This window comes from Eptesicus fuscus, chromosome 10 (assembly GCF_027574615.1).
Source record: "Eptesicus fuscus isolate TK198812 chromosome 10, DD_ASM_mEF_20220401, whole genome shotgun sequence".
Classification (NCBI taxonomy): domain Eukaryota; kingdom Metazoa; phylum Chordata; class Mammalia; order Chiroptera; family Vespertilionidae; genus Eptesicus; species Eptesicus fuscus.
The window spans coordinates 91510366-91654544 of record NC_072482.1 but is presented as its reverse complement, the minus strand read 5'-3'; the positions used below and the strand labels follow the sequence as shown (position 1 = coordinate 91654544).

Genomic DNA, 144179 nt, shown 5'->3' with positions numbered 1-144179 from the left:
AACATATAAAGTAAAATGAAGATACTTTGCTTTCTGGTTAGATAAAATAAATATGAATACCCCAACGGGGCCATTGATTTCACTTCAACAAATGGTTACTGGGAGCGAGGCATGGTCGGGCATTCTGCTGAGCACCAGAGGTCAACAGCTGGGAACCAGCGATATCTACAACTTGCCTCATGGGTATCAGTAACCCAGCTGAGAAAAGCTGGCTCCAAGAGTTTCCCCAAATGACAAAGGAGTCTACAATAATCAGTCCACGGGAATTACCTAGCACCGTGATTAGGAGCAAACACCTCTGACCGTGGCAAACACAATGATTAAATCATCAGCACATGCCTGTGGTGGAATTCCTACATGGACGGCTATCATTAATGTCTCCTGGTCATTTGTCATGAGTGATTTACTACTGCCTCACAGAATCCTCCTTAACAATCCACATGTAAGCAGGTTCTGCAAAAATGACAGCCAATACTGCACATGCCTTTAATTTCTTAACTAGAATTCAAGTTTACAGCTATTCATGGTTACAGTGTGAGTTTATATTGAAGTGCTGTATTGAATTGCATTTGGGTATTTCCCAGGCCCCTTAGCCCAAAATGCTATCAAGATACTTAACAAAATTGGTCCCTTTGGCCATGACTCATCCACTTTATCCCTGATTTAAAAGATATTAAATGCATATGCCTTTAACTTAAAAAAAATTTTTTAATGTGGTTTTCTTACACATTTAAACCAGCTACTAAAACCCAAATACGATTTTGAAAACAATTTCCCAAATGTCACATGCAGCTGTCAAATACAGCTTAAAAAATGAGAACGAGGACGAAGACAAGGCCTCGCGGGACCCAGAGCACTCGCCGCTCTCGGGCTTCTAACGGAGTCGTGGAGACAAAATTCTCCAAGTGCGGTGGGTGGGCCTGCGCTGACCAGGTGCCAGGAGTCTCCCATTCCTGTAACTACCATCTCCCTTCAAACTCAACGGGGCCAAACTTACCCTCTACTCACTCGGAAAACACCACCTTCTAGGTTAAAAACTCACTGGGTAGGTACTGATCACATTAAGGTTGACATTCCTCCTGTCAAACTTAAATTGATGATCGTGAATAAAAATGTTCTACATCTCACAGTCGACCAAAATTGTCATCTCTCTAAAATCTTTATAGGTAAGAACATGTCAGAAGTGAAATCAGATGGGAAAGAGAGCGCAATCCTAGAATAGCCCTACATTTAATGTTTGATCGAATGTCTTTCAACAATAGATTTCCGTGCTTTAACTTGCTATAACATTGTCAAAGCTGTGTCCAGTGGACAGATAAACGCCGAGCGCAGGCCATCAAGATTCTGCACCCCGTAGGCCTCCCCCTGGGCTGTGACACGTAATGCCGACGTGAATTCACTCTTCTCACCCCAAACTCTACAAATGTGAGGAGGAAACCTAAATATTTCTGAAGGGATCCGAGCGCCCTGTTTTAATTAGCAAGATAAAATAGCGTTTTAGGCAAACACAGTGAACAAACTCTAAATCTGAAGTGACAGAGCATCCGTCTGAACACACAGGACATGGCTCTGTGGTGAAGGTCACATCACAGATAGGGAAGGAAAAAAGATAAGCTCGCAGGAACTTCCCGTCACGGAGTGGGCTACAGACCTTGGTCCAAACCACAGAGAGGGTGTAAGAACACAGGGCTTATCACCAGACACGCCTGGGGTGGGCCCGCCTTCTGCTCACATCATCTACATAACGGGGCTAACCTGCCTGGTTTCGTCTGTGGACACTGGTACCTATTTCCACAGGAAAAACAGTGTATGTAAAGGGTGTGGGATATCAGGTACTCGGCGTGGAATAACTAACCGTTACTAGTATTCCACAACAACACTGACAATCACACAAAGCTCAGCCAGGCCCTCCAGTGCTTGTTCCCACACTCCCCTATTCTGGGGGCGAGGAGGAGGAGGAAGGAGGGAGGAGGAAGGAGAGAGTGAGACATCATTTCTGGGCATCTAGAGAAGTCCACGGAGACCAGGGCCACTGGTGAAAGCCCTACATGTTCTAGGAGACCGAGCCATCAGCCAGTGTCTTGGCGCTACCTCCCGAGAAGCTAAGAGGCTTCTGATGGATGAGGACTGAATGCAGAGAGGAAATACAGGACACCCAGGTAAGTTGGAGTTGCAGACATACTTCTATTTTAAAAGGCCACTCATTGTCTATCTGAAATTCAGATTCAACTGGGTGTCCTATATTTTCATTTGCAAAACTTGGCAACTCTTATCTCTGCTGCCTCTTCTCTCTTCACTTAATTCACTTAAAGGGAGCCTGAGGGAATTCTGTTTTATCTTCAATTCCCAGAGACTAAGCACGTGGTTTCCAGCAGAGCAACAAGCATGCCATTCATTTCCAAGTGTTTCTTTTAGTTTCCTCAAACTTCCAAGGAATCTGACCGTGACGTCATATGACGCACACTCTGCACTCCTTTTCAGCCGCGGTCGATGGGCTGTCACCATCTCCCCGCTGCAGCCAACCCCAGCCCCTTGTCATCTCTGCACTGGATCGCATTCCACATCCGGCCCCTCCACCGAGAGGCTCTGAAGTGTAATCCGCATTATGAAACAAAGCGCGTTAACCGCGCCTTTCAAATCCCCTCCTCCTCTCCCGGCTGGACACACCCGTTCTTCTTCACCGACCAGATAATCCCCCAAATGCCTCTGGCTCTAATTTTCTTTGATCTGTGACCCATAACGTTGCTAAGTCCCAAGGCTGATTTGTTCAGGAATCTCCCTCCAATGGAATTTGTGCCTCCAGACTCAGCCTCCCAGTGGCTGGCTCCCAGCTGGCTCCTGGTGACCTGGTGACCTGGGGCTGGCGGGGAGCTGGGTCACTCACTCACTCACTCCCTGGTCACCACCCCGCTAGAGCCAGTTCTCTGAAGGCATGTTGGCTTCCGCCAGCACAGGGCGTCCCTCCCCCTCCTCCAAGGAGCCCTGTCCACCTCTGAGGTGAGCTATGCATAAGCCCCGTGAGGATGCCCATCCGGCCCTGCAGGCTGGGCTACTTCTCGAAGGGTTGCCCTTTCCCTCTCTATACTTTCTCACATCTTTATGCCCAATAATGCTGTCTGTGAATAAAGAAGATGGCAGGGGCTTCCTCCCATAAGCAGCACATTACCACACACATATCTTGTAAAATGCATGCTTTTCTGAAAGTCAAGTGTTAAAAAGAGAGGGAGACTTTAAACCTGAAGATACTCCCTTCATTACCATATATTTTCTAAGTCATTTTCTCTTGAGAATGAGTCTTCTCCCAAGGTCTACGGTCTCAAAGTCTTTTTCTCTAGGACCTAGATAATGATGAATGAAGTGCTGACCATATGCCAGTTCTGTTCTAAATGTCACGCTGCACTGCTGAGGGCTGTGAGAAACCCTCTGAAACAGATGAAGAAACAGAGAGACTGAGGAACTTGCCCAATATCACACACAGAAGGTTGGCTCCAGAGTTATGGTCTTCACCCATACATGATCCCAATGCCCCAGTTTAAAATTCTTTAGCTAAAATTTTACACGGGGAAAAGGTCTGAGCAGAAGGAGGGTATAATACAAAAAAAAAATGTAAAAATCTGGAAGGTGATCTTGGCCATTTCCTGAGCCTTCATAAACAATTACTGAAGAAATCTATCTTGACACAATGTCACTGTGAAAACTTAGGAAATCTCTATTTCAACTCCAAGTCTTATTTATTGAGCTTATAAAATGCATGGGAAGCATTGAAAAGCAATGATTATTTTTATCTTAAAAACAAGACAAGCCTGTAACTTAGACTGGTGAAATAGATGGTAATATATTCCAGTAAAAGTCCCCTGTGCCCTAGCCATTAGGCCATCTGGATAAACTAAATTCACTCAACATTCTGATTCATCACACATGAGAGATGCTAATGGAACAGGGAGGAAAGTGCAGAACGGCCTCCTCTGCGGGCCAACTTACGGAACAGCTGAGATGCAGTTGCATATGAAAAAGAGCCAGTATTGTACCAGGGATGGTTGTGTGTGTGTGTGTGTGTGTGTGTGTTGTGTTGTGTGGTTGTTTTGTGGTGGGGAGGGTATATACATTCATGACTAGTTTAAAATTCTGAGTGCGGGTATCTGAGTGTGAATAAGGCATAGTCTTTTCTAGGGAATGTCTCAGTCAACATGGGAATATCTCAGTCAACATTTTATTTAACCCCTTTTGCCTAAGAAATACACAGCTCCTAAGTCAATGGAAAAGACACTCTAGTTTATGGTCTCTACCTAGTCTAGGGAGTCCCTCCCCCCCTCCCCTAAGAAATGCCAGATGTTTATTAGACAACACACTTGGATAATAATCGCCCCCACCCTGACCCCAGTCCATATACCTGTAGTGGACTGTGGCAAACCGGAACCCAAATGTCTCATTATAACTGCTTTATCCCACCTGCCAAGAGGCCATGGCTGTGTGGATAACTGGTGAGGGAAGTGAAGTTTAAAAGTATATAGTGAAAATAAAAATGTAAAGTATTTACTAGTCTCACCTTTCAACACCAAATCCATACCTTTAAAAATGTGCCTTTATAGCTAAAGTGCCAGATACTGGTTTCCTTCCCTCAGACATGGTATGTGGGTAACAAACTTTTATTATATAGAGTCTGAAAGTTAATAGAGAGACCTTTTATATAAATGGCCAGATAACTGTTTTAAATATTTTAACTGGATTGCATACAAATGCCTTATAAATGACATAACAGATTTTCAATATGAAATACTGTAATACATTTTGTGAGAGAAGTTCTGTTTTAAAAAAACTTGTGATTTTTGCTGAAAGTAGGACATTTAAATGCAAAAAAAAAAAATAGTGTCAATAGGAGTCATTAAAAATAGCAACAGAGCTCTAGCCAGTTTAGCTCAGTGGATAGAGCGTCGGCCTGAGGACTGAAGGGTCCCGGGCTCGATTCTGGTCAAGGGCATGTACTTTGATTGCAGGCTCAATCCCAGGTCCTGGTCGGGGCGCATGTGGGAGGCAACCAATGGACGTGTCTCTCTCACATGGATGTTTCTCTATCTCTGTCTCTCTCCCTCCCTTCCACTCTCTCTAAAACTCATTGGAAAAATATCCTTGGGTGAGGATTAACAACACACACACACACACACACACACACACACACACACACAATATACTCCATAGGAAAAACTCCAGAGCAAAATATTAGATCAAAGGAAGGAAACTCATTGAATTAATGAGAACTTTAACCAAACAAAAAAAGGAAAAAGCCTTCATCATTAAAAATTATATATACATTTAGATATAGAGACCACTATTCGAGGGTTAATTAGAGAAAACACAGAATAAACTCTATTTTAATCTGCAGGGAGCAGTCCAGAGCAGAATAAGGTCTAAGAATTCAGCTACCATATCCCAGCATGGGTAATAAGAAAAAAATGAAGGTGTGTGATAACAGGCGCTTGGCCGTTTTTATTTACTAAATGCTAGATGCCATTCCAAACACTTGATGTCTAGGAACTTAATTACTGCACACTCCATCCCGTGTCAGGGAGGAGGAAACTGAGGCGCAGGGAGAGTAACTAACTACAAGAGGACCTCAGACCTAGTACGGAGCAGCGCTGTGATTTCACTCGAGCCCTCCCTCCAGGACCCGAGCTGCGGGCCGCTGCGGTGCGCACTGCCCACGGAGGACGGAGTGGGCCCTGAAGGAGCCTGCCGAGCGCCCCGCACTGTGCTCTCCTTCTACAGACGGAGGCCCAAGCGCACTGGTCTGTAAACCTGTGCCCTGGTGCCCACCTGGTGCGCCTTTCACAGCTTTCCTAGGTCCTTTGGCATCCACTTTAAGAGTAACTTCAATTTAAAAAAAAAAAAGTTTTTTAAGAAATAAAAAAGTAACTTGGATCATTGTACAAAGCTAGAGATGTACAGGTTGCTTTGACTATCTGGCAAGGGTACCATTACAGTTTTATAATAAATGAGCATTTGTTTAGCTCTTGAATACTCTGTTGTTAATATCAGCGGAGACATCTGTGGAAATAACCTCCTAAAACAATATTCTCCTATGAAATATTTTGCTGATCTACTCTAAGAAAGAAACACTGTGCAATATGAACACCATAATGGGGTAAAGATATAAGCAGTTTTTCTAAGTAAGATTCCATACTGTTAATTAGCTGATGACTGTTCTGAAAAGAATTCCTTTGAGACTATTTCAGATTAGCAAATTAAATGTTAAAATAATAGATGCTGGATCTAATGAATGTTAAAGTTCCTTCAAACTCCGGAGATTCTATGATCTTTGTGTGTGTGTGAAATCATAATTTCTGGAGCTTTAACTCATGCACCTATAGTATGGGAAGGTGTGCCAGGACCCCACTAAACAGCACCAGGATGTACTCCATTTATGAATAAAAAGAAGCGACTATCTCTTAGATGATGACAGGCAAGCGACTTTGAGGTGGGGAGGATTGTGGTTAAATTCCTAGAAATACCAACGCTGAATACTACATCTAGGATAACCAGCTCATCACCAGATGGCAGCACTGGGGTCCCTTTCATAGGTGTACAGTGCCCTCTATTGGTATAAATATAGAACCCCAAAATACACTTTTTTAAGTGCATTTCAGAGGCCCCACTAATAAATAATAATTATTCTTTTGGAATCTTGTAAAAATTTTAATGAAAAAATATCCCTACTCTACTGATACTAAACATTCCAATTAAAATAGACCATATATATAATATCACAAAATGGAAAGAACTGAACAGTAATTTAATCCCGCTGGTGACAGCAAGAATACATGTCATGGCATGAAAGCTATTATAAAAATGATCACCTTTCTGGAAACACCTCTAATAGACTGAGAAAGTTACCGAAGGGACCAAGAATTATATATTTAAAATTCTCAAATGCTCTGAAGCTTTTATTTGTCAAATATTAAGTGCCCCAACCTCCTTATAGCTTGCTTTCTTGTTTTCAAAGGTAATACTAAAAGCTTTGTTTTCTCTCTTTTAAATCTCAAAGGTTATAAAAAATAAAATTAGTGATAAATAGGTTTTTTAAGTTTATAAAAACTTCCAAAGGGAAATCTTACCTACATGTGTGAAAAATGTCAAGTAATAGTTAACCTCAAAGTCCTCAAATGATTCATTATATAACAGTAATGCACATGTAATTATGACTAAAATACTGTACATGAGCTCAGAGTAAAGTATGAACTTTTAAAGACCAACAGGAATATTTTTAATTCTTGCAGGCTGAAATAATTTCCTTGAAATTTAATTTCTGTATCTTTCCATTGCAGAAAATAAAGTAGGAAAGAATTCAAAATGACACTCTTCACAGTTGAATGCTCAAAGCAAGATTGCATTCCAGCTGTGGAGAAATACAACTTCTCTAGCCTTGCTCATATTCCTTCTTTTTAATCATTCATAATAAAAATAGTTGCAGATTGGTGAGTCAGTTGGGTTTTGCACAGAATATATACAGATTAAATGTAGAGTTTTTCAAGAAATATTATTTATTACTTAAAGAATGGATTAGGAAAAGTGAAGATATTTAACTTTGATAACTAGGATTTCAATACTTCTGTAATATATTTCTTCATTATTTCTATTTATTAACTTACCGACCAATATTATCTTCCTAAAATTCACCAATCATTCCTAACAGTAGCAGCCAGCTAATCTTAATGGCGAGCTTATTCTATGTCAGGTGCCTGCTAAATGCTTTACATGAATGACTGCTTTCTGTTTTCTTATTGAGGTGTAATTTGCACACCATAAAATTCACCCGTTTCAAGTGTGTAATTTCGTAGTTTTAAGCATATCCACAAAGGTGTGCAACCAACCCCACTATCTAATTTCAGAGTATTTTCATCACCCCGAAAAGAAACTGTGTACCCGTGAGCAGTCAGACCCAATTCCCCTCTTCTCCTCAGCCCTGGCCACCAAAATCTACTGCCTGCCTCTGATTTGCCCGTTCCGGACATTTCTCCAAAGGTGGTCTTTGTGTCAGGCTTCAACCATCCAAAATGTGGTGGTCTTTGTGTCTGGCTCCTTTTACTTTCATAGTATTTTCCAGGTCCAACCACATTGTAGCATGTATTAGTATCATGCATTATTTTTTTTTAAATATATTTTATTGATTTTTTACAGAGAGGAAGAGAGAGGGATAGAGTTAGAAACATCGATCAGCTGCCTCTTACACACCCCCTACTGGGGATGTGCCCGCAACCAAGGTACATGCCCTTGACCGGAATCGAACCTGGGACCCTTGAGTCCGCAGGCCGACGCTCTATCCACTGAGCCAAACCGGTTTCGGCCATGCATTCCTTTTTAAAACTTCAAAGCAAACACTTGAGCTAGGTACAATAATTAGCCCCGTTTGAAACAAACAAACAGAAAAAAACCCTTAAGATTATTGAGAGATAAAGTCACTTGACTCTTGCTCTCTTAAGCGTCTTTGAATTCACACTTGTTCACTGTCATTCTGTGGAGATGTATAAACTCTGAATACTATGTGAATTGCATAGGAACCTATTATATGGAGTAAAATGTATATATTTTAAAATCGCTATCTAGGTCTGTCACCATGAGTAAAGGCATAATCTAAGTTCTGTCTTGTGTGAAAACGTAAGGGGTCTAGGGTGCTTTCAAACTCTAAATTCAAATTGTCTTTAAAAACATTAAGGGGCTATTCACTTACTCTTCCATTCTGATCTGATACCCACTCTCTCAGAATAATTACTATAACTGCAATTACTAACTATAACAAATATTTCTATGTAATGTAGACAGTACAGCTTCATATCATAGACCATGAATTGAACAGAGCAACAGGGTAATATTTCATATTATGAAAACTTAGTATTTACTTATAATCCAGTTTACTTTCATTGCAACAAATAAGAAAAGGAGGAGAATCACCTTTAGGGCTATGGAATGTTTTGACAAAGGGTCCCTGACTGCACACACGCGGACACTTCGGGGACAAATGAGAGGCAGGTTCTTGGCAGGCTGACCTGGAATGCTCTGCATCTGAGCACTTCCACTCACTGTACATGTGCCGGCAGCAACAGAGAGCCTCTTTGGTCTTTCTATTATTGTTGTTGTTTATTCAAAATTATCTGCCAGTACGTCTGTGTGTGTGGCGTAAGTAACAATGCCGGAGTAAATGACGGCGGCAGGATGAAACACCCTGAATGAACACTGTCCGTATTTGGAAAATACACGCTGAGTTGCTCAGAAAAAAAAACGTTGGCAAATGTAAGATATAAGAGACTGAAGAAGAAGGAAGAGGTGTAAGTCACTCTGTTGAATGTGCTTAATCTAAACAAACACTGTTATCATTCATCAGAGTAACATTTTAAAGATGACTGTCTAAAAATGTTGCTTTCAAACTGTACTAAAGTTCATTTGAAAAGAAAATCCAAGATTTTCATAAAGGTCTTAAAATGAGAATTAAATGTCTAATCCTGAGTTTATACTTATAAAAATAAGAATAAAAATTATTCAAGCACTGTACCTCATGAATGAAAAATAACCAAAGGTGACAAACTTTTAAAAAGGCACTGACTGTAAGCGGGAGAGAGAGGATTTGAATCATAAATTGTAAGATAAACAGCCCGCTTTCCGGCTCCGGGCTGTCAGCAATCACTGTTCTAGAATAGTGATACGGAACAGAACTTTCGGAAATGAGGTGTATGTACGCTGACCAATTGTGCTAAATGGATGCTAACCAATCCCAATGTGGCTATTGAGTATTTCCGTGTGGATGGTGTGATTAAAGAACTAAATTTTAAATTTTTAATGAATTCAAATAGTCACCTATGACAAAAGGATTTCTTATTGGACAGAGCAGATCTCGAAGGAGAGGAACATACTCTATTGTAAAAGGGCCACAGTACTAGTGTCCTAGAAACTTTAAAAAGTGAGCTCTTCGCATTGAGGATGGAGGGAAGACAATCAGGGAAAACAGACTCGCCAAGAAATCTAAGCTTAACCTCCAAGGTTTCAGAGATGCCGCCTCCAAGTCATGGGCCCGGGTGATAGCGCCCGAAGGAGAGAGGGGAGCAGGAGGCTGACGCCGCAAAGCCAGAGGAAAGGTCTGCACAGGAACTGCCCCGCAGGAGTGAGCTGACGTCTATTAAGCGATCATCTGCTTTAGGTGTTACACTAAGCACTGAACATGGATTTTCATTTAATCCCCAAACAAGCCTACCAGACAGGTATGTTCGTATCCTCCTTTTAGACATAATACTGCGGCCGAGGGGGTTCATTTGGGGCAATGAAAAGGCAAGTTCTAACTGAAATCTAGGACCAGTGTCCTTCCTCTATGTTCCAGCTGCATCTGTCTATCCTTCTGTTGAGCAATTCTCACCAATACTTGACTCCTGCGCCCACGAAAGGCAACCCCCTCGAAGGCAGGCTCTGTGCTCTGCCCACTCCTCACTGTCTTTCTCAATCACCTACTACCACCAACTTCCATCACTCAAAGCACTTGAAATATACACTGAGTGGTCAGATTCTTATGATTTCTGAATGCATAATAAACTGGCCACTCAGTGTATATCCTATATAATAAAAGGCTAATAAGCAAATTGTCCCCTCGACCAGGAGTTCGACCAGCAGGCAGGCCAGCCAACCGCCCATGTCCCCTCCCACTGGCCAGGCTGGCCAGGCTGGCTAGACCCCACCCATGCACGAATTCATGCACCGGGCCTCTAATACACACACACACACACACATACACACACACACACACACACACACACACAGTGGCCAGATTATTATGCGTCCAGAGATCATAATAATCTGGCCACTCAGTGTATATCCTTCAATAAGTATTTGCCGAGTTTACTAGGAATGTATTCCTCCATTCCAGTGATAAACCCCTGCGGTAACCAGCTTTCTCCAATTCTCGCCCCTCAAGCATTTCTATTTGAGTGTTAAAATCAAGTTTAAAGCATTTAAAATCAAGTTTTGTAAACTGTTTTCAAATAATCTGGCAAGAAACCTGGAACTTAATGTTTGTTAAAAACATGTAACGTTGAGCTTTTTGTTTTTATCAGACCCATTAATAAAAAATCAGACTTCCCATGTTTTTGGAAATTATGTTGCAGAAACCTTACAATTGAAACCCTACATTTATTACACAGAAGTTGTGCCATGAAACAACATTCAGCCTTATATGTTCTTCTTAAAAGCACAGCTGAGTCATACTGCTTCCTGTAGCTGTAACGTAATAAAGCCTCGATAGTTCAGACTTGATTATGTCCACTCCTTAAAGGCACAGCGCCAGTATCTCCTGGAAGAATGAAGCCAAGATAAACTTTGGGACACACACACCCCAAATCAGAAAGGACCACTTGGAATGTATTCCTTCAATCCAAATCCACAGCCTCTGGTCTCCACGATTTAATGAAATTCAATCTATAGACAAAGTAAGAATATTCCTATGAAAAATGCACTCAAGGCTCTTGTTACAAACATAACCGAGGTGATAAGTAAACCCTTAAACACACCAAGCAGCACTTCTAGTTAAAAATGACCTCCCCTTCCTGGGCAGAAACTGCTGTCTGACGAGTAATGTCATTTTAAAGAACAGGAGGCACATTTTCAAACTGGCCCTTGCCTTGACATTTCCGCTTTATTTTTTCCTTCTTGCCATTGAGCCTATTTACAAAAACACCTCTCCTAGTCTTCACAAACATCAACAGTATCCTGTGTCTTTATTCCATGTGAACACATGCAAACCCACATCTGCTGGGGAAAAGAGAACTGAGCGAGAGCCCTGTTGCCACGTTACCATTCCTCCAAATCACCGCACATCTCTCTCACATGCGGAGCCTCAGGCAGTTTTGTGCGAAACGGAGCTTGTGGGTTTCCAAAAGCTCCCGGGTGGTGACGAAGTTGCTGGTCTAAGGCTCAGTAGCGCAGAAGGAATTTTTTCACATCTCAGTGATTTTTTTTAACAGTTCTAATATCTTTTTAATGTTCATTTATTCTTTCAACACATTTTACTGAATACAGAGTGTCCCCAAAAAGGTATGCACACTTTTACAGCTGATAGCTCAATTTTGAAAATGAGATGTATTTTAGTAAACGCTGACTGCCTTTATAATTATTCAAAATGTGTGGGTGCATTTTGGGGACACCCTATATGCAATATGATCAGGCACTTCACTAGGAGCATCAATAAAATAAGACCTGGCCTCGGCCCTCAAGTCACTGCACTGCAACCACAGCCCGGGAATACAGGGGTGCCGGGAGGGAGGGCTGCTCCGGGCAGAGGAGGCACAGCCGGGCTCCTGCACGGAGCCCTGAAGGCCGGGGGCGCCCACACAGTGGGGAAGAGGATCCCATCTCGGGCAGGAGAAGAAACAGCAAGACGAGCAGTAAAGGACCCGGGAGGAGCTCAAATGGCTGGAACACGTGATGGTTATGGTGGCGCTCAGACGGGAGACCCAGGAGAGGTACACAGACCACAGAGTCCAGCATGTCAGTGGAAATTCTACAAAGAGCCATTTCAGTGGATGGTGACGTCAAAAGCTGACTACACAGTGCACTGAGGCAAAAGGAGGAATCTGAGACAGATGAAAACACTGCCCCAAAATCTCGCCATAAAGGAATAAAGGGACCAATAACTGGAGAAGGACAAAAGGGCAAGGGCAAGATGTATTAAGTGTGAAAGACTTAAGCATCTTAATAGAAAACCTGGGGTCAGCAAAAAGGAAAAGATTAAAAATACCGGAGAAAGAGGTGTGTAATACCTCCTCCTGAGCCTGCGTGAGGTTTCCCAGCCATCGGAGAGGTGACTCCTGGTCCTGGGGGCTGCGCTGTCTGCATTGCAGGAGGATGTGTAGCAGCATCCCTGCCCCTAATCCTCACTGGATACCAGCAGCACTCCCATCCCGTCCAAGACGTGAGACACCCAAGGGTCTTGGTGTTGCCCAATACCCTCTGGGGGAAGGTGTGGGAGGCCAGATCTCGGGATTGCAAACAGCTGGTCTAGAAGCAGGGGCCAGGCAATTGGAGGCAGGCTCAGGGAGGCTGCCGAAACCACGTGCTTCCCATCTGCCGGGTGCACCAGAAAGCAGGAGGGTCCTCTCCCGGGAGGGGAGAAAGGAGCATGTGTTGTGGTGAGCGGGGAGTTGTGCATCCATTCTGTGGGGAAGAGGAGAGGCACATCCTACAGGAGGCAAAGCTGTCTGAGTATCAGCAGCGGTTTCCATGCCACGGGGCCTCCAGAGCAGTCCCTTTCCCCACATGGGCTCTCCCGGCAACCACACGAAGGAGCCTGAGCTTCAAGGATGCGTGAAGGTTCTTTAGCGAAACATTCTGAACATCTTAGGGAGCTAAGTCACCTGGAAAAGTGTTCTCACGCTTAGAAGAACCATGTTTTTGTTCACCAGAGAAAAAACTTAGGGGTAAAAGCTGAATGGATCTCCCCCGCCCCTGAACGTATCACTTAACCATCATTTTGCAAAGTCGTCAACAGTAAGGCTTCTATATTTTCTATGTCCCCAATCCTACCCACTACAACCAACATTTGATTTTTAAGACATAAAAATGAAATCTCATAATTAGGCAACGCCGCTGAAAAACTGTCATATTAACTTTTCATATGCTGCTGGGTACCTGTCCACATTAATACTGTGCTCAGTGTAGAGAGAAAAATGAGTATGCATCGGTGTCCAGAAAGCTTAATCACAGCACCCTGCCGGAAGTGACTGGGCAGAGGACAAAACTAGCTATCTCACTTAAACTCTATCTTCTAAATAGATTCTTTGAAAATCCGGTTTACGTTTTAATCTGATAATTCCCTCAAAATGTGCAAACGGTTCTAGCTGACAGCACAGCTCAGGCAGCGGCCTCACTCAGGGGAAGAGAGGCAAGTGTACAATAACACGCCCAGTGTTTATCAATATTACCAAGGAAAGTGATCTGTAAAGAAATGTATCTCACTTAAACACCTCCCAAAGGCAGCTATTACAAAAATATGAAACTCGGCCCCAGACACATTTCTCTTATGGATCCATAAACGCATTGAACCTTCACGTGCAGCTAACAGAACTGGATTTGCATTATCTTCCTCCTCAAGAGATCAACTGTATCTCAACACAAATATCTGAAATATGTGAGGGCAATAGTCCCAGGTAGAAGAGGCAAAGATTCGCTTCTGTGCTTTATAACCCTCAGAATAAGAGTAAGTTCAAGAGTAGGGCTTTCTTTTTCACTAGAGCCGTGGTCGGCAAACTGCGGCTCGCGAGCCACATGCGGCTCTTTGGCCCCTTGAGTGTGGCTCTTCCACAAAATACCACGGCCTGGGCGAGTCTATTTTGAAGAAGTGGCGTTAGAAGAAGTTTAAGTTTAAAAAATGTGGCTCTCCAAAGAAATTTCAATCGTTGTACTGTTGGTATTTGGCTCTGTGGACTAATGAGTTTGCCGACCACTGCGCTAGAGGGAAGCCACAGTGTTCGTTATCCTCTCACCATGGTTAGTCTCCTGCTGAACAGAACTCCTGTAGGGTCTACAGCCATCGGAAAGCGTTCTGACTACTGAACGGTGAGTGCTTTGGATAGGTTACCAATTCTCTTCCGAAGAGAGAAAACGCAAGTTGGATTCACTTTCAGATCTGCCACATGTAATGATCAAAGGACCAGAAAATTAAGCTGAAATTCCATAGTCTAAAGACCAACGTGAACAATAACATCATTCAAATGCATCTCTAAGTGCAACGGGACCTGTACACTCGAGGCCTCTGATCTGATCTGATAATGGGCACATTAGAAAAAGCCGGGCACTTTCCCCAAAACCTGACCCTAAAACAATGCCTAGGCCTACATTCAAGCGAGTAAAAAACCCACTGCAGACCAGTACGTTCATCCAGCAATCGGGAGTATCTCTGAAGTGTTATGGTATAACTCTATTCCTCTCAAAGGAAACAAAAATTGCCCATAACTTAGAAACATGCTAAAAGGTATAAGAATTGAGACAGAAATCTAAGTGTAGTTAAAGAACAGTCTGGATATAAATAATTCAATTAGAGTTAGCAAAGCTACGAGTTTCAATACCTGGCTCCTAGCTTAAGCTACTGACAGAAAAACAACTCTCTATCTACTGCTGCAAGTAACTAAACCAAATGACTCCAGAGCCAACATTAAGAAAATCGGATTTTACCGGACACTTCAAAGTTCCAAGTTTGGCCAAGTTCTAAAGTAGACATACTTTTGAGATTTTTATTTTTCTTGATAGATACAAAATGTCTACAATCTTAGAGGGTACTTAGTATTAAAAAGTCCAACAAGGCCAAGTATTGCTTTCCATGCTCACCCATAATCTTAAAATACACTATTCTAACAGTAATACTTGGATTTCAAGACATGAAAGCTTGATATAAAGCTCCACTTTTTCATCTTAAGAAGAAATCTTGGTATATTTAAGTATTAAACAATGCTTGCTCTTTTCTTAAACAATCTTTATATTGGCTTCTTGTTTTATCTTTAGTTAATAATACAAGTATACTAGTTCTAATTCCATTCTCTTTTTCTGAGTTATTTTCAATGGCTTCCTTAATTCAATACAAATAAAATTCTATTTTAATCACCTGAAACAAAAATTAACTGAGTTCAAAGGTCATCATGCCTTAGCACGTTTCCAATAATGATTTAAAACAATTTTATTGACAAGGTTAAAATCAACCTAAAACAAATGGCAAAAGAATTATTCCATTTAATAACTTCATTGGGATTCCTTTCCTCTTTACAAAGAGCTGAAAATAAGGTCAAAATATAATTATGACGTCCGTAAGAGCTAATAGATAATTTTATCTAGCTTACAATTTTGAAAAATCAGAGAATCCAGAAACTGGCACTTGGTTGGTTAAATTATATAGTATGTGACTGCACCTCAAAGCAAGTGAAGGCAAGACCCAACATCAGTCCAGTGGCAGGCAATGGAGAGTAACATCGCGCAGCGTCACCTTAAGAACGAAGAGCTGTCCATGCAGACCGAGAGGAGATCCCGGAATACATGCTGAAGAAAGACATGCACTTTAAGTGGTAAAATGCTTCCGGACCCAGATGAAGAAGAGGTTTCAGAGCTAATGCTAACAACTGAGAGAGTAGTGGCTGCCTGGAGAAATGCGGGAAGTCTGGGGCTGAGCCGGAAAGAGTCTGGGATAGATGAATGGTATCTGTCCATTCTGAGTACATCTGAGCAGGAACACCCAAGAGATTTTCTTTCCTGGGCTAAATTTCAAAACCACATAAAAGTCTGCATTTTTTGTTTGTTTTATGCCATCACACCAAATTTGATGAGTCCAACCAGACCATCTCCATTCCTATGAATCAATCCTATGCACACTGGCTCAATGAAACAAAGTACTTACTTTGAAATTACCAGTTTGATAAAAAGGGAGTTTATAGCGTCATGGTTCACAAATTAGAACATGCCCATAAAATAGCCTTTTAGAAAGTCACAAAAGGAAAAAATAGGTTTCTTGTTTGAACACTGAATATACGGCAGTCAAAGGTCAACAGGAGCACATGCCTGCCCACTGCACCTCCTCACCCCACGCCCCCACCCCATCTCACACCTGTCTTCTGTCGGAAGTCTTGTTCAGCCTCAATTAAGCTTTGGCAGCTTTGGGCCCAGCTGGTCTAGAGAAAGAAGCTGAAGCAAATCCACAAAATGAACTGATGCTATTAAGTGCACTGGATAGTAATTGAAAGCGTACTGTCAGGTTATAATTAACTAGAGGCCCGGTGCATGAAAATTCATGCACTGGAGGGGGGGAGGGGTCCCTCAGCCCAGCCTGCCCCCTCTCACAGTCCAGGAGCCCTTAGGGGCGGGAGGTGACCCAGTGATCAGGGGAAGGTGATGCCCCCATCACACCTCTGCTGCTGCCACTGCCAGCAGCACAAGCATTGGCTCAGCCCTGGTTACCTGAGCCTCGGGAGGCTCTGGGCGGCTGGGCAGCCGACATCCGAGGCTTGCCTGCGCCTTGGGCCAGCCCTGGGTGGCTGGGGGGCTAAGGGGACTGGGGAACTCTGGAGGCAGGTGCCCCAGAGGGGCTGAGGGGACTGGGTGCTGCCATCTTGTGGCTGTGGGCGCTGCCATATTTGAGGGTGTGGCAGTCAGTTAGCATATTCCCTCCTTATTGGCTGTGGGTGCCACCATCTTTGTGAGGGTGTGAGGGTCAATTAGCATATTCACTCTTTATTAGATAGGATCAGAAGATGAAGTAATGTCTCAAAATGATTTAAAGCTAGTAAATTTTTTTAGCCAGCAATCAGAAACACTACTGCCTTCAAAATTATAGGAGGCTCCCTTGCCCACTCTCACGCTCTGAGAACTCATTTAGTACCGAGTATATGTTTTGTATTAATTTCTGGCTAATAGAGGGTTTAGAGTCATTTTTCTAATGAAGACTGTGTTGCCCTGATGAGAAAATATCATATTCCCAAGTATAAGCTTGGTAAGTGGATATGAAACTCAAATAGATTTTCTTTTAAAGATACTGGTTTTAAGTTGTCTAATTCCTGAGAGAATAGTCAAGTGCTATCATGAAAAGGTCAAAAGAAATTCTCTAAGATTTGTTGAAGGTTCTTCGAGAAGGTATCTGATATATGTGTGCACATATGCACACACATACATACATACATATATGTACTTCCAATTGAGTGTATTAGATTAGAAACTACTTTGAAATGTTAAATTAAAAATGTAATCAGCAAAGAGAGAAACAAAAGTGAAGTCAGATCACTACTGAGCAACTGGGAAAATATTTACAAGAAAAAAAATCAACCAGGCCCAAACACTCCCAACCAGAACAGGTACTCTGTTTAAGGAGCCTGAGGAGGCAGTTATTTGACCAGAAACCCAGAAAAAAGCAGCGCTCTATAACCACTTTCCTTTCCCAGCACACCAACCACTCGGAGCTACAAAAAGGAGTGGAGCGCTGTCTAAAGCAGCGGTCGCCAACCGTTCGGACCTCACGGACCCCGACTTTAGACTCTAAAGTGCTAAGAGCAAAGGGAAAAGGAGTGAAGCATTCCTTCGGGAAACTTCAGGAAAACCACACCTGAAAGGACTGACCACAAAATGTCAGCCTCATTCAATTCTCCGATCAACAGACTGTGACTGCTCGTCAGGCCTGGTTATACCATCCCTAGTGTCTTCAAGTCGTTTTCATCTGATGTTTAGTGCTTTAGAAGAGAATCGAGGCCTCACCCGTGTCCACACCTTTGGACAGCCAGGATCACAATCACCAGAGGCTCATGAGATGGGAAGCGAGGGCCTTATTCCCCGTGTCTCAGGTGCACACACCAGCAGAATTTGTTCATCTATAAACATTCCCACGTTCCCTACTTTTACTAGCAGTTTAGTGGAATTGCTCTTGGGGTGGGGGAGGAGACCCTTTGAAGACTTGATATTAGTTTAGAAATCAACCTTAGTCTGCCATTGATTAAAATGCAGACTGATTTTACTTGCCAGGAATATAAAAGTCTTTTGTTATGAGGAAAACTAAACACACAACTTAAATTTAAATGAAAGCTGTGAGTGTGTGGGCCAGTGTACTAGACACTAGACTTCTCCATTAAGTCCTGCATCTATAGCTTTAGGCCAACAAATAAATTTAAAATAATCAATGTGGCAAAGAAAGATCGGATCTGTAAAACATTTTAAAAGACAGCCCTCTTCCATATTAAGCTTACTATATCAAGGTAACAATCGAATTTTACATTATCCACCAAAGAACCCAGCTGTTATTTTTTCTGATAAGAAATTAAATTACTGCTTTGCATTTAAAAGTACAGATAACTATAGTTATTAGGGCGTTTTGTGATTTCCAGTAGAACCAAGATCCCTACCGTGTGTTCCTAAACTGGCTACAGTAGTCAAGTAACTTCACTTCTCTTCCCCAAATAGATAATTTCTTGAGATCTTAAATTTTACTTGACAGACTTACTTTGGGATAAAATGGCCCTGAATATGCTTTGCAAATTCAGTATCATAATGAAATATTTTAAAAATAATTTTTCTAAATGTGGTTTCCCATTACAGTTAGGTAATGGAGTCAGACTCATTTCCCATTACAGTGTTAGGCCTTGAGTCAGACACATTTAAGAAAGTAGCTTATTTTGGTGACTAACAATTTTTTTTAGCATGAATATATTCATGGGTAAAGTGTAAATTTTATCAGTTTTCAAGTCCCATGGGGAAAAAGATCTCCTCTTAAAACTTGAGATCCTGCTACATCAGGAATATTTTTAACCAAATTGTTCTATCTGGACATAGACAATTAACAAAGGAAGCTTTCTAATTGTTTTTCCTGAAATTAGATCAGAGCCATCTCTCTCTGACAGGCAAGCCACCTGGGCCAGCAGGATGCTTGCCGCCAGCCTAATGAACCTGACAGCTGTGTTTAAAGGTCGGTAATGAGCACCAGAAACACAAATAGAGCTCCAAGAGTTGATGCACTGGAGGTAGAAAAGCGTTAGAAGACCTATAAAGCTCCCCTCCTTTTTGGATTTTGGTTGTAATGTTCAAATCTGCACAAATAGTCCCTTAATTATTTGCACTTAATATACAATACTGATTTGCATATCCCCAAAACCTCTATTACCCACTATTTATTGACAATTATAACAACAGTGACCCTATGTGCCAGGCAGCATTCTAAGTGCCTTAGTGCTCTTCAAATAAAAATCAGAATTATCCGTTCAAATTTCTGTAAGTTAGAGGGGGCCTTGTTAGGACACCTGTTTAGTAAAGACCTATATAGCTATGTAACTTGAATTTCAGTCAGATACAAAGGTGTTTTTTACTTGATCAAATAAAGATTATGCTGGCTAATTCTATAAAAAATAGAAATGTATTAAGCTTATAATACTACACAATAAACTGTGAACTGGTAATTTATTTGGTAAATAAAAAACCTACTTCTAATAAACCACTGAAATGACAAGTAGTCATATCACTTAAGAGGGAATTTTTATGAGTAGACAAACAGAAAATGCTAGTACTATTTTTACAAGACAAACAATAGAAGTGAAATGGAAAGACTCACGTTGCACATTTTCAGGTTAGCTGTATGTAATGAAGTCTAAAAACACCTCCACTTTTAAAAAGGAAACATTTTTTAATGCAAGGATCATTAACAGTAAATAGATTCTTTGCTATATAATACTAATATTATTGGGTTTCCTTTGAAAAATTAAAGTATGGGCATTACTAAATCATCTAAAAAGTTAGGCAGTGCTATTTGTATGTAACAGTTTGCAATACTTTAAATTTGATTGTGATAATATCCATAGTAATTTAAAAATGGAATTCTATAAAGATGTTTTGTCACTCTAAAATGTATCACCCTCCCCACTGTGTGTTTTCAAATGTAAAACGTCTATTTACTTAGATCTTAAATAGTTCTAGAACTTAAGGCCACAGGCTGTTATGAATTGTGTCCTCCAAAAATATGTTGAAGTCTTAACTCCCAGTACCTCAGAATGTGACCTTATTTAGAAATATGGTCATTGCAGATGTAATTAGTTAAGATGAGGTCATACTGAAGTATGGTGAGCCACTAATCGGATATAACTGGTGTCCTTATAAGAGGAAAATTTAGACACAGAGGGAAGAGGATGTGAACACACACGATGGATGGCCTTGTGATGACAGAGGCAGAGACTGGAGTGATCGCTAGGACACCATGGACTGCGGAGCCCTGCTAGAAGTCTGAGGAGGTAAGGAAGAATTCTCCTCTGGAGGCTTCAGAGAAAGCGTGGACCTGCCAACACCTCGATTTCAGACTTCTAGCCTCTGGAACGTGGAGAAAATGAGTTTCTGTTGTTTTAAGCAACCCAGTGTTTGGTATGTTGTTACAGTAGCCCTCGGAAACTAATCATCCCAACCATCTAGTAAAATCTACCTTTCCAAAGGCGCAGCTTTTAAGTATAGCATAGCTCTGAAGTCAGCAAAATCTGGGTTCAAACACCCACACAAATCAAAAGCTACGTGACCATGGACTTCTTTGCGTTTGCTTCTCTATTTGTAAAGAAGAAATAACAAATCCTAGCTAACAGTGTTATTTCTGAAGATAAATTACGTACTCTGCGACACAGAGGTTGAAAGTGTTAAGTCTCTCCACCCCCACACCCTCTCCTCTTTCCCAGTAATGCGATGCATTTTAACCCATGGTCACAGACTATTTGACTAAAATTCAGAAAGTAATATGATGAACACAGAGGCTGTAATTAAAATATTAAATAAATTTCATTTAAAAAAACACAGTCCTAAATGAAGCCCTAATGGTTTTACTAGAAATCTCTAAATCCTTATCTTGCATCTGACCACAGTGATACAAGATGTGAAGATCTGCAGAAACTTCTCAGATGTAAAGTGCTATCTTCTCTTAACTACAAGGCTCAAAGTAACATCCATCACCAAAGAGGGAAAGATCAGTTCTTAAATAAGAGTTATTCTGTTATAGTTGCAAAGGTTGTTACTTATTTAACCTTTTGCACTCGGATGTCGAGTGTGACTCGACACGGTTAGCATCGGTAGCAGCTCGTATGTCAAGCCACACTCGACACGTAGTTTCACCACGGGGGGAAGGAGGATTTTTGTCTATTTTTCCAGTATCTTTTCTTGTTTTCATTAGCATGAAAGGACAAGTAAAATGTAAATGCCGTCTCAACTGATGCCAAAAAAGAAAAAATGAAAAACCGATAACGCATGTGAAATTTATTAGGAAACTAGTACATGATCTTGTTGGAGAATTCAGAGATGGTACACTAACTTCCAGCGGTAGATTATTATCCACTAACTTAGAGCAACGTTTAGATGGAAAGCTCCATATAATCACACCTCACCCTAACAAAAAACACAAAGATTGTGTTGTTTGTTCTAACAGAAAAATCAAAGGAGGAAGAAGAGAGACGATTTATATTTGCGAAACATGTGAATGTAAACCAGGTCTTCATGTGGGTGAATGTTTCAAAAAATACCACACCATGAAAAATTATAGAGATTAAAATTACTCTTTGAATGTATCAATAATTTGAAATATAAAAAAATCCAAATAAATAGTTTGTATGAAAAGAAACTCGTTTTTTATTCTACTGCCGCGCTTTGTAAAATCTGGGGTATTTAAAAAATTAAATCCCGAGTAGAATAAAGGAATCGAGAAAAAAGCAAGCGAGTGCAAAGGGTTAATACAAGTCTTGTGATTTTACTATATTCTTACTAATGTGTAAACTGACCCGAGCTCAGTAATAAACACAAGAGTCATGTCATTGAAAAAGATTGTTCAAATGCAAGAACGTTTTATTTCATGTAATAATCACAACATAAGTAAAATAGTAACTACTTTTGGTAAGATTAGTAGAAATAGAAATATAACTCACAAGTATGATAAGCATGTTCCCTTGATGTGTGCATGAGGCAGTAATGGCCTAAAGATTCATCTGCCCAAAGACTGAAAAAGGTGATCCAAGGCCAACACCGTGACATGCTGCAGATTAAACTTCACATAAATCTAAGTTCAGTGAATTTAATAGAAGACTTGAAAAGAAAGAAAACCTAGAACCGGGTTATATATTCTAATTAAGTAAAATAACTGCAAATTAACTACTGCCACCACAGACAAAGGCCAGTCTCTAAACTCTCTGAATTCAATCAAGTGGTGAATAAAGACTAACACTGCATGTTTACTATGTATAACTTTACATATCTCATTTAATTCAAGTCATGGAATATTCTTAATATAGGAGTTTTATACACAAGAAAAAAGGTTTTGGCTACACGTATAGTATATAAATGCCAAATTTCAGAAAGGAGATGCCAAAGCCACATCTAAAATGTAAACTGGCTAGCAATCACTAGCTCTGCTTTGAATGTATTCAAGCATTTTAAAGTATAAGAGGTTTTAAAATCTTACTTAATTTGTGGGAAAAGGTGTTTTCAAAAAGAAATCTTATTTAATATCAATGCAACAGAAACCTGCTTCCAAAATAGCAAGTTATGCCCTGGCCAAGTAGCTCAGTTGGTTAGAGTGTCATCCCCACACCAAGGTTGCAGTTTGGATTCCTGGTCAGGGCACACATAAGAAGCACCAGAATGCATAAACAAATTGATGTTTCTCTCTCTAAAAAAAAAAAAAAAATTAGCAGCAAATTGTTAAGAAAGTTAGTATTATGCCATGGTATAACCTTAAGAAAAAACAAATCCTGAACATAAAATCTAAGAAAGTGAAGCTGCAGTGATTGCTCACAGCAAAAGAAGACAGCCCCATGTATGTATACTCGTAACCATGAGAACAGCTCAAGTTCAGTGTTTAACTGACAAGCCTGGTGGGGCTGTTCCAGTTTATGGTTTTCTGCCTAAATTTGCCTTTCCTCAAGTTAAGAGGAATCACTGGTGAGCCCCTGTGATGTTATCTGACACTTTATTAGGTGGTGCAGACTAATTTTTAATTTAATAGACCTGTGTTTCATTCTTTGCTCAAATATTTACAAGTTATAAAACCTTGGGAAGTCACTTGTGACTTAAGTTTCTAACTACCTCACAGGATTGCTGTGAGGATTATATTATGCAGGTAATAAAATTATCCTAGTTCCTGTCACTTAATATATGTCCATTAAATATTAACTAATATCAATAATAAAGCATAACCCTACAGATTAGCTATTAAGGAATGCACTTAGAGGCGCAGTAATTTTGTTCTAAGACACACATCTAGCAAATGTTAAAGCCAGTTTTGAAAACCCAAAGGCAGTAAAACCTGTGCCCTTATAAAAAGCATCTCAATCTTGTTAGTCTTTCCCTTTGCTCCTCCTGCTTCTTCCACTGGTCTTTTAGAGAAGAGAAAACTTATTTCATAGACGCAAGGAATTTAAATGCTGGAACTGAACTCAGAAATCACCAAGCCAAGGGGCAGGCAAGCTGCTTTCAGCAGACAAATCCACTGGATAGTTCTTGCCTGGAACAGTGGGTCAAAAAGGAGGCTATGATGAGAAGGATTTGAAGATTCTGAGAAGGGAAGAAAAAGACAAAACAGTGACAGCTGCCCCGAGGCAGGGCGAGTTGATAAAGGCGTGGAGGGAGGAGGTGGTTTTCAACACAGGTCAGCCAACTTCTACATTATCTGCCATTGCTACACAAGTGTAATATGCTCATTAAACTCATCTAACTCTCAGGGCTCAGTTACAAGTTACAAGTTCACTCTCTACCATGTACTGAGCTCGGTGCATAAGCACTCTCTCAGCTTCCTTCATTACAGGTCCTCCTACTACCCGACATTTCTCATACAATATAAAGTTAGCTCATTAGCACAATTACACCCCATGTGTAATACTAAGACACTTTGATTCTAAGACACTTTGTATATTTTAATACTATATGCGTTTTACAAATTACTTAAGAGTATTTGTTCTATACCTTGATTAGAACAAGACAGTGTAACTGGAAGTGTATATACAGGATGAAAAGAATCCCATGAAAGAGGAGAGAATTAAGTAGAGAAGAAAATGTCTGAGCAAAGTTCCTGCCGAAATACAATACTGATTTGCATTACTTTTTTATATGCAATCCACATCTCAGTAGTCCCACTAGTAACGCTACTGCTAGTCCCTGATAAAGTTAATGCTTACAGTTTTGTCCCAAATGGGCTTTCTATATAACCAAAGCATTTAATTACATGATATCAAGTAAATTTTTATTTGAGGTATCCTAAACAAAGTTTCACTTGAGTCAAAAATGCTTCCTACAAAACCATCTCATATGCTTCCTCCCATCCTTATCTGCTATAGTTCATTTTTAAATTAATGCTTGAGTTTAAAACATGTGATAATGGACTTCTCTAGTTTTTTTCTTCATCCTTCAACATCAGCTGCCACAATTATGTATCTAGTTTCTTGAAATACTAAAGATAACTGTGTATCACTCAAGTATTTTACTTTTTAAAATATTTTAAGAATCTCAAGTATATGGTATATTAAATATTTATGTATTTTAATGTAGTGAAAGTGGGGATACGTGGGGGTTTATAATATATACATAGGGGTGTGTGTGTGTGTGTGTGTGTGTGTGTGTGTGTGTATAAATGTGTATTGCCCCAGGAGATTCTGCACTTGTATGTTTGTGGTGACCCCCAAAACCTCCAGATTTTCAGAACTCCACCGGTGATTCTATTATTTCTTGCCTGAAAAACCACAGAAATAGTGTATTTCAAAATGCTTCCAATATGTATGCCACTATTTAAAGTATGCCCCCCCCCAAAGAAAACAATCTGGGCCATTAATTTTAAATTCTAATTCCAAGAAGTTTTGTTGGATCAAGGTATCTTGCTTTTTAAATTTCCTATTATAAACTACAGCAGTGGTCGGCAAACTCATTAGTCAACAGAGCCAAATATCAACAGTATAACGATTGAAATTTCTTTTGAGAGCCAAATTTTTTAAACTTAAACTAAATAGGTAGTAGGTACATTGTTATTAACTTAATTAAGGTACTCCTAAGCTGGCCTTTGCTAAAAACTCAAGGGGCCAAAGAGCCGCATGTGGCTCGCGAGCCGCAGTTTGCCGACCACTGAACTACTGCGACCGATTTTTTTCTTCAAAAGTGGAAAATATATAATTATCAACTTAAGTTATAGTTTAAAAGATGTTATATAAAACCACAGAACCAATGAAAACATTTATAATTCTCTGCCACACTACAGTATTTATGATTACTCATAATAATGTAGTTTTTATTTTGCCTATCTTAAAAATATAAAGATACGGCTCCCCTCTTCTATATTATGCAAAATATTTAAAAAGAAAAATGTTTGTTTTATTTCTTTGAAAGAGTTAAAAGCCCTTAAAACATTTTATTAATATAGCACCCAATAAAGTAATAATGATGAAGGCACATAAGGTATAATAAAATTTAATTGAATATTAAAATTTTCTTTTTCATTAAAGGTTGTGCCCATCTAAAATACATGCATAAAGCTCAATAATGAATACCACATTTCTTTGATTCTAAGACACTTTTTAATTTTAACATTTCTGAATTAAGGATGGGTTTTATAATCAGTGACATGTCATATTGGAAGCATTTTATTCTGAATGGTGCTTCTTATAATCAATGAAAAATGACACCTTAGACCTGATGAACTGTGTTTATAAAAAAATACTTTTTCCAATTAAAAGAGCAACTTTTTCTTTTTAAATGTAACACAATTGCCCCATACTCCAAACAACCCTAAATGTGGAGCTCCATAAACTATAATCTTTGATACGAGTGAAAAAATGGCCAATATATTTAATGAAGCAACTAAATTATCAGGACAAAAGAAATGACTCTGGTAAGAATATAATAACTTAAATAAGTAACAAATCTTACCAATGAATTATTATATAATTTCCAGAAGTTTAAGCAAGTAATTTTATACTATGCCATCCTCCTATGCTTTCTTAAATATTTGTCTGCCCTATGTATAGACATAAAATTAGAATAAAGGTACATTTCACCTATAATATGCTGCAGATAAAGACTACTTTGCTGTAAAATAAGTTTCTATCTACCATACAAAAGATCAAAGTACACTATATGCATTTATGCTAAGGTCAGAGCCAATGTTTAATGAAATGTTTAAAGACATAAAAACTATTTAAATATTAATGTCTATTAATACTGCAGGCTACTGATACTGCAGAAAGTCATATCATTCTCTCTCTAACAAATCACAAATCAACATTATGGTGTATAATGCCGATACTGCCTGTAGCACTTTAAATCATTTTATTAAAGTAAAGTGGTTAGGTTACTCCTTGTAAATGTCTAGTTGCCAGCATTCTAGTGATAGCACTGTGACCAAAGGCATCAAAAATGTGACAGGGCCTATGTCAAACTTATCAAAAACAATTAACTCTTCTGTGCATCATTTTTTTAAAAACTGAACATAAATATCAATTTTGAAAATTCAGTACAAAAGTGATTAATATCCTTTCACTTAAATATTCAACAAAACAAGTTCACTGGGAGAATAAGTATACATAAATTCTTTTCAGCTACGTTAAGAGCGTCACACATTTCCAAGATAGCTTTCTAGATTCTGTACTGACAAATGACGAGGAAACTTGCACCACCTCCATCTTCCAACCAGTGTAATACCTGCACATAGTTTGTTTTTAAGCTTGCACATGAAGGCCAACAGCGATTTAAAAAGCCTGGGGTTAGAAGCCAGTGAAAAGTCTCACCTTCTTTCCTATTACCTATTCCAAGTGCATGTCATTTAATTTTAATAATGGTAAGTGCAACTAAAGGCATCTGAGAGACACTCCAGTCCATGTCATTTCCTTGAAGACAAGGCAAATCTTTCCCAAACATTAAAATGTTGTGCCTTTGTCAGTTTTCCCTGTTACCCTAAGGAAAAGATTGGAAACCAATTCAAATTATTGAACTGAACTGAGTTACCTTAAAAATAAACACTAGATTCCCCCTCTCACCCACTTTTCCAAATAACAAAATAATGCACTATTTCTATTTCAGAATCTGTAAGAAGAAAAGACTTTCTTTTTGGCCAGGAACAGTAAAGACCTATAGCTCTCTACATCATCAGATACGGTTAGCAAAAACATCCAATTTTAAATAGCTGGTATGATCTTATCATGGGGGTGGGGTTATTGTTGACAAGCCTAACTTAAGACTTCTACATAAATAGAGCAAATGAAGAATTGTTGGGAATGCACAGGAAAGTAGGACCAAATGAAAGCCATCATTAGAAATGAAAAAACACCAATGGTTTTATACACATGTGTATACATATGTAAAACCCAAAGGAGACACAAACAATAAATGAATGAAAATAAAAACAAAAACAAATAACAGAAACCAAGACCAAATTTTTCTGCTATTCAGTTTACCTTGGAGATTAATCTGAACAGTGTAACCAGAGCCTGCAAAATACACGATAGACACTTTGTTCCTGGTATACAAATTAATGTTTTTAAATCCATCAACAACACTATACATTTTGTGCCATTAAGATACTCACGTCAGGCAAGTGACTGGCAAGTACTTTAGTACTAGCACTATCTATGCAGAATAGTAAATATAATGTGAAACAACGCAATGCAAGCAAGCATTTGTATGAAATTTGGGCCCATGCTAAATCTGGCTTCATGATTAATTATATATTTTTTAAATTAGCAAACCGCCAACATATTTCTTTAGATATTTATTTTCCCCTTCATAAAGGCTAAGAGCTGTAACTATAAGCAATGTCAAGTTTATCTAATCCTATTCAGTTTTTAAAAATATTTTATTCTCTGAACTATCAACATCTATATTTCTCTGTATGTGCATGAATACAGACATACAGAGAAACAAAATAACCTACGACTCACACAATATACACTGATTTTATATACAAACTAATGAGACTGCATGGTTTTTATATTAAAGTACATGCTTTTCCACCACAGTTCTTCATTGTTGTTATTAAGAGTAAAAGAAACCTTTTGCAACTAAGCACATGCAGCTAACGATTCAGGGTTTTAAGAATTTGTGGGTTAAAAAAATACAATTCCTAGAACACTGTTATCAAACAAATAAGTTTTATTGGCATCTAAAAACAAAATTCACCCAACATTGAAACGTACTTTAATATTTATGTTGTTGTTTTCTTTTTACTCACTGCAGTATGAGGAACAAATCACAAACACTTACTTTGGAGAAACAGAGACCATAGTGTAGATTTTACAAAATCACTTTTTAAAATCTCTGTATTGTGCTCCTCAAATATCTAGAGCCAGTCTTTGCATAAAATATCACAGCTTTGTCTATTACCTTAAAATTCTGCAGCAGCCTAAAGATATGGATAAGATATACCACGGCTTGCTATTCTGGAATATACCTATTACCATATCCAACCTAATAGTAGTATCTAAAAAATCCTTTCTTCCATAGGAAGTCTCTGACAAGCTGTTATTCATTTCCTTGAAGTTAAAAGAATCTGGGGGCAACATTTATATTTTATCAGAAAAATAAAAAATGTTTACCTATCATGTTCATATTAAGAACAATGTCTATACAAGTCAGTTGTACAATTATTTTAAGAGAAAAGTGAACATGAACATCAGATTAACTTAATTCTGGCAGACGAAAGTGAACAACTACGGTCCGGTCGGCCATTAATCTATTACAGGGAGATGACAACTTTACAAAAGGTATCTTTTTACCTACTGAGTGATGATTATGTCCCCTCAGTTTCTGTGTTTTCTACCACTGGTTCACTTTCTATATCAGCAACTGTGTCACTCTTCTCCTTGTTTATTTCACTTGAAGATGTCAGTTTCTCATAAAGTTCAGGTTCATTCTGTACTGGTAAAGGTGGTGGTTGAGCATGTCTCTCAGCATTTTCACCATTAACCTGAGGCACATTATCACCTTTTCGTTGAGAAGTGGCCCCTTCAAAGAAATCAAAAACCCGAGCATGGGGAGGGGGGACCCAGGTGTTTTGAATTCTATCTCGTCCAAGACGATTTCCATTAATTTCTCTGCAGAAATCAAAATCTCTGTCATCCCTATCCCTCTGCCTCTCCCAGTGTCTTCTGCGGTCATCAAAATCTCTGTGAACTTCTTGAACAAATCCTCTGTTCCAAGGACCACTTCTGGGATCAAATCGATAGCTTCCAGATCGAAATCTCCCTCTTTCTTCATGTAAGCCTTTTGGACCAGCAAAGACAGGTAGAACCCGATGCTCTCTCTCATCAAAATCTCTATGCCCCCATGGCTTCTCTGGAGTAAAGCCAAAGTGGTCTCTTCGACCAAGATGATCCATGCCTGGCCTCACAAGGTTCTCTCTAATATCTACAGGAGGTCTTACAAAATGATCCCTGCCATCTAATGGAGGCCTTCCAGGACCTTCTCTTGGATCTACAGGCCGTCCAATCACATCCCTCACATCCACTGGGGGAGGTCTACTCATGCTTTCCCTGGTTTCTATAGGAGGAAACCTGTAATCTCTATCGCCTTCCTGTTGAATGTTATCATTCCCAAGCGGTATCCTTTTTTCTGGATTAGCAATATTGTCTATACTTTGCCTTCCAGGAATGAGAAAAGGTCTTTCTGGCTGACTGAAAATATCTCCTGGAGGAAAAGGACCACGGGGAGGTGGATGAAGAGCTGAATCAAGCATCGATGGGGGAGGGAGTCCTCGTTGGGGTGGAATTCCAGGCTGCAGCAAAGGAAATCTTGGTCCAGGTGCCTGCGGTATTAGTCCTGGACGTAGGTCTAACATTGGCATTACAGGCATCCTCTGATTAGAGAGATGTAAGGGGGGTAAACTTTGAGGCCCACCGGGTGGCTGTGTTCCCATAGGTCCAGATGTATTTAGAACATTGGGTGGCTGTACTCCTATAAGTCCGGAATTGTTAGGGAGACTGGGGGGTAGTACTCCCATAAGTCCAGAATTACTCGAAACACCGGGTGGTTGTATTCCCAAAATTCCAGAGTTATTTAGCATATTTGGAGGCTGGGCTCCAATAATCCCAGAACCACTGGAAACGTTAGATGGCCGGACTCCAAGCATTTCAGAATTACTTGGTGCATTTGGTCTTTGAACTCCAAGAATCCCAGAATTGTTTGTCACATTTGGCGGCTGTCCTCCTAAAATTGCAGAGCCACTTGGAATATCATTTGGAATCACTAAAATGGAAAGGGGAGAAAAATAAAAAAAAATTATTCTGGTATAAAAAGAAAACTAATGCTATAATTTCCAGCAGTTAGCTTAGAGTTAATCAGCTAAATTCAAAGTATACTAAATACTAAGTAAGAATTATAGCTAAAATTAATACCAGTTATAGTAAAATTTAAATATTAAACATGATCTTTAAGTTAACAAAAATGCCAGGTTTTATACTGATTTGCCACCTTTAAACCACAATTCTTAATATACTAACAGTGGTGCCAAAAAAGAAGAAGAAAAAAAAAAAGACTTGCTGCTTTCAAACACCATATTTATTTCTAGACCTGGCTAAATAATACCTGTCGTAAGTAAGTTATTTATACTTAGTATGTGTTCATTTTTATCGTTTTGTAGGTATTCATATTTTGTGCAATCTTATTTTGATAACACATTAAATCAGTCCCATTAAGCAAAAGAAAAAAATAAGTCGAGGAATGAGGTCTCAATGGAAAGGTGTCAAAATCTATACTATCCTGAACAGAATAACAAAATTTGTTTTTAATATAAATTTTAGGGGACAGTGATCTCTTTTTAAAAATTGCATTTCAATATGTGTGCATTAAACCGGTTACAAATTCATGGCACCTCGGAATTAACCACCAGTATATGGAAGCAGTACTTCTGATTTAATTATGTTTCTGGGGATTTTCATTTTAGTTTTTACCTGATCTGGTGTTTTCACCAGAAGAAATCTGATGGTCTATCAGATGAGGTACTTTTTCTTCAGGCTCTGCTTGTTTAGGGGGAGGATTAAAAACAGCTCCAGCTGGCAGAGTGGAAGGAGCAAGACTGCTGGCAACAGAACCGCCTGGTAAAACAAGGCTACCAAATCCAACCTCTTTCACCGTTTCTGGAGTCATGGATAATGGCGGCTGCACCAAAGCTGTTTAAAGAGTGAGAGACTGTATTTCAGACTTAATTATCTCATCATTCATGTGCTAAGTTAAAATATTAACCATGAATAACAATGGCCTTGCCAAACTTTTAAATGACTCCCTATCCTCTCTCCCCAATTGTTTGGTATGAATGTTCAATTAACAACATACAGTAGGTCCTCACTTAAGGTTGTCGGTAGGTTCTGTGACTTTAAAATGGTGTAACTAACTATAGGCTAGTTGATATAAACAAGTGTTAAGTTCCTAAGGATCTCATAAACATTGTAACCAAACAACATTGAGTGAAACAAAGTTACTCGAGGACCTTCCCTATAGGAATTTTCTTCTGGTCCCTCTATTTCATTTACAATAAAAACTACATTCTTTCATAGCATCCCTGTATTACCTAGCACAGTGTGTATCAAAGGTCTTTCATTGTCAGAAATGGAGCAGCCTGCCCAAGGGGGACTGGTTGAGCATCAACCTATGAACCAAGAGGTCATGGTATGATTCCTGGTCAGAGCACATGCCCAGGTTGCAGGCTTGATCCCTGATAGGGGGTGTGCAGGAGGCAGCCAATCAGTGATTCTCATCATTGATGTTTCAATCACTTCTTTCCCAACCCTCCCTTCCACTCTAAAATCGGTAAAAATGTATTTTTTTAAAAAGAAAATGGAACAAACTAAAGCGCAAAGAGAAAAGTAAATGCAACTGCTTGGAAGCAAACATCCATAATCTGTAAACACTAAAGAAAATGAGGAGAAAGTAGTGGAGGGAAAGGGAGAGAAAGAGGAGAAATAAGAGAAATCCTCTCCAGCTTCAGCTATTGGATAGCACTGGAATTAATACAGAACTAACTCATTACTCTGAAAAAAGGCATTTACAGGAAAGAATTTAGCATCTACATGTACAAACTGTATGTCAAGGTAACTAGATACTCTTAGATAATAAGAGGAAGTTTTTTTTTAATAGAAAAATTCTAGTTAAGCAATACACAAAGAATTATAAAATTCGAAAGATTACCACTTTGAAATTAATGAAGATTAGATTTAAGTAATAGTGATCAATGGATGGAAACCATAGGATGCAAATTTGAGGGAAACATTTTTTAATCACCAGGCTCTAATACTGAATGCTCTGATACATCTTAACATCATTTAAAGTGGGAAAAGAAGGCACTGCATGGCTCCTGATGTGATGCACCCCACCTTTAAGGATTCTCACCAAAAAAGAAGCCAAGTCTTTGGTGCTAAAAACTTCCAATTCATAGGAAATTCAAGGAGATAGAGGGACAAATTCAATACCATAAACAAACAAAAAAAAACAACACACAAATACATCATTTGGAACCTTGCATAACTGTTTCTTTAATCAATCAAATGTTTTAAGAATGTAAAAAGAGCCCAACTGGTGTGGCTCAGTGGCTGAGCATCAACCCATGAACCAAGAGATCACCAGTTTGATTCCCGGTCAGGGCACATACCCGGGTTTCGGGCTCAACCCCCGGTAAGGGGTGTGCAGGAGACAGCCAACTGATTTTTCTCTCTCACATTGATGTTTCCATCTCTCTATCCCTCTCCCTTCCTCTCTCTAAAATCAATAGAAACCTATTTTTTTAAAAAGGAATTAAAAAAGAAAGGGAGGTTTGGGCAGTACTACTCTAGATTAAGATATTTAATACACACACACAAAAATATGATGTAGGGACCCTTCTTTGAATTTTGACTAAAATAAACCAACTATAAAAAGACATTTTGAGACAAGAATGCCAATCTGAACATAGACTGACATTTGATACTGTTAAATTTTTTAGAAATCATTTAACAAAAAAAAAAAAGTGTTTCTAAAAACTTTCATAATAAAAAAGAACAATAATTCAAAAGAATGAGAAACAACACATTAACACTCCATGAATTAAGAAAATCCTAAAACAGAAAACTCACATGTTGGTACTACTGGTGGAATAGTAGGCGGTGGTACAACAGGTGGTGGAACTGGAGGTGGCATGAAACCTACATGGAAAAAAAAAGACCCAAAATAAAACAGCCTAAGAGAAGTTACTTCTTTTAAAGCAATGATTTCAATATTTATAAATCAAATTCTACATCCTTAAAAAAGTCTTTTATTACTACAATCTCGTATTTGTGAATGTATTTTCCATTTTAAAAAGTACTTTTATATATACTACCTTATTTGAGCCTTAGTAAAGTATAGAGTGTGCTAAGGCAATGCAGAGTTCCTCATTAAGAGGAGTCCTGTGCCACTCTCTACAACGCTACAAAATTAAAGATTACAAGCCAGGCAACCTGTTTATATGTTAGCATGGTGACTACCTGGGGAGTTAAACATTGCATTTCAAGCTGCTGATAACATTATATGCAACAATGTCATCTGTAAAAGGTATTTATTTTCCTTAATCTTGGATGTTACTATATTATGTTTTGAGCACTGAAATAAATCTCCAATTTAATATTGGCTGTTTGATGATTTTCAATACTAAATGATCAAACTATAAACCTGTTTCCTTGAATTTTTAAAATACAGAGCTATCATTAAATTCAATTAAAAAACAGTGGCTAAAGAAAAAAAAGATACGTGATTTTCAACAAATGAATGCTCGACAATGACTTTATAAAGTCTGAGCGGTATGGTTTTTGAAATAATCATTTTAAAATATCTATTGAAATTATATTATAATTTTCAAATCACAAATACTAAAAACTTTGACAAAAGTAATTGCCAAATACTTAAAATATACAAAAATAAAATTCTTATTAAAATATGCATCAATTTCAAATAACATAGTAAACTGTAATTTTAAAACTTTATGTCATAAGACAAATAAATTACAAGTATTTTCAGACAATAAATTCATTTTTTGGCCTTATTAGTATTTTTTAGAAACTCTATTCAGGGTCCGACAACTCCTCATGGCGGCGCCTGCTGTTGGGGTGCAGTGGGGCGGTGACTGAGCTGGTGCCTGGCGGCCGTGCGCCGAGCCCGGGCCTGGCCTCCGCGTGGCCCCTGGGCTCTGCACCCCTGATGCTGCTCGGGTGCTGACCCCGCCCGGCCGGGACAATGGTGAAGTATTTCCTGGGCCACAGCGTGCTCTGGAGTTCCTGGGACCAAGTGTTCGCTGCCTTCTGGGAGCGGTACCCGAATCCCTATAGCACACATGTCTTGACGGAAGACATAGTGCACCGGGAGGTGACCCCTGACCAGAAGCTCCTGTCCCGGAGACTCCTGACCAAGACCAACAGGATGCCCCGCTGGGCCGAGCGACTATTTCCTGCCAATGTTGCTCACTCAGTGTACATCCTGGAGGATTCTATTGTGGACCCACAGAACCAGACCATGACCACCTTCACTTGGAACATCAACCACGCCCGGCTGATGGTGGTGGAGGAACGATGTGTTTACTGTGTGAACTCTGATAACAGCGGCTGGACCGAAATCCGCCGGGAAGCTTGGGTCTCCTCTAGCTTATTTGGCGTCTCCAGAGCTGTCCAGGAATTTGGTCTCGCCCGGTTCAAAAGCAATGTGACCAAGTCCATGAAGGGTTTTGAATACATCTTGGCCAAGCTGCAAGGTGAGGCCCCTTCCAAAACCCTTGTTGAGACGGCCAAGGAAGCCACGGCGAGGGCAAAGGAGACGGCACTGGCAGCTACAGAGAAGGCCAAGGACCTTGCCAGCCAGGCAGCCACCAAGAAGCAGCAGCAGCAGCAGCAGTTCGTGTAGCCAGCCCAGACCCTGGTGCGGCAGCACCCCACCCACCTGCTGCACCCCTCTGCCCTCCCCCCTGTATTTTATTATTAAAAGTCACCTTCCAGCCTGATCTACTCTCTGGGAAGTGGGTTGGAAGTGGTATCTGTTTGGCATCTACAATGCATCAGACATGCTATCCATGTCTGGGCCAGGCCTGCTTCTTCCTACATTGGATAGCTGAGGAGAGATTTGCCCAGGGTCACGGACAGCATGCAGGCAAAGAGGTCATAAACACTAGACTGTAAGCTCCATGAGGGCAGGGACCTTTTTGTTCTCTGCTGTGTCCCAAGTATCTGGAACAATATCTAGCTCATAATAGACACTCAATAAATATTTGTTGAATTCAAAAAAAAAAAAAAAAAGAAACTCTATTCAATGGCTAAGAGCTTAAATTACAAAAATCGAAGTATAGTACCTTCTTTGTCATAATAGACAAACAATTCTATGTAAGCAATTACTTATATTTAATATGTGTTATTTAAGTAATCTATAGTTTTTACCTAGAAACACTGCTTTCAAGAACTTTTGTTTATCAATAATTAGGTCAAAAATGTATTACGAATTCAATTAGCATTTTAAGATATTATTTCTAATGTCAAAATGGAAACCCTAATGATTTTTTGGAGAACAATCTATATAATTTAATGTACACTTTCCAATGAATAATAACTATAAAGAGCTAATATATAACAATTTCACCATAAATATTAAATTATTTTAAGAGCACTTCAATGATTTTAAAGGATTCCATTTCTTCTCTGTCAATGCTTAATGTGTGGTCCCCAACAAAAATTGCCCAGCAATTTGTGCTTTAACATACCCTCCAAGTGATTCCAACATGCTAACATTTAAAAAATCACTGCACTATATAGTCTTTTAACCTGGAAAAAGAAATGATATTCTAAATAGATTTTCATTAATAAGACAAAAACTCCTTACCAGGAGGTGGTTGTGAAGGGTTAAAACTTGCTCGTAGAAAAGGAGGTGGAGGTATTGGACTGAATCCAGGAGGAGGAACCGGCATTGACACAGGAAATGCTGGTGGGACTAAACTAACTGTAGGCACAGCTGGTGCTACTGGAATCTTTGTGGATAGAAAATAAAAAGTCCATAAATCATTTTATCCATCTGCAATGATTACATCTTGGAACACCTAAAGGTAAATTATTTCTATTTCTTGTTTAGGAAGGTAACAAATACCATTATATTAAGCTGCTTTGTTCCTTTCCTTTTTGAATACTTGTAAAAGTCAGTCTACTTGGGGTAAAAGCAAGGCACTAGTTTTCAACCGATGGTGTATGCGGAGATTGTGAAATCCACCTTATATTCAAGTGATATAAAGTAATGGCACCTATATGAATAGTGAACATAAGGCTCAATTTTAAATTGCCATCTCCCAGTAAGTTTATAGTACCTAACTTTGCTATGCAACCTAGGATACATGTCAATAACAGCTTTAAAATTACTCCAATTTCTCATAAGTTTATTTTCTACTCCTAGCATAAATACCTTGTACTCATCCTAGATGCAATAATCCCCAAATATTTATCTGCAGTATAGCCATACCGCTCTTCTAAATTCCTATTATATCAATAGTCTATTCAACATCTTAACTTTTCATATGCACAAAACTTAACTTCCAATTGTCCTTCCCCAAAAACACGCTTTCCACAGTCTTTCCCATTCTCAGATAGAAGTAACTCCATCTTTCCAATTTCTCATACCAAAAACCTTCCCTCTGCTCTTTCTCACAACTCAAATCTAACTGTGCCATGAGGTTCCATTGGTGATAACATCAAAATACACCTAGCATCTGACTACTTCTCATTCCCTCCACTGCTATCAGTCTAATCTAAGCCATCATCATCTCTCACTGGGATTGCTCTGTCTTTTCACTGGTCTCCCTGCTTAATGCCCACTAGTCCATTCTCAAAATAGTAGCCAGCACAATCCTTTAAAACTTTAAGGCAGGTCAAGTCACTTCTTCCTTCAAAATCCTCCAAAGGATCCACATCCCAGCTTGAAAACCAAAGTCTTTCTAGAGGTCTCGTTTCTACTAGTCCAGCCTACTTGCTATTCCTCACACACACCAAGCATGCGCCTTTTCCTTGGATAGCCAAATGGTTATTATTTAAGACTGTGGCAACGACTCAAGCTAATCATCCTTCACTACCTTTTTCCTTCCATAGTATCTCATAAACTTACTTATTTTATATTTTCTGTCTCCCTTCTGGAGAACAAAAGCTCTGTTAAGGGCAGGGATTTGTGGTTTTTGTTGTTGTTTTTTTTCAGTGAGGTATCCCAATCTCAAGTGCCTAAAACAATAAATGCCACAGAGCAGGCAATCAGTAACCATCTGTTCTATAAATAAGTATTTAAATATGAATTAGATCATTTCTAAAAAATCTTTTTAAAAAAGTGTTTGTGTAAACTCTTATTTGTTGCATTTTGGACAATTTCCTCCAGGTTTTATAAAGTAAGTACATGAGTAAAAACAGAAACGTAAAACACCACATTCAGCAACAAAAACACCCAGCACTAACCTGTAACACAGCAACAGGTGGAGGAAAAACCTCTGCCTGGGTTGTGACCACTGTTTCCTTTTCAACGGGAGGTGGGCTCTGAGTTGTCTGGACCGTCTCTTTAACAGGTTCTGAGCTTTTCACAGTTTCCCATTCTAAACAAAATATTTGAAATTGATTTCCTCTAGATAAGTGCAACTTTTCATTTTATTTCTATGTATACACTTACTTCTTGCTTGCCTAAGTCCTTCATCTACCTTGGCACATCTATCTTTAAGATGGGTCCATAGCTATAGGTGCCAATTTAGGTTTCGCCCAGATAAATCTAATTAGGATACTAAGGACGAGTCCAAAGAAGCATGACACGAGATACAAATGAAAGACAACAAAAATATTTGGTCTAAGAAAACACTTAGAAGGGATATAATACATAGGTATCGCAAAGGCGGTTTGACATAAGAGGAACCAACCTTATTCTATATTTTGTCACAAGGGAAAAACCAACAAGTACTAACCCAGTACCGAAAATTCTTTCTGAAAATACAGCGATCCAAACATAGAATGGTCTAATGGTTCCTCCAATGATTCTCCACCTCCCTCAGAGTAAGGATCAAAGTCATTATAATGACTAATAAGACTACAGGAGGTCACCCCTCTGTATCTCTCTGACTTCATCTCCTACTACGCACTCCTCACTTACTGTGCTCAAGCCATACTGGTCTCCTGATCTCTGAACAGGCTTTGCTGTTCCTCTGTACGGAATGCGTTCCCCAGATAGCTGCACATCTCACCCCTTCAACTATCACCCTCTCCGATAAAAACTGCATTAGCTCCACAAGTAGACTGCCTAGCCCCCCTTATTTGATTTTTCTTCTTAAAACTTAGAAACATAGAAATACTGTATAGTTTATCTCTTTTGTTCATGATCTATCTTTCCACTAGATTCTAGTGACTAGAACATGGGTGGACAAATTTTTCCTATACTAAAGTGGTGGGGAGAAAAAAGTCATATAAAATAGATAAACTTAAGTGAGCATGGCTGTGTTTCAGTACAACTTTATTTACAGACGAGGCTGCCGACAAGATTGGGCCCAGGGACTATAGGTTATCAACCCCTATACTACAATGTGCACTGCATGAAATAGTTTTGTCTGTCTGTCTTACTGCTATAATCCCAGTTCCTAAAATTATGCCTGGCACACAGCAGGAACTAAAATATTTAGTAAATGAATAAATGTTCTGGAGGAACATCTATCAAGAAGTAAAAGGAGAAAATGGCAAGAAGAAAACAACTGAAAAAGTGACTGAATATATGAGTTGGCCTGAGAACAAAAGTATTCTAAAAATTAGCTAATTATGCTACAAAGATGTGAAGCAATAACATACATATCATATTTCAATTACTTTAAGATTTCTTACTGGTTATAATTGCTAATCATTTTTTAAAATAAAAAGACAAGGCTTTTAAAAGAGCAAGTCAGACGATCATTTGGTTATAAGCAAATGATCTCTGCCATAAAATACAAAGTATGGGCACATAAGCATTCTCAAATTACAGAAATATGAACCATTCTCAACATGGACACTAACCAAAATAATCTAGGAAGTTTTTCAAAGAAGCTTATGAAATCTCTAGTTCTCATTTAAACTCAAGGAATTAAAATATTTAGTTTTAAAAAAAACCTCCATATACACAATATATAACTCTTTGTTTTGAAGAGGAAAACTTTGTTAAAGACACTAAAAATGCTACATTTGTAGACTTCTAAAATACTGTCTTCTCTATACTCTGACACTTAATGAAATAGAACCCATGAAACATATACATTGAACATAGTAGTGTTTCATATTTTTTCTCTTTTTGGAAGAAAGAAGCCAGGAAATAGAATAAAAACACAATTCACCCTATCATGAAAAACTCTTACCAATTACAAACGTTTAAGTGTGCTTTTTAAATAATAAAACTACCTTTAGGTTCTTACCAGTATTTACAGTTTCTTGGTCAATCATGCCTCCTTCTGCAAAACCTTCCAAGTCATCCACTTTAACTTTTTCCCATGGTATGTATGTAACTCCAAGGTCCACATCCCAGAACTGTTTGTATTCTGTTTTTACACCTTTGTTTAAAGCCCAAGCAATCTATCAGGAATTAGGAGAGGAAAAAGAAAGCTTATCAATACTGTAAAAACTGGGCAAAACATTTAAAAAAATGTGGACATTGTAAATAGAAATAAAATTAGTTTAAAAATCAGCTGGACAGGCACAGCATCACTACGAGAGAACAGCAGCCAGGAAAAGTTTCCCATGTTCCGTTTTTGTTTGTAAAATAAAAACTGCATTAGATTGGATACTTCCACTTCTTACTATAACTTTAAAACAACACATTTCCAGGAACAATATCCAAAACTACTTTTCACCATAAAAAATGCCAAGCTACATTATCGATAATTAGAATAATTCTTATAATTTAAACAAAAACTTGGTACTCCAGAAAAGAGACCAGTGACCCTGGAATTTACAGGAAACTCTCTGCCATAGAATGACAAAGCATGGGCACATTAACTCCATTGAAAGCAGTTATGTTAAAGTTTTTAATTCAGTTACAGAAACTGATGGAATAAATCATCTCCAAATCGAAGAAGTGTAAATTAGTTATAAGAAGTAAAAATGGAAAAATACATAATAATTACTCAGTTTAAAGATTAAAGGAAGATAAAAATAAAACCTTCATAAGGGTCTGGGTTGTATGAAATAGGCTAAAAAGGAGAAATAATAGAAATTGACTAAAGCTTTGTATTAATCTGTCTATATCTAATTCTGTACTCAATAATACTAATAAATTTCTGTCGCATTTTGCCCATTAACATTTTAAAAAATGAATTAAATACGGAAATATTCTAATAATCCAATAAAACAAAAGCATGTGTCCCCTTACCCCAATCTCACCTTAATGACCTTGGACCCAATTTTGTATGATCCAGAACTAAGCTTCTGAAGAGCCCGAAATGCATCTTGTCGATGAACCATGCAGACATAAGCACAGCCCCTGGGAGGAATCATCTATTAAAAAAAATGTTTCCTTTAGAAGGATATAAGGAGGGCAATTCATTCTGGCATTTTATGGTTTTAATGAAAAAGAACATTAACTACTGATGAATACTGAATCATTTTCCCTTTTCCTCCTCCAGCTATCTGTTTATTGTTTCAATTCATGTACAACTAATTACTTAGTTTAAAACAAAAAACAAAATCCAAAACCTAGTTGGTCTCACTCTAAGCCATAATGGATGCGAAATCTTAAATAATCACGTATCAATCAATGTGTATCTAATACACAATAAAGAACTATTTAAAAAAGTATACAAACATGCATACAATGCCACTAGATAAAAGGAAAATAATATTGTATGGCCAACATATTTGAAAGCATACAATTTATTCACAGTATTATTTCAATTTTTCCAAATAATAGTGAGTGATGTGTGAAGAATTGTTTGGGGTATCTTAACCTTAGTACAAAGTCTATAAACTATAATAAGTGATAAAACTACAGCTTTGGAAGTTACACAACGTAATTTTGGCCAAGTATTTCTGGAAGTGGGTTTTAAAATGAATAGAAAAATAGCCTCATTGTAAAGATCTGAGACTTTTATTTACAAAGCATTTAATTATTCAATAGACTACCAGATCATAAAATTATCCTTAATGTATTAATTCAGAAAAAAACAGAGCCTTTCAGTTGCTTTTGAAGAACTCAAAAGGCATTCTATCCCCTTATCATTACCCAATATCTCATCAACTCTATTTGTTAAAAATAAAAACCTTTCCCTCAGTCTTGCTAACTAACTCTTCAAGCTACTGTCATTTTTAAAAAATATATTTTATTGATTTTTTACAGAGAGGAAGGGAGAGGGATAAGAGTTAGAAACATCGATGAGAGAGAAACATCGATCAGCTGCCTCCTGCACACGTCCTATTGGGGCTGTGCCCGCAAACAAGGTACATGCCCTTGACTGGAATCGAACCTGGGACCCTTGAGTCCACAGGCTAACTGACGCTCTATCAACTGAGCCAAACCGGTTAGGGCCAAGCTACTGTCATTATAATACCAAACCTTTCAAAAGTGAAGTCTACCTAACTCCTTACATACTTCTTCAAATCTTATGATATAGACCCAACTCCTTACCAACCAATTGAAAATATTTTTTTCAAACTCTCAAATAACCTACTAAATGCTAAACCTAACGAACTTTTCTTGGTCCTCAAAGGTCTTCTAAGTCTTACATCAATTTTTCAAATCCAGGATTTTATCACCAGTATACATAAATAACTTAGTGCCTATTAGTTGTAAGTACTATGCTTTTCCCCCCACATAAAGTATTTTATTATTTATGTGCACAATAAAATAGCCCCACAAATATTTATTTTGTCTCTATTATATGCAAAGCTCTGTTCTTGACACTGTGGGAAATGCAAATAAAATAAGATAGGACCCTGACCTCCTGCAAGTTCAGTCTGGGAAAGACAAGAGGCACATGTAGAGCTACTGGGCAAGTCCCAGCTGGCACCTGAGGTGCAAATGAAGTGTAAAGACAATGGTCTAGTGGATTCCAGAGGAAGGGTCCCCACTTATGGTAGTTATGGAAGGCTTCTGAGAAGTAAACTTTCTTCTGGGCTCAACCTGGGAAGATACGCCAGGGCAGAGGACCCAGTTGCTCTCGCTGGCATCACGTGGACATGATGGCTTTTTCCATGTAGCTCATGTTTATGATCTCTTCTTCCTAAGGGTTTTCATTCTCTCATTGGAGTCTTGGCCCATTTTATTTCATTTCATTTACAATTCTGTAGTTCAGGTGTGTAGTTCTGGGCTAGCTGGTTCATCCTATGGTCAGCTGGAGCTCCATTCAAATGGGGCAGGTCAGCAGACGTGTTGGTGCAAGAGCCATCAGCTACACAGCCTGTCCCAGCTCCCTGCGTCTCGCCTCCTCCAGAAGACTAGCCCAGGCTTCATCACGTGGTAATTTTAGTATCATGCATTTAAGTGGTAATACAGGAGAGGGTGGCGACAAGGCAAGCTAATGCCCAAATGACTGTGGTACAAGAAAGACTACAAATGTCACAAAAAGGTGAAAATCCAAAATGCTAACTTGGATTCAGGATCTATTCAGAACACTGACGCGTGGCTTTGTAGTACTTTGATAAAATTCTAAAGATACTGATCATGGGCACCCCTATTTTTTCAAATGTCAACACATTTCTGATACACTGCTATGGCTGAGAACCACCAGTTTGAGGGTAGGAAAAAATGAGAAAAACATTTATAGATTAGATGATCATGGATTCTGAATGATAGCTTTGTTTTGACAGGTGAAATTTAAAAAGTCTACAGCACTCCCATGGTGTAGAAAGACAAATTTGAAATAGCTAAGTTGAAACACTCAACCAATCACCTATTTATTAACCAATCACCAATTTATTTTCTTTATAACTCGGGCTAATAATTTAGTTTTTTCACTGGTAAATTAAAGATATTTGAATTTCTGCCCAGCCAGCATGTCTCAGTGGTTGAACATCAACCTATGAACCATGAGGTCATAGTTCGATTCCTGGTCAGGGCATATGCCTGGGTTGCCGGCTCGACCCCCATTGGGGGATGTGAAGGAGGCAATCAACCAATGATTCTCTCGCATCATTGATGTTTCTCTCTCTCCCCCTCTATCCCTTCCTCTCTGAAATCAGTAAAAATATTTTTTAAATATATATATACATACATATATATTTGAATGTCTTAACCAGATTCTTGTGAGGCTCTAATCAGATCTTACATACTTGAAGGTAAAATACTAAATGACCAAATTCAATTCAAATAAAGAATGCTATTATAAATATGAAAAGTTTCAACATATAACAAATGTTGCGATCTAACACTAGAAAGGAAAATCAGTCAATTTTCCAGCAAATAATGATAAAAGGTCCAATAAACAGAGTATAACAGTAAATAAAATCATAGGGTTAATTAACTGTACGTGTATTAAAAAACTATAAAACATTTCATTACTTAGTTCTGGTCCCAGGAACAACAGCCCTTCAGGAAGAAGAAACTACTCAAAGAAGATTGGGCGGGGCAAAACCACTGAACGAATCCAGTTGAGGAGTTAAAGAGTGAAGCTCAAGTGACTGGAGATGCCCTGGCCACACAGGCTTTCTTGTCTAAGGTTGGCTTTGAGAGGAAGAGACAAAGAAGGGGAAGGGAGGAAAGAAGAGGATGACAAAAGACTGGGACCTCAAAGTCCAGCTGTGTCCCCACACTACCTGTGCGCTCATGTGCAGGTGGATTACAATTCTGTGGACTCGGTTTCTTTTTTATAAAAATAAATTAAACTAGATCACACTAGTTCCTGCTGCTAACTCAAAATTCAATGTTTTTAGGGATCAAGTGTTAGACTACTATAAAACTCCAAAGAATTTTTGTTAGAATTCCATTTTAAAAATTAATTAAGCAAGATGATAAACAGCAGTAGAATGTATACAGAAATGATGAAAGTTGAACAATCCTTATAAAGATATGTATAAGCAGATACAATTAAGTTAATTAGAAACCAAAGTGACTCTCTGTATGAGTGAAAACTCTATTCTTTTTTTTAACCTTAAACTGTTATTTAAAAACTGATACTTACATTAATGGATTCAATTTGTCCAAACTCTTCAAACAGGTTGGTTAAATCCTGCTGTGTTGCCTTCTTGTCCACCTGACCAACCCAGAGGGTAGTGCTGCACACTGTCCAGAAAAAAGAGGCAAATGACCTAAGTCACGTAGACAGTTCCTTTTTTTAAGGAGCTGAGTAGCTCTACTAACAATAACATTAAAATTTAAGACAGCATATTTAAAATACATGTTTACTGACATTTTTATCTTTTCTATTTAAAATCAACTAAAATCCTAGGTATCTATCCATTTGCACCTATGCCAAGCCAACCTCTATCATGTCACCTGTCCTCAAGCGTGGCTGCATACTTGAATCACTTTGGGTACCTGGATCCCACTGTAAAGATGATGAATAGTATGGAGTATGACATAGTGGAAGTTGGGAGTTTTAAAATACCACGGGTAATTCTAACGTGCAACCAAGTTTCAAAACACTTTTCATTGCAATCTTGTGTACCTTTCAAGTATTTTTTTAAAATGTGCATTTATTTCATTTCAGAGAGGAATAGAGAGATGGAAACATCAATGAGAGAGAGAATCATCAATTGACTGCCTCCTGCACACCTCCCACCGGGGCTAGAGCTGTTCACAGGCTAACACTCCTGGTTCATAGGTCGACGCTCAACCAGTGAGCCACACTGGCCGGACTAAAGTATTTTTCTGTGCTGGAAAGTTTAAATGGATGTTTGTCCCTAATTAACATTTAAATCTCAAAACTGTATCCTATCCTTAAGGAAATAATAATTTCCATGAAAATATGAAGAGCAAAAGACTGAATTAGAACTCCTTAACTATTACAATAAAAGACTTGGAAGCCACTACCAATTAATAAACAAATGTTACACATGAGACATCTTGTCTACTTTTAGCTGTACTGTTCATGCCTCCATGAATTATCTCCTTTTCCTGAACATCTTTTTCTTTACTTTAAAGCAAAAATGAGTCTCCCCCATTCCATGAGGAGACACTTGATTCCTAGAATGCTACTGTGTGTTGATATTTCATATCCTCTGACTATTCATAAAAATGCTTGTGTTCTAAGGACCAACGGCAGGGGAAAACTACTGCCTATGTTTAAAATGTGTTGGGACCACATAAAATTAATATTGCTTCCGAGAAGGAGAGATTTGAGATTTTTTAAAAGAGACATCCTTCTCATCATACTTCATGTGCTTTCTGTTTTGTTTTTATTGTGTTTACCCGTGAAAAAAAACAGCAATAGAAAATAAATTCTATAGTCAAAACTATGTAAATGGTGGTAGCAACATGACAAATTAGGCAAGGAACTACATGAAAGACACACCAGGTAAAAGCCATATCCTAAAACTGGAGATTCTGAATGCCTTAAATGTAATCATGGGAAGAGGCATGGTAGAGATTTTATGGTCACACCTTCGGCTCCCTTAGAGTCCCTTACCTTAAGAGATAAATAGAAACTTTCAGAGTGAGTTAGAGCAACATTAGATTAACACTGCCTCTCATAATCAGATTAAGATCCTGGCAAAATAGCCAAAGATTGCTGAAAGTGCCAGAACTTAGTAAGCAGGTGGCTACTGCCTTTAATTAGAAGCCTGAATTTCCAAGATGCTTCAGCAGTACTACAAGTTATACCAATTATTTATCTATTTCCAAGACAGAAAGAATATATTTGGAGACCTCTGGAAATCAGATCACCTGACCCATGTTTAGCTCTTTGCAAATAAAGACAATTTGTTCAATTTTATGTAATTTGCCCATCTGCAGTCTGCTGGTTCACCTTAGAAGTTATATATCCCACTAAGAACCCTTTAGGCAAATTCGGCACTAATTACAACTTATTTTCCTGTACCTCACATTCCTACTACGTGAACCCTCCTCTAGCCCTCTCCTAAAATAAACTCCCATTACTATCAAATTTGTTCTAATCATACATTATAGATTAACATATAGAGGAGGCAAAGTTTATACAATTGGAATGTCTCCAATACTATATTTCAGTAAGTTTATAATTAGCTTTAAAGTTTGCATGCTTCCTACAATAATTACTCCTACAGACCTGGTGGTTAACTGGTTAGAACACGAATGCACAGAAGTCACGGTGTTCATGTAAAGACACTACGCCTGGTCCACTTTATATATCATTAGTCAAGTCTTATATTTAGTAACTTGCATTAAAAAAAAAAAATTTTCGGCCAAGCAGGTGTAGCTCAGTGGTTGAGCGTCAAGCTATGAACCAGGAGGTCACAGTTCGATTCCCTCAGGGCACATGCCCAGGTTGTGGGCTCGATCCCCAGTAGGGGGTGTGCAGGAGGCAGCCAATTGATGATTCTCTCTCATCACTGATGTTTCTATCTCTCTCCCACTCCCTTCCTCTCTCTGAAATCAATAAAAACATATTTAAAAAAAATTTTAACTCTCAACGACATTAGTATTTGAGTAGAAACTGTTATTCCTTTCCCTTTTCTTCCCTATCACATTACAAAAGCCAAGGATAAAATTATTCATTTACCAAATTCTCAGTAAGATTTAGAGGCTCTGTAGCAGATAACTCTTTTCTTAGTATCTGTTGACACCAAAGTTTGTAAAAGTGTGTTGTCACTTACCACTTAATGTTTTAGACCGAATTGGAGGTAACCCCTTCTTCTGTCGCTCCTTCTCCCTTTCTCTAGCTCTTCTCTCACTGGAGTATGAACGTGATGATTTCCTCTTTCTCTCTCTTGAGCGCGAGCGTGATCGCTTTCTGTGTTTACGCTTTCGAGATCCAGACCGTGACCTAGACCTTCGTTTTCTTGGTGATCTAAAAAAAAAAATCTTATTTTACTACTAATGACAATGTTCTTCTTATATTAAATTTCTTACTTCGGAGAGGAAAAAAAAGGTTGTTTTATATTTATCTACCTCTTAAAAAATGTAACTATAATCAAGTATCAAATATGCATTTTCTCAAATCTTTATACTACTTAGGTACAGATGAGTCATAAATATTTGTTTTCAATAGTTCTTACTGAGTCTGGGTTATTATCCACAACTATGAAGAACAGGAAAATGAGACCCCATAAGGGCCTCACTTTCTCTTAGTGTTCCAATTTACTTTTCCAAAGAGTCACAAACAGGGAAAAAAAAAAACAAGAAAATAAAAAGATCCTTTAGGTGAGGTAGATGCTACATTGTTATAATAACAAAACAAAGAATGTTTCCAACAGAGAGCTAGGCCACTATATAATTCTGCTTACAAGCTTTCGACTTCTCCAACATGCTTATTAAGGAGGCACTACAAGACAAGTAAAGAAGCCACTGTGCTACAACCAAATTATAACTAACATAACTTCTTTAGCCAGATAATTCAGTGACATGAGGTGGATTTAGAGAAAGCTGACTGGTCAGGCTCTCATTTAGAAGAGGTCAATACACATAACATCTTGAAACAAACAAGAAATGACTAAAAAGGTGATCAAAGATACTGCTCCCTCTTCTAGCATTTACTTACTGTTCAGATTTTCAGGGTACTCATGTGCAGAAAACAGGGTATAAAAAATGTAAAAGACTAATGACTTTCCATTTTAATTGAGCCCAGAGCATAAAGAAATTCTATGTTTAATCTTTTATGATCAATCTAAACTTACACTTTTGTGTAAATCCAATGTAGTTTATAGTAAAGCCAATGTATACATGCTCCATAGAAATTTACCAGGTTAAGAAAAACCTTCTAACTCATAGTTGAATGAGCATGTACATTAATGTGCCTTATCCATGTTGAAAAGCTCACAAAAAAACATTTATAGGGTATTTTATAATAGTTTGATATTATGATTACTGTTTATGAAATATTTTTTGTAGTGTTATCTATATGATCATTTTTGGTATTATTATGAGATGAAATGGAATGTGAGAAATACGATAGAATTTCTAACACTTCCTCCACGGCCTGACTTAACTGTTGTTCTGAGACATTAATACCCTAAAAGGTGGATGTCATCAAAATATTATCCTATATAATAACCTATATAATAAAAGGCTAATATGCAAATTGTCCCCTCGGGAGTTTGACCAGGAGTTCGAACGCTCGCTGTGATGTGCACTGACCACCAGAGGCAGTGCAGAACATGGCGGGCAACCAGCGGTGACGGCAGGGTGCTGAGGGAGAGAGGGAAGGAGGAGGCAGGGAGGCCGGGAGGCAGGGAACTTGTTCGGCTCTGATAGCTGGCCAGGCCTACGGACCCGACCCGTGCACAAATTTCATACACCAGGCCTCTAGTTAACTATAATCAGACATAATCCAAAATCAAGGTCTCATGATATGGCTGTGATTCATGTATAATATTCAAATAAATGGCCACAGATATATTCAAGTAAAAACAGAACAAACTATTTTCTGTTTAGCAAATTCTGAATTACTTCTTTCTGAGACAATATAAGATATAATTCTAAGAAAAAAAATTCCCTTTCATCTTGATGCAAAGAAATAAAGCCAATATTTTAAATGTTTACAAACAACTATTTTTAAATATCATGTAGAACCTTGAACGAGAGCGTGAATGTGTTCTTGATCTTGAGCGAACAGCCACTTTCTTTGCTTCTTGTTCAAAGATCTCCTCTTCCGCACCATCTTGCCCTTCATCTATATCCATGTCCTTAATAGTCAAAAGAAGAGCAAACAAACAAAATGCCTAGTTTAGAATCAGTACATGCTGACATTTCTTCCTTACAAACTACTCACCATAGTAGCATTAATGTCTAATAGTAAAACATTTATAATGCAGAGCTTAGGTGGGGAGAAAAAACATTCAGGACATTACTGTTTTACATAAAATGAATAATAAAATATTCTACCTAAAATAAAAATTACCATCTTTTATAATATTTTTCTCTAATTTATAAATTTATGACCCAGGAAAGCATTTACTTTTTACCTGTTGCTGAATATCTATGGAATCATCCAAATTTGCTTCAGGTTCAAGGAAATGCTGTTGACTGCTCCCTTGTGAGGGTGACGCGGAATGCTCTGATCCAAATGTTCCTTCTTGACTATCCTGAGGGGTTGCCTATTGAAAATGTATACAAATACACAAACATTGAGAAATAGTGGATATTATTACAAATGAAAATGTAAATACACAAACATGACAATTTCTAAAAATTGAGCCCAGAGCATAAAGAAATTCTATGTTTAATCTTTTATGATCAATCTAAACTTACACTTTTGTGTAAATCCAAGTTTAATTAAAAGCAAAGCAGAACTTCATAAAAGGGGAGAAGACTATAATGTTAGAATAGAATGAGAAAATCAAGTGGGTCTCCAAGTGAATTTTTAATTGCGGAAAATATAAACGATCAAGAATTAATAAAGGGAGGATATCACGAATGATATGTAATGGTACCTCCACATGCGGTCAGGGCGACTATGTTTAGGGTGGCACTAGTAAGCCTATTCTTTTCTCTAGGACACTATTAAAACTTTTAGACAGCCATATTGAGCCTACTGGTACATAAAAATGCTTAATTTATTTTACTTATTTTTTTAAAAATATATTTTTATTGATTTTTTACAGAGAGGAAGAGAGATGGATAGAGAGTTAGAAACATCGATGAGAGAGAAACATCGATCAGCTGCCTCCTGCACACCCACCATGTGCCCGTAACCAAGGTACATGCCCTTGACCGGAATCGAACCTGGGACCCTTGAGTCCGCAGGCGGACGCTCTATCCACTGAGCCAAACCGGTTTTGGCAATTTATTTTACTTATTAATCCTATCTTAAATACAATAGGGCAATTGAACTGGTAGAGCCAATTAAACAATTTATTCAATTTGCTACTCTGTTGATATACCTTCCTATTCTAAATTATTTTCAAACACTATCTACCATATGCATTAGAAAAGTCGTTTTTCTTCACCACTCTCTTTCCTTCACTCATTTTTTAACAATGACGCTTTTAAGAACATCTACTCCTTTCAGAAGGGTGTTATTACGGTATCTTTTAAAATTATGGATAATGTATAGAGCAACTAAATAAACCGAGACGGGAGAGACTGAGATTCTTTAGAATCACATTCCCAAGTTTGTATTAATTTTCACCTTTCACTCCAATAACTTGGTGTTAATTACGAGCTGGTCAAGAGTACTACACCTTGATTTTCCTGCTTCTCCCAAACCTTGTGAAATAAAACTGCAACTAAGGCAATTCAAAAGTGTCACAATGATAGATGAACAAATCTGTTTTTGGATAAACTCTTCCATCATGACTACCTTTTGCCTCTGTAACAGCACTGAAGTAACTATCCCTCTTCCATATTTCCAGTCTTTCACTTGTACCTGTTACAGAAATTAGAATTCTGCCTTTGCCCACACGATGTATGTGCTTCATTAGAGAAGAGGTTACTTGAGGACTTGCTTTTCTGTTCACCTCTGTGTATGTTATTTGTCTAACAATGCTTATTTTAAATGGCTGTGGTGTTGTATTAAATTCACTTTCACCAAAAAGTTATGAATATTATAAAGATATTTCATTTCACTGAACTTCAATTTTCTATGGTATAAAATGGGAGTCAAAAGACCTATCTCATCAGCATTAAATGTAATCACCCTAATAAAGTTCCTGCCACATGGTAATAGCTGAAGTAAAGGCAGCAATCTATTCTGTCATCACCGCCATCAACAGCAGCAAAAATCATCACTACCTTGCTTGAGAGGGAGGGAACTGACTGAGTGGAGAGGAGCTAAGTTGTGGTATTGAAAGCCCATCTCTGTCTTCTGTTCTCCACTTCTAGGATACTGAGATTAATTTCTACAATGTTCTCAGTCCATTCATAAGTTGCTTGAGTACATTTTGACTACAGAAAAAAATTGTTAAATCCTAAAAGGACTAATCTTCCTAATAAGTTGAAGAAAAATCACCATACTTAAAAGAAACATCAATTTATAGAATACAGTCAGCAATAACTCCAAAGGCCACAAGATGGCGCTAAAAACCTTTTGAGGCTGCTGCTGGTCCAGGAGTTGCTGCCTGAGGTGTTCCAGGTTTTGCTGCTGTAGTTGCTCTGCTATCTGATGAAAAATGGAATTGTTCACAGATTCTGAAACGTGAGAACTAAAAGGAAAAACAAGTGGAAATATATTTTAAAAACGAGTAAAGATAATATAAAAATAACAGAGTATTCAACCCTGACCCCCAAAGCCAAGGAAATGAAACATACTCTACTACAATGTTTATTTTTGGAATACTAACAAAGAAAATGGAATACCTCAAAACATTACTATGTTAAAATAGAAATATACTCTTCAGTTGTGTTGCAATACATGACATGTTAGAGATACTCTGATAAAGATTTGATATTACTATCTCATGCTATTAACTATATGTTAGTACTTTTTACAATAGAATATTTTAAGAAAAGCTCAATAAAACTACTAAAATCAGTTTAAAGTATTTAAACAGTCACTTTAACTTCTCTAACTATGAAAGAGTGGGAGAAATGTTCTATTAGTACGTATGAAATCTATAATTATAATGGATAATAAAATCGATAAAATTAATCTGCTTTCTTTAAAAAAGCACTCATATTATTAGGTATGCTAACAGAAACAATGTTTAGATAAGAGGAAATAATTTAACTATACTCTGGGAAATTCACACCTGGAATACACCTGGAATTCTGGGTGCCACAAGGTAAAAGGAACAAAAAAGAGGGCATCCCAAAGGGGACAATCAGGATGGTGAGAAGTCTTGAAACAGTTAAATAAAGAGTACATCATCTGGAGCAAATAAGCCTAAAGAGAAGAATGATACCTATCTTCAAAAACTGAAGGGCTATGTCTCAAATGATAGTGGAGCAAATGTTTCCTTGCTTCAGAAAGCAGAACGGATGAGTGTGTAGATGGCAAATCAAAAACAGGATTCAGTAACAAAAGAACATAAAACAATAATTACTTAACTTCTCATAATGGAAGGCATTACTACCTTGGATAAATACCTTACTGTCAAGACTATTAAAGATAGATGATTCTTACATTGTTCAAGCAACTGATCTACATAATTTCAAATGCTTCTTCTAACTTCACAACTCAATCTAAAACATCAGCTGTTAATGTTTTCAAGTAGAATCTCTTTATCAAAGTAACATATTTGTATTTTATTTTATATAAATAATCTTTAAATACATTATCCCAATATATAAAACTAATAAACTGTTTGAAACAAGATTCCCAGAAGTTCTCCCCATTCATCAATCCACTTCCCTTCTCCCACCTTCCACACCACACCCAAGACTGTCCTTCCCAATGTTGTTTTCATGAACTTCACAAAATGTAGGGCTCTGCAGAATTGCTGGGGGTGGGGGTGAGGGTGGGGAGGCTGGCTAAATAAAAACATACAATCATTTCTTTAAAAAAAAAAAAAGATCCCACCCTGGCCAGTTTGGCTCAGTGGGAAGAGCTGCGGCTGAGGACGGAAGGGTCCTGGGTTCAATTCCAGTCAAGGGCATGTACCTCAGTTGCAGGCCCGATCAACGGGCATGGTCAGGGCATGTGGAAAGGAACCAATCGATGTGTCTCTCTCACATCGATGTTTCTCCTCTCTCTCCCCTGTTCACTCTCTCCCAAATCAATGGAAAAATATCACCAGGTGAGGATTATCAACAACAACAAGAATCCCTACAACCCTAACCTCTACTTCTCCTTAGTCTGATACACTTCCAGGATTTGATATACTTCCCAGAAGTGACCCCTGGCATTAGAAGCAAGCTTCTTTCCTATTATTTCAAACATTCTTATAAGTGAGATAAATAAAACCTAATATAGATACAGAAAATACCACTAGATTAATCAACATTCCCATAAAGACTTTTGATACAGCCAACTATCTGCAAAGAATAATATAGTGAGGCAACGAGAAAACCATCCTACCATCATTTTGTAATGTTGGAGCAAAACAGCCTAACTTACTCAAAGGATGTCTGGTAGTTCAGAATGCAGCAATCCACCCAATGTTTATAAAAAAAACCATCCAACACTTATGGTTATAAAGAAAAACATAATGATGCTTACAGTTGAGAAGTTGGAATTTCTTTTTTGGGTTCTTCACTATGCTCAGAATCTTCCCCAAAATCAAACCTATCCATCAACTTCTGGGGAGAAGGGGGTGAGGAAGGGGAGGAAGAGAAAGAGAGAGAGGTTAAGAAGTGCTTCTCACAAATATGTTACAAATGCTATTTTATTTAAAGGTCAATTACGTCTCACGAATTTATCTGTATCACTCAATAGTTAATATGAAAATGTTTCATATTATTCCTTCATGTTATACTATACTAAAACATTTTATTTGAGTGGATCTTTACTCTTCTTTAAAATACTGACATACATTGCCTTACTTAACAGAACAAATCATGCTACACAGGATAAATACTAATACTCTATAGAAGAAAAAATTAGAATCAAAATAAAGCGGCTTGCCAATGGTAATAAAGCTTGATAAAAATATCTAGGACTATAATCAATGATCTATTCCTAGTACAGTTTTCTTAAAATGCTCCACTGTTTCCTAAATGATCAATTTGAAGAATTTTATGTGGTCTAGCTATTTAGAGTCAGGCTAAATTACACTTGGAAGCTGCTGGCTAAAAAAATTTAGTAACTCAATAAATCATTATTTTCTATGGAAAATAATAGTAGCAAAAATAAAATATGGGTAACACTTCCAAGGTATTTTAATATTCCCATAATTAACAAGAATAGTAAAAATATCACACAATAAGCTATACGTGAAAAGTTTTCAACTTAAAAAATACTAGTTAGACCTCAATTTATCAAAATATTATAGAATTATAGAATAATGACAACTTGTAGAAAAGTTGTTCTTTGAACTTACACAATGAACAGCTTTAATTTTAGCAGGTTAAAATTATAGAACGCCATAATTAATACATTTGTAACATCCAAAAAAGAAATTTAGAAATTCAGAAAATAATCCTTTGCCTTAATGGTGAATTCACAATTTTACTGACCTAAAAATCTTTCATCTTTATGCAAAGAAAAATACTGTAAATGTTTCAAACCGAATTATGAAAGTACTTAATTTAAGAAATTTGAGGCTTTTGTAAAACTGGTAACATCCTGTACAGTAGATACTGAAATAATTCTATGATAAAATTCAATTACCCACATGCTAGTATATAAAATCCCATAATTCACACAGAACAGACTTGATAACTTAATTTCTACCTTGTTAAAAGACACTCCCTGTTCTAAGGGATTGAGCGTATTGGCTGCTGCAGCTGCAGCGGTAAGCTGTGCGGTCAGAGCCTGCAACTGAACAACAAGACCAGCATCCAGGGCCTGCAGAATGGAAGGCTGGGGCTTCTGCTGTTGTATCTGTAAAGTTTGTATTAACTGCTGAAACTGGAAGGGAAAAAAAGGGAAAATTAATATAAACAGGTGCTGGGTTTTATCTACCAGAATGCCCATCTAAAGCTTTTAGTCAATAGAATTCGTTCTAGTCTTTGGAGATGAAGAAAAAAAGGTAAACTAACACAAAACAAGAGTTAATTTTTAAAAAAATAAATTTTGTGTGCCCTCTATAGAACATTCCTTAATAAATTTGTCTTGCTTCTGGAAAGTCAGAACATTTTAAACAAAACAAAGTGTTCATTCAATGATAACCAGATAAAGAACTCATCACAAGCAGACTGATTTTTTTCACTAAGCTTTTCATCTCTTCTTCAATTAACTTACTTAATCTCTGTAAAAGGACAAGCACTGACCACAACTGCTTTTACTATCTTTCAGATCTGACATCTGATAGCATGTTTCCTCAAAGCAGGAAAGCAAAGAAATCTGTCCCTTAAAGCAGAGTCCAAAACTAAAGGTGAACAGTGAAACAAGGTGAAAGCAAGGAAAATAAAGGTGAACAGTGAAACAAGAGTTGAAAGTAACCCCTCTTCCCCCTTCTTCTCATCCACCCTCTTAGCGGGAGAAAGTACAAACACCACTCAAGATGACAGTAAGTAAAATAATTTCATGCCTATCTAAAATAGCAATATTAAGAAACAAGCAATATTAAGAAACAAAGGAGTCATTTAGCTATCAAATAAACATTTACTACAGACTGCTAATATAATACAAAAAAAATAATTTAAAAATATATGATGGTTGAATTACCGCACTAAGGACACTACAGAACAGACAGAATGAAGGGAGGAAGAAAGGAATAAAAGGGAACTGGTGAGGAAAGGAGGGAGGGAAGGAGGGAGGGAGGGCCATAGCTTTCCTTTACACACTTTAACAGCACCTTTTGGCACCCCATTCTCCCCAATAGCACTATTATATTTTCAGTCACCCAGGTTTAAATCAGTGCAGGATCCTACTTTTCCTCTACTCTGCACTTGATATTCCATCAATTACTGTGTCTTCTTGACTTTATGTACTATTTCTCCTGGAAAATCCCATCTCCTGCCAAAAGTATTTATTTTCATAAGTATTTTTAAAAATGGAAACATTTACTTTATGAATGATTTTCAAAATATCAGTATCACAAAATAAAATTAATAATCCAATAATTTCATGTATTACCAAATCAGTTTCCTAACTGTGCCAAAAACGTAGAAGTTGGGTCTAATACATGAATATAATTGAATTGGTTTTTACATTTTTAAAACTCTAGAATGGTCCCTTTTTTTTGAGATTGTCCTTTTTAAAGACCCTACTACTTTTCACAGTCATTATTCCCTTATATTATCATTGTTAAAACAAAGATACTCCTATCTCCAGACCTTCTCTCCTCTCCCACCCACTAAAGTACAGTTCAGATCATGTGACTTCAACATAAAATTATCTAGCAATTTCCCACTGCTTAGCATATCAATCCTTTATTTCTCAGCTCACCATTTATGTATAGTAAAACCCAGGCCCCATGCTTTGATCTACCATTTCAACTTTTTCACTAATAACTTACTAGTATATGCACAGGCCACCTTATCCTCCAGACAACTCAACTCTAAAATATCTTTTGTATACCCAATATACATTACTCATTCCTTCTACAAAAAAGTATTAAATGCCTACTAGAATCTAGAAACTAGAGATACAGCAGTGAACAGAACAGACAAAAATCCTTGCCCTTGTATAGCATACATTCCAGTGGGAAAAAACAGAATAAACAAAATAAGTAAATTATACACTGTAACAAGATAGTATGTGCTAAGAAAACACACACACACTCTTCAGAGGGTGCATTATGAAACAATCCATTAGGAAAATAATGAGTTCTATATCATTGTCAATATAAGAAAGCTTCTCACCTGCTGGCCTTGAGGACTTTGTAAGATCTGAGCTACAGCTGTAAGTGTATCTGTATTTGCTATCTGGGATACCCATGGATCAGGTAAACCTTGGACCACATTGGCTGGAGTAACAGGTGTCACAGGAGTTCCTTTAAAAAGAGACATTACACCCACCCCAATAAATTTGTAAGTAAGTAAATAAAGCTTGAAAGGGTAGAGAAATTTGCTCTGTCACTTACATAAAACACATACAAATTTATATAAATGTTTTTATTTTACTGTCTCCATTTTTAAAAATCATTACAGAATTAGACAGGTTAAAATACCAAAAGGATGGTCCATTCTTGTCTACAATTAACTACTTTAAATTACTACTATAATACTTAGCAGTCATTAAAAATCTTACTACAGATGAAAATTCAATTACATAAAAAAATAACCAAAATACAATCTTCAATGAAAAGTTATAAACTAGTATATATAAAACTATTTGTGTTCAAAAATGTGCGTGCACACGCACATGCGCGTGCACACACACACACACACCAAAAACTATATACCAAAATGTTAACAAATGTAATTGTTGGATATGATAAAAAAGTATGTCAATTAAAATTCAAGAACTGATTTTGAGATGATTATTAACGCATTCTTGGCTCCATCAAATAATTTTTTCATGGATTCTTATAATATTGTTTCTCTAGTATACTGTGAAATATTATCAAGTTGATTTGCATAGAAGTTTATAAGATTACAGGCAGTTAAATCAGAAAAAACCTGACTCACCAATTCCTAAAGGTTTTTTATGTTTATGTATCTAAGGATTAAAAATATTCAGCTCCCTAGTTTTTAGAAATGAATTACTCACAAATGTAATGTCTGATTTTATTTTTCCTTCCAATTACTTTTCAATTACCTAGTCTAGTCAAATTCTCCTGCACTGCAGAATCATTATTTTACATATGAATAATCACCTGAAAAGTATGGGTACAATATTTGGAAAACAAGTCTGTATCAAAGCAACGTACCTGGGGTATTGCTCATAGCAGCGGTAGTACTGGCCAGAACAGGTGTGACAACTGGAGGAGGAATTCCTGCTGCCATATCCAAAAGAGGCTGAATTATCTCACTCTTAAATACATTGTTCTTCTGCCATAAATTCAATACTCTCACTATTTTACTCTAGAAGAAAAAAGAAAAATGACACTGATTTTTTTTGCTTTCAAACCTTAGCACATACTATTTGGCCAGTGGGTGGGAAGAATGGATTAAAATAATTTCTACAGGACTTTCCAGCCCTGAAATTGTTTCTATAATTTTGCGTTCGGTAACCTTACCTGACTTGGGAAAAAACCACACAGGTTCATTTTGACAGATACACAAGTTAAGCAAAAGCTACGTTTAGCAGAAGGCGGGAAGGGCAACTAGGTTTCGGCTTCCACGTGAAGTCTAATGAGATCACGGTTATGGTTGGCTGGAGAAATGCCAGGCTGCTGCGGCAGGTCAGGATTCACGTCAGTACTAAAGTCATATTTGTAGTTGATTTTCACTTTATCTTTTAAACAAATAAGTAACATCAAGACAAAGTCCTCATCATACGTGACTTTATAAAAATTTCATTTTAAAACTGTCTAAGGATAGGGGAGGTTACTTCCTCAAGTAAGAATTTAACCAAATTTACACTCTTTCACAACTGTTCAGCATACAAAAGTTCTTTAAAAGCACTAAGTATTAGTTACTATCGGAACATTACTTACTCAATTAGGAATATAATTTAAATGACAGACTGAGCTTAAATATTAAAGAGACTTCTACATTAATGTATATATTTTGTAATATTAAAAGCAGCAATCTTAAGAATGAAAATCTGGTTCATTTTTAAATCCCTTATAATATTATACTGATGATTTTCAAAGTATGTCCAATCTAGATTAATATGTAAACTTTTGTATTTCAAATGAAGCATAGAAAATTACACAAAGAATGCTTCATACCTTCTGATTTGACTCTCCTTTCTAAGACGTGAGCACTTAAAATGTACCTTACAGTTTTTTGCTTTATAGAAAGAAATCTTCCAGTTCCCACTCATCCTGTAATTCAAAATTAGCTAGTCTCTGACAAGCTTCATTCTGTGTATCTAGCTACATACAAATAGTGCCTCAAGATTATGATTGAGATTATAGTGTCAATATAATCTGTCCTACTATAGTTAAAAAAGAAACAACTCTGTACTTTAAACTCTATTATAACTGAGAACATTATCATGAAGTCTACAAATTCAACACTAATTTGTTGTACACAGTAACTGATAGAAATCCAAATCCAAACTAGTGATATTTCTAAGTGTTTTGTTTAACTTCAAAAAATGTACACATAAAATTTTAAATTAGTTGTTTTAGATGGGATTCTAAGGTATCTATTTAAAGAATCATTTATGAGAGGTCACTTAAAATTAGAAACATTCTTTTTGCCTGCAAAGAATTATCGAAGTACCAAAGTAAATGTAAAAGAAAGTTTTGTTTCTCAAGCAAGCATATCCAACAATAGTTTACAAAAACTGATACAATAATATCTCCAAATATATCCATAACAACATTTTTTTCTTAATTAAAGACTGTAATTATTAAAAATAAAAACTACCTAAGTTTTGTGGTTCTTCTTTAAAGCAACCATTCTTCATCTATTCTTATCTTTTCCTACATAATCAATATTGCAATCAATCTGGTCAGAAGAGCACAATAAATTTCCAAATCAACACACAAAATAAGTAAACTTCTAGCATCTTTGCGCACGTATGAAGATAAACAACCCCTTGTTATTCTCCCTCAGGGTCTAAGGCCTTTTTTGTGTGGTACAGAATATTTACTCATTCAGACCTAGCAGGCCTAGTAGTGTGGTTTCCAGCACCAATAAAACTCTACCATAACAAAAGAATTCTAAGACGCAGGTTAGTTATTTTCTATTAGTTGCTTCACCAATCTGTTTTTCACAGACACTAAATAGGTAAATGAAGTCAAACAATCAAAATTCTGAATTGGTCATGAATGTGAATAAATAAAATTTTAGTATAATCCCAAAAGCTCATGATAGGAAGTTTCCTTAGCATCAATTGTTTCAATAAATTAAAAAGTAGCAAAATCAACCTACATCTTTCTACTCTGTTTAAAAAGATTCTAAGAACAAAAAGAAACATGGATAGTATAATAACTAAATATTCAAATTTGGAATAATTTCAGAGTAAAAGATAACATAAAATCATAAATTAAGATAAGCTAAAGAGTCTCATTAAGCCCCAAAAGGTAATGTTATCTATCTACTTTAAAAAAAGAAGACGAAGAAGCGTACCTTGTCATCCCCAGGGCAACGATATAAATTCTGGAAAGTGCTAATGATGTTATTACTAAATCTGGGTGCAAACACATCCTTTTCTTGACCAAACTGATGTCGAGATTGTCGTACAATGGAGTCGATAACATAAAGTCCAGGTACCTTGTATTCTGGTTTACACTGATTAAAAAAAGAAGAGTTGAAAGGTAAAGAAACGAGAAGGTAAAATTCCTGATAGACAAAAATCATCTTAAGTCCGATACAAACACAGCGCACTGTTCATTTTGAGGTTCTGCCGATTCAGACATTGACTACTCCCCATACCATCTCTGTCTGGAATGGCACTTTCAAGAATCTACTTGGGCTACTCTACACACTCATTTCAATTGTCAATCACCTAAGTTCCAATATAGGACTGCACAACTGTCCTGAATAACAACAACAACAACAACAAAAAAAACCCACAAAAGAATAAATAGGGTACTGTTATAATTAAAAATGATGGACAATGGTTTTGCAAAGCCCCATGGAAGGAAGCAGCAAATCCAGGAAAGAAGAACTCTGAGAAAGCATTGCCAAGGTGCATTAGATTTCATCTGAAACAGGTAACAATAGGGTTTCTGTACTAATGTAGGAACAAATACCAAATGGCAAATTATAGCATTCTAAATGTACTGAGCCCGAAGTTCAAAACTTTTCTCAAATACCACACCTGTAAAAAAGTTAAGACACTTCCATTCTGATTCCAATAATCTATTTTACCAAAATATTTTTTAGCTATTCCAAGGATGTTTCTCAACCTTCATATCCATTACCCAGATTGAAGAACATAAAAGTCTCCTCCTTTCTTGCCACAAGCTTTTCTAGCCTATTTAGTTAGGTGAGCACAATTAAGAATCCTTTTACTAACAAGTTCACTGCTTTCAGTTTGTCTTCATATCCAAAAACATAATAAAACCTGTTTCCCAAACATATTGTTGATTAAAATGAAATCATGGCTGCAAAAAGCAGGTTCAACTTTTGGATCTACTTAGGTAAGTAATTTCCTAGAAATCATAAACAGCGCCAAATCAAAATTATGTTCTTGGAAACTCAAGTACCAGAAAAGGATGTTCAATACACCCCCAACACAAAAACACCAAGATGATAAATTTCATATGTTCCTTCAAATCCTTTTTAAGAACCTTTTCTTTAAGATATTTATTAAGTCAAGAAAATGAAGAGACCTGTAGCACCAATTCACAAGCATTGATTGCAATGCGTGATCAGGGCACATACCCAGGTGCAGGCTCGATTCCCAATAGGGGGCGGCATGCAGGAGGCAGCCAACTGATGATTCTCTTTCATCACTGATGCTTCTATCTCTCTCTACCTTTCCCTTCCCCTCTCTGAAATCAATGAAAAACAAACAAACAAAAAACACACACACATTTAAATTTCCCCCCATTGACTAGGGAATATCATTCCTCTTTGGCATTCTCTCTAAGGAAGACTTTAAGACTCAAAAGGAAGTTGTATGGGCTATAACCAACTACACAAGTCGTGAAACAATTGAACAGATTGTATACCTCATTCATTGTGGTAGGAAATTTAGCATGATGACTGAAGAATGTGGCAGTGTGGACAAAACTGAAACTACAAAATCCTATATAATAAAACCCTAACATACAAATTGACCGAACGGCCAAAAGACCAGCAGAAAGACCGGTCGCTATGATGCGCACTAACCACCAGGGGACATATGCTCAACGCAGGAGCTGCCGCCTGGTGGTCAGTGTGCTCCCACAGGAGGAGCGCTGCTCAGCCAAAAGCCTCTGCTGCCTCTGCTGCAGGCGGGCGGTAAGGAGCGAGGGTCCCAGACTGTGAGAGGGCGCAGGCCAGGCTGAGGGGGCCCCCACCCCCATGCACAAATTACAAATTTCGTGCACTGGGCCTCTATAGTTTCATTAATAAAGCTCTATAAAGCTTCATTAATAATCATTTACTTGACTGAGAAATGTTTCTCCTTTGAAGAAGAGGAATGTTCAAAATGTGCCAAAAACTAATCCTGAAGGCTGCATGTTACAAGTTCAGGGTGGCCCTCGCCCTCCTGGGACCTTTAACTTTTAGATTGCACAACTGAGGCAAAAGTTGTTTGCTGTGTACTTTTGATAGTTATAATTAACCTAGTTATTAATAAAAGGAAAGGAACAAAAGGAAGGCCAAATATAGGCATGTCATTTGGGCAGCTTCACCAGGAAACTAAAGCTTTACACGCCCCAGAAAGCCACTGGTCTATGCCCCCGAGATGGCTGGGGGAAGGGACTGGAGGCAGAGAGAATAGCTGCATGCCCAGTCAAGTTGGGGTGATATTGGGAAGGTACTGGCCTATCAGTGACACCTGGGACTAGGTCGTTAGCCAGAAGGGTGTAGCTATTGCAAGGGAGCAAAATTTGGGCTATTTAATTCCTTAAACAAAGGACTTCACTCGCTGTTGCTTGTGGCTCTCTTGGGACTCTTGTTGCAGGGGAGCTCGAGTTCTCTTGGTTCCCCTGCTTTTGCCCCCCCACAATGGACTGATGGGCTGCAACTAGCCTGATGCTGAACTGGACCCGGCTGCAACATGGACGGAAACTCTGGACACCGGCTTTGCTTCTAGCTCTGCTGAAACCCCAGCTGCACTTCTATAACTGCAATAGGGAAAACGGGACTTTGAAAACCCAGGGATGTAATTCCATGCAAATAAAAATCACTCATTCTCCAGTGTGAGTCTCAGAAAATTCTTTTTCTAGAGATGTCAGAATGACTCCATCCCCAGCATGCAGTGCGGAAAAGGAAACCCAATTTCCTGATATCACTTTGTTTGGTTTAAGTTTGTCTTACAGTTTCTCTAAGAACTCTTTAAATGTGGATGTGGTTTGTTACTGTAGCACTTTTTAAAATAAAAACTATACTTGAACAGTTCTAAATTATATATACTACACAAAGTTTCTCATCCAATAGGTTTCTTATGTCTATGTGGAATTTCATATATTGCAGTGTCCTACAAATGAAGATTAAATTCTACCCATTTCCTTCACTTCCAAAAAAAAATGTCCCCTCAGCTACTGACTTGCTTCTTCAGATTGACTCTACAATTATCTCACAAAAATAACTGTGCTCACCCAAGGACTTCCTAAGATTCTGAAATAACTAATTAAAAGTGCCATTGCCCAAATCAAATCAGTCAAAAAACATTAATGCATAAATTCAGTTCCTTACTACTCAAACTGTGGTTTAGGAACTAAAAGCAAAGACATCAGCTCAAAACAGTTAGAAATGCAATACGAGCCCCTCCCACATTAGTGAATCAGAGTCCGAATTTTAACAAGATCCCTAGGCACTGCTCCAGACATTCGAACCTTTTCAGAAAGACTTTTAAAGGCTTTAAATTTCCAACTACCAAAGCTTTTATTTTATACTTTGCCTTATCTAAAACACATAGCATACTTGTTATTTTACCCTTGTCTTAATTCACTCGTGTTCATACTTTTTAAGTACTGAAGAAAAATTTCAAAAGAAACAAAAACTGAATCACATAAAGGTTTACTGATTTACTCAAGCTTATCTAGCTAGTTTAGTGACAGTAATCTCACTCTAACCCATGCACCCTTTTTCCTACTTTTGTTCAAGAAAGTCATTGCAACCTTGCTGAATACTAATGCCATTTACCTCTGATGCTCAAAACTGGTTCTGCTTCTAATTAGGCATGTGAACATGGGCAGAGAAGAAAACCTAAATTCAATTACAGTACAGATTTCCAATAGTATCATTTTATGTCTTATGTTTCCCCACCCCAAACTGTGACACCAATAGTGCATCGATCACAAAGAAGGCAACAATTATATAATATTGTCACCTCAGACATGGGCTATTAAAAACATTATTAAAGGTGCACAAGATAGCGGCTTTCAATTTCATCCCCCTCTGCTAACACTGGAAAATGAAACTTCAGATCTATGTATCAACATGTTGAGATGTATAATGCCCTAATGGATGAGACAAAATGCACCAGCAGAGAAGCAACTGATAGGCAATAGTTTTATTGACACTTTAGCTGCTCTCGAGGCATTCAGCTTGAAATGACAAATGAGAATTTTTTTAAAGACTATAGAAAGCAATGAATTTATAATTTCATTAAAAACCAATCATATCAATGCCATTTTCTTTTCAAGGAACAGATGCTCACCATGGCAATGCAAAGTAACAAAAAGATCTACCTGAAAACTATTGTTTTTAGAGTCATCCAAAAAGCACTTTCATTTTATTCCTTAATCTAGTCTAGTCTAGTATAATAAAAGGGTAATATGCAAATTGACCCTAATGGTGGAAGGACCGGGAATGACTGGTCGCTATGACACACACTGGCCACCAGGGGGCAGACACTGAACGCAGGAGCTGCCCCTGGTGGTCAGTGCGCTCCCACAGGGGGAGCTCCGCTCAGCCAGAAGCTGGGCTGACAGTGGTAGCAGGAGCCTCTCCTGCCCACTTGGCAGCGCTAAGGATGTCCAACTGCGGCTTAGGCCCACTCCCTGGGCAGACATCCCCCAAGGGCTTCCAGGCTGCCAGAGGGATGTCTGCCTGCCAGCTTAGGCCTGATCCCCCAGGGAGCAGGCCTAAGCTGGCAGGTGGACATCCCCTGAGGGTCCAGGACTGTGAGAGGGTGCAGGCCGGGCTGAGGGACACCCCCCCCCCCCTCCAAATGCACAAATTTTCATGCACCGGGCCTCTAGTTAGAAAATAAAGTAAGTGAACAGTCCATTAAAAAAATTTCAACTTGGGTATTTGATTTAAATGATTTCAATGACAAGGCATTAATCTATAATTTTAATTCATTAAGCATATATATGGAAAATTATATACTTACTTTCTGAATGAATTTCTCAACACTCTGTACCACATGTTTATAGAACTAAAAAAAAAAATAAAGCATGGTTTTAAGAATCTGTTTGCATAGATTAGCATTTTCCTGCTAAACATAGGATTTACTATAGTTTCAAAGGTCTATCAAAACAATGAATATTAATCATGAATTTTTAGACAATCATTCATGTAACTGGTCTTTACAACTACCTATGATGTCTAATCAGTAAAGGAATTCCTGAAGTACATACATGGTCATTATATTCAAGATGTGTTACATTAACACAGATACACAAGAATTTTAATTCTTCATGAAAGCGTATTTTCACAAATAGTTATAACGGCAGCAAAATATTTGTGATAAGCACACTGGCAGATATATATTCTTATTTTTGCAGAAGGAAAAGATTTTCTACAGTATCATTTTTTAGCTAAATTAGCATAGTAGGAGAAAAATCAAATAAATGTCAACAAATAGCATTAATAAATGTATGCAAGGGAGTTGTTTTCAAAGTCATTATCTCCCTGCTTACCCTGGTATGTCAGAGTATTGCTGATGTTCTTATTCAGAGTAGGAAAACATACCACCAAATATCCACAGGTTAATAAGTAACTACATAATTAAAAAAAAGCACTCATTCTCAATTTTAATAGCCCTGCTCAAGCAGGGAGTCTTAGCTTTGGGGACAGGAACCTCTTGGAGAGATGTCTATGGCTGAGCTTCAAAAGGTCCTTAATGCCAATAAATTTTGTGTATATGTGTACTTCTCTAGAGAAGATCCAACCTCTTCCTGAGATTTTCAGAAGTATCCATGAGTCAACATGTTCAAAACCATTGTATGAGAGCAATGGCTAAATGTCTGTGGCCTCTTCCCACAATTCAAATGCCCTATGTACAATGAGGCTCAATTATTTTCCATAATGGCTCATTTTCAAATATTAAATCCAATCAATAAGAAAAAAATCAATAAAAAATTTTTAGAAAAATTTTACTAATTCAAGATTTCAACATTCTGTAAAGTCAGTATGCCAAATAACAGCGTTACACACATCCTCCAAAATGTGCCTATGCCTAAAATCTTACCCACCTAAGAAAAGTAAGGAAAAATGCTGGCTCCAAGTTTATGAAAGAACATTTATCAAAATGTTGTGTTTATCTCTAGGTGGGAGAGTTTACAATGACAGATTTTCATTTTTGTGTTTTTCTCCATGAATATGTATTAACTCTATAAAGAGGAAGAACATATATAATCTATAAAAATTATCCCAGCTCCAAAATATTAGTGCAGCATTTTCTTTTTAAAAACAAGAATAAAATGTATTACCTTAATAGCTTTGATGGCTGCCTTAGTGATTTGGGTCATTTTCGCTTTCGAAATTGGTGGCTTGTAGTCATTCAGGGAATACAGCTGATAAAAACAACAACAACAAATTTTAATCCTCACCCAAGGACATGCTTATTGATTTGAGAGAGAGGGGAGGGAAAAGAGAAGAAACATCAATGTGAGAGAGAAACATTAATTAATTGCCTTCCCATATCTGCCCAAACAGGGGATTGAACTCATAACCTAGGTATGTGCCCTGACTGAGGACACGCCAACCAACTGAGCCACAACAAATTTTAAATTCAGCAAAACTGTCTCTAAGCAATTATATGAAATTACCAAACATTTCCAATTTTATATTCTCAATGAAATCAAAGTACTGCCTTTCTTTTAAAAATCAAGTTCAACATTATTAGCCATCTGGGAAACGAAAATCAAAACTACAATGAGGTATCAAGTCAACTTGCTTATAGTAAAAAAGACAGAAAATAATGTGTAGTAAGAATGTGGAGGAACTGGAACCCTTATACAATGCTCATGGGAATGTAAAATGGTACAGCAGCTTTGGAAACCCATTTGGCAGTTTCTTAAAAAATGAAACATAATAATATACAGTATGGCCCGGCAATTCCACTCCCAAGTAGTAACCCACCCATCATTTGGCAATAACTCACTTTAATTCTAAATTGTAAATACCGTATTTTCTGGCGTATAAGACGACCTTTTAACCCAGGAAAATCTTCTCAAAAGTCGGGGGTCTTACACGCCGGAAAATACGGTAACCCACCCATCATTTGGCAATAACTCACTTTAATTCTAAATTGTAAATACCGTATTTTCCAGCGTATAAGACCCCCGACTTTTGAGAAGATTTTCCTGGGTTAAAAGGTCGTCTTACACGCCGGAAAGTACGGTATATATGAGAGAGTTGAAAATATACGGTCACATAAAACTTGTACACAAATGGTTACTGCAACATTATTCATGAAAAAACTCATTTAAAAAGTGAAAACCACCCAAATGTCCACCAACTGATGAAAATTTAATAAAGAAATTATTAGCCATGAAAAACAAAAATGAAACGTGCTACAAAACAGATGTATTTAAAAATTACTATACTCAGTTAAAAAAAGAAAAAGAAAAGCCATATTAATTTAAAAATAAAATAGCTTGGCCAGTGTTGCTCATGATCAACCCATGCACCAGGAGGAGGTTGCCAGTTTGATTAGAGGTAGGGCACACTCCTAGGTGTGGGCTTGGTCCCCAGTAGGGGACATGCAAGAGCAGCCAATCAATGTTTCTCTCTTATCCATGTTTCTCTCTTTCTCTCTCTCTCTCCCTGAAAACAATAAAAACATATAAAAAATTTTAAATGAAAAAACAACAGACAATTATGGTATTATCTATACTAATAAAAGGGTAATATGCTAATTAGACTGGATAGACCAGAAATCTTCCAGTCGTCCGGTCCTCCTTCCAAAGCCACGGTGGCACGGGCCAAGGCAGAGGCAGTTAGGGGTGATCAGGCCTGCAGGGGAGGGTGGTTAGGGGCAATCAAGCAGGCAGGCGAGCAGTTAGGAGCCAGCAGTCCCAGATTGAGAGAGGATGTTCAGCTGCTGGTTTAGGTCCGATCCTGCATTGGGCCTAAACCAGCTGTCGGACATCCCCTGAGAGGCCCCGGATTGGAGAGGGTGCAGGCTGGGCTGAGGGACCCTCCCCCCCCCCCCCACCGTGTACTAATTTCATGCACAGGGCCTGTATTCTATACTAATAAAAGGGTAATATGCTAATTAGACCTGATAGACCAGATGTCTTCCTGATATCATTCTGGACGTTCTTCCTGACAAAGCCGGGGGTGTGGCCGGCCTGCAAAATGCCCAAGGCCCCTCGCTCAGGGCGGCCTCGCCCCAGCGGGGACCCACACCCTGATCCGGGGCCCCCTTCAGGGCAGGCCAGCCGGCCTCCACCCGTGCAACAGGCCTCTAGCCTATATAATAAAAGGGTAATATGCAAATTGACCCTGACAGCAGAACGACCGCTGGACCAGTCACTATGAGGTGCACTGAACACCTCTCGGTCCCTTCCTCTGGCTGTCAGGCACTGATCACCCGATGGCGAATGGGGAACCAGGGGTGGGTGGCGGCGGAGGGCGGGGCCGGCTGCAGGCAGCTGGGGAAGATGGCTGATCGCAGGTCAGGCCTAGGGACCATACCCACACACAAATTTTGTGCACTGGGCCTCTAGTCTATAATAATAAAAGCGTAATATGCTAATTAGACCGGACGACCTTCTGGATGAAGCCAGGGCTGCAAGGGAAGCCTGGGTCCTGGGTGCCAGAGGGAAGCCAGTGTGGCAGCAGGGGGAAAGAAGGCCTACTCTTGCACAAATTTCATGAATTGGGCCTCTAGTATTTATATAGAATGTCCAGAAAGGACAAATCTATTAGTGACTGTCTTCAAAGTGGAAGAGGCGGGAGTTGGTAAGAAGTAAGGAGTGAGTACTAATGAGCACGGCATTTCTTTTAGGGGTAATGAAAATATTCTAAAATTAAATGTGGTGATGGTTATACAACAATTCTAAAAACTACTGCATTATACACTTTAAACTGATTAATTATATGACATGTGAATTGTATCTCAAAACTTTTTTAAAAAATCAATAGATTTCTTGTTTAGCAATAATCTCCCCCTCAAAAAAATCTTTTTTTGTTTTGAAATTTCCATTTTAAGCAAAGGATAATACTGCTTGGAGAGAAAACTGAGACAAGGTGGTGAATTAGGAAACAACAAATAACTGAGCTTAAATGAATAGTGATTAAAATTTGCAATGTACTCAGTGATGCTAAGATTTTAAATAATGCTGTAAGATACTATATACAAGTCTGGAAACTAACCTTTGGTCATTACAACACTGCAAAAACAACTTGTACAGACGATAGAAGCAAGTTTGATTAATAAACTAGAAATCCACCACTGAATTCTATTCATTTTACCCAGTTTTCCCCATATTTGTTTCTCCTCCTCCTCCTCCTCCTCCTCCTCCTCCAATCATGACCACAACCATAGTCCAAATTACTTTCATCTCTCATACAGAGAACACCTAAATGTGGCATGTCTACCTTTACAAAAACTAATCTGATTAGGTGATTAATATTCACCAACCATTCTCTCTACCCCTTAAAAAGGTCAGTGACTTCCCATTCTTTGAAGAAACACAAAAATCTATATATACAAGGTCCTGCTTGATCTAACTCCTGCCTACCTTTCCAGTTTCATTTCACCCCATGATTCCCTCCCCAGCCCTATGCTCCAGGCACAAAGATCTTTCTCAGTTCCCAATTCAAAGCCTTTAAAATGGGTTTGTTCTATTTGGAATACTCTCTCTCCATCAGTGCCTCCCCGCTGTTAATGCACACTCATCCACCTTAGTTAAAGCATCACCTAATGAGGAAAGCCTTCCCTACTCCCTCCCCAACCAGATCAAAACCTTTTATGCTCTCACTCTACTGTTCGTTGCCTTCGAAGTAGTCATTGCAGTAATTTGGCATTTACTGTATGATTTTTAATATCTGAGTATTAGTAAAAGACAAAGGATGTAAGTTCTTTAATGCAGTTTAAGTTAACAAGAGGTTAATTGTACACCAAGAGCTGTGCAAGCTGAAATCAATCCTGGTAGAAGTACATTCAGTTCCCATAAAGCTGCCCACCTGTTGATAATAATGCCCAACCAGGGTTAGGATCTCATCAGATCCTTTAAGAAGTGCCATCTCTGTCCAGCTCACAGGGAACTTCAATATATTTGTAGACTCAATTCCTACCCCATGCCAGTCTACTCACCAGGTGCAAAATAACATCAACACATTCTATAGTGCTTGTAACAAGTCATGCAAAGCGAAGAATTCATTGCTGCCCATCTGAGATCCACTACCGCCCTCTCCTACTAGAGAATAAGCTCTAAGAATGAAACCCTGACTTTGTTTAGATTTTTTCCCTTTGCACCAAACTGTATCCTCTGTGTCCAATAGAGAATATATGCTTATTAATAAATTAAAATGAACAAATACAAGACACAGCATTGCACAAGCTTTACACAGAAAGAACTGGATTTGAATTCCAACTAAATCATCTTACTACAAGTTGTTAAACCTCTGGAAGCTGTTTTCTCATTTATAAAATAAAAATACTCATTTCACAGAAACATTGCATATAAACTTTTTAGAACACAATAAAGTAGCTCAACAAAGTTGGCCATTATTAAAATTAAAATGCTCCTCTTTGGTAGTTATTCTCCATTAAGTGAACAACATTAAAAGACCCATCAAACATGTTTTCACTAAGCCATTTGAAGGTCCTTTCTATAGTTTTGTTGTATACAAAAATAAAATCTATTTTCAACTGTGATGAACAATGCTAAGATGCTTCCAAGTTCTTTTTGAAGTAGGTGGAGTATAAATTTACACATTTAATGAACTAGTGTTACCCAGCACATGACATCAGAAACAGCTTGTCATCATCCAATTTCCTTCTACTCTATTTCCATCTTCACATTTAAATATTCTATATATTCCACCATTGCATCAAACTCAATCATCTTGGACCTCCATCAAAGACTTGAGAATTTTTATGGATGTCACTATAACCATTCAGTATTTTAAACCCTCATTTTAATCAAATTCAGGGTGTTCCAAAAAAATGCAAACACACTTTGAATAATTATAATTCCAATGGGTTAAATCTGAAAAGAAACATCACTTGAACTATCAGCTGTTAAACTGTGTACATTTTGGGGAGACACCTGTATATAACCTATCACTCAACATTTGATCCGGGACAGAAAGCACACCATGGTTTGAACAATGGAAAATGCTGGAGAAGAATAAAAGTTGACTCTGGGACCTTCTTTTCCTTTGCCTGACAATTCTCCTCTCAGTGTTTGAGTCAGAAGACAGACGTGGCTGCTTGCTCCTGAGGCCTGGGCTCTCTGCAGACCCAGTGTTCTCAAATACGGGTTGTAATCCCACCACCTATTTCTTGGGGTCTGACTCCCTACTACCATGTTTTCCAAAGTCTAAAGTGGCTGCTGATCCTGCTATGCCATTCCATCCAATTACTCACTCAGTTTAGACTACTTTAACTTCCTTAGGGCTACTGATGCCTGCTGTGTCTACACTCTGCTTCCAAATTCAAGCTTTCCCCCCGTCACGTGCTATGTTCTCATGTTATCTCATACTGTATGAACAATTCTTTACTTACACAAACTCTATCCATCTGACCCCAGTGATTGAAATGAAATCCAGTCTTGACCTGCCCCTTCCTTCGGCTACTCAAGACTTACCAATTTAAAGGAAAGATGTAAACAATAGCCTGGGTTTTCAGTCTAATTAATTCATTATTTATGTTTCAATTCCCCTCAGGTACACTGAAAAATAAGTGCTCTTTGAATTAGTAACATTTTAAAATTCTATACTATCACTTGTAGGCACCACATCAAATGCTTATTTTTAGATCTAAAAACAACTTCTGCAAATCAAATCAAGGTATGAAGAATCTTTTACCTAAACTGAGATATCTTATATGCTAGTGGCTACTGCAACAAAAAACTTTCATTTCTAATAAAGATTTTTTAAGTTGTTCTCTCCCATCGATGTTTCTAACTCTGTAAACCTCTCCCTTTCTCTCTGTTAAAAAATCAATAAAATATATTTAAAAAAAAAAAAAAAAAAAAAAAGATTTTTTAAGTTGTTGATTACTACCCAGGTCAGGGTCAGCACAGTTAATATTTTAGGCTTTGGAGTCCACATGATCTCTATCACACTCCTTATACTTAGCTCTATTCACATAGCAAGAAAGCAGCCACTGACAATCCATATATAAATGGACAGGGCGTGCTCCAACAAAACTTTTTTACAAAAGCAGGCCAACCCCTGCATTTGGACAGTATTTCTCAACTCTACAAATGTGCACTATTTGGGGGGATAAACATTGCAATCTCATGTCCTTAGAAAGCATCTTCATGCCCTCCCTCATCTACACACTGAGTGAAGCTCATTACCCCAAACTTAAAATGTTGTACTCTATTGCTTATTATTTCAAGTACTCTGCAGTTCAAAAATGAGTGCCTTTTTCAACTTGAACACTACTAAATAAATACTATTATGACCTTGGAAGAACCCAGCAAAGAACTTAATTGTGACATACCCCAAAGGACATTCAAAATTTGGGTGAAATCTTGCTCATTTACAGACTAATATTATGCCTTCAAAGCTGTTGGTTCTATGACCAATGGAATTAACCTTAAGTGTGAACCTACAGTAACTAAAACAGTAATCAACTCAATCCATTTTTTCTACAGTGGTCCTTTCGGGACTTGAGAGTACTAGTTAGGATCCCTTAAATCTACAAAGAAATCAGAAATCATACAAGTTCTTGAAGCAATACAATCTTGACAATTTCAATGCAAAATAGCATGCTAACCACAGACATTTGTCTTTTCCTCTCCCTATTGAGAGGACAATAAAGAAATAAAAAATTCAGAAGGTATAACAACTCACAATGAAAAGCAGAATGAGGATTATAGAATCAGCAGACAAAACGTCACAAATTTCCAGGAAATGGAAATGTGGTAAGGATTGGTAACTGATGAAACAGAGAAGAATACTCAAGGCACAGTCCATACAAAAGAAGATATAACCAAAGAGAAAAATAATTTGTCCTGCAGAATTCCAGATGCCCACCACTCAAAATCAAGGTATTAGAGAGGACATGAGAGTATTATGCTAAGTGAAGTGAGATATAAAAAGACAAAAACTGTATGATTTCCCTCTTATGTGGAACTAGAGGCCTGGTGCCTGAAATTCGTGCACTCGGAGGGGTCGGGGTCCCTCAGCCGGGCCTGCGCCCTCTTGCAGTCTGGGAGCCCTCAAGGAATGTCCAACTGACAGCAATCAGACATCTTCAGCGCTGCTGTGGAGGTGGGAAAGGCTCCCGCCACCACCGCTGCGCTTGCCAGCCGTGAACCCAGCTTCTGGCTGAGCGGTGCTCCCCCTGTGCAAGCACACTGACCACCAGGAGGCAGCTCCTGCATTGAGCATCTGCCCCCAGGTGGTCAGTGTGCGTCATAGCGATCAGTTGTTCCAACATCAGGCTGAAACCTACTCTCCGACATCCCCCAAGGGGTCCTAGATTGCAAGAGGGCGCAGGCCAGACCAAGGGGCCCTACCAGTGCACCATCAGGACCAGGGAGGGACGCAGGAGGCTGGCCAGCTGGGGAGGGACCAAGGGAGGGTTCCAGGGTATGTCTGGCCCATCTGGCTCAGTCCCAATCAGCTGGACCCCAGCAGCAAGCTAACCTACTGGTAGGAGTGTCTGCCCCCTGGTGGTCAGTGCACGTCATAGCGAGTGGTTGAGCAGCCTTAGCATATCATTAGCATATTATGCTTTGACTGGCTGACCAGATGACCAGACGACTGGACACTTAGCATACTAGGCTTTTATTATATAGGATATCAAACAAAAAGTAACAAACAAAAACTCATACAGACAACAGAATGGTGGTTACCAGAGATCAAGGGAGTGGGGAGGTGCGGGGAATAAAATAGATGGTAACAGATGGTGAGCACAATGTTGTGTATCTGAAAATTATGTTATTAACCAATGTTACCCCAATAAATTTAACTTTTAAAAAGAGCCTATAATTCACCAACTTTAATACTTGAGAACCAATACACCTTATTACAAATTTTACTTCAACAAGTCAAAAACTAGGTATTCTCTACATCCAAAATTTCTCACTCCCTAACATACAAATTCTCCTTCCCCATAGAACACCACCTTCCATATTATTTTTGGTATGAGACACAACATAAAATATTAGACAATATAAGCATGTAACAAAGTAACACACAAAGTCAGATGCCTTTGACATAAAATGTAACCAGAAAATAACATTAGAATTAACTGTATCAGATTCAACATTAAGAAAAGCACACTCTAAAATAATAATGTGACCAACAGTGACTTCCTCCTAAGATTTTTAAATTAAATTTTTCTGTAAAAAAAGGTTTGAAATAAAACTCTAAAAATATAAGTGTGGGTTTACTTCTACTGAAGTAGCAATATTCCTGAGCAATCAGAATTTTTTAAAGAGCAAAGGCCAAACGATTATGTTAAAGATATTCTGCAAGGACCCCCTCAGATCAGGCTTTTAACTATTTATACTAAGTAATGTGTTGTGCTAGTATGAAAACTTCAGAACAGTTTCAAATGCACCTTTGGAGAAAAAAAATAGACCATCCTATCTAATGAAAGGGTAATATGCAAATTAACCATCACTCCATCACAAAGATGGTATGGTGGTACCCATAGCCACAAGATGGCGGCGCCCAGTCCACTCAGCCCCGCCGGAGTCTTCCAGTCCTGGGGGAGGGGAGGGGGGAGGGGCAGGAGCGGCCGCTGAGAGCAGGCCGCGTGAGCGGCCTGGCAGAATGCTTGCTTTCTGGGGCGCAGGTGGGCCTCTGGCCAGGCCAGGACACAGATGGGCCTCTGTGCCGCGGAGAGCCTCTGGGCCAGGCCCCGCAGAGAGCTTACTGGTGCACAGATTCATGCGCAGGGTTACTAGTTTGTAACATAAAATCCCAAATGTTATTATACCTAAAAACCAGTGAGTAAACATAGAAAGAACTGTTTTTTCAAAACAACATACTTTTTTCTCATTATAAAAATATTTTAGTACAGAAAAAAATGGAAAATACAATTAAGCACAAAAGATAGAAAATGTAAGTCATCTATAACTCAACAATTCATCACTCAAATCAAATATACTCATTAGTGCCAGCACTATAGACCCAATAGAACAGGCAGACAAGGTCTCTGTCCTCATGGAACGAATTGGGTACAGTACATCTGGAGACAGAAGATATTCTAATAAACAAATAGACACAGTTTGCAGAGTGTGTATTTAAGTACACAATGAAGGTAGTAAATGTTATTTGGTGAAGAGAATGCAAAATTGTACATCTTCCTCAGAATCTCAAATCCACAACCTCTTGTTTTAAAATTACAAATACATAAGGGAAAATTATGTCTATTTTCTTAAAATTATAAATTTGAAGCAAACCTCTATCTAGTAAGATCAAACCTATATACCAAGCTTTGAGGGAGAAAAAAGAAATCCTTTTGTTTAAAAAAAAAAAAAAGGAAATAAGACCATAATCTGATATATGTAAGTACTAACAAGATTATGACAAATATAAATGTTTATGTGCTTTATAACCAATTATGCTTTCCTATGGGCTATACGCATTTTCAAATAAGTAATTAATCTTTTTTATTATTAAGTAGAATATCATATTTCTCAAGCATTGTCAGATGTCTAAGGCTAACATTACAGTTTTTAATACTGATATAAAGGAAGCTATTTATTTTAGAATCTAAGTTATAGTTTAAAACTGTGTTACTAACAGAAAAACTGTAATCAATCCCCCTCCCACAAAGACCATTAAAAAAACTAAATTTAGATCACAAAAATTTATTTGCATGGTCCTTAATTCAATGCACAAATTTATATCTTTTCCAAATTCTTGGAATAAAGGGGGTTAAAAAATACTCTTTAAAAAAAGTACATGAGTTACAGTGAGCCAAGATGTAGTGAGACAACTACAGCCTCTCTCACACTGACTACAACTAAAACGCCAGACTACAAAAAGCAACTGCCAGAGGACTCTGAAAAGGAAAACAGCAAGCCAACTGAAGACCAGAGTCAAACTTGAGTATGACCACTGACAGCAGGGGAGGAGGCTGTGTATGGGTGCTGCGGTAAACTTCACAGTGTTTGGTGTTCCTCTGTTATCTCTGGGCTTTGATCCCAGACCTGGCAGAATCCAACAGGTTTGCCAATACTACCAGCAAAACCAACAGGGGAGACCCCCTTTGCCTAGCAGCTAGCCAAAAGGACCTCTCCATGTTTTCAGGGAGGGGCTCTTCCTGTATTCCCCAACCTTCCTTCTCTCCCCTGGCCCTTCTAAGCATTAGAGGGCAGCCACTGTTGCCACACCAGAATCTAAAACCCCAAGAGAAGAGCCATCTCCAGAAAGAGGAAGCAGGAAAAGGAAGCCCTGGGACCTGGACACAGTATGGGGGAACCCAGACGAAGCTGGAGAAGAAGCTCCCCTAATTCCGTGTAGGAACTAACAAATCCTGGGCTCATCTCTGGAATGGGGCCTTCATGAGAGACCCAAAGAAACCCAGCAGCAAAGGTTCCGAGAACTAAAACCTGTGTAAACCCAATGCCCAGAGATTAACTCCTGAGTGGCACATATGCTGGGCACACCTAAATAGCAAAATAAATGCTCTGAAATTGAAGTGACATTGGAACAACCACAAAAAGGCAACACAGAACTTGCATCCCGAACCTTACCAAGTTGAAGGCCTGCATCAACGTTCTCCAGAGGATTTAATGAAGTCCTACAATACTAAAAATGTCCAGTATACAAGCCAAACCTACTTGGTGCACACACACACACACACACACACACACACACACACACACACACACCAACACACATGGAAAATCTGTCCACACTGCTCAAGGGAAAAGATAACAGATACCAATCCCATGATGACACTGATGTTATCTGTCAAAGACTTTAAAGTTATAATCATCCTCAATAAGGTAAAGGAGAAAAACTGTTGAAATAAATGCAAAGAAGTTTCAGCAGAGAAAAAGAAACTACAAAATAAAAATAGAAATTTTAGAACTTAAAAAAATTACAGTATCGACAAAAAATGTAGCATGCTGCTAAACACAAGAGGTATAAAAACTTCACTAGTGACGATATATTTTAAGTAAATGGGCAGGATTATATATTTTAAGTAAATGGACAGGATAATCTATCACGATTATTTTTATATAACATATTACATGACAGTTTTTAAAAAGTCCAGAAAGAGAGATTTTTTAAGGTATACTAAGTAATAGAAACTTATTAATGTACAAGTAAGAAAATGTCTAATGTGTTATGTAACAAATACAAAATATTTGTACATAATATTTGTACATAACATATATATACAACTTTATATATGTATGAATTAAATGCAAAATAATACCAGGAAAAATATTCAGAAAATATCAGTTATAACAACTGCATATAATTTATTAGACATAGAATATTTCCTTAAAATTAAAAAGAACAAAAGTTCTACTTTTCTATTTCATGCTATTCTCTCCCCGTCAAATGGTCTTTTACTTTTTATCAAACCATAACCTAACTAACCCACTAGATAAGAACGTTCTCAAGGTAATGCTAGCCCAATTAAAATAAAACAGAACAGCCTGGCTGGTGTGGCTCAGTGGTTGAACACTGACCCATGAACCAAGAGATCATGGTTCAATTCCCAGTCAGGGCACATGCCTGGGTTGCAGGCTAGATCCCCAGTAGGAGGTGTCTAAAATGTAATCACAGATAATTTTATGGAGACGCTTATTTGAAACGTGTATATTAAAAAGTTGGTGTATGAGGAAACAATTTACTTAACTATTAGTGGATTAACGTATTTGTTTTTCTCCCCTCTTGTCCCATATGGCATTTAACAGAGAAACAATCCTATCTAATAAAGAGTAATATGCAAATTGACCATCACTCTAAAACACAAGATGGCTGCCCCCATGTGGTCAAAGATGGCTGCCCCCATGTGGTCAAAGATGGCTGCCCCTATGTGGACACAAGATGGCTGCCACAAGATGGCCAGCAGGGGTGGCCAGTTGGAGGGACCAGGCCTGCAAGGGAGGGCAGTTGTGGGCGATCAGGCCAGCAGGGGAGGGCAGTTAGGGTTGACCAGGCCAGCAGAGGAGGGAAGTTCGGGGCGACCGGGCCTGCAGGGAAGGGCAGTTGAGGGGGGCCCCAGGCCTGCAGGGGAGAGCAGTTGGGGGGTACCAGGCCTGCAGGGGAGGGCAGTTAGGGGTGACCAGGCCTGCAGGGGAGGGTAGTTAGGGGCAAACAGGCTGGCAGGGGAGCAGTTAGGCATCAATCAGGCTGGCAGGAGAGTGGTTAGGGGGTGATCAGGCTGGCAGGCAGAAGCGGGTTAGGGGCAATCAGGAAGGCAGGCAGGCGAGCAGTTGGGAGCCAGCAGTCCTGGATTGTGAAAGGGATGTCCGACTGCCCGTTTAGGCCCGATCCCAATAGGATCGGGCCTAAACGGGCAGTCGGACATCCCTCAAGGGGTCCCAGATTGGAGAGGGTGCAGGCTGGGCTTAGGGACACCCCCCCACCATGCATGAATTTCGTGCACCGGGCTTCTAGTATACTAATAAAATGGTATTTAAACACTTAACCTTTTGCACTCGGATGTCGAGTGTGACTCGACACGGTTAGCATTAGAATAAAGGAACCGAGAAAAAAGCAAGCGAGTGCAAAGGGTTAAGACTTTGCCTCATGAAAACAAGAACACACGTCATAATTTAGTGCCAAAATAAATAAAAAATGCTTCTGGGGGAACTATTCAGACAAATGAAATGTACATCTAGTTGGGAACAACAGAGAAAATTAATAAAGAAAACAGAAGTAAAATGGACTGACTTGAAAAAGAAAGCATTCCTGTTCAGCTGTGATTCTGCCTCCACACTATTTACATATGCAACACCCTCATGAGTAAATCTCTCTTTAGGAACAGTAGTTTTCAAAAGGGATTGGAGAAGTGGCTATTTCCTAATGGGAAAGCATTAAAATCTCAACAGAATGCTGTCACTGAGTACCCGTAACAAGACACACAGACAGGAATATATAGTGCAGAGCTTTGCTTATAATAAATATTCCTGTTTCATAGTGTTGCATATAAACAATGTATATGATAAACATATTTATAGCAAGGGGAAGTGATGAGGACATTGACTAAAGTATCAATATTTATTTTTATTATTTAGGATTGAGAATAAAATGGAAAAGAAGGATGCAAAACATTTTTAATATAATTCACTGAATTCTATGACTGAAAAGATATAGACAAGAGGGAGGTACCCAAGTTTTCAAGTGTATTTGGGAACATGATTTTACTAACATAAAGTCTAAAAGTAAGAAGTTTGGTAAAGAAAGACAAGGTGATTAGAATCCTATTTCCTGAACAAATGTATACAAAATGCCTAGAAGATATGAGACTGAATCCCAGATGAGAAAAGCCAAAATACAAGTCATCCCTAAAGAGACAATAGTTGAAGAGACATAGAATAAAATACTGAAGACCAAATATCAGAGAGACTATAAATAGAACAAGAAGAGCTTATCGGGCCTCAGGGTAAAATCATTTCAGAAATGAGAGCAACAACTACAAAGACTAAAAAGAGACACACTGTAGCATACACAATAGTAACATTTTTCATGTCTATAGCACTATGTCAGTTATTAACCCTTTGCACTCGCTTGCTTTTTTCTCGATTCCTTTATTCTAATGCTAACCGTGTCGAGTCACACTCGACATCCGAGTGCAAAAGGTTAAGCACTATCACAAATGCTGTATCACTTTTACCTTCAGAATGGCCCAATAAGACTTTTATTATTCTCATTTTATAGATATATAAACCTAGGCTAAGTGACTTCACTAAATTCAAATTGGTAATAAGCTACAAAACCATGTCTCAAGCTCAGTTCTGGCTACCAACACACAAATTTTCCAAAAAAAAAACAAACGTCCACCAGTTAGCAACCAACTAAACATAAACATATAAAATTGAGTCACTAAGATGATAGATAACTGTGGAGACATACCATGTAATAGTATCAACCTAAGTAATAACCAAGAATACTGTAAAACATCAGATTATGAAACTTAATATGTCTACTGATCAAGTTAACAGCTAAATAAATTCCTTTTAAATATAAATTTTAAGCAATCCTCAAACAGGTTTCAGTTTTCCAACCTTTAACAAGGAAACTCACTTTATCGAAAGGATTAAATTCAAATAATATTAAAATAGGCCAACTGCATCCCTCTCCCAAAAGCTAAGACATGTAGTCTTTTGGGTTTGAGGGACATATTAGAAAAGCAATATGGTAATAAATGCTGACTGTGAAAATTTCTAAATATTAAAAGCTCTCATTCACTGCACCCCATCCACATACTGCTCTCTTAAGACATAATCACTGCTAAAAGGCTGGTAAGGCTGCCAGCCTTCAAGCCTTTCTATATGCAGTTATGTACACATAAATATTATAAATATGTGTATGTGTGTATCTGAAATAGATACTCTAAATGTATATTCTTAAGCAAAAATTATCCTCTTCATAACTGTCTAAAATTGATTTTCTTAAAAGCCTTGAATTTAGTAAAACAATTCTTATGTTGACTAATATTGTTGATACAAAATACATGATGGTTTGTATTTTGTTACTTTCTGCTGCTGAAAAGTTTTGTTCAACTAATTTTCCAACTTGGAAAATATGCTGAACATAATCTAGTACTTTCTTTATACTCATAATCTCCATAATTTTATCCAGTATTAAGTATGTTGTAACATGGAGATATCTTTCAGGGTGACAGAGATATTCACAATGACACCAAAAGTTCCCAGTTGCGGCCTTTTTTTTAAGCTACCTTTACTTCTTATTCTTTAGTTTTCTTTAAGAAAACTATTTTAGAAAACAAAAATTTTAGAAAACTAAGAATATTAGAACTAGTATTCTTTAGCTTCCCAAATACTTTATAAAATTATTTTATAATTTTATGTATTCAAACGATTTTTTAATATTTTAAAACCAGCCAATACTTTAAATATTTAAATTAAATATGAGAGTTAGTCAGGGAAGGCATCATTATATCCCTATATTTAAAATGAATAAACTAAAACTAAGAAAAATTGGAAAACTTGTTCATTGGGGTTAACATTTAAGAGATCCTAGAGCTTATCTTGTCTAATGCCATTTTTTAAATGATGAAACAACTATCTTCTTTCTTGCCAATTGTAACCTATCACATCTTACTTTCATAGTAACCACATTAATTTTGAAGCCTTGTCATACTTTAATATACCTGCACCAGGAGCCTTCTAAACAGTAATCTATGAAAATCTAAAGGAGGCAGTTACCAAGTAGCCACCATCATTACAATGTGAATATTAGAAACATGCTAAGGATACAGGTTTATAGAGTAACGGCACTCCTTCGAAAAAGATCAAGGTACATGAGCTTTATAACCAAAGGCTGTTTTTACTGAGTAGCTAGAAAAATGCTGGCTAAGTGATGTTACTGTACAATACCTCCCTGCCAAGAAATACATGCTATTGTCGTATGGCAACCTATTTTATGAACAAGAGTGGCAGTACTGCAGCTTGTTTCTTATCCTGGCCAGCATTAACATGAAACGATAATAATCTACTAATAATCACCAATTTGCACGCTTCCACCTCCAACACAAACACTACCAAATTCTCATTCCAAAAAAAATCCATATGGAGAAAATGAAAATTAGAATGAACCAAGACACAGAGCAGAAATTTCTTCTTATTTGACATCTAAGCACATGCCTCTGATAAGCTGTGATTCTACACAAGTTTTATCAGAAACCTGATTCTTCACCCGTAAAATGAGTCGGTTAAATGATATACTATCACAAGTCTTTCAGGTCTAAAATTTGTAATTTCTTGGAAGCAAGATTAAGCATGGAAATAAACAAGGAACCCAACCACAGAACCACAAACTTAAGCTCTTCCTATAGATACAATGCATAACATGACTGTAATAGTCTTTAGCTACCCTACTCTAAAACTAAAGGGAACAGAAATGATTCTCCATGAGAAAACAAAATATATACATATAAACAAACACATATATAAAAATGACTTTTCAGTTTAAATCTTCCCTGGGAAACAAGCAATTAATCTTCATTTAATTTAAATTCTTTCCTATGTCTTTTGTAAACATCAAAATGAAAAAATGTTAAATTTACCTCCTCTTAATTTTAGAAATACTAGTAACTGTAAAATGGCCAAATGAGAACAAGAGGAAGAATAATTCATTTATAAATCCTCTCATAACCAATCCCCACAAACCATATTAGCTGGAATTTCTCAAATAAACATGGGTTCTATTTCTAATAATATAGCCTTTAAATCCACAATTCCATGTTCACAATAAAGCAGTTACTGTAGACAGATTTAAGATAAAGCATTTTGTGACTATGAGGAGCTAACAAAATGCTGAATGATATGAGCAGGCTTCATGTTAAGAAATTCTGTTAAAATCTCATTAAACAAAATTTAAATATTTAATTTTATTCATAGATCATTCAATTTAATACTTAAGTTTTAATTGCACACAGGAACATCTGGTTGCATAAGCAGAATTTAAAGTAAGCATATTCTATGGAGTTGCTTTTAAATCTCCTTGTATTCACAAATACAATGATAGGGAAAAGGGACCAAAGCCTTCTGGGGGGGGGGGGGGGGGGAGGGGAGGATGAAGATATAAAAATCTACAAGATTTTACCCTAAGCTTCATTCTCTTCTTTCTCTACATCACCTCTCTAGACAACTGTACCCTCTCCTAAATCTTCATCTCTAGCCTATTTTTCCTAGGTGCCTGACCTATATATACCCAGCTGGATATCTCCACCTTAATGTCCCACAGATACCAAATCTTCAAGAAGTACAACACTACTGCTGTAGTCAACAAAATAGTCAGTGTCTTTGGGTGGTGGAGATATGGGTGATTTCAACTCTCCTTCCATACTTAAGATCTTTCTTTTATTCTAAGTAAAAAAAATAAAAATAAAAAAAACATCCCCCATTCAACCCAACCCACCAAATTATTTCTGCTCAAGTTTCTTTGCTCCTCCTGACTGGCCCATCTTAGTGATTGGTTCTATACAATTGTATCTATCTGGTCCCTTAGCCAAAGCCCTGGTACCACCATCTTCTTCCTCATATCCAGCTCTCTATTATTAGTAAACTTCTCTTGCATTCTTCCCTTCTTCTCCTCTATACTAATTTAACCTTCCTTCTCCCCACAACCTCATCCCTATGTCTTGCTCTACAAAGATACTAATCACCTTTCTAAAACACAAATATAAAACTTGTGCTTTTATTTAAAACCTTTCAGAATCTCCACTCACTTTTGATTAGAAATGAGGTCTTGTGCATAGTACACAAAGGCCCTCCATCAGAAAATCCTTGCCTAATTCAGTCACTCCTCACGACCCTATCTCCTACCCAAAGTTGACATTTACTTGAAAATGATCTTTATCCTTTGCCTCATTCAATGTCTCTTTCTTCATGCTGTATATACATCATGATACACACAGAAGATTATACACACAGTATGTACAATGGCTACATCATTATTCTTTGTTTCATAATATTCATCACATTACCTTCTCCTAATTCTATGGTAATTCACTGCCAACCCATCCTATTAGGAAATGAGCTGAGGAAAAGGAGGTAGGTAGCTAATTAATGTTGGCAACCGCTCTGCAGAATACAATGCTTGATAATACACATCATCAGATATAATAAAAGATAATATGCAAATTGACTGAATGGCCAGTCGCTATGACGTGCACTGACCACCAGGGGCAGACGCTCAATGCAGGAGCTGCCCCCTGGTGGTCAGTGCACTCCCACAGGGGGAGCACCGCTCAGCCAGAAGCTGGGCAAGTGCAGTGGCAGTGGCAGGAGCCTCTCCCACCTCTGAGGCAGCACTAAGGAGCAGCGAGCAGGTGAGCAGCACTAAGGAACAGCGAGCGGTAAGGAGCAGCAAGGGCTCCTGGACAATGAGAGGGATGTCTGACTGCCAGCTTAGGCCGGCTCCCCACAGGGAACGAGCCTAAGCCAGCAGGCGGAAATCCCCCAAAGAATCCCAGACTGCAAGAGGGCGCAGACCAGGCTGAGGGACCCCCAAGTGCACAAATTTTTGTGCACCGGGCCTCTAGTAAATAATAAAACTCAACCAGCAAATACTTTCTAGCATTCTTTCCAATCACTAGTTGCTACTGCATTAAAAACCACTTTTCTGCCCTGGCCCATATGTCTAGGTAGTAAGAGCATCAGCCCGAACATCAAAGGGTCATGAGTTCAGTTCCCAGGCCCGGTCAGCGTACATGCTGGAGGCAACCCATTCATGTGTCTCTCTCACATCGATGTATCAATGTTTCTCTCTCTCTCTCTAAATCAATGGAAAAATATCCTCAGTGAGGAGTAAACAAAACAAAAAAGACACTCTTCTTGGTGTAAAAAAAGCCAAAGAGTTATTCACATCTCAATAAAGTTTTACCAAAAATAAATAAATAAATAAATTCAAAGTACTTACTGGTTTATTAAACACTTACAGAAAAACTACTCAGATAGATATAAGTCGTTCAGCAACAAACATCTAACATGGTAAAACTTATTTTTCCAGCAGTGTTGATATTTAAACAGGAACAAAACAGATAACTTGCACGTAGTTCTTGAGCTTTTATTAGACAAACATTAACATTATCAGGAGAATTTCTCCCTATTTCAAGAAACTACATAAGCAAGTATTTTAAGAATCATTCTCATTCATTCATTAAAACCTTAAAGAAAGATTAGTTGAATTACTATTACATACTTGGATAATATTTTTTAAAGATCCTATAATACACATGTACTTATTACTAAATTAAGTATGGGCCCTTTGTCCCAATTAATAAGGTTTTACTTCACTGTCATCCTTTAGTGAATTAGTACAGCTACACGCTGAAAGCTTTATGACTGAGAATCATTTTCAAATAAAACTTGCTTCACACAAAAGAAGATATGGGAAGCAATAAGCAAAATTTTTAGGTTCACCCCTTTTGCTGTATATTTTATCAAGTTTTCAAGAAAAAATGCTCACTCTGCAATTAACATGGAAACAATGTTTAGTAGATAAAATGTCACTAAATGAACAAGAAAACATGCATTTCCAGTTCACACCCACACACAAAAAGTGAATGTAAACTCCATGAGGGCAAGTTTTTTTTGCATCTTTTATTAAATCTGTTTTGCACACTGTTAAAATTCTAGAAACTAGAATAGTGTCTGCACATAGTGGTTAAGTGCTCAAGAAATTTGTTGAATGAATACTCTCACTAATGCAGCCTTTTTAAGTTGTTTTGTTTTTAATGTTAAAATAAGCCTTATAAGACCTACGAAGAATATAACTTCCTGCTCAATTTTAATTCTGATTTATAAGTAGCATGCTATAAATTCAAGTTCTCAGGTTTCAAAGTTTGTAGCAGGGGCCAGAAAAGTATGACCCATGCCCTATTTTTGTAGGCCCTCAAGCCTACAAAGAATTGTGACTGACAAGACTATGCAAAAAATACCTTAAGTGACCCACAAAACCTAAAATATTTACTATCTCGTCCTCTACAGAAAGAGTCTACTGACTCTTATGAAGAAAGATTCCATTCACAAGAGAAGAAAGCTTTTAAATTCATACTTTCTTCCATCTATGAATTGAAACTGTGCCATTAGAAATAGATTTAACTTTCTCTACATCGAAACCTCTGAAGTTTGGGCTTATTTGATTTTTTTTAAATATATTTTATTGCTTTCCCACAGAGAGGGAGAGGGATAGAGAATCAGAAACATCAGTGAGAGAGAAACATCGATCAGCTGCCTCCTGCACCCCCCCCCCCCCCCCACTGGGGATGTGCCCGCAACCAAGGCACATGCCCCTGACCGGAATCGAACCTGGGACCCTACAGTCTGCAGGCCGACACTCTATCCACTGAGCCAAACCAGCTAGGGCTGGGCTTATTTGATTTTTAAGAATGTTAAGGAAAAAATTATTTATCCAAAGAATTAAGTGGTTATGAAGCTGAAGCTAGTAAAAAGTAAAGGAGGATTAAAGTTAGCTTGCTTATGTTTAATGTTTTACATACTAAAAAATAACAAAAAAAAAGGAGAAAACAAAATTAATACAAATAGGAAGAAACTGAACCTAATTATATTTTAAATGAATAAAACTACATTTAGGGAAAAAACTGACCAAGCAATGATTGAACACAGTATTTTGACTATGTACCCTAAGACTAAATAAAAAATTAACTATAAACAAATATTAAATTTGGTTAAAGGTTTTCTTTTTTTTTTAAATGTATTTCTTTATTGATTTCAGAGAGGAAGGGAAAGGAAAAGAGATAGAAAGATCAATGATGAGAGAGAATCATTGATAGGCTGCCTCCTGTACGCCCTCTACTGGGGATTAAGCCTGCAACCCAGGCACATGTCTTTGGCCGGAACTGAACCCAGAACCTTTCAGTCCACAGGCCGACGCTCTATCCAGTGAGCCAAACCAGCTAGGGCTAAAAGTTTGTTTTCACAGACATATGGTTTATGAAACTACTTTCGTGTACCTTATGATTGATCAAATAACATTTGGAAAGGGGAAAGGCTAGAATGAACCCTTCGATGTTAGAATGGTATTGATGATATCATCAGGGTGAACTCAATGGCTTTTTAGGTAAAGAAAATTATGTACATATATAAAAATATATAATTTTCAGCTCAATCTGTTAATAGATATCTATTAGAAGAAATTAGAGCTCCTTGGAGAAATGGCTGATTCCAGGGCTGGGGTGGGAATGTCTTATTATTCAAGAAAGTAAGGGGGTACTCAAAAAATAATGAGCACATGTCAAACAAAAAACACAGGAGTCAGCTTGAAGGAGCTCTAACTGGTCAAAACTGAGACAATCTAAGCATAATAACACTCCAATGAATAAAAAGAAATCCATAAGTTCATACTACACGTATACATACATACATACATGAGGAGAAAGAAAGGCTCTTACAGAATGTCAACTAATACATAAAGAACAGACTTAGAAAATCACTATTTGGCAACCATCTTAGTAATAACTGATTCAGGGAAGAACTAAATGGATGCTAAAACAAATGGGTGCAAGTTTAATGAGTAACAGGGTATCTGCATTGTTTCAAAATATCTCCCCTTAAGATATTTGTTACCAAGGAGAAAAGAGTAACTTTACAATGGAGAAAACTTGCAGAAAAAAAGTTAACATTCCCATTAATGGGATAAATAGACATCATGTACTTCCAGAGGACACAATCATTTCTGGAATATTCCTGCCAAATGCATAACCTAAACCTAACCATGAAGTAACAGTAAGCAAATTCATATTGAGGGAATTCTAAAAATAACTGGCCCATTCTCAATTTATCTATCCTATCTAATAAAAGAATAATATGCAAATTGACCATACCTCCACTACACCCACAAGCCAACCCACCAATCAGGAGTGAGTATGCAAATTAACCCAACCAAAATGGCTGCGGACACGGAGCAAGCAGCAGGCTTGGGTTTCCCCGGAAATGGAGGAAGCCAAGCTTCCTGCACACCCTGGCCGGCTGTGGACTCCACTCAAGGCTACAAAGTTTCAATTATAGAAGGTAAATAAATCCCAACAAAAATGACAGCAGCCACAGAGCCATAGAGAGCAGGAGGCTTGGGTTTCCCTGGCGATGGAGGAAGCCAAGCTTCCTGGCCTGCCTTGGCCTCCACTCAAGGCTACAAAGTTTCAATTATAGAAGATAAATAAATCCCAACAAAAATGGCTGCGGCCACTGAGCGAGCAGGAGGCTTGGGTTTCCCCGGCGATGGAGTAAGCCAAGCTTTTCACCCGCCCTGGCCTGCCCTAGCCTCCGCTCAAGGCTACAAAGTTTCAATTATAGAAGATAAATAAGTCCCAGATACCAGGGCCTCCGCTTGGGTCGTCGGGGGGCATGGTGGGACTGCAAACCACCACAGGCCCTTCACCCAGGCCACCCCATACCCCAAGAGAACCCCCACCCTGATCTGGGACACCCTTCAGGGCAAACCAGCCGGCCCCCACCCGTGCACCAAACCTCTATCCTATCTAATAAAAGAGTAATATGCAAATTGACCATCACTCCAACACACAAGATGGCTGCCCCCTGTGGACACAAGATGGCCGCCACAAGATGGCCAGCAGGGGAGGGACCAGGTCTGCAAGGGAGGGCAGTTGTGGGCGATCAGGCCTGCAGGGGAGGGCAGTTGGGGGGGGACCCAGGCCTGCAGGGGAGAGCAGTTAGGGGCAATCGGGCTAGCAGGGGAGCAGTTAGGCATCAATCAGGTTGGCAGGAGAGTGGTTAGGGGGTGATCAGGCTGGCAGGCAGAAGCGGTTAGGGGCAATCAGGAAGGCAGGCAGGCGAGCAGTTGGGAGCCAGCAGTCCTGGATTGTGAGAGGGATGTCCGACTGCCTGTTTAGGCCCAATCCTACCAGTATCAGGCCTAAACGGGCAGTCGGACATCCCTTGAGGGGTCCCAGACTGGAGAAAGTGCAAGCTGGGCTGAGGGACAGACCTTCCCCCCCCCCCCCGTGCACTAATTTCGTGCACCAGGCCTCTAGTTTATATATAAAAGCCTAAGCAACCATTTCAACTGGTTGCTATGAGGATGCACTGACCACCAGGGGACAGACGCTCAATGCAGGAGCTGCCCCCTGGTGGTCAGTGTGCTCCCACTGCCAACCTCCTGCAGCCAGCGAATCTCCCGCGGTCCCTTTCCCCAGCTAACCCTAATCGGCCCGATGGCCCCGATCACCGGCCAGGCTGAGGGATTCCACCCACACACGATTTCGTTTACCGGGCCTCTAGTAAGATCATAAATGACAAAGACACTAATAACTAAGTGCTCTAGACTAAAGAACACTAGACAAGACAAATGAATGCAAGATGCAGTATACGATTTACTCTTTCTGTTAAGGATATTACTGGTACAATTAGTGAAATTTGAATAAGGTCTGCAACTATTGCATTGTATCAATGTTAATTTCCTGATTTTGATCATCATACAATGGTTATATAAGAGAATGTCCTCTTTATTTATTTTTTTAAATCAGGAAACAATGCTTTCAATGTTATTTTTTTTTTTGTCTTTCTTCTTAGAAAAGTGATTTGTAAGTAAAAGGTATCATGAAATGCAATTTACTCTCAAAATGTTCCCCCAAGAAAAGCCTGCATGTGTTCAGAGAGAAAGAAAAAGAATATGGTTATAATTAAGGAATCAGGATGAAGCATACATAAAAATTCTTTTATCATTCTTACAACTTTTCTATAAATCTGAAGTTGTAAAAATAAAATTTAAAAACTGAGAAAAAAATAGTTAACTTATATTTGGACATTGCCAGTAAGAAGAAATTGTGAAAAATCAAGTGATTTTTCTTATCCTTTACACGGAAGGATAAGAAAAACATCTCGATCAGAGTTTGAGACCTGGGTGCTTCTAGTCTGAGCTCTAATACTTACAAAGCTGCATTTCCTGGTGGGAAAAACCACAATGGTGGGCCTCAATTTATTCACTTGTAAAAAGGGGGTCATACCTATCCTACTTTCCTCACAAGGTTATCCTAAAGATCTACTGAAATACAAGGATGGGTGGGGAAAAGAGGAGTTTATAAAGCTCTATATATTACAGCGGCTCACTTTTATCAATGTTTATTAAAAAAAAAAAAAGTACTTCAAAAATACATAAGCCAGATATTTTTCATCATAGTGAGCAGCTGGTTCTAGAAACTAGACACTTGCTGCATAAAATGTTTTGGTTTGCAAAAATTTTAACTTATTCAACATCCTTTTTACCAATATAATTTCAAGCATTTCAATAAATGCAAATAGCTATATTGATTTTTTTTGCCATAAAACTATAGTATCAAAACATTGCTAAATTAAAGAAAGCCATTAACTAGGGCTTGGTCAACTTTTTTTTTAAAAATTAAGATAATTGACATATAACATCGTATTAGTTTCAGGTATACTGTTCTGGTCAACCTTTTAGATACTGTGACCCAGTACAAAAAGATTTTCATATCATTTCCCAAGTTCTACAGAGTAAAATACATGATCCAAACTGTTTCTTCCTTTACTTACATGCTATTCAAATAAGCTCCGAGGAATCAAATCAAATTCAGAAAATAAGTGTGTGTGTGTGTGTGTGTGTGTGTGTGTGTGTGAGAGAGAGAGAGAGAGAGAGAGAGAGAGAGAGAGAAAAGCCAAATTTTTTCATATACTCAAATCAAGGGAAAGTTTATTATAAAAATATTAATTTATTCTTCTAAATTCATAAAGGTTTGGTCACCACTTAAAGTATTTTTTAATCATTTATATGTGGACACTAATATCTCACGGACCAAAGAAAACATCCTTATTGGCTGTATTTTATAAGGAAGAGTTATTCCAAAATACCAAATGTATTTTTAAATACATGTTAGGCCATTGTTGGAAACATACCATATTCTTGTTTAAGTAAGTCTACTTGCTCAATCTCTATTTTGAATAGATGAGCAATGTGGATTCTATAAGGCAAAATGCTGAGAACAAACCAGGCAGATCTGAGCCTGGAGAAATGTCCCAGACAAAGCAATCCCTAGAAAAGAATCAACTGAAGTCAGTAATGCCTACCCAGCCTCACTCGCTCTACAGCAAGACCACTGCACTCAAGGATTACAAGAACATAAGCTCCGAGAGGGTAGCTTTAGCTTCTCTTGTTTATCACTATCCCAGCAGACAGAAAAATAGCTGGTACATGGTAAACATCCATTAAATATTGGTTAAATGAATGAACAAATGAACGAAAAAATTAAATCCCAGGTCTTTCAAGTCAACCTATATTAAGAAGCAGAATTATTTTAAAAACCTGGCATACATTAACTTAATAGTCATATTATTTTTAAAAAACATGAATAAAAAATAAAACAAAAACAATGAATAATCAATATTCCCCATTCTAACTAAATAGATGTCCAAGTTTGTAAGCTATATCTTGACCTATAGTAGATACCGTAACATATTTGCATACCCTTCCCTGAGTTTAAAATATGGTCTTATCAGAAACTCATGTAAAGCAGAATTAGACAAAATAAATGCATAAAATCAAAATCAGGAAAGCAAATGTATCATGTTTACAATCAAACTTGAGATAGTATTAACTCAGATAAGAAATCACAAGCTACAGAAACATTTCTCATCAGCATTTATTTCTCATAAATAGTACCACTACCAAAATCTGCTCTTCTGTAATTAAAAAATCAAATATTTGATTTAGTCATTTTTGTTTCTCTATTCCTACAGCATATCTGTCAATGATTTGTCATCTTATAGTTTGAAGAACTTCCTCAAAATATAAGATGTATTTTATTTCCAACCATCAAATTGCAATTTAGTCATATTAAGTAAGCAATGAATTTTTTTAGAAAACATACAGTAAATTTTGTGAAGCAGAAGGCAAATAAATGCAACCAGAGTATATATAATTTATGCTCACTATTAAGAAAATAACTCCTATTTCACTTAAGCTATTTTTGTGTGTGAAGAAATTAAACTGATTCCCTGCATGTTCTCTTTTAAGATTACTAATATATTCTAAGTGACCAGCTTTATTCTGCTTCCCAAGTACTGCCCATATAATCAAGACATCATTTCAGTATCAATCTAAACCTAGTATTTTCCAAAGGGCCTGCCTTGTGTGGGTTATAATCATCTTACTATGCTTCTTGTGTCCATGCTGCTGGAAAAGCAGTCTGTACAAGCAGGAGTAGAGGCACAATCCTGAGAGAGAGGAGTAGAGAAATATGTTGAGAAAACAAAACCAGAATAAGTTGAGCTCACTTAAGAGCTTAGGAGCTCAGCCAGTGTTCAAGATCAAGGTTGATTACATTCTCATATCACAATGAATTAGTAGTTGTCCAACACCAACAAAACTGGCCCTAGAAAGAGATATCTGAAATTCTGTGTATGAGTACTAATTCTAAGCCAAGTCCCTTCCAGACTCTCCCCCTAGTAAAAAGTGAAAATTATAAACACATCAAAGTTTTGATTTAAAAATAAAAATATCCATCTAATCTCCTATAGTCCTACAATACCATGAAATGACCTTCAAAATAATACTTATACATACTAAGCCCTTTAAAAAGTTAATTTTATATTTAGTCTAAGAATCTCCCAACAGGAAATCTAAATACAATCTCAAATTGGTAATTTATTTACAGAGGGAAAACCAAATATCCAGAAGTGTTAACTACCCTGATCCAGGGGCAATCATCTGCCCAGTATATCATCCATCCATCCATTCAAGAAATCTGTATTTAGTGTACACCATGTATTAAGACACTGCGATGTATGAAGGATATGAAGCAATGACCACATACGGTCACTGTCCTCATGGCACTTACACTCTGGGGGGAAAGGTAATTACTTAAAATTGTAGTAATCACCAGAAGGGAAAGTACAGAGTGCTTTAAGACTGTTTAACAGGAGAGCTAAGTCAGTGATTCTCAACCAAGGTCAGTTTTATCCTCCAAGTGACATTTGGTAATGGCTGGAAACATTTCTGGCTTCTACTCAGGGTTGCTGCACAGGACAGCTCCTCCCAGCAAGCAATTACCTAGTCCAAAATAACAATAGTGCTGAGGCAGAGAAACCCTGATCTAAACTAGTGGGGCAGGGAGGGTTTCGTGAAGGCTTCCTTCTGTTATAACATTTAGTATGCTACATCTTTAAGGGATTTTCACAAGGCAGAAGAAACAAAAAAGGCCTGATTGATACAATTAACCAAACCTCCCACTGGGAAGTTAAAAATAGGAAAGAAAAAGGAGAAACAGATTCCTTAGTAGATGAAAACTAAAGGAAATGCAGTGTTTTATAGCTGCTTCACATAAATTCCCTTTCCTGAACCATAAACAAAGGGGAAAATACACAAATTAAAAATTTTCACATTTATTCCTCCCTCTACCTTTTCCACTGTTTTCTACCAACCCATGTCTACCCCTAGATATTAGTGGAAAGAGTATTATAAAAAAAAGTCCTATAGTTAAGCAAATGAACATTCTTGATACAAAACTGGAAATAGAGTTAAACTAAGGTGGAATTTCAGTTTTGATATGAAAGACAAGGCATAGAATGGTGTTATAATGACTGGGAAGTCTGCATCCTGGAAAAGTTTAAAGAGTAAGTTATCTGACTAACCAAAGGATCCTAAGGACAAAAACACGAAGAATTTAGGTATCCAAAAATGATAGAAGGCACTAGAATCCTCTCAGAATTGATCAACCAAGGTAAATCCCAAAATTAAATTGCATCTCATACCTACAAATCTGGTCCTAGATCTTCCCTTCCCATGCAGCCTATTCAGAGCAGCAAGAGAATGGATCATAGAGGGAAAACAACCATAGTAATGCAACTATCTATACAAAGAACCTAAAAAAAAAAGGATGATCTCACTGGTATTTGATTATGTTAAAAATTTATTAATTTTTGAAGTGTGAAATTGGAATTGGTGCTGTTTTTTTAAAGTCCTTAAATAGAAAAAATATCCAATACATAAGCAAAATCCACCACCACCATTCACTTTCTTATCCAAGCATAATCAATGCATAACAGGTTCTTCTGTGTTCGATATATTAGGAGTTCCAACGTTATTAAAGTGCCTACTCCAATTAAGTTATAATTTTCTAAACAAAGGATCATGCATTGCTATTCTCTTTTCCCTCTTTCAAAAGCAAACTTGACCACAATGGCCTCCACACAGCGGCATTCTTAAGAACAGAGTATAAATTTACAACTCACATAAAGCTCCTGCGATCCAGTAATCAATCGACTGTGGTACTAAAGTAGTCCACAGATGTAAGAGGACCAATGAGACCCTTTCCACTTAGGTGAGAACACGAAACCATAATAAGCAAAGGCCACTATCTCAGAGTATCAACAACTACAATATCTTGTAACGATAACAATTCTAGAGTTAACTGCCCAGTCAAGCAAGCATCAACTCTTAGGAAGTCTTACATTCTTTCTTTCACTTCAGAATTGACATTAGTGGTGATGGCATTAACTATTTCATCACAATGACAGTTAAGTGGAAATTCTAGTTTTCCCACAAAACTAACAGTGGGCACCTAAATATCAATGCCTGAGCCTAAATCCCCTTTAACTCGTGATAACTAAGAGAAATTACACCACATGAAGGATCTTCTGACAGGAATTTTGAACACAGGGGTGGGGAGGCCACAGAACCCCGGAGAAATTACTGGCGGGGGAGGGAGGGAAGCAGGACAATCGTGACTCCTTCATGTCCTGCGTGAGGTAAGGTGTTTCAGACTTGAAACTCATCCAGTTTGTAGATTAAAACCTATATTCTTTTTTTGTTGGTTTTTTTTTTTGTTTTTGTTTTGTTTTTTAGAGAGAGAAAGGGAGAATGAGAGGGGGAGAGAGGAACAGGGAAAGGGAGGGAGGGAGGGAGAGGGGGGAAGGAGGAAGAGAGAGACAGACAGACATTGATCAGCTGCCTCTAGTATGGGCCCTGACCAGTGACCAAACCTGAACCCTAGGTTGCCCTGACTGGAACTGAACCCATGACCCTTCAGTACACTGGGCAACACTCCAACCAACTGAGCCACACCAGCCAGGGCTACAATGTCTGGCATGATCTTGTTTTCAAACCAATTGGGGCGGGTGGGAGAGGCAGTCTTGAAAAACCTGAGAAGTAGCAAGCCATAAAAGCTAAGCATTTCATATTTTACACATTTTAAGTATCAAAATATCTCACTGACAAACATTAATCATTATGCTTAGGGCTACTTTCTGGTGCCTTGTAAAGCAAATGGAATTTCTTCACAATTCAATGCTTCAAAGATACCTTCAAATGTAGCAGAGAAAGTGCTGAAGGGCTCAGCCCAAGGATAAATGCCTTTAAAAACCAAACACAGTAAACCTCCTAAAACGTCTTTTCTCCTAATCCTACAATTTAGATTTCTTTTTAATTTTGCACTTTGCAACACGATTTCATGGAAAACACTTATTACTGAATTATTTCCCACTATGTGCTTACTTGCACAAAATTTTCACATCAGCAAGCATAGTAAGACATTCACAGAAACTATATTCAAAATCAGGAAAAAAAAAAAGATTATGTATTTTGTGTTTAAACCAAAAAAAAAAAAAAAAAAGGTTTAAGCATATTCTTCTTGTGGATCTTCTTCAAATTTATTTCCCTTCCTCAACCTATAGTAGTATGGCTACTACTTTTACGCTAACCCCACTTTCAAACATGGTGAAATTTGAGCATATTAGGAAATAAGGGAGTTGACGATTTTTTAAGTTATTTGAAATCCATAGGGAGGAGGGATGAGTGCTACATACACTAAAATGGGAATACTACTTACTTGTTCCTCTAAAGATTAGATAAGAGGTGAGGTCCCTAAAACTTCACGTCAATATTAAAATGAAAAAACATTTCTATTCCACTGTGCTCTACTGTGATCAACCATACATGCTATGCTTGTTTCTATCTACCACATAAGGGATCTTGTTTTTCACAGAGAATACATATTAAGAACCTCCTAGACAAACAGGAGACACCCATCAAAAAGGGGTGCGGTAGGGCAAATCAAATAATTGCAGTGGAAGAAGACAAAGAATTTGTTTAAAAAATAATAAAGTTTAACATTGTATTAAGTGCTGTAGAACTCTATGTAGCAAATAAAAAGGCTACACAGAGCTGGGGGCAGGGGAGGAGGTTTCCTGCACAGGTGTGAACTATTAACGAATTAGAACACAGAATCATTAAATATTTATTATTCCAGATTTTAGCACCATAGAGTACTGTGGGGGTGGAACCAAATTTTATAATTTGCCTGAAATTATCAGCTATAAATTCATAAGTATAATGAAAAATATTCTCAAGTCTGGTTATTTATCAAGGAGGAGAAAATCCTTTACCAAAAAGGCTTGTTTTCATTCAGCTGTGCCACTGCTACCTACTCACATGGAGAGCCCAATCCACAGGCGTTACCTAACTCTTAGCCTCCTCGCTGAGCTTCCCAGATGCCAATTCTTAGGGGGGAGGCGGGGACATGAGTAAAAGGAAAGAAACACAACGGCAAAGCGGATTTTAAAAGCTCTGCCCTCTTGGTACTATCCCGGCAGCTCTGGTACTGTGAGAGGTAAGGCTGTGTTCACACTTCTGCATAAAGTATCAGCACTTTCACATCCCAAGTTCCTGAAATCCATGCGTCGTTGACATGACATTCAATTTTGTCCCCCTAAGGCATACAGGTTACGGATAATTCTGGTTGTGTGGTCATGTGCTCGTTATGTTTACTTCATGTTTGCATTGCTGTCTGAGTCGGGGTTTTAGCAATTTTTGAAATATACTTCACCCAAAGCTGGCTGGCAAATGCAATGAAACAGGGACAATCGGACCCCTGCTTTGTACAAACCCAGTGTGAGACCTGACACGTGAATGAGCCCACGGGAAATCCTTCCCCGGCACCCTCCCTCCCTCCGTGCACAGACCTCTTCCCACCATTTGTCTTGACGCCGTGATGGCGGGGGGGTGGGAGGCAGGGAGGAGCAGACGGAGGGGCGAAGAACAGAAGAAACCACAGCATGACCTCGCCTCCCAACCCACCATCCTCTTCCCCCAAGTCCCTAGCTGGCAGGTGACCCAGCCAACAGGATCTCCATGACACACGCTACGTGCACGGTGACCCGAGCGCACCGCCCCTCCGAGCGCTCTCCGTGCACCGCCACCCTCCCCCCTCGGCGCCGGCCTCAGCCGGGACCCCCGAGGGGTCTGGACGGGGATGTCCCGCCTGGAGTTCACCTCCCACAGGCCCGGGCAAGAGGGGGGCGGGCCGGGCCTCCGCGGAACCGACCCCGAGAGACTAGCCCGGAGGCTCCGGTCCGGGGGAGGGCCCAACGGGGCCTTCCCTCCAACCCCGCAGCCATTCACAGGGCGCCGGGGACGCCGGAACCGCCCTCCGCCCGGGCCGGCCCTCCCCCGGCGCCCGCTCCGGGCTCGGGGGAGGGGCGCCGGGGGGAGAAACACCCCTCCCCCCCGGGGGCGCTAGGCCGCCGCGCGCCCCGTCCCGAAAAGCCCCGCACACCCGCGCCCACCCTCCGCACGCCGGCCTCGTCCCGGGCGGGGGGCGGGGGCCACAGGGGAGGACCGACTGCGATACCAACCTCGCTGTTGAAGGTTTTCACCGCCTCCATGTTGTCGGCGCGGAGGCCCGGAGCCCGGCGGCGGAAGAGGCGGCGGCCACTGCACTGCGTGGGGAGGGCAAGACGGAGGCGGCGGCGGCGGAGGAGCCGCGAGCAGGGGCGCTGGCGAGGGCCGGGCCGCGGCGACCCCGGGGCCGGAGGGGAAGGGCGAGCACTGGCGGGGGAGGGCGCCCTCAGGGGCCGCGCGGCGCGGGCATGGCCGCCGGGCGGGCGGAGCGCCGATCTGGGGACACAACGCTGCCTGGGCGGGTCGGCGGCGGGGGAGGGGCTGGGCCGCGGCGCCTCTCTCCTCCGCCCGGCTCCGTCTCGGTCTTCCCCCCCCGGGAGCCCCGTTCCCTACACTCTCCACCCCCTTCCTCCTCTTCCTCCGACGGGCTCCGGCTTCACCTCCCCGCCGCTAGGGCCGCAGGAACCGGCAGCGCACGGCGACGACGGAGGAGGAAGCGCTGGCGGCGGCGGCGGCGGCTGCGGCATCCAATATGGCGGAAGCGAGTCGGGCCGCGTAGCTCCGAGCGCCGCGGCGCCCGCCAGCGCGCCCCCTGGCGCCCGGACCGCGTGGCTGCCGCGCCCGCGCGAAGACCATCGAGGTGGCCCGGCCAGAGCGTCGCCGCCCGGAGGCCTGGCCCTGGGACAGCCCGCGCTCCGCCCCCTCCGAGCGCCCCGCTGACCCGGGAGCGAGCGCTGCTACCGGCGCGGTGGGGAGGGCGGGAGCCGCCTCGACCGGCCCTGGGAGGACCGTGCCGAGCGTTGCTCGAAACAAAAAGCAAACGGCCTCGCAAAGCCGCAAGTTGAGGAAATAACATTGCCACGTTTCTGTGGGTTTCCGTGTGGATCGGCCCCTTTGCAAGGCAGGCTGGGGTTTGTTGACCATCAGGACTTTGCCGGACAGTGGCCTGAAGTTTAACGGAGGAAAGAAAAGTCCCCATTCATTTATTTGGTAACAATTGTACGCAAGCATTTTAATAGTGTGTGTGTCGGGGGGAGTCACGTTAGAGACCAAGTTCCCGATCCGCAGGCAGCTCGCTGCAGGAAGTGCACGCTCCTCCATCCCGGGCCTGGAGGGGCGCGGACAATGAGTGCATTTGTCTGCGCTGGGGAGCGGGTCCTCGGACGCATGAGATTTGGATAGGTGAAAGGGAACCCGTCTTTTGGGAAAGATGAATTATTCTAAAGGATTTTTGCCCTAGACTGTTTGGAGTAAGAGGGGGAATACAATATTCCCAGATAAAAGGGGAGCAAAATGCCTTCTCTCGCTTTGTGCAAGGTAAAATAACCAATACCAAAATAAAAGGGAGCATTTATTTAACATTAAAAGTTAGGGTGTATCATCGAACCCCGAGCACCACTGTCCTCTTGCTGAGAGAGGTTTTCAGCAGTCATTTCTCCCTAATTCACTCAAGGAAAGGGAGGCAAAGGAGGGCAGAGGATTGTTGTAATCAAGGTACTTGGTTGAGAGCTGGATCCTGAACCCTATGAAACTAAGAAACACTGGCTCCTTCGCATTTTAGGTCTTCGAGTTGGCTTCACGGACAGCTTTAATATGGGGACTCAGGCTGAAAGGGGTAACTTCATCTGTAAGAGCTTACACTTTCACCTTCCAAACTCAGATGCCGTCACAAAGTTCCCCATCCCCAATCCTCATAGGCCAAGCCATGATCATCTTTTGTCAGGAACTGCAGTAGCCTCCTAACTGGCCCCCTGCTTGTCTGCCTGTACAGTCATGACCCACATAATGACGGTTTGGTCAACGAAGGACAGCATGTGATACAGTAGTGCTGTAAGATTGTAGTGGAGCTGAAAAATTCCTATGGCCTATTGACATCATAGCCCAACTTAACACTGTAGCACAATGAATTGCTCCTGTTTGTGATGATGCTGTGTAAACAAACCTATACCCTGCCAGTCATATAAAACTATAGCACATACAGCCAGCCAGTGTGGCTCAGTGGTTTGAGTGTTGACTTGTGAACCAGGAGGTCACATAGTTCGATTCCCTGTCAGGGCACATGCCCAGGTTGCGGGCTTGATCCCCAATAGGGGGCATGCAGGAAGCATCTGATCAATGATTGTCTCTCACCATTGATGTGTCTATCTCTCCTCTCCCTCTCCCTTCCTCTCTGAAATAAATAATAAATATATATATATATAAATATATATATATAGTCTAATATACATATTAGACTATAGCACATAAAGTTATGTACAGTATATAATCCTATTTAATAAAAGGCTAATATGCAAATAGACCAAATGGCAGAACAACCAGTTGCTATAATGCTCACTGACCACCAGAGGGCAGATGCTCAATGCAGGAGCTGCCTCCTGGTGGTCAGTGCGCTCCCACAGGGGGAGCGCCGCTCAGCCAGAAGCTGGGCTCACAGCTGGTGAGCGCAGCGGTAGTGGCGGGAGCCTCTCTTGTCTCTGGCAGCGCTAAGGCCCCTTCGGGGGATGTCCGCCTGCCGGCTTAGGCCCGCTCCCCGGACTTCAAGAGGGCGCAGGCTGGGCTGAGGGACCACCCCCCCCCCCCCCCAGTGCACAAATGTCGTGCACTGGGCCTCTAGGACTTGATAATAAATGAATACGTTACTGGCTTATGTTTTTACTATACTATACTATACATTTTTTTTTATCATTTTAGGGTATACTCTTTTTACTTATAAAAAAATATTGCTGTAAAATACTGCGCCATGTTCTGCCCGCAGCAGTCTCATATATCTCCTGTTTACCACATCTCTTGAATGAATCATTTTGCTTTGCTTAATTTAGTTTCCTGCTGTTTTATACAGTCACATGATCTACAGGTTGTATCCTAGGAACAATAGGCTAGACCACATGGCCTAGGAGTGTAGTGGCTAAGCCATCTAGGTTTGTGTAAGTGCCTCTATAACGTTCCCACAACAAGATAACCTAACACATTTCTCAATGTATCCGGTCAATAAGTGGCTTGTGACTGTAGTTCATTCTCCAGACTGTAGCCAGAGGATTTTGGGGATTTGTTTTTTTTTTTTAGACACAAATCAGATCAGGTTACTCCCTTAAATCTCTATAAAACTCCCATTGCACTTCAGTTATGATCATAACCTCTTACCATGGTCCGGCCACCTTAGCTCACACTACCTTCCTGCTTGTTCACTCTGCCCACATGACTTCCCAGTTTCCTTGACAGCACTGTTTTCCTACCGAGGAGGATGCTTGCATGTGCCCCTTGCCTCAGCGAGGTGCTGTGATGGTTCTTTTCAAAGCTGACTCCTCATTCTGTCGCCCTCTTGCGAGAGGTCTGTCCGAATCAGTCCACGTATGGTAGTGTGCTGGGCTTACACAAGTCTCCCACTCAGTTCTGCTCACACCAGATTCTCAGCATTCACTGCTCTGGCGGATGAGAGATTGTTTATTCAGTCAGTCATTAATGGATGTTGACTGAATTACTCAGGCCTGAGAGATTCAATGCAGTTCACGCTAAAGAATAAAATGGGGTATTAACACATTACATGACCTGATTTAGTAAAGCTTCCACACCCAGGAAGATAGCAGAGGGCATACTTTGATTAGGGAAAGGAAAATGGGGGGGGGGGGAGGTTGCGGGGGGAGAGTGGGGAGGACAGGCTAAACACACTCTTAAGGTGAGAAGGAAATAAAGCAAGAAGAAAAGTAGAGAAAGAGGTTAGAGGGGGCAAAGGGAGGCTGGCAGCCCAGAGCAATGACAAAATAAAGAGTTCATGCATAACTACACACCCCCACAACGTGGCAATGTCAATTCCCGTACCTACAGTGTATGTATGTATGTATGTATTCGTTAGGATTCCTAGTTCCAGCATCACAAGCCCATTCGAGCTGGCATAAGCGTGAAAGAATCCACTATGAGCTTGTTCTCCTCTAACCCCAAGTCCGGAACGCAGGGTTCTTATTTGGAGATAAAGTCTTTAAAGAGACAGACAATTCAGTTAAAAATGAATTCATTCGCATGGGATCTAACCCAATATGACCAGGACACAGACACACGCAAAGGAGGGACCGTGTGAAGACGCAAGGAAGAGGCAGCCATTTACAAGCCAAGGAGAGAGGAAGTCAACCTTGCCAACACCTGTCTCAGAGTTCCCACCTCCTGAAGCCTGAGCACATGCATTTCCGTTGCGGGACCCACCAGTCTGTAGTCCTATGTCATGGCAGCCCTAGCGAACTAACATAGGTGTCATATCAAATTCTCAGGCTGGGACCCCAATCCTGTTTAAAGCTTGCAGGCTGACCGTAGTGGGAAAGGCTGCCAACAGTTTCATCCGGGGGGAGAGATTTGGAACCCTTTCTGACAGTAAAATTGCTCTTCATGGCGGCAGGGGGCGGGGGGGCGGGCATGGGGAATACCATCTTTGTTTACAATTTCATTCTGAAAATGAAGCAATGTTTTGCTGCTCAGCATGATCACGTGGAATGTGTCTTCGCTGTTGGCAACGTGATTCAACTGCCTTAGAGTCAGGACAGAGCTTTGGCAGGAGGAGGACAAGGGTTTTCCCCTGTGGCCGGGCCAGAGCAGCTTGCAGGCATGGGGAAGAGAAGGCCAAGGCGCTTCCGTTTTCCAGGGGCAGCCTGGGTCCTGCACTGCAGGAGTGGGCTGGGGCACCGCCGGAGTTCCCTTGCCATCCCAATAGCTTGGCATGTGGGAGACAGCTTTCGGGGCAAGCAGGTGGAGGCCGAGTTATTCCTGCCTTAAAAGGCACAGTGCTGGCTGAGCGTTAGGTCACCTTGCCTGCACTGGCAATTTCTCATGGCTCGGTTTCTGAGTTACCTTTTATGTTCATCAGTGGTTCCGTCCATCGCTCCCAGACACGTGCGTTTATGGTTCTATGGCTTTTCTAGGATTTGTCTTTGGCTCCTACAAAATGCCCAGCTTTTCCTGCATTCTTTTTTTTTTTTTAAATTTCTTTATTGATTAAGGTGTCACATATTTGTCCTCATCCCCCCATTCCCATTCCACACCCCTCCCCACGGATGCCCCAACCCCCTGTTGAACTTAACCGTTGGATAGGCTCATATGCATGCACACAAGTCCTTCGGTTGATCTCTCCCCTCTCCCCCCACCCTCCCCTATCGTCCCTCTGAGGCCCGATAGTCCGATCGATGCCTCCTTGTTTCTGGTTCTGTTCTTGTTCCTCAGTCTATGTTGTTCATCATTTCCCCTAGATGAGCGAGATCATGTGTCCCTAGATTTTCCTGCATTCTTGCCTTTGTATTTGAACTGTTCCAATGGACATGCAAAGGTGACGAAGACGTGGCAAGAGTGATTTTAAAAGGAAAAGGGGCAGGAACAAGGAGAGAAAGGCCAAGAGGGACGTTTTTACGAGGAAAGCATGTTAAGGAGATGGCAGTCAGAAGTACCAACCGTTGTCCGGAAGTTAGGTAGTTGGAAGCCTAGATGGTTCCGTGAGGTTTCGTAACCAGGTTTCACTGGTGACTTAGGTGAAAGCTTCAGGGTAGGGGCGGGAGCAAAAACCAGAGGGCAATGGGATGGGGAGTAATTATAAACCACTTTCTTCAAGAGGTTTACCGGAAAGAGAGGAGAAATGTAAGCGTTCAAGAGGACGAGGGGCTGTGGCCGTGGTTCCTAGACTACGTACCTGGGGCGCAGCAACGAACTCAGAGAGGTGTGGGAGGAGGGACACAGGAAACATCGATGCTGGGCACGCCAGCCTTTGCCATGCTATCTCATTTTCCTGGAATGCTTGCTGCAACAATTGCACCTCATTTTTATTTGGGTAATTCATGTTCATTTTTCCTTTTCATTAACTGATAAATATGTGCAATATTTATAATATATCAATGATATAAAAATATTGAAACGAATACCCATGTAACTCACTCTTAAAGACAGTCACAAGAACAATTCCAGGTTCTATATGAGCCAGGAGGACTCAGACTCAGAAAATAGTCCTGTTCACAGTATGATTTATTGCGGTGAAATGACACAGAGCAGAATCAGCAGAGGGAAAAGGCACAAGAAATCCAGGTGCAAGCTTCCAGGAGTCCTCCCTGGGGAGTCTCACGGGATGAGTTTCATTCTCCCAGCAATGAAGAGTGACAACAGGTATGAAATGTTGCCTATCGGGCAAGCTCCTGAGAGACACAGCACCCAGAGACTGTGTTGGGGCTGGACACACAGCCTCCCTGTGCCTGGCGCGCCTACAGAAAGCCAAGACTTCCGGAAGGAAAGCAGGTGTTTGGCACAAAGCACGCTGTTCGTACAAACACTCAGGCACAGAGAGCCACTCTCATTAGGCAATGGTGGGAACGCTCCCAAGGTGAAACCCAAACTCCCAGACACCAGCCGAGGTCTAAGCTGGCAGGTCTTTCTAAGGATAGCAGTCTCAGGCCTGCTGCTAATCTGTTCTGCCACCCACTTCCTGCCTGGGCCCATCTCAAATTTGTCACTGTATCCTGAACATTTTCCCTATATCCACCAAGTAACCACCATCTAAAGTGTATATTTATTAGTCTCTGGCTTTTTTCCAGATTTTTAAAAATATGTAGGTATGCCTATACAATTTATTTTGGGTTTTGAACTTCATATAAGTGGAATAATGTATTTTTCAATATTTCATTACTATAATGCTTATTAAGATTCATTCATGTTATCTGTGTATTCTAGTATGCATGTGTATATAAACACACATATGTATATATGATGTTTATACACACACACACACACACACACACACACACACATATACTAGAGGCCCAGTGCACGAAATTCGTGCACGGGAGCAGGCAGTCCCTCAGCCCCACCTGCACCCTCTCCAATCTAGGAGCCATCAGGGGATGTCCTACTGATGGCTTAGGCCCAACCCCTGTGGTTCTCTGCTCTCTGCGGGGCCTGGCTGCTTCGCTGCCACCACAGCGACGAAGCCCCCATGCCCTGCTGTCTCCTCTCTGTCTGCGGGGCCTGGGGGCTTCGCTGCCACGGTGGCAATGAAGCCCCCACGCCCTGCTGTCCGCTCCCAGTGGTGGGGCTGAAAGGACTGGGGGACTCCAGCGGGGCTGAGAGGACTGGGCACCGCCATCTTGTGGCTATGGGCGCTGCCATCTTTGTGATGGCATGAGGGTCAATTTGCATATTCCCTCTTTATTAGATAGGATATATACACATATACATCTTCAACTTAAAATATTATCTTTAAATTTTCTCACTGATGCATTATTTATATTAGTAGAAACCAATCAAGTTCTATCAATAAACTAATGAATAATTAAGGTATAAGGCAGAAGATAATGTAAAGATATAAAGTATATCTACTATGAAGCTATACACTGAGTGGCCAGATTATTATGATCTCTGAATGCATACTAATCTGGCCACTCAGTGTATTTGTATCTCCAATGGGTACCAAAAGTATTCTAGACTTTTGCTGGAGATCAACCACCTATTTGCCCTGAGCTTTCTATCAGCCAGTGCAAAGGTGAAAACTGATCAGGTGCACGATTTGTAGTATCTCTGATATCAAATAAATGAGGTACTCAAGAGAAGTACACTGAGTGGCCAGATTATTATGCGTTCAGAGATCATAATAATCTGGCCACTCAGTGTATATCTGCACATTTGACATATAACTATATAATAGATATAAATATATATTATAAGGCTATAGGACATATCCAGGTTGTGTTGAAAACAAGCCCATGATTTGAAGAGCACTGATGAATTGTCCAGAAATAACTAAGTTCACATGCTTTCATTTCTAACTGAATAAAGCATCAAACCTGTATTTCCTTCCCCCACATTCATATTTTATAAAATCTCAGAGTTGAAAAGAATGTAAGCATACACCAATACTTAGCCCCTATGTGAATGTTTCACAAGTGGTCATACAGTGTCTGCTTTTGTGGTACCAGTGCTGGGAAGTCCAATTTATTCTCCAATTAATTTCAGTTCTGTGTGCAGGTGAGTTCTGTCTCAAACTGAGCCAAAGCATGCTTCCATGGAACTTTCACCCACCTGTCTCAGGCCTGTATCCCAGAGCCACGCTGCATAGGTTTGACTCCTCTTTCAAAAAAATCCTTTTCAGAATTCAAAGCTATCATGTTTTCTACTTGACATAAACAACTATACTGTTTCCCATTTCTTTTTTTTCCCCCCATTTCTTTTAGTCATTCATCATATGATCATCTCACTAATCAAACCCTGGTCTTCAGATCTGCACCAGAGTCTAATTTTCTTCCTAAATAGTGGCTCTCTAAACAGAACACTATACATGCTACAAACAAGGGCCGCCCAGCTCAGAGAGGTCCATACCTATTAAGGCCTCCATTGTACTTCTATTTGGATAACTTAACATTCCATTTGCTTGCCCTATCCCAGTCGTCGGCAAACTCATTAGTCAACAGAGCCAAATATCAACAGTACGATTGAAATTTCTTTTGAGAGCCAAATTTTTTAAACTTAAACTTCTTCTAACGCCACTTCTTCAAAATAGACTCACCCAGGCCGTGGTATTTTGTGTAAGAGCCACACTCAAGGGGCCAAAGAGCCGCATGTGGCTCGTGAGCCGCGGTTTGCCAACCACGGCCCTAGCCAGTTTGGCTCAGTGGATAGAGCATCAGCCTGTGGACTGAAGAGTCCCAGGTTTGATTCTGGTCAAGGGCACATCCCTGGGTTGTGGGCTTGATCCCCAGTGTGGGGACGTGCAGGAGGCAGCCGATCAATGATTCTCTCTCATCATTGATGTTTCTATCTCTCTCTCCCTCTCTACAATCAATAAAAATATATATTTTTAAAAATTGCATTTGCTATTTTTAGCTCCTATATCACATCACATTTGTTCCTCTTAGCTGTACTCCTGTTTAGTTGGTTTCTTGGGCCAAGCATTACACTTGTCTATATTAAACTTCGTGCTCTTAGATTAAGCCCATCATTCCAATCTACTACCTTTAAAAAAAAAAATCATATTCTGTCCAATCTATTAGTTTTCTATTTTTACCTCATCTGAAGATTTAATCAGCACACTCTCATTGTCATGATGTCAATAGCTATAAAAAAATGTCTGATTATTAAGGTGTCTACTCTTCAGCTTTAGAGCCCTTTCATAATTGACATCAAAGAGGAGTTTCAGTCTTTTCTGATTACTCCATTGAATACAAATCTACCCACGGTATATCAGCTTGTCTACAAAAGCATCCTGCAATGCAGTTACATTCCTCCTAAATGCTATAGCATTCCTTTCACAAATCCTCTTTAGGCACAATGTCATGGTGGGAATCTTAGCTTTAAGCCTACAGTTAAGGATCATACTTTTATGCTTTAAAAAGGCACCACACACACACACACAAAAAATGCTGTAGAGGCTTCTGGCTCAAGATAAGGAACCGAACCGAACACATGCATTTGCCTCACTTCCCTTCTGCGACTCCTGACGTGACACAATGGGAATAGAAAAAGTAACATAAACACTGCAATAGGGTAGACAATGAGGGGATTTATCAGCGGATAAATTCTGGTGGACAAAGAGGGACCGATGTGTGTTGATGGATAAGAAGGAACTCAAACTACAGTTCAATAGGGTAGCTGTAGGAATCCCTTTCCACGTCCCGCGTGGTCCAGGGTTCGAGTTCTGGAGAAGGGCCGCACACAAATGAATGGAGACTTGAAGAAATTCAATTTGGCGAAATGGGGGGCCAGGCAGTAGTCCACCTCTAGTGGGAGAACTACTGACTGCTCTGGCTCTGCCATCCCTTTTATTGAGGCTTTGGGGAAAAACATCTTAGGCAAGATAAACAGAAATTTACATGTAGCCCTTAGGCAGGAAATAATAGAAACTTACATGGGACAAACAAAGGTGGAAGCTGCTTCAGCTAACAATATCTCAACTAAAAGGTGAGTGGTTAGAGCAATTAAGGTTGTTGACCGGCCTTCCTGGCTTCCTGTCAACATCTCTCTTTTAGTGAAACTGATTTGTTTCCGGCAGGTAGCAGCCTAGTCAGGAGATCAGCTGGAATTGATAAATCGAAGAGAGTGGGAGGGCAAAGTGGGGCTGACAAAAGAGAAGAGCTGTGTTAGTCCACTCCCAACTTTCACACCTCACCGGAGGCTGCATCACAAATGAGAAGAAAGCCTGATTTCTAAGAAAATTTAGCAGTTTGAAGACCTAAGTTTTCCAAGGTGAGTACGGGGCTTGGTTCTTTGGCTGCCGATGATGAAATACAGCATCACCATTAACAAGTCCATAAAACATATAACAATTCCCCATTTAGGAAAAGGGGTTATCAGGAGGGAGTAGGAGAAATTCATTCCAACTGCATCAAAAAATTGTATCACTTCTTTATTCTTAAATAGAAAGGAGCTATCAAGAATCAAAAGATGTATGGGTGGGGAGGGGGAGGGAAAAGCATCATGAAAGAGCTAGACTAAGATATATAAGAAGAAAAAAAAAAATTCCAGCCATGGCCGGTATGGCTCATGTGGTTGAGCGTAGTCCCATGCACCAAAAGGTTGCTGGTTTAATTCCCGATCAGGGCACATGTCCAGGTTGTGGGCTTGTTCCCTGGTAGGATGCGTGTAGGAGGCAGCCGATAGATGTTTCTCTCTCGTTGGTGTTTTTTTTTTCTCTTTTTCCCTCTCCCTCTCTTTCTCTAAAAATCAATAAAAATATTATTTTAACAATCCCAGAGTCAACAGATAATTTAAGAAACAGAAGAAGGTTTAAAATAAAATTATTCTCAAAAAAGTATTTTATAAATTTTAAAATTTTCTTTCAAAAAGCAAACAGTACATGAAAGGGCTACCATAAACTAGTACTACAAATGCCACAACAAAAATATTTCAATAGAACTGAGAGAAAAGTTGGAAGAAATCCCACAATACTTTTTAAACTTTAATGTGCACAAGAATTACCTGGGGATCTTATTAATGAAAATTCTAATTCAGTAGTTCTGAGGTGAGGCCTGAAGTTCTACATTTTTAACAAGCTCCCAGGTGAGGCTAGGGCTGCTGGATCCACAAACAAATTGTGAGTAGAAGGGCCATAGATATAGAAGGGGAGAAAAAGAGAACCCAAAATTATAATGCAGGAAATAGGAGAGAAAGACAACCCAGGAGAATCCAAATATCCCACTAATTGAAGTCTCAAGAAAGTGGAGAAAATGTTGTCAAAGAAACAATAGAAGAAAACTTCTAGAAGACTTTGGATTCAAAGGGCTGACTGAGGCTGAATAGGATCAATTTTTTAAAAACCCACACCTAGACATAGTCACTCAATTTCAGAATATGAGAATATAAATAAATATGAAGATCCTAAAAATTTTCAGAGTAAACATTAGGACAACTACAAAGGAACTTGGAAGAGACAGATATAAAACTTCTCTTCTCTGCATTGGATGCAGGAAATGCCTTTGAAATTTTGAACATAAAAACTTGGGATTTGAACGTATAAATTCAGTTGCTCTTGATTATTCAAGTAAGGACAGAATAATGACATAACCAAGATGTGGCAGACAGTGTAGGTTGGCTGACTCATTTTCATTCTCAACATCCCTTTTCCCTTGCTGCCTCTCCAGTAGAGGTTGGTAAATCCCAAGGCTAGTTTATAAGCTTCATACAGCTAGGAGGGGCCATTAGCCACAGGTCTGGTCAGTAAGACGTAGACAAAAGTCAGCTGAGAGTGTTTCTGGAGAATTTTCGTCCAAATTACATGTGTTTCTACAAAAGAATTCTTGTTTTTTTGGTTGGTTGGTTGTTTATGTAGCTATTTATGTGAGTTTATTAATCACTAGAGGCCTGGTGCATGAAATTTGTGCACTCGGAGGGGGGGCATCCCTCAGCCTGGCCTGCACCCTCTCACAGTCTGGGAGCCGTCAGTTGGACATCCTTAGCGCTGCTGTGGAGGCACAAGAGGCTCCCGCCACCACGGCTGTCCTTGCCAGCCGTGAGCCCGGCTTCTGGCTGAGCAGCACTCCACCTGTGGGAGCGCACTAACCACCAGGGGGCAGCTCCTGCATTGAGTGTCTGCCCCCTGGTGGTCAGTGCATGTCATAGCCACCGGTCATTCCGCCATTAGGTCGATTTGCATATTAGCCTTTTATTATATAGGATGTTACTTATAGCATCTGTATCTTCACTTATTTTTAGTATGCTTTAGCAATGCATTTTTGAGAGGGTCTGTTAAAATCTCCAGTTTTCTCTCTCAGAGTCTTTTAAATATATTTTGGGTGGAACAAAATTGTTTTTCATCTCGGTTACATAGTTTTCTAACAACTGCATAGAACATTTTAATTGCAAATGCAGTAACTCCAAATAGCTAGGCAAATTAGCATAAATACAGAACCGAAAGCTGTTAGGATAGTCCTAAAGAAGGCAGGCTACAGCAAGAAATGTAAGTGACCAAAAAAGATTCAATACAGACAACTCCCAGAGCTGGCGTTCTAGTCCTTCTGGCTGTTGGTTCTCACAGCTGTGCACGCTTCCTACTTCCATGGGGCATCTCACATTGTTTGGGTGTTGACTACGTACTTGCTAAGTGAATGAATGCATGAGCAGGCGGGGTCTCCTGGCTTTCACCATGCACTTATCCTAAAGGCCTCTGCTAGATAAATATTGCTGATTTTATTGTGTCAGCTCTGATACCTTTGCATTGTCTACAAAGTGAGAATTTTCTCGGCCTGAATAAAATCCTGTATTACTTTTAATTCTTGCTACTTCTAACATGAGTTCTCTGACCCCAGCCAAACACATCATTTAGCACACGTTTTAACACACACACACACACACACACACACACACACACACACACATGACCTTCTTCCTGCTCTCAAATCAAACTACGTCCTTTCCATCCTGTTAGGTTCAGCTGGTTGCTCATTTCCTTAACGAAATACTCCTTGGGCACACCAGAGTACTTGGCTTTTGCTTTTATCTTAATAATAATCAGCACCTGGTTCTTGTACATTCAAATTCCTTGATTCCTTCCCAGACCTAATCTCCTCCAGGGAATATTTCTGCTAGGAAAGCATAGGAGACAGACACATTGCACTCCCTTTGGTTAAGTAATCATTGATGGCCTTTTTTTAAAAAAATATATTTTATTGACTTTTTACAGAGAGGAACAGAGAGGGACAGAGAGTTAGAAACATCAATCAGCTGCCTCCTGCACACCCCCCACCGGGGACGTGCCTGCAACCAAGGTACATGCCCTTGACCGGAATCGAACCCGGGACCTTTCAGTCCGCAGGCCGACGCTCTATCCACTGAGCCAAACCGGTTTCGGCCATTGATGGCCTTTTACTGTTACTGGTCTTCTTCCTCTGTATTTCCCCTCAGTAAGATGATGCGCTCCTGCTGTGGAGGGACTATATTCAGATCCATCCTGTTTGCTACTCCATGCCTAACAGTATGCTGACAGGAGACGCTGTACAAATTCCCACTATGCAAACAGGTTATCTGGTAAACATTTTGCCTAGGCAAACTTTTAACATGTGACTTCCAACACTGGTCCCTAATAGAAGTATTTATGAAGGACAAACACTCTCTAGTTTAAAAATGCTTCTATTTGGTTATGAAAGGAAGAGAATAAACATATTACGCAACTTCAACGTTAAGCGTGAAAAGGGGAATGTGGGATTGTGAGGGGTAAACTGGGGTTAAGTGCTTACTCATCAGAGATTCTATATTTAGGCAATGATGCTGGAACAAAATCAAGAATAAAAAATCCTCCATGAATATTTAAGTGAGCTGGAAATGTGAAATGAGAAAGTGAGGCCTGTGAAACTGAAGCCAAATGCTTTAAAAAATGTAAGTGACAAAAAAAGAAAAAAATCACCAAAAATCCATTTTGATTTTTTAAAAGAAGTTTAGTGGATAGGACATTGATTTAATACTAGTGTGTCATCTTCCACTTGAGTTCTACCAGGAATTCATTTTCTTTCGAAAGTCTTTATTATTGGATGTGTTTTAGAGAATTTTTTCATTTTCAGAATCCGTACATCCCTTGTATAAGATAATGATGAAATAGCAGCTACCTCTGGGTTCTTAAAATATGAAAGGAGTGAATAGCTCCTATTTTCCAACTTGAAATAGAACAAATAAAGTTTTCTGTTTAACTGCTCTATGTTCCATTAATTTGATCTGAAATGATAAAATAAATGGCTGTTCAGAGTTTCATAGCAACACACCCAGGACTGCCTGAAGGGTGTAGGAAAAGTTAGTTTTAGCTTCAACATATTGCCTCAGGCAGTGGTCATCAAACCACTGCTCGAGAGCCACATGCGGCTCTTTGGCCCCTTGAGTGTGGCTCTTCCACAAAATACCATGTGCGGGCGCGCACGTACAGTACGATTGAAACTTCGTGGCCCATGCGCAGAAATCGGTTTTCGGCCTGGGCGAGTCTATTTTGAAGAAGCGGCGTTAGAACACTCAAGGGGCCAAAGAGCGCATGTGGCTCGAGAGCCGGGGTTTGCCGACCACTGGGGAAGGTGAAAAGTCAATTTCTAGACGAAGAAAACCTGACCAAAGTAATTTGTTCGAAAAAGCTACAAGATAATCCAATGAGATTTTAAATAATGTGAAATTTGAGGTTGGCTTAGATGGCCACTGATTCTGCACTATCTTCAAAGTATTTTTGCACATTTGGTAACAACCTTTTTATAAATACTTTTGTAAACAGAAATGGCCCAGCTCACATCGATTTGCATTTACTGTATGTGGTGTCAACTTAGCATTCCTCTCCTGTTACACTTCATGCTCCACAAATATCCAACCCCTTGTAAGTCTCCAAGGGTACCACGCCCTCCGAGCACGTGGGGCTTCTCACATGCTGACTGGGATGCCTTCCCAACTTGCACACCACTCACTTCTACTCTCCCAGTCTAGGCTAAAACAGAGCCACTTCTGCAATGATTTCCCTGACACAAGGCAACGGTAAGAGCTTCCTACCTCCTTCCTTTTTTGGGTACATGTGTCTATTTATCTCCCCATTTCACCATGGAACTAAACAATTTCAGGTTCCAATTGGGAGGTTGTTGTTTATTGTTGTTGTTGTTTTTTGTCTTACTCTTTTTAGTGGCCAGAGCAGTTGTTCTTGGCATACAATAAGAAGTCATCAATAAATATATTCTGAATGAGTGAAAATTAGACAATTAACAGTAATAACTAAATTCTCTAGTAACCGAGAGCCTCTCTAATATTTTCCATATCAAAAAAGAAACTTCAGAATCATGTAAAACTAATTTTTCCTCGGTGTGACCTCATTATGGGATTGAAAACCGATGAGGCCAAATCTAAAGGAAGTTGTTGGATAGTTTGTCTGTCTTCCTCCCAACTCAGATTTTCGGAGCCATTCCTGGCATCTTTCTGGGGTCCCCTCCTTAAGGCACTCCTCTCTTTTCATTTTCTAAAACATCAGACAACGTTTAGATACTCTTCATTTTTGCTCATTGCATGATGCATTATTATTTAGTAAGTTTTAATATGTTACCTTAATTATATGTAAATAATGTAGTTTAATTTATTAAGGTGGGGCCCAAAGTTTCTTTTAATATTCAAATTAATTTTGAGACTTTTGGTTCAAATTGGTGAGCTGAGCCCCTGTTTTGTTTTTTGTTTTTCTTATTTCAGTTAAGTCATACTAATAAAAAGGCTGTTCAGGTTTATCTCCATACTCATCCTTACTGGATAGCCTCTTTTGCTCTCACAATGTTGTATTTATGAAATGGGCAGTAAGTAGAATAGCTCTGAGGGGTGTGGACAAGTGCCCTCCATGACTGTGTCATATAATGGCACCTGCACAGGTAGTGATACACTGAGATAGCTTTCCAGATAAATCAAGCAAAGTCCCGGAGGTAAAGTGGGTGGGGCCGCTGTAGGCAGGCGGATGGCCCAGGAACTAGAATTCTGAAGCAAGCAATTAGTGCAGCAGTACATTCCTCATAAGGGAATAGGGTGGACTTGGGGGCTGACGAGGCCTCCGAGGGCTCACGTGGTTTAAAAGGCCATGACCTGTGTGCGGGGCTCCTCTGACATAGCGCAGGCCTCACCGAACAGGGGCTGCGTCGGCATCTATTGACCACGCAACTCGGTGTTGTGGACTGAGCTGCACCTCCTCCACATCGTGTTGAAGACTTAACCCCGAATGGGCTGGTGCTCAGGGTTTGGGGGAAGTGATTAGGGTTAGCTGACCCCTCAGGGTGGATTCTCAGGATGGGGTTAGTGCCCTGGTAAGAAGAGACTCCAGAGCAGGCTTCATGAATGGAGCCCACGTGACCAAACAGCGTGTGGCAGCTGTGGAGCGGTGGTGACAGCAGCTGATCCCGAGCCTGGTCCGGCCCGGGTTCCTCAAACACCGAGAGAGTGGCCATCTGCAAGCCAGGAGGAGAGTCCTCACCAGGGGCCGAGCCCCGTTGACTTGGGCTTTCCAGCTTCCAGAAATGTGAGAAATGAACTCCTGCTCGTTAAGGCCCCTCGTTTATGGTATTTGGCTACGGCAGCTCAACCTGACTAAGACACTGGAAGCCATAGGCACTCGTTTGTATCCCTGATCTTGGGTGTACTGTGGTTTTTGGTGAAAGCCATTGAAAAAACAACCTGGAACCCAATCTCAGTTGCCCTTCCTGTCAATTACCGCCCCCCCCCCCAACACCCCTTCACACCCTCATTACTTTGTTATTTCAAGCAAGATATCTTATTTTGTTTTGCTCTCCCAGAAGATGAGTTATGTGTGTTTTGGGCAGACTATTTTGACAACCAAATAGTGTTATATTTAAAAATGTATTGGGTGGATAAGTGTTATATTTAAAAATGTATTGGGTGGATAAAAACGCTGTGGTACATCTATACCATGGAATACTAAGCAGCAGTAAAAAAAGAAGAATATCTTACCCTTTGAGAAAGCATGGAGGGACCTGGAGAGTATCATGATAAGTGAAATAAGTCAGAGAAAGACAAGTATCACATGACCTCATTCATATGTGGAATCTAAGTAACAAAATAAGCTGATGAACCGAGTGGATCCAGACACATGGAAGCATGGAAGAGTGTGTGGAATCTCGGTGGGAAGGCGGGGTGTGTGTGGGTGGGAGGTAATCAATCAAAGACCTTGTATGCATATATGCATAACCCATGGACAATAGGGTGGTGAAAGTCTGGGGCAGGGGGTGGAGGCAGGCTGGAGGGGGTCAATGGGGGGAAAAGGGGGACATATGTAATACTTTCAACAATAAAGATTAAAAAAGACAAAAATACGAATAAAATAAAAATGTATTGAAGTAATGAACCTGTCTTGACAGAAGTGAGATGCTGTCAGCGAAGTGCAGTTTTCCGTGGGAGTCTAGTGACATCTGCTGGACACCCTGAGCAGCAGCCCGCTCCCGCAGTCTTTCCCTGGAACAAAAGACCCACCGGAGGCCACCGTCAGGAGGGTGACCTCTAGTGAACAAGCCTGGGAAACATTCTTCCTAATGAATTGATAAAACCCAGACTGTCTCCCGGGAAAGAAAGGTGAGAGTGTAAGTATTTACTTGTGCCGCGCCAGCACGCCCAAGGGGGAACCTGAGAGGGGGCGGTGAAGGGCTGAGAAAAGACAGACGAGAGAATGAAAGCTGGGTCTCGTGGGACGCTGTCCTCTCTGATGGAGAGCCTCTCGGATGGAGAGCTAGCGACAGCACCACGGATTACAGGCCGTGTCTTTATTTTATAGCAGATGCCACGAGGCAAAGGAAGGGCGTGGTCAAGATGTTTACAACATTCTCGTGGGTTTCAATTCTACTCAATGACATGCACCTGATCCAGCTTTGTTTACTTGCAGCCTCTATCACTCAGGCACGTGGGGCTACGTGTTCGGACCATAGGTTCACGCTTACAACTACAGCTGTTGGCTATAATGGTGCTGGGAGGGCTCTGCCCTCCACGCTGGGACTTGCACATGGCCATGAGAGGACTGTGCCCTCTCATCAGTCCGAGGCTTGAACCTGTCCAAACTCTGTAGTCGCTCTCCACATTTACTCACCACTGATGTTCAATTCTTTCCCCTGTGAAGAGAGATCTCCTAGCCTAAAGTGGGGCTGGACACCTGGGTACCAAGCAGAAATGTTTGATGCCAAATCCTGGTTCAAGCCTTGCAAAGGGACACTTAGGCCACCACAGAGAGAACCAGAATGCGAATGCCATCAATACCCCAGGACTTCCCATTTGCCTTATCTCCCACTTCGTTTCCTCTGGTTTTAACCCCTGCTTTCTTTGATGAGAATCTGGTTCTAATCCCAAACTTTTGGGGGCAGAAATCATTTCATCTGGGAAACGCCAAGTCTTTTGGGAAGTCACTGGTAGATTTCCGCCACCTCGACCCTCCCAACCGCACCCCCCCCCCCTCCGCCCCAGGCAGGAAATTACTGAAAGTGTAGGAATCTGGGAGCAAGTTGAGGCCACCAATGTGTGGTTTGAGAAATTTAGGTTTGGTGTAGTTCTTATTTGGATATTTTACAGCTGAGATGAAAGGCACACTGTTCCATTAGGTCTCAAATTCTTTTGAAGTGTAATAGAATGATCATTTTAATATTCCTGTGAACAATGCCCTCATTTAAAAGAATCTTGGATTTTATCCCTCACACAGAATATTTCCAAAATTTCATTTTCTTTTTTGGCAAGTTTGTTAGTAAGTTCTCTCTCTCTCTCTTTTTCTCTCTCTCTCTCTTTTTTTCTATTGACATTTGCCAAATCATTACTTCCACCACTACCTCTCACAAAAGTTTATTTAATCTGAATCAGCTAAAAAATATGTCTCTGCAAGGGACAAAAAACTAAATTTAAGAAGCATTTAAACCATAAAACAATAATTTTGTTGAATTCAAGTATTCAATCCATGTGTATTTTATGTATGTAAATAATTATTAACACTAATCATAGGTCAGAAGCCTGCAGATTGGCTCATCCTAATCCAGTATAACCTCATGACCCTATTTCTAAATAAGGTTGCATTCACAGGTACTGAGGTTCAACACATATCTTTTGTGGGGACACAATCCAATCCATAACAGGGCCGTTGATATGCTGAGGCCACCCAGAGAACTGTACTAGTAAATATGTGTTTATAACGCCGTGTAAAGTTGGTGTACACTGAAATGAAACTGGTCCATGGCAGCTGCTGCTCTCTGGACAGGCCATGATGGAAGTCAGAGGAATGGGGGGAGGGGGTGTGGAATGAGTGTCTGTTCCCTGCAGGCCAGTCTGGTGCTCAGACCCTTTATTTTTATTTTTTTAAAATATTTTTATTGATTTCAGAGAGGAAGGGAGAGGAGAGAGAGAGATAGAAACATCAATGATGAGAGAGAATCATTGATTGGCTGCCTCCTGCACACCCCCTACTGGGGATGGAGCCCACAACCCAGGCATGTGCCTTTGGCCGGAACCGAACCTGGGACCCTTCAGTCCACAGGCTGACGTTCCATCCACTGAGCCAAACCAGCCAGGGCATCAGACCCTTTAGACTCCTTGTAAGTAGCCATTGCCAGCACTAGCACAAAGCCCGTGATGGATGTATAGATAAAGAAAATGTGGTGCACGTATACAATGGAATATATTTAAAAATAGCTTTTTATGTTATTCGCAGGTGTGTTCCTCATTAAGACCCAAGTCCCTACAGCTTACACTTTCTTGCTCTCTTCTAGTCTCTCTCATCGTGATCTTGCCCGCCAGTCATTCCCATATTGGTATTGAGGCAATATCATGATACATATTCTAGATAAATACAGGAGAAACATTTTGCAGTAGAGTAAAATGTTATAGAAAATTGCTTTCTTCGATAGCAATCTGGTGACTAACGTCATATAAAGGGGAAAAAAAGTTTAGAGACTACCGGATAGAATAATATTATTTCCCTCTGTTTCTAAGTGTTAAATAATTTAAACCTAAAACGTCTCAAATATGTATAATTGAGGGGGGTGCATGAATGTTAATGGCCAAGTAATGAGAAGATTCTTGAATATTGCCAAGTTCTAGGCGCTGGAGGGAAAAGCGTTTGACTTAATTACTTAGGACAAATCTTGGTGAGATCACTCAGACTCCTGTGACGGAGGAATGCTCACTTGGTGGCTGGCATTTCATACCTGCTTCGTGAAGCCTGCCTGGCGTTTCCTGCCCTAGACGCCATGTGCTTGCTGGTGTTCCCTTAATATAACATCAAAACGAGACGGGGTGGGGGGACACAGCGTGTATTCTTTCTCCCTGTGCGTGTGCCTGTGCATAGCAGTTCCCAGTGTGCTGAATGGGAGGTGGGCATTGATTTCCATGCATGATTCATGTCAATAGGAAAACATTTGAACTTATAGGAAATGCTTTTGGCCAGCTTCTCTGATCTTACTGTAACCGGAGTACCTCAAAGGCACAAAAGGTCATGTCAGGCACTTTCTGTGCCACTTACCCCACAGGGCTGTGTCCCACGGCACCTTGTGCAGTATTGCTTTGTTCGTGCATTTTACAGGAAATCCTGTCATTTCATCATTTCCTTCAATGTTTCAACTGCTCCTCACCGTAAGTAGAAGTCAGTCCTGCTCATGGCCCTGGACGCACGCCAGGTGCGGTGCAGGCTCATTCACTCCTCCAGGTGACAGGCTCAGTCCATCCTGAGTATGGAAAGTGTGAGCTGAGTTTCACAGTCATTGTCTGCCGCGTCCAACTGGGATGTGTCAGCCATGGACGGCCTTCCAAAGAAAAGACTTTAGTCACCGCGTCACACATGTCTGCACTCACCTGTTGCTAGCCTGCCTTTTCCTTTTTTTTAAAAAAAATATATTTTATTGATTTTTTTACAGAGAGGAAGGGAGAGGGATAGAGAGTCAGAAACATCGGTGAGAGGGAAACATCCATCAGCTGCCTCCTGCACAACCTCTGCTGGGGATGTGCCCGCAACCAAGGAACATGCCCTTGACCGGACTCGAACCTGGGATCCTTCAGTCCGCAGGCCGATGCTCTATCCACTGAGCCAAACCGGTCAGGGCCCTATGCAAGGTCTTGACCTCTAACTCTTCTCTCTGACCACCACTTCACCATCAAACGCCAGCGCTCTGAGGCCGGGCCGAATAGCCTTTGCTGCCTCCTAACTCTGAAGGCCGGGGACTTTAGAGAAACAAGAGTTGATTTCTCACACAGGGCATACCCTGCCCCTGGTCACGGGCTCTCTTCCGAGTGGCGAGTCAGGGCCACGTACTGGATGCTTCACGTCCATCCTTCCACAAATAATTCTGTGCCCAGCCAGGCGTGGCTCAGTGGTTGACTGATGAACCGGGAGGTCACAGTTCGATTCCCCGTCAGGACACAGGCCTGGGTTGCAGGCTTGATCCCCAATGTGGGGCGTGCAGGAGGCAGCCCATCAATGGTTTTCTCTCATCGCGGTTGATGTTTCTCTTTCTCTCCCTTTCCCTTCCTCCCTGAAATCAATACAAATATATTAAAAAAATAATTCTGCATTTTTACAGAGCAGAAGGGGGTCATAGGAGAGGAAGAGGACCATGCACGCTGAGGCTTCTGGGTAATTATTGGAAACCACACCTGGCAGTCCATGAAGAGCTGGGGAGGGTTGGCTTGGGAGAAGGTCTGTTCCTCGAAGCTCCTTAACAATAAACAACGCCGAGGAATACGCTTACATTTATTTTACTTACCGCCGGCTCAGAGCCACGCTAGTCATGTCAAACACAGATTGGAACGTGACTTGCATTTGTGGGGGGTGGGTAGACTAAGTTCCCCAGCGTGGATTCCACTCGACGTAGATTCGGTGCTGAGGCTGAGAAAGACCTGAGAGCTCTTTCGGGGCGGCAAGCATGCCTAGTGTTGATGCTGCACCCCTTTTGTGCCTGACCTATGGCATTTGTGTAGCAGATCTACAGGAGACGGACAAGTGACAGAAGGTGGGAATCCTCTGACTATCAAGATGGAAGCATCTTCGGGCAAACTCCGGACACGGTGTTCTTCCGGAACGCCCCTTGGCTGTGTGGCAGGGGTGGGAGACGGCGTGCCATGACCGGGACAGGCTTTCTCACGGATGCCCCCTGCGTGTGCCGCTGACAGGCAGCGCTGCTGTGGCCGCAGAGAATGTACGTGACTCACGGGAACCTGCCTCCCGGCTCAGCCGCTCAGCCCTGGCCCAGCTCTGAGAGGCTGCAACCCTAGGGGAGTTTCCAGGGTTGTTTTGATTCCTCTTCCCCGAACCTCCCTCCTCTCCAGGCTCTTCTTCCTGAAAACATCACGATCCCCATGGAGTTAAAAGCGGAGCAAAACAAAAAGAAACGACAGCAGGACAGCACATCCTAAAAACGAGAAGTTCAAAACCAGTCTACAGTTAAAGTCATTTAAACACACACACACACACACACACACACACACACACACACCCTACCCGGCAGCATTTCTTGCAGTGCCTTCGACACTGTGGGCTCCGGACTAGCAACATAAATTCCACCAGCTTCCTTTGGCAGGCGGACACCACTCACATTTCTCAACGTTTGTAGAAAAAAACACCCCCAAAACAAGAGCATGATTTTTCTGTTCTTTGCTCAGAGCTCCTGGGTTATCCTTTTGGTTTCCGTCAGCGATGGGTGCAGAAAGTTACCCCTGCTCTGGTTCCAGGTTCGGGGCCGGACTTCTATCTCAGGTCTCACACTGGCCTGGACGGTGTCTTTGGCCACGACCCCAGCGTCCCCCTGTGTATGGGCTGTGAACACAATTGTGTGCAGAATGTGACTCAAACTCCCCTTTCTCAACACACTGTCCTCCCTCTCATCTGTTCCCAAACCTGAACCACAGTGTTTCTTCTCTGGTTGAGGATGCAGCTGGGGACAGGCCACTATGGAGGTCTTTTATCACACACGGGATTTTATCAGCTCAGCTGCCTGGCGAGTTGGTAAAGACAGAAACCCTCCCAGCCAGTGTGGCTTAGTGGTTGAGCATCGACCCATGAACCAGGAGGTCAGGGTTCGATTCCTGGTCATGGCACATGCCTAGGTTAAGGGCTGGGTCCCCAGTGTGGGGTGATCCCCAGTGTGGGGTGTGCAGGAGGCAGCTGATCAATGATTCTCTCTCATCATTGATGTTTCTATCTCTCTCTCCCGCTCCCTTCCTCTCTGAAGTAAATCTATATAATAAAAGCCTAATATGCTAAGTCTCCGGTCAGCTGTTCAACCAATCAAAAGAGTAATATAATGATATGCTAAGGCCACTCAACTGCTCGCTATGACGTGCACTGACCACCAGGGGGGCAGGTGCTCTGACCGATAGGTTAGCTTGCTGCTGGGGTCTGGCTGATCAGGACTGAGTGGGAGGGGCTGGACACGCCCTGGAGCCCTCCCCGAGGTCCCTCCCTGGCTGGTCAACCTCCCACATCCCTCCCTGGCCCCAAATGTGCACTGGTGGGGTCCCTCGGCCTGGCCTGGGCCCTCTTACAATCTGGGACCCCTCAGGGGATGTCAGAGAGCCAGTTTCAGCCTAATCCTGCAGGCCAGGCTGAGGGACCCCGGGCCTCTAGTAAAAATATATTAAAATAAAAAAGACAGAAACCCACATCCTGAGGTGTAAGAGGTAATGGACAGGAGTGGAAGAAACCGAAGCTCCAGGTGAGTGCAGGCACCGGAGATGGAGTCAAAGGAAAGGAAGGCCCCACGGAGGAGGGAGAGAGGAGGAAGCAGACCATTCTGCCCCAACTTGGCCTCTCCTGTTTTGTGACAGGAGAGTTTCCGGTTCTGTAAACGGACTTGGGGAAAATTAGAAAGGAAAAATAAAACACCAGAAGCTGTAGAGCAGAGTCTGAAACAATCTGGCTAAACGTGTGATAAAACAGTAAGTCTGTGTTGATTCATCATAAATTTTCCCAAGCAGATGATCCTTCTGCCAAAGTAACTCAATGGTTCGCTCATTTTCAGACGCAATGTCTCTGTGTTTTGCATACTCACAACTGTAATACAGGGTGGGGCAAAAGTAGGTTTACAGTTGTGAGTATGCAAAACACAGAGTTTATTCTTATATTATTATTTACTAACTAGAGGCCTGGTGCACAAAATTCGTGCATGGGTACGGTCCCTAGGCCTGGCCCGTGATCAGGGCCATCTTCCCCAGCTGTCTATAGCCATCCCCGCCCCTGCCCCCCACCACCCACCCCCAGTTCCCCGTTCACCATCGGATGATCAGTGCCTGACCACCAGGGGAAGGGACCAAGAGGTCAGCTGTTCCTGCCCGCTTGACGGCCCCGTCCCCGCCACGGGTCGCTCTCTGTGTGTGGGGTGACCGGCTGGGCGGGGGCCTTGTCCGGGCACTGCCCATGTCCCCCGCCACCCACCCCTGATTCCCCACTCACCATCAGGCGATCAAAGCCTGTTGGCCGGGGAAAGGGGCTGAGAGATGGTCAGTGCGCCTCATAGTGACTGGTCCAGCGGTCGTTCTGGTTGTTCCACCATTAGGGTCAATTTTCATATTACCCTTTTATTATATAGGATTATTGTATTTTTTTCTATATGAACCACTGTAAGCCTACTTTTGCCCCACCCTGTATTTGGACACTAATCCCCTATGAAATATAAATGGGCTTCTTTTTTTTTCGGGGGTGGGGGGGAATTGATTACCTCAGATTAATTTTCCTTTTGCTTAGAGAGTAAGGAAACATGGGAAGACTAACCAGGTCTGCAAATCTCATCAGCTCTCACCGCGGGAGGGGAGGGCTCAGGTTGAAAATTTCAAGTCAGAGTCAAACGGGATGGTTTCCTGCTTTTTGCCCTCTGAGCAGACCCACCTGGCCCTGGTTCCAGAGGCTCCACTTTGAAACTCCAAAGGGTGAAATTCCCCTTTCAAAATTACAGGAATAGGTAGGGCCAGTTGTCTCTTCGGGGAATTTATTAATGGAGAACTTCCTGTCATTTGACACTAAGGCTGGATCTCCTGCAATATACAATGACTTATTGACCAGAACTTGGCCATGTGATCTGTTGGGTTCTGAGTGGATTTGGGATGCCCCTAAAGATGTCATAGGGCAGACAGGATCATGCTCGGATGACAACCAACCCTCAAATCTCGGTAGCTTAGAACACAGGTTTATTTCTCACTGGAGCTCCATATCTGAGCGGTTGGCAGAGATGGCTTTGTTCATAGTGGTCATTCAGATATTCAGCTGATGGGGAAGGTCAACTGGTAGAGGGAGAAAAGAGAACACCCCGGAAGCTCTCAAACTGCCAATCAAATGCTCCAGAATAGAGGTGACGTCGCTCAGTGTCCACTGTTCCCACACTTAATGGGAACAGGACGCACAGTCCTACCTCGTGCCCAGAAGGCAGAAGATGAAATATTCGGTGACGAGCACTAATGGCGATCACCATCCAGTACACATAGATGAGACCCTGGTAAATATAGGGAAGTACAACTCTGTCAATCAAATCTGTTTTCCCGGTGATGTTGATGAAATAAGTAGAGAGTCTTTTACTAAATGAGAAGTATGATTCAAGGTTGGGATAAAAACACAATTTTAACATGGTCACTATTGTATTGGTCGTGAGCATAAGGGGAAGGAAGCTCCTCTTTTTGACCAGGAAGTAAAGTAGTAAATCAAGATTTGGTTTATTTGTGTGTGTGTTTTCTTTTTGTTTTGTTTTTTTGTTTGTTTGTTTTTGAGTGAAAGATGCTGCAGTATATTAGAGAGACTCCAGAGTAGTGATGGCAATTAGTTCTTTTCCTTATAACAATTCCCATTTATTGGCTATGGCTTCTTAGAATAGCAGACCCCAAACTTCTTTGGTTTCTCACTTTTGTTGGTAAAACACACGATTTATTGACTTTCACCTGCATTTATATATGCACTTAATTATAAATCACTGCTATTAACAGCATATATCAGAAAACATTTACAAAAAGAGAAACTAAAACCCGAAACAGGCAGTCTAATATTTTCTTCCTACCCCACAAAGAACGGTCTTACCTGCCCACTCTGGAGGTGAATGGCCTGAGCACTGGTGGAACTGGATTTCCAGGGCAGAGCCAGGCTCGGCCTTCCTGAGCAGCAGTGTCTGCAAGGGAAGGGGGGTTTTCTCCCAAGGGTTGGCTGCTCTTCATCCATGCTTGCTTCTTTCTTAGTGTCACAAGACACCCCACCCCACGTCTCCATTTCTAGTCCGTGGAAAATGGCACTCCCTGACATCTCTTCCACTGACTCTTTCCAATGGGTTCTTCCCGAACGGAACGAAGTGGCTGACTGAACAGAAGAATCAAGAATGTTCGCAATTGCAAGCACTTAGACAATGTTTAGCAAGTGGGGTCCAAAAACTCTAGATAGCATCTTGGAAGGATTTCATGTGGTGAGTTTCGTTAATATGAAAGATGCCTGAACTTTTGAGCAGTATATGTACTCTGACTCTTTCATAACGTTTTCTTCCAAAACTAATAATAAACTTAGTGCTCCTTAATGTGAAGGACAGGAATTATAGCTTTAAAAAGGCTACGCACTAGACAGGCTTTAACCAAGACCTTGTTCTGTGTCAGAGCTGGAATCTTCCAGGAAAGGACCGGAGAACTTTCTGTGCTCACGGTGGGAACTACCCACGTTTTAATCTATTTTTAGCACAGAAACGAAATCTGTTTCATCTGATTTTAGAAGCATTGAGTTTTCAGGAACCTTGAAAGGCTGAGGAATGAATTTGAACCAAAACATTGACTTCTAGGTCATTGTGAACAGTGACAATGCATTTTCTTCCCTCCTTGTGCTTACTGAGCTCCCGTGAGAGGCCCAGGTATTCTGGTGGTTAGATGTTTACGCACTGCAATAGGCCAGGGGCTTTATTCAGAGTGCAAAATGAGCATGTCACCGTTCACAAGGATTGAGATTGCAATGGGAATGTCTACGTGTCAATGTTTGATTTGTTTTGGAAAGAAGGTTTTAATATACTCGACACAATTTATCAGCAATCCCTTCAAACCTAGCAGCATGCAGCAGGAGTGTAATAAGTACCAAGATTAGAAACTTCCAGGAAGTCAGAGGAACAGATTCTAAGTGGCCCCACGGAATTGTTTCAAAGCAGTGGAAGAGAGTAAAGGTAGAGACATTTCAGGTATCTGCAGGGCTGCAAACATTTATATCAATTTTTATATATTATATAAATTGTATATATTATGTATAACATAATGTAGATGTGTGTGTGTGTGTGTGTGTGTGCACGCACACACACACTTAACAGCCTCGTCTATACAAATAGACTGTTTCCATGGGAGACGTGTTGTATAAACACAATTTGGTAATTGTTCCACTGAACTTGTGGCTTTAATTCTAACACGACTCTTTAACAAGCGTTTGGAAAGACTTAAACATTTTTTTTATATATCAACAGATGGTGCTATCTTCCTGCCAACTATTTCATGGCAAACCCTCCAGATGTCAACCATGGTTCAGGGACATCTGTTCCATGAGCCAGTTGGGTATCCTAGTACCTTAAAAACAAAGTCTCTTAAAAACTCTCTAATAATACATGTTTAATTGCTCAGTAATTTTCCTTCATTAGCTCTTTCTCTATGTTAAAAGCCAGACATAGAATGGACGCATAACCTACTTCTGGCTTCCAAACACTCGCTGTTTGACTTGGCTGCCAGCAGAGCACAGGAAGGTATTCATTAACGTAGCCAGACTGTGTGGACTTAAAGTAGCAAAGGAATTTTGAGTCTCTCCCTATGTACATTTCTAAATATTTTAAAAGAAGAAGATAGCCTTCTTGTGTGAGACCGTTTCAGAAGCAGAGGTCATCGGGTGACCTCTCTAAGTCTCTTTTAGCTTTACGACTTCTTGACACCACGATTTTTGAGTTGCATTAGGCCTATTAAAGTTGTTGGATGCCACCTACAAGTACAGATCTAGCCAACACATCAGTCAATTGCATCTCCTTGGCCAGTTTTCTGTTGAATGCTGCCACATTTAATGTAGGTGTAATGATTGAATTATAGTGAATACTTGAAAGAGTATGTCTTTCTAAAGCAATTTTAATTTAATCTCTCATTGCCTTTTAAAAATCTTTTCCTGTGAAAAAATTTCAAACATCCATAAAAGTAGAGGGAATAATATAATAAAATCTCATTATCCATTGTCCAGCTTCAAAAATTATCAATATATTGCCAAACTTGCTTTATCTATATATCCCTACCTCTGATCCCATATTGGTGTTTTTTTTTTACAGTTTTATTGAAGTATAATTTTATATACCATAATAGTCACCCATTGTAAGAAAATGTACACTTACATTGAACTGTAATTCAATGATTTGAAGTTTATAGAATTGTGAAACCATCACCACAACATAGTTTTAGAATATTCCATCACCCCAACAACTTTTCCTATGACTGCAGTCAATCCTACTCCCACACTCAACCCCAGGTAACCCTAACCTACAAATCTACAGATTGTTTTTTTCTTTCTGGGCATTTCATTTAGATGGAATCATACAATATGTAGTCTTTTGCATCTCACTTTTTAAAGTTTGTATGATGTTTTGGGTATAATGCTGATCAGTGTTGTAGCATGTAACAGTAGTTTGCTTCTTTTTACTGGTATTGCTGAATTGTATTCCATTGTATGGATGTAGCACATTTTAATTATCATTCATCAGTGGATCAACATCGGGATTGTTTCCAGTTATTGGCTGTTATGTATAAAGCTGCTATGAACATTCATGTAATAATCTTTGAGTGAACATGTTTTCATCTTTCTTGTGTAGGTACCTAGCTGTGGGATTGCTGGGCTAAGTTTATGTTTATCTTTTTAAGACTCTGCTACACTGGTCTACAAGTGGCTGTACCTTTTTTATTCCTGCCAGGAATAGGAGGATTCCTGTTTCTCCACATCCTCGACAAAACTTGCTATTATCCTTTTTTATGATGGCCATCATGATGGTTTCTCATTGCAGTTTCTAATTATCTTTTAAATCTGTTAAATTTATTGAATGGGATCACTCCTTCCTCTGCCCAGATTATTTTCCAGTTGTTCTTAGGTATTACAAAGAATCAAGATTTGGTGAAAATGTCCAAACTGATTTAAGCTTGAGGCATCTACTCCCCTCCCCCAGCTAAGCCCGAGGGGGAGGGGTTGGGAGAAGCCTAAAAGAAAGGACTTTTTTGCCCCCACACTCACTCCCTCCCACCCCACCCCCTTTTTTTTTTCTGCTGGACAACAGGGATAGGGGAAATTCCAGACCAGGAAAGTCCTTTCTTTTTCTGGTACTGTCCTGAGGCAGCCTGGCATTTCCTGGGCCTGCAGGTGTTTAAGGCTGACTTACTGACTTTTTGGGTGAGCTCGGCCTACCCCCCGCCCCCACCCCTACTTCTCTCCTCTTGCACACAGAGAATACAGTTCAGTCCAGCTGGTTGCTGATTCCCTCAGCAGCCAGAACTTGGGGGATCATGTCTACTTTTCTTTGCGGAGGCCTTTTTGCCTCTGTAGTTTGCCCCCTTGGACAGACCTAGAATAACCTCCTCTTATGAGGTCCTTAGGAAGCATTAGCTCATCTCTGCTCCCACAGGTTCTGCAGCTGTGGAGGGCCTGACGCGGCCATCACTCCTGTTAGCCTGAAACGGAGGCCTTTCCGAGGCAGAGGCAACGCGCATTTGTTTGAGATCAATAAGAAGGGCCATTCTGGAACCATTGGTTCAGGCAGAAGCCCAAATAGTGGTCTGATTAGGAGACAAAGGCAATGGGTATTTATGAGAAAGAAAAAGGGAAGAATTACATCCATAGGAGGGAGGCGTTTCTCTGTGTGCAGATAATAGAACATAGTAACATTCATTTTAAACAATGTTTTTAATTTTCAGTCTCATGGTCACCATTCCAGTAGTCATCATCACTGCTTTCTTGTTTTCTTTGCAAACAGTTCCTTTGGGACACAATTTTGCCTTAGGCCCAGTCCAAGGGTCATCTTGTCCTGTTTCTTTCTTTCTTTTTCTTTTTTTTAAAATATATTTTATTGATTTTTTACAGAGAGGAAGGGAGAGCGATAGAGAGCTAGAAACATCGATCAGCCGCCTCCTGCACACTCCCCACTGGGGATGTGCCCGCAACCAAGGTACATGCCCTTGACCGGAATCAAACCTGGGACCCTTGAGTCCACAGGCCGACGCTCTATCCACTGAGCCAAACCGGTTTCGGCATCTTGTCCTGTTTTAACATTCCAAAGATTTGAGGCATACAACTTGCCAGGCAGTGCCTCTGGATGGCAGCGCCGGCCGCATGTTAAAGTGGCTCCATTTAGATTTTTGTTCACAGCCCCTTGGCCTGCCCATCCGTTGCTAGCTGTCCCTGCTTTTTCACTTTGGAGATCTCAGCTGAGAACCAGCGAAAGAACAATCCACTGTCTCCCCAAGCTGAGAGATCCCCCGGGGGGGCCTCTCCAATGCCTCCGTGTGCGTGGTGGGAGGGGCTCCAGGTAGGGTGGGGAATCTTTCAATCTAGAATCTTTCAGTCTACTCTCTTCTGACCCTTTTATGTTCTCAGTGAGGTGAGGGGTTCAAGAGTTATATGCCTGTTTTATTTTTTTCCTTCGTGAAATCCTTTGAAAATTTGCATCTTGCTTGACACTTCACTCTGGGATATTGGTTAAATCTTGTAGCTCTGGGTGATAGGACTGGACCAGACATAGGTCTCTATATATTCCCCACTGAGAAAAATGTAATTTATTTTTCAATTAAATGAAAGGAAAGCAACTGAAGGCACAAATGTTGTGATCCACAGCTCTGGGAAGGTAGAGAAGCAAGGAGCAGGGTCATGTGGGTTTGGGGTTGATGTCCAGTTCTCAGGGTCTATTTGATGGTTGGTAAAGTTGAGATAATACGACATATATTTTTGAAAACTGTGAGAAATAAAAGAAACGGTTATGAAAAGTGCTTAGCTCAGTGCTCGGCAGATAGCGCATAAGTCAGTAACTGTGAGTTATGAAGCATAATGATTGTAGTCATTTCCTGGGCTGCCATCCTACCTAATAATAGACAAATATGCAAATTGACCGTACCTTTGCTATGCCCACGATTGGCCAGGAGGCGCAGGGGGGCGGGACTCGGGGTGGCCGGGGTGGCCAATTGGGCCAGCGGGACGCTGAGCTTGCATCGCCAGCGGCGGCTTGAGCTCAGCGTCTGCGCCATGGCTGTGCTGTGGCACAGAAGGAGCCTCTGGGGCAGCGAGCTCACGTCCCACCGCGGACCATCAAAAGCGGGGGAGCTGGGTGCCTGTCTGCTCTGGCACCAGGCCTTTCAGAAGCCTTCGCTGCACTGGAGGCTTCTGAAAGGCCTGGTGCACCAGCGATCGAAAGCGAAAGCGTGTAGGGGACCCTACACGTGCATGATTCAATCATGCACTGGGCCTCTAGTATATATATAATACCACAGACCGGGTAGCTCAAACAACAATTTATTTCCTCGAATTCCTGGAAGTTAGAAGTTCAAGGTCAAGCTGTCAGCAGAGTTGGTTTCTCTCCTTGGCTTGTAGATGGTCATCTTCTCCCTGTGTCTTCACACAATCTTCTGCCCAGGTGTGTCTTCGTCCTAATCTCCTCTTCTTCTAGGCCAGTGGTCGGCAAACTGCGGCTCGCGAGCCACATGCGGCTCTTTGGCCCCTTGAGTGTGGCTCTTCCACAAAATACCACGGCCTGGGCGAGTCTGTTTTGAAGAAGTGGCATTAGAAGAAGCTTAAGTTTAAAAAATTTGGCTCTCAAAAGAGATTTCAATCGTTGTACTGCTGATATTTGGCTCTGTTGACTAATGAGTTTGCCGACCACTGTTGTAAGCAGTCATATCAGATTAACAGACTCATCTCCAAATATGGCTACCCTCTGAGGTCCTGGGGGTTAAGACGTCAACATATGAATTTTGGAAGGATATAATTTAGCAAGTAACAATGACCAAAAGGGAAGGTACAAAATTCTCACTGTTCGTGAGTGACACGATGATTTACACGGCGGATTAAACAGCTCTGTAATTACACTGTTAGAATTGATAGCTGCATTTATTAAGTTGCTGTATATAAGACCAACATACAGAAATCACTTTGTTTCTAGGGACAGCAAAAAAATAAATTAGAAATTATAAGTAAAAATATTATTTGTATTAGCATCAAAACTGCCAAGTGCCTGGTAATAAAGCTAATAAATGATGTCCGTAATGGCCTTTCCTCAGGAGCCCTGCTCAGCTTCTATAGTCTCATGCCTAGGGCTTCTTTTATGGACTCAATCCAGCTCATACGTGGTCTTCCACGTTTGCCTTCTATTTTCCCCAGTATTATTGTATTTTCCAAAGAACCCTGTCTTCCCATGATGTCCTGAAGCAGGACAATTTCAGTTTTATTTCTGCCTCCAGTCATGTTACAGGCTTCGTTTACTCTAGGACTCACTTGTTCATCTTTCTGGCCCAGGGAATCTGGACAGCTCTCCTCCAACACGGCATTGCAAAGGAATCCTTTTTTCCCTATCCGCCTTCTTCACTGTCCAACCTCTGCATCCCCATAGGGCTGCCATACGTCAGTAAAAAGAAGTTAACTTACATAATAGGTACATAAATCTGCATGACCTCTTTTGGAGAATTCTTGAAGGAAAGGGAGTCATTATCCTGTAAACCTTTCCCCTTCCCACCCCACCCTGGAGATTTTTACTTGAAGAAACAACAAAAAAAAAACCATGGTTTCCTTTTCAGGCTCCTCACACTCCCCAGTTGAAGGCCGAGTCCAGTTTTAAGTCAGCAGAGTTGCTGGAAAGTGGAGGACATCCTTTCAGGAAACGGGTCCTGAATTGTTTGAATGTGTCTCACAGGTCACACAAACAGGCGTGGTGGGAACTGCAGCCGCAGCATTTCATCCCCTGCCAACTGCACTTGACACAGAAACTCCAGGGACGCTTCATCCCACGTCGTGACAACGAGATGAAGAGGCATTTGGACGCCTAGCCACCAAGGGGATCAGTTACTGGAACGAGTAAGCCAGTTTCTCTTTGTTTTGTCTTTGCTATAATGCAGAGATTCTCAGAGGGTTTCAACCCCGTGTCTGGCCAATAATGTATAAGCTTCCAGATAATTCTTTAAAGTTTCTTGTTTATCTCATGAAACTCATTTGTTGGCTTGTTTATTTACTTACAAACTTCCTTTAAAAAACCTGATACCGCACGACCGGCGTGGCTCGGTGGTTGAGCATCGACCTAAGAACCAGGAGGTCACGGTTCAATTCCTGGTCAGGGCACATGCCCAGGTTGTGGGCTCGATCCCCAGTGTGGTGCCTGCAGGAGGCAGCCCATCAATGATTCGCTCTCATCACTGATGTTTCTCTCTCTCTCTCTCCCCTCTCCCTTCCTCTCTGAAATCAATAAAAATATATTTAAAACAAACAAAACACCCTGATAGTGAAAGACAGGAAAGAGAAACAAGAATCTAGATTTGTGAGCCCTCCAGGATCACCCCGTCAGCCGTGTACCCAGCGTGCTGGAGGGATCCGATTTCTGAATCCTCATGTTTCTGTAAAAGGAAACTTCTACTCCAGTCCTTGGCGGGAACATTAGCAGGATGACTTCTGCTCTGCTCTCTTCCCCTTCCCCTGGGTGACTTTCCTGCTTGGCGAGACGGGTAGGAAGCACTGAGTGCTGGGTGCGTGGTTTCCCATCTCTTGGAGCTGGGTCCTGAGGCTGTATGCCTTTAACTCTCACCCGAGCAGCGCTTCCTGGGGAGGGGGGGGGAGGGGGGAGGGAGGGGAGCTGTCTGCACAGGGAGCTGGGCTTGTGGGTGTGTGAGCCACAGGGTTGATGGTCCTGGCTGCAGACCCAGGCTGCCTTCCTCTGTATGCCTTCCGCAGTAATAAACCTTATGTTTTGATCCCTTTTTCTCTCTGACTCTGTGTCTCTTTCTTGATTGGTGTCATTCTACTTTGGGTTTCGATGGCCACCTGTCTCAGTCTGTTCAGGCTGCTATAATAAAATACCACAGACTGGGTGGCTTATACACAACAGGGATTTATTTCTCACAGTTGCTGGGAAGTCAGAGGTCAAGTTTCCGGCAGATTCAGTGCCTGTTGAGAGTCATCTTTTCCCATGGTGGAGAGGTCAAGGTCACTTTCTGAGGTTTCTGTTATGTCAGGAATCCCATTCATAAGGGCTCGGCCCTCATGACCCAATCACCCCAAAGTCCCACCTCCAAACACCATCAGATGATCATTAGGATTTCATGTGTGGATTTTGTAGGGGACACCCACATTCCATGTGTGTAGCCCACACATGTCCGGGAGGCTCGGGAAACATGGACACCTTACCCTGCACACTTGAACAGATTAGGCTGTTAGAAAGAAAAGAAAGGTTTTAAGGAGAGAAAAAAAGAAAAACAAAAATATATGCAAAGAAAAATAAGAAAGCCCGGCCAGCGTGGCTCAGTGGTTGAGCATCAGTCTATGAACCAGGAGGCCATGGTTCGATCCCTGGTCAGGGCATATGCCAGGGTTGTGGGCTTGATCCCAGTGGGGGGTGTGCAGGAGGCAACTGATCGATGATTCTCTTTCATTATTGATGTTTTTATCTCTTTCTCCCTCTTCCTTCCTCTTCGAAATCAATAAAAATATATTTTTTAAATAAGAAAAATAAGGATAATAAAGGAGTTGAACGTTGAAAAAAAGGTAAATGCTGGACTCAGGAATTCAGGTGCCTTAAGTCCCCTTCCTTGAGATTAGTTTATTATATTTCTGCTGCTCAGAAAGTCTGCAATGAAAATGACATCATTATTTTTCTGATGATATAGGTGATACTAATGTAGAAAACACTAGCAAAAAAAAAAAAAAAAACAGTATAAAAAAGAAAGTTAAAAATCACCTTCAATCCCTCCAACAGGATAACTACTAAATGTTTGGGGAAAGTGAGAAGAGGCTAGAGGGAGCCTTTTGGAGTCCTGGAAATATCCCATTTTTCTATATGGTTAGTCGTCATGTGGGTGTATACAAAGTAAAAATTCATCAGCTGTACAAGATTTGTGCACATTACTGTATGGGTTTTATGTATTAATTTAAAAATCTTCCAGATATTTCTCTCTCTGTGTACATTTTTACAGGAACAGAATCCTATTATTCATGCTGTTTTGATAAGTCTTATCAAATTGCCATATATTTTATTAGAAATCCTTTTTATAGCAATGCACTTACTGATACATCTTTGTCTTAGAGTATTCGATAGGGTTTAGAATCTTATGAAAGCTGGGGTAAGAAAATAGAGGGCTTAGGGAAAGATTATAATGTGTACTCTCACAGCATCTCAGACCAATTGTAATTATTTTTTTTAACTTCTTGATTATCTTTAAGCCAATCTTCTGATCATTCTCGAATTTTCTTGCCTGCTATTAATTTGGTGATCTTAGACTTTCATCGTAACCTCAGAGATTAGCTTCATGGATTCATAAGACAGTTTTCTCACTGCAAGGTCATTTAATGAGGTCTAGCTGAGCCCATGTAGCCATTGTGTGTGTATTTGGTGCTGCCCAATGTAGCTATGCCCTCAAAGAAGGGAAATGAACATGAGAGAAGATAACCTGCATGTTGCTCACAAAGCGAAATCATACATTTAATTATGTGGACAAATGGTAGAAGTAATTTTTGTTACTGTCTTAGAAATGTACTCAGTGAACATTTGTTGATTGAGAATCTCATATGTTTGACATGTTGTTGGCAGCTCGGGATAACATAGTGGATACGACACTTATACTGAACCTCATTGAACACAGAATCCAGTGTTAAAGTGGAACTTAGGATGTCCCTGTTGAAACAAGTTCCCGGGATGAATATTTCCTGATTCCCTGGTCGTCCAAGGACGAGAACCACACAAGGGTAATCTCACTGGGACCGTGGAGGGCACCAAAAATAAAGGGAATATGTAGAGTGAGGAAGAGTAAAGGCAAGCAGAGGTCTAACAACCCAGAGAGGCATTTGGAGGTTGGTAGAAGGTGAAACGAGCCATCAGAAGACAAAAAAAGCCAGCTCTGAACCCAGAGATTTGAGACCTGCATCACAAAAAGAAGTGGACTGGAGTTCAAGGTGATGGGGGAATTAAAGTTACGGAAGGAGTAAAGAAGGTTCAAATGGAGCACGTGTGACTGCTGGCGTCTGAGGTTGGGTAGTACAGGTGGATACTTTGGGATAAATGGCCAGGGGAAGAGAAGAGAGAGCAGACACACAAGATGAAAATAACACATGTACAGCAAATGTAACTCTGGAGCCAACCAGAACCTGTGGCTAGGCTTGGCTTCATTGAAAAGAAGATACAAGTCTTCATTGCCTGGTATTGGATGCATAAACAAGGTTAGATTCCCTTCCAAAGAACATATTATGTCTTCTGGAATTTTCTTAGCTTCCCACTCTTGCCCACTTAGGTTACATGCTAAATAGAAAGAACAACTATGAGAAACTTGAGTCTTTTCATTAGCAGGATAGAAATGCTACTGAAGATGGATTAGAAACACAACATAAAATACAACAAAATGCTACCGGTTGGTGGTTGGTGGGTGGTCTGGTTTGTTCTAGAATCAGCCTCTTACTGTCAAACTGGAAAAATGTGAAAAGCAAACAAAGATTTTGGTCCAAGATAGGATACTAAATACTGACCATTAAGAAGGAGAAAGGGCACTTGAAGAAGTAAAACACAAGTTAATTGCTCTTTGGTGAATGTTCATGTTTGGTATAATGGCTAATGGACTCACCTCTACTAACCCCTACCCTGATATACTAGCAAAGCCAAAAGGTAGCATGAAAGCAATGCTAATCGGCTGTGTTGAGTTTGATCCCAGTGGAAATGTCATTTTTATTGTTTCTTAGAATGAGTAGATTTATCTTGGCTTTCCTTGTTTAGGAAATGCTTTGATTCCCTGCGTTCTTTCCAGCCAGAAGCACAGAGAAGGCTTCCAGATTAGGAAACACTCTGTGTGTGTGTGTGTCTCTGTCGCAGACTTGGACAGTTACTAGGAATTTTCAATTCAGAACTGATGTGGGAAGAAGGAAGGAATCTTACGGTGAAAGAAGCAAGGAAAACCCTGAAATCTGCTCCCCTAAGCTGCTGAATTAGGATAGGTGACACTGAAGTTTCAATTCTGTTGCTTTGTGTTCCATAAATAAAATGCATACATTTTAATTTAATTTCTTGCTCACAATAGCTTATCAGAGAGAGAGAGAGAGAGAGAGAGAGAGAGAGAGAGAGAGAGAGAGAGAGAGAGAGAAAAGCTTCTATTGTACTTCTATTACTGTGGAAGTAACTTCAATATTATTAAATATGAACACTTCCTAATATGTGCCTTGTAATCAATTTGTTATCACTGTGTGTGTGTGTAATTGGTTAGATTAAAAGATATGAATATTTTATTTTTAAATATATATATTTTTTATTGATTTCAGAGAGGAAGGGAGAGGGAGAGAGAGAGAAACATCAATGATGAGAGAGAAGCATTGATCAGCTGCCTCCTGCACGCCCCCTCATTGGGGTTCAAGCCTGCAATCCGGGCATGTGCCCTTGACTGGAATTGAACCTGGGACTCTTCATTCCACAGGTTGACACTCTATCCACTGAGCAAAACTGGCTAGGGCTAAGGTATGAATATTTTAAATGTTAGTAGTTATCACTAAATTCTTCCTGAGGCATCAATTATAATGCAATCAGTAATGTATGAGAATGTACCAACATACTGAATCATACAATTTTTCATTTTCATAAATATGACCATTAAATAAAGTATCTCAGTAAAGTTTGAATTAGCATTTCCTTTATTTCGAATGAGGTAAAATACCTTTTCATAAGTTAAAAGGCTATTTTATTTCCCTTTCTGTGACCTGTCTGGTTATATCTTTCAGACATTGTTCTATTGGTTTGTTATCCTTTGTCTTATTGATTCTAGGATATCTATATGTTACAGAAATTAGCCCTTTGTCAGTGATAGAAATTGCAAGTATTTTCCAGTTTATCATTGTGGGTGTTTTGTGTGTTTTTTTTTTGTTTTTTTTTTGTGGCCAAATATAGCAATTCTTTATTTCATGGTTGCCATATTTTGAGTCATATTTAAAAAGGCTTTCTCCAGTATGAGTTTTTCCCCCCTCAAGGCTCTCTCTTTATTTACATTTAAATCTTTGATCCACCTAGAACTTATTTTGGTATAAGTAAAACTAGAACCTATTCTGGTTTATATTTGTTACAGTGTTAGATGATGGCTTTGGTATTGATATGCTCATTGTCATGAAGTTAGTTACTAATTTAACTTCATGACAATGAGAATATTAATGGTTAACCAACAATAGCTCTTTGGAGGAAAAATAATTAAATCTAATAATAGAAATAAATGTGTGCCCAAGAAAGTCATGAAACATCAAAGCACTACCTAGTGGAGTGTTAACAGTCTGAATGTTGTTTTCCATAGTACAAGATCTCCATTACAGCATTAAAGAAATCTTAACTTTTTCACTTGAAACATGATAAATATTTATTTTGCATAATTTGAAGCTGAACTTACTTGTATCTCTCAAAAATAAACACTTTTTTTTTTTTTTTTTTGCAAAAGACTCAGTGTTTAACATTGGGTAAAGTGATTCTTATGGATGCCTTTTCGGATGTTTTTCCATGTGAAAGAGGTCATTTTGTAAGGTCATTTTGTAACCTCACCAACATGGGGGCATCAAAAGAATGACAAAGAGGAAAGATAGAAAAATTCAGCGTACAGATCTCAGGACCGAAGGCAGAAGAAAAACTGTAAGCTTGATTGTTTTGGTAACTTTTAGTGAACCCAACTGAGGAATTTAAAGGGGAAAAAAAGAACAATTCAACTGAGTATAATTTCTTGGATTTATTTCCAGTTTCAAGTGACCTGGATGTTGACCATGTTTAGTTACAGTGTGGACTTGAAGTGAAGCACAGACGGTGAACACGGTGACGCTGTCATCGTCAGTTCCATTTAACTGTAGAAAGTTAATCTAGAGGTCATCTCCAGCTAATCTCCTCATTTTGCTGAGTAAGAAATCAAGGCTCAATGAGATCAGAGAACATGTCTACAGACTTAACATTCTTAAAAAACCAAGTGTTTATGGATTTATACAAGTACAGAAAGCAAGGAAAGATGATAAAAATCATTTACTTCATCGTTCTTCCTAAGAGAAAGTAAAGGATGTTACCTCATAAAGAAAGTATTTGAAATAAGATTCAAAATCAGGAAGATATTTAGAGGTAGCCTTGACAGCTCAACTAAGTCATTTTAGGACAAACAAGATTGGTCTTACAAGGTGAAGACTAAGTACAGGGGCCACAGTTTCTCAGGAAGTGCTCCCTGTTTACTACAAAGAGGTTATGTTTATGGATGATTATAATTATTTTTAAAAAACTAGAGTTTTTCTGAGTATATTTTTGACCTTTTGAGTTTCAACTCATGGAAGGCAGCAGTGGCTTTCCAGAATACAACCCCACCAGGGATAGGGTAATCGGCTGTTTTAAATCCGTATGAAATTTTCTTTCTTCCTTTTTTTAAAATATGTTTTTTAAAATTGATATTAGAGAGAAAGGAAGGGAGAAGAAAAGAGAGATAGAAACATTGATGACAGAGAAACATCGATTGGCTGCCTCCAGCACACCCCTTACTGGGGATTGAGCTTGCAACCCAGGTATGTACCCTGATGGGGAATTGAACTGGTGACCTCTTGGTTCATGGCTTGATGCTTAACCACCGAGCCACACAGGCTGGGCAGTATGAAGTTTTCTTAATGAAAATCAGTTTAAACAGAAATGACATTGCCTCTCCCAGTCACCAGAACTTCCTTTCAGAATCTTTATCTTTATAAATGAAAAACAAGTATCAGAAACAGTCAGAGATGAATGTGATGTCTTTGCCCTATCTGTTATTAGAAAAATAATAAGGTCAATTATCCATTTTGCCTATTGAAAAGCTGTTAAAAATCAAATTCAGGAAAATTCATATTTATGGAATTATAAAAGACATTAAACTTGAGAGCCAGAGAACAAAACAGGTGGAAATATGTAATTAAATGCAAGAAGGCTTCATGTTTAGAATTTGCCACAAATTCTTATTATTCATTCTGGCTTTTTTCCTTCTAAAAAGAAAACAGGAAACATCTCAAGAAGTCATTGGCTCCTTAAATCAAATCGGCCTTTAGAGTTAACTGTGGGGTTTTAAAAAAATCAAATGAAAACTGTTGTGCCACTGGCCTCATGACTTGCTCTTTCTTTATCATTTCTTTATTAAATAGAGTGATGACGTTTAAGGAAATTGAGGATAGATTGTGTGCAAAATATGGAAAAGGAAATATGAGTGCAGAATTCTTCTCTGAGCTGTGTTCCTAGTTTTTTTTTTTTCTCTTGTTCCCAACTTAGCTGAGCAAATACCTGTGGTATGTGTCCTTTTGAATTCACATTCTGGGTTTTACCAAGCCAGATTTTCTCCTGTAGGAAAAATGCTGCATATTTATATATGTTAGATGCCTAGTTATATATTTTTATCAAAGAAGACATTCACTTTTCCTTCCAACATTTGTTCCTGTGATTTGATGTCCTTAGTGAATGTAACAGGGCTCCATTGCTAAGGGGTTTAAAATGTCCTTTATCTCCCTTGTATTCTTACCTCATTATCAAAGTATATGAATACTATATTGCAAATGTTGTACTGGATACTGGATACATAAATCCAAGTGACTTGGAATAACACAATTTCTTTTTCTCTATATTTGAGAACAACATAATAGTGAATTCTAGTTACTATTCCTTAGGGTTGATTAATGTGACATTGGCAATAGGGTCTTCTTTGCTATTATTGGAGCACTAGAGGCCTGGTGCATGAAATTTGTGCACAGGGGTGTGTGTCCCTCAGCCCAGCCTGCACCCTCTCCAATCTGGGACCCCTCCAGGGATGTCCGACTGCCTGTTTAGGCCTGATCCCGGCAGGATTGGGCCTAAACGGGCAGTTGGACATCCCTCTCACAATCCAGGACTGCTGGCTCCCAACTGCTCGCCTGCCTGCCTTCCTGATTGCCCCTAACCGCTTCTGCCTGCCAGCCTGATCACCCCCTAATCACTCCCCTGCCAGACTGATTGCTCCTAATTCCCCTCCCCTGCAGGCCTGATCCCCCCTAACTGCCCTCCCCTGCAGGCCTTGTCCCCCCCAACTGCTCTCCCCTGCAGGCCCGGTCACCCCCAGCTTCCCTCCTCTGCCAGCCTGGTCACCCCTAACTGCCCTCCCCTGCAGGCTTGATCGCCCCCAACTGCCCTCCCTTGCAGGCCTGGTCCCTTCCAACTGCCCTCCACTGCTGGCCTGATCGTCCACAACTGCCCTCCCTTGCAGGCCTGGTCCCTCCCAACTGCTTCCCCTTGCTGGCCATCTTGTGGCGGCCATCTTTGACCACATGGGGGCAGCAATCTTGTGTGTTGGAGTGATGGTCAATTTGCATATTATTCTTTTTTTAGATAGGATAAACTGAAATAGCTCAAAAATTCAGGGCAAAGGGCGAAGGGGAGAGATAAAAACAAGGCTCTGGTCACTAATATTTATATCTGTGTATCTCTAACCCCTAGAAAGAAAAGATGACCTAATCTTGCTTGGCTTAATAATTATTAAAAACTATTATTCTTAATAATAATTAGGATGTTTTTCCCCATGTTTGGGTCCTTCACTTATTTTACTTCTTACCTGTCTTTCTTTATAGCCTTTGGAGTGGTATTTGTACTTTTTTTTTTAACCAGCGTTTGATCTTCCTTCCCATGTTGTAGAATTGGCGATCTGTAAGTTTTAGATGGGACAAGGGTCAAATACATGTTTTTCTTGATTCCTGGCAGTTGGGATACAGGCCATCAGCTCAGGGACTCAGAGGCTCTATTTAGACTTTGAGGAGCAGATGGGATGGTGGAGCCGGGCTGGCTGGGGTGGAAGGCCAGCTCCCTCACTCACCAGCTCTCTGACCTTACGCCAGCACAAAGGAGGCCAAGGAAATATTTAAAGGCCTGAGTGAAAGAATAAATGAATGCCATATTTGATAGTTGTTATTGACTAAGGGTTTTTACATTGATGACTTGTGATATCAACCCTTTGTCAGGCTTCTGCTTAAGCGAAATAGAAATTCTTATATTATAGTTATTTTTAATTTTAGCCAAATACATCCTGACATTAAGATTAAGCATTCTGCACCCAGATTCTACATTTTTAAAAATTGTTATCCATCTACTGCCAAAGAAGTAGTTCTTGCCATTTTGCTGGAGAAGTCATTTACTAAGTGTGCTCTCCAAAGTTCTGCTGGAGACTAATGTTACATTAGAAAGTTGTATAGTTCATTCAAACCAGCACTGTTTCCTTCATTAATTCAGGAGGCGCTCTTTCTGTGTGACGGGTGGGGCATCAGAATAGATGGGACAAGAATAGATGAACCATAAGATGGAGGCAAATGCTTTTATTTCAGAATTCAACTTTTTATAATGTTTTTGCATTGTTTGGCATTTTTTGCATTCATTTGTCATGAAGGGGTAATAAAGTTATTTGGATTATACGTGTTCAGAAAATGAAAAACAAATGAAATCATTATTTTTTCTATTTCATTCTGGACTGCCTTAATGGCCTGTTTTCACAGAGGGACTTTATAAAACTGCTTGAGTCAGCACAGCACAGGAATCTAAGAGTATACAACAAATACTTGGAAAGAGTTCTATCGGAGCTTTCATCCGACCACCAACCTGAAATGCTGATCACGAGCCAGAAAAATCTCTCCACGTTGTCTCTCTTCAAGGGGTGTTAAACTGCACTGCAGGCCGAACGAAAAAAGCAAGTCAGATTTTAATAATATCCAGTCTTAGATGCCATCAGCAAGATGCCATTTCCTGGAAAGAACTATGTTATGATAGTATTATTATTTGTAGTGATTTGCTTGATATGATCAACAAAGGAAAACTAAACGATCCAAATGGGACTTCTGGCAGGGAACGGAATTCTCATTAAAAGAAGTATTAGTTGGCCAAACACATTGGCGTAAACACTGGAGGTGAACTTGATGTTAGAGAGGAGGAGCTGTTTGTGGAGACTGCAAGAATGTGTAAGGCTGAGGAACTCCGATGTTACCCACTTAGCATAGAACCAGGTTGACCTTTGCCAAACCTCTTGGCAGCCTTAGCCAGGATTTATATTTAAGGACAACATAAAAATCAAAATACCATAGTTTACGTGATGTCATATACTTTATCATTGCCATCTGTTAGGTCCTCAGACAAAATGACGTGGAACTGTGGTGAAAAATACCAGGAAAAGTGGAGGTAGCAGGGAAGACTTCAAGTTCATTGCCATGAGGTCATCAAGCTTGAAAGATAATAAGGTAGAGCTGACAGGCTTTCAATATGTTACCAGCTCATTTTGCTGACAACAAAAAATGCAATACAAATCCTTTAACAATGACATTAATGGGTTAGTTATGAAAGACTAGATAACCAAACACAGTCATTTCTGTATTTTGGAATTTGCCTTTTAAAAATATATGAGAAAAAAAGGGAAAAGTTGAATTAGCTAAATGATGTTCTGAGATAATCTCCTGCTAGATCACTGCCCATTCTTCCATAATAAACGCCAAACTTATTTTTGAAAATCCTTGTATACAGGATTTTGAAGACCCAGATGTTCAATAATCTAATTCAAGTAACATTGGATCCAAATCATAAGTGGGAGACATTAAACAATTTAGAATTACTTGCAATAGTGTAGGAGCATTATTATTAAACAACTACTGAAACATAACTGTTAATTGTTCTAAATTGAAGTTACTTCTAAGTGGATAAAAATAAGATACATTTTAAAAATAATGTTATGCTGCTGTTCATGTTCCAGATTTCATATTAAGATATGATCATTCTTGAATGATATCCCATTCATCTGCCAAAAAACAAACAAACAAAATAGCAGTAGATTTACTCAGGGGCTTGCTCAGAACTTTCAACTTTTATGCAAAAAGGCTTCCAAACCAGCTGAGGTAGATCCAAAAGTCACTTTTTTTAAAAAATATATATTTTTTATTGATTTTTTACAGAGAGGAAGGAAGAGGGATAGAGAGTTAGAAACATCGATGAGAGAGAAACAACGATCAGCTGCCTCTTGCACATTCCCCACTGGGTATGTGCCCACAACCAAGGCACATGCCCTTGACCGGAATCGAACCTGAGACCCTTGAGAGTCTGCAGGCCGATGCTCCATCCACTGAGCCAAACCATTTAGGGCCAAAAGTCACATTCTTATATAGGAAGTGTGATGCACATTTACGAATTAGACCGTCACAGCTGGAGGGTGGGGAGAGTGTGAGATGCAAAGAAACCTAGGACCACTTATTCGGTTTCTCTCAAATTTCTGATGGATGGGTTACAGTGGATTACCAGAGGCAGGCTTTCCTACAATTCTGTGTGAAGATCTTTTTAGAACAGCCCAAAACACGGAGAAAATTGGACTGTTTGCGGATGAAGCCTTCTTCCTCTTCCCCTCCCTCCCCTGCCCCTCTTTCTCAGTTCATATCCCTCCATCCCCTGCACGGAATGGAGTTCCAGGTGGATGCCAACTTTGAGGCTCTTTCTCACCCCTTAGGGCACAACACTGCACCTGGTCCCTTTTTAAAAAACACAATACCCGGTACCTAGTCCAGATCCTTGGACTAATACTTGCTGAATTGGCATATAAACATAAATGGTTACAAATGGGATCTGGCCTTTGGGGCGCCCTGTTCCAGTTGCATCGTTAATGTTCATTCCAGGGTGTCTTGGCTCTGGGACCTGGAAGGCCAGCCAGCCCAGGTGACAGAACGCATGGCTGCAGTCCAACCCCGGAGCTGCCCGAGCCCAGAGGGCAACACGGAAGGAGAAGCTTGGGCGTTCTTCCCTCTGGAGTGGTTGTTTCGCTCTGGACGGGAACAATGTACTCTTTCCACTGATGGAAAAAGCCTTCTGAATGTCAGAATTCACTCGGGTCGTTTTTTTTTAACACCTTCCTGAGGAACCATTTATGCTCGCTCAACATTTTCCACATTCTTCCGCATTTCTTCACCTCATATAAAACGTGGTCCTCCCCGGGGGACTTCCCCCTCCTCACGGTGCTGCACCCGAAGCTCAGGTGTCACCTTTGCAGCTGCGTCTTGGGGAGCTTTCCCGTCTCAGGGCTGGGCCCCCCGTGGCCTGTAGAAGCAGCCACCGAGCTGGCCAGCCAGAGGCCCTCTCAGACACGCTGACCAGGTCTCATGGGTTCTGAGGCACACGCTTATTCATACTCGCATCTCTGAGACACAGACACTGGTTTCAGTCGGTGGCATCTTATATTCAATAAAATACGGTGTAACAGGCAACTCTGTGATAACAGCAATAATCCCACCTCTTTGGAGGTCCCTAAAATTACATCGGGAACTACAGATATGGTGCTGTGAAGGGCCTCCCAACAGCTGTCTGTATCCTAGAGATTCAGAGCCCTGTGAATCACTATATGGCCTGGGATCCTTTTAAGGCCCTCTGCTTTGGATTAGGAGAATATAGTGTTAGAATCAATAAAGGGTTGATTTTTGTGTTTTGTTTTTGAAGGCTAGCTTCTCATTGTTTGCCTGTTACAGCTACCATTCAAAAGTAGCTAATTATTAAGTAGCTAATACTTACTTAGTGTTGACTGTGCAGCAGGCACTGTTCTAAGCACCGGAAATATATTAAGTCACTTGATCTCCACAACAACATGAGGACGGTACAGTTCTTACCTCCATTTAACAGATGGTGGAGTTCAAGCCCAGAGAAGTTAAGTAACTGGCCTTACTGTTAATATCAGCACAGGGATTTGAACCCAGGCAGCCTGGCTCCAGGGTCCCTGCTGTTCTCAGGCATCACTGCCACGGAAAGATATAGGGAAATGTAACTGATGAGCACACAGGCTGCAAGACATCAAACTTCCAGCTAACATCATGGAGAGATACCTGCCAAGAGTATTATTATCATATTATAGGACTCAATTTATGTCCTGAGAGCTGAACTTCAGGGCTATAAGAAAAACTCAACAGATTTTAGTGTCCAGCTGAAAAAACAACCACCACGGAGATACCCAGCGGTGGGCAACTGGGCCAGGGTGAGGTGCCCAGGTGAGGCCAAGCTGGGAACCAAGCAGCATTTGGCCTCACTGTGCTCGTGTGTGTGTGTGTGTGTGTGTGTGTGTGTGTGTGTGTGTGTGTAGTGAGGAAGGGAATGGGAGAGAGAGAGATAGAAACATCAGTGATGAGAGAGAATTATTGATTGGCTGCCTCCTGCACGCCCCCACACTGGGGGATCGAGCCTGCAACCTGGGCATGTGCCCTGACTGGGAATTGACCCGTGACCTCCTGGTTCATAGGTTGACACTCAACCACTGAACCACACTGGCTGGGCACCCCTGGCCTTTTGATAATTGCCAGATGGGAAGGGGGTTGGGGAGTAGGATGAAAAAGATAAAGGGATTAAGAAGTACAAATTGGTTGTTACAGAATAGTCATGGGGATGTAAAGTACAGCATAGGGAATGTAGTCAATAATCTTATATAATAAAAGCCTAAAATGCTAAGTGTCCAACTGTTCATTTGACCAGGCAATATAACATGCACTGACCACCAGGGGGAAGACACTCCGACTGGTAGGTTAGCTTGCTGCTGGGGTCCAGCTGATCGGGACTGGGTGAGATGGGCTGGACACGCCCTGGACGAATCCGTGCACTGGGCCAGTTTCAGCCCGATCCCCACAGGCCAGGCCAACGGACCCCACCAGTGCACAAATTCGTGCT

At 40.2% G+C, this 144179-nt stretch overlaps 2 protein-coding genes across 4 annotated transcripts; one reads left to right on the top strand and one right to left on the bottom strand.

Annotated features, from left to right (window-relative positions):
* Positions 1–28608: 28608 nt before the first annotated feature.
* On the bottom strand, positions 28609–97482 carry SCAF8 (SR-related CTD associated factor 8). 2 transcript variants are annotated; one of them, XM_054722136.1, is made up of 20 exons: positions 97404–97482; positions 66411–66494; positions 65090–65134; positions 60223–60384; positions 57906–58059; positions 56896–57026; positions 54821–54997; positions 53648–53724; positions 51575–51692; positions 49515–49646; positions 49123–49235; positions 47208–47401; positions 44597–44697; positions 40866–40979; positions 39902–40058; positions 37941–38074; positions 36337–36481; positions 33576–33644; positions 31422–31640; positions 28609–30717 (listed from the first exon to the last, which is right to left on the bottom strand). In XM_054722136.1, exons 1-20 carry the CDS (start codon positions 97431–97433, stop codon positions 29264–29266), a joined length of 3810 nt encoding a protein of 1269 aa, XP_054578111.1. In that variant the 5' UTR covers positions 97434–97482; the 3' UTR covers positions 28609–29263. The 2 variants fall into 2 exon arrangements, with proteins under 2 accessions (XP_054578111.1, XP_054578112.1); XM_054722137.1 differs by lacking the exons at positions 28609–30717; positions 31422–31640; positions 33576–33644; positions 36337–36481; positions 37941–38074 and having other exon boundaries at positions 39980–40058; positions 40866–40965; positions 53648–53727.
* On the top strand, positions 34556–35461 carry LOC114227435 (PRELI domain-containing protein 1, mitochondrial-like). 2 transcript variants are annotated; one of them, XM_054722141.1, is made up of 2 exons: positions 34556–35028; positions 35143–35461. In XM_054722141.1, the coding sequence occupies exons 1-2, from the start codon at positions 34711–34713 to the stop codon at positions 35368–35370; spliced, it is 546 nt and encodes a 181-aa protein (XP_054578116.1). In that variant the 5' UTR covers positions 34556–34710; the 3' UTR covers positions 35371–35461. The 2 variants fall into 2 exon arrangements, with proteins under 2 accessions (XP_054578116.1, XP_054578115.1); XM_054722140.1 differs by having other exon boundaries at positions 34556–35461.
* Positions 97483–144179: the final 46697 nt, after the last annotated feature.

What these genes read in the sequence shown, in the direction of transcription:
- SCAF8 (XM_054722136.1), bottom strand. Translation starts at nt 97,433, where the DNA reads ATGGAGGCGGTGAAAACCTTCAACAGCGAG. An exon ending in TGAAAACCTTCAACAGCGAG is followed by an intron (nt 66,495 to 97,403) that starts GTTGGTATCGCA and finishes TGTTTTTATCAG; the next exon opens with CTGTATTCCCTGAATGACTA. An exon ending in CATTCACGCTCTCGTTCAAG is followed by an intron (nt 47,402 to 49,122) that starts GTTCTACATGAT and finishes TTTTTTTTTTAG; the next exon opens with ATCACCAAGAAAACGAAGGT.
- LOC114227435 (XM_054722140.1), top strand. Translation starts at nt 34,711, where the DNA reads ATGGTGAAGTATTTCCTGGGCCACAGCGTGCTCTGGAGTTCCTGGGAC.